This window comes from Meriones unguiculatus, chromosome 10, assembly GCF_030254825.1.
Source record: "Meriones unguiculatus strain TT.TT164.6M chromosome 10, Bangor_MerUng_6.1, whole genome shotgun sequence".
Taxonomy (NCBI): domain Eukaryota; kingdom Metazoa; phylum Chordata; class Mammalia; order Rodentia; family Muridae; genus Meriones; species Meriones unguiculatus.
In genome coordinates, this window is record NC_083358.1 from 30,154,875 (window position 1) to 30,299,053 (window position 144,179).

Below are 144,179 nucleotides of genomic sequence, written 5' to 3' on the forward strand. Positions count from 1 at the left end.
CCCTCAGTGGAGGAATGGATACAGAAATTGTTGTATTTTTACACAATGGAATAATACTCAGCAATCAAAAACGAGGAAATCATGAAATTTGCAGGCAAAAGGTGGGATCTAAAAAAGATCATTCTAAGTGAGGTATCCCAGAAGAAGAAAAACACACATGGTATATACTCACTCATATAGTCCTATAACTTATGATAAACATAATGAAATCTGTACACCTAAAGAAGATAAACAAGCCAGGGTAAGATGATCAATCCTCACTTAGAAAGACAAATGGGAAGTGCATTGGACACAGGAAAAAAACAAGTAACAGGACAGAAGCCTACTGCAGAAGGCCCCTGAAAGATTCTACCTAGCAGTGTATTAAAGCAGATACTAAGACTCATAACCAAACCTTCGGCAGAGTGCCGGGAATCATATGAAAGAAGGGGGAGTTTGTATGAAATGGAAAGTTTAGGAGCTCCACAAGGACCAAATATATCTGGGCACAGGGGTCTTTTCTGAGACTGACACTCCACCAAGGACTATGTATGGATATAACCTAGAACCTCTAGAAACTGTTTTCTTCCTTAAGATTGATGTCAGTTACAGATTCTCAGCTTCTAATATTTTCCTATTTTTTTTTTCCTTTAATAAGGGCAGATTGCAGGGAATGTTATGGAAGATGGGGGAGATAGAAAGACCTGGAGGGGACAGGAGCTTACAGGAGACCAACAGCATCGACAAATTAGGGCCCATAGAGCCCCTGCAGAGACTGATGCACCAACCAAGGACCATGCATGAAGAGGACCTAGACTCTCTGCTTGAATGTGGTCATTTAAAGGATTTAAATATCAATACATAACTGTATAGAAATAAACCTAAAATCACCACTTTAAGTAAGGAAACTGGGCTTGAAAAAGCCACATATTATATGCCTGCATTAATGTCGAATGTCCAGAAAAGGAAACTCTATAAGGATCAGATGTTGATTAGTGATTGGTTAGGAAAAGGGAGAATGGGAAAAAGAAATAAATACTAAATAGTGTAGAATGATGACAAAGTAGGCATAATCAACTTACATTCTCCTTTGAAAACTAGTTATTGATCCATGTAACAAACTGGCCTAGTAAAGTTTCAAGAATCCAATTTAAAAGAAGTGAATGCAAAATAATGTGCAAAGGAAAAAAGCACACAGTAGGGGACAATGGCTACTACAGTGCAACTCTCTGGAGACCATTACACACAAAGCAGAAAGGTGGTGATGATCTGGGATACCGCAAAGTTACCACAGCTCCTTGCCACTTACCCTTCAGATGGCCTTGGTAGACTTCACTATAGAAAACACCCGTAACACCTGTAACAGCTATTTACTTGTCACAGCTTTCATGACAATGGCGGTGTGTTTGTCACTATTGAGGTAAAATGTGATATGATTGTTTACTGTCTTGAACTAAATTTAAATAAACAAGGGAAAAAAGAAGAAATATATTCTTCCCCCAAAGGCCATAAATGTTTGTATAAAATCTTTGCACTATAACTATCTATAAAATGATAGAGAGTTCGAGAAAGGCACTAAACAGAAATGAAATAGAACAAAATTGCAAAGAGATTGTATTAATAACTCAAAAGATAAATCATAATCCGTTAAGTCCAGGAGGGCAACTTGAGATATGCATATTAAATGATTTACTAGTATGTACAGATAGTAAGAAGTATATAAAACAGCATGATGTTTGAGGAAAAAATAAGGCATACTTGTTTTTAATAATTCAGAGAGCTCTTTAACAACCGCAAATCAACCAAAATCAAGTGACATTGGTATTAATTCAAATGACACCAATTTCAGGAAGAAGGAAAGAAGCTTTGATGGAGACTAGAGATGTTACTAGCATCTAATAGATTGTTACACAGGTAAGTAGTTTTCAGTATCATATTTCTAGCTGTTTCTTCTACCATGGAAGAAGCCGAAACACAACTGTACCCAAGATTATACCATCCATTAAGGATAAAGTAAGATCAGAATTCATCTTTTCTACGGATGAAAGGACTGCCACCTCTAGAGAGTCTATCTTTGCTAAGCATTATCCTAATTTCTTCTATATTCATGAGAAGAATTATCTTTACTCACTCATGATACAGCCTGATGCCGTCCCTGAAGCTGTTGATTAATTACCGAGAAGTATCAACTGTCTACAGTGACATCCCCTAGGCAAAGGCTCTCTTCCGGTCTGAAATGACAATCTGGGTGAAGGTCTGGGACACTCCATGTTCTCTGACATTGTTGGCTGCGGGGATCCTCTGCCTGGAGCTGCTTCTGTGGGAAGTGGGTTGATTTTAACAAACAAGACACTGCTCCCCACCAGCTTGCCTGCTGCTGCTGTTGTTCCTGGTTATCCCAAGGCAGGGACGTCCATATGTTCACCTACCATGGCTCAGGACAGAACTGAGTGAGTGAACAAGCCAAAAGGAGGATCAGGGACCAAGGGAACGTAAGAAGAGATCTGGCATTGAGCCTAGCCAGGCAATGGAAAAAAAAAAAAAAGTAATTACTGAATTATAGAAGAATTGAATTTGTATCCTTGAATGCTACGGTGCTGGCAACTGAATTTCTTGTTTTGCTCTGTCAAAGCAATGACAGAAATCATAATGAAAACAAAACTTTAAAATAAAATATTTCTACTGTTTTGTGGTTCATAAACTCATAAGATCTGAAATTAATAGCAGTATTAGCCAATAGTGGATAAAAGCATATAATAGGCATTTAAGTTATGCATCTATGATTAGTTTCTGAATCCCTTTTTAAAAATAGGCTGTAATTTGGAAACTTTCATGATGGTTCTTGAAACTATATTTTTCATAGCAATTGTGAAATAACATTATGGGTATGAACATTTAAGAAAAAAAAAAGAATAAATAAAACACAATAAAAAAAAACAAATAAAACACATATAGAAATAGGAGTGTGTCCCAACTGTCACATCTAAATAGATAGATCAGAAGGTGTTCTCTGCTATCTCTTAGAACTTCTGCCGATTTTGCACTGGGGTGAAGCTTTATGTCAACACTTTGAGCCTCTGAGCCAAAGGGCCCATAACATGGTAACTAATGGGTGCTCTGCCAAAATGTCTAACTGTTTTAGCTTTTGAACTCAATTTTGACCTCTAGAAAACATTGTCACAATTGGGCTACAGTCTAAGAGTCACACTAACACAAACACACAAACACCCAACTTTCTGGTCTCTCTCTCTCTCTCTCTCTCTAAATATATATATGTATATATATATATGTATGTGTGTGTGTGTGTGTGTGTGTGTGTACATATATATATGTCACAGATTTATTTGCTAAGTGACACTGATATAAATTATAGAAAACTGTTAAGGTTACTGTGAGGAAAATATGTTTAAGAACAATCTAAATATATTCCCTTTAACATTTGCAACCACAGTATGTGGTTGAATCTGGAAGGAAGGACTACACTCTTTACATCTTCATTAATTTTGAAGCATATTCTAGCACCACGTAATTCACATTGTAAGGGCTCAGTAAAACTCAGTTCTTTTGATTCGTACATTCTACCAAATGGCAAAAAAAACTTTTATTATTATTATTATTATTATTATACATTTTAAATTCATATAAGCTGATAGGGCATTAACTTATTCATAAAACTCATCACAGAAGTTTTCCTTTAGTATCATCACCTGTATTCATCAAATCTGGGGCTCTATACATTGGATACAGGAAGCATTAGGAATCAATTCTTTCTCACTCTTAGTTACATCACTCATCAACTTTTCATATGTCAATAATTCTTCTTGTCTTGAGGATAAACACCAGACCCTTCAGGAAGGTATATGAAATGCTCCCTGATCCCTGTTTTCCCTACACAACCAATTCACTGTAGAATCAGCAGCTAGCATCCCATCTTTTCCTGTCTCTCATGCTTTCTACTTCTGACCCTAGAACATGCTATACTTAACGGAACATAGAAATTTTCTTCTCTTCTTACTTCATTTTGAGTATACTGAAACAGCCTAAAATAATCTACTTGTAACGCAAACCCTCTTCAGTCCTATGTATGCCTACATATAAATAAGCCTCCTGACTGGTGGGAAAACAATATGGCCTCGAGCCTAGCTGGAAGTAATAGTATTTCCTGTGTGCTTCATAAGCCTTCCTGTTCTACAATTGAAGGATCCAGTCCATTCTTTATTTTATTTCGGTGCCCATGGAAGAATACACATTGGTTGAATAAATGTCTAGAGCTTAATAAACTTAATAAAAGGCTTTAAATAATAGGGAAGATAGGGTTAGTAAATATTTAACTTACAAGTCATTTTTCTTAAAGTACATAATTTGCTTAATTGGGCATTACCTTTAGCACTTTAGTGCCTCTAAACTTTCATGTGCTTGAGATGAATGTGATGGCACATGGCTTTAATCTCAGCACTCAGGAAGCAAAGGAGAACAGATCTCTGAGTTCACTGCTAGCCTCATCTATTTTGAATTTCCAGCATAGCCAGGGCTATCTTACCTCAAACAACAACAACAAAATCCTTTAAATGTTTTAATGACTACTGCTAATAATTTTATATGAAATGTTTAGTTTTAATATGATTACACATTTAAATGAAAATTAAACAATAGCTTTACTTAATAAAAGATTTACTAAATACAGAAATATTGTTTATTTCAGCAGAAATAATTGGTTCTAGATAGGTTAGGATATGTTGTGATGTTGACGAGGTCGATTTTGTGCATTAAAATTTATTGAGCATATAGGATTGAAGAAATAGCTCAGTGGTTAAGAGCACTGAAGGCATGTGTCTGATTCACAATGGCAACATGGCAGTGCACAACCATCTGTACCTCAAGTTATAGGAGATCTGATGGACTCTTCTGATACCATAAGTACTGGACATGTAAGAGGGACACATAATGCATGTTGGCAAAACACGCATGTACAGAAACAAAGATTGCTGAACATCTCAATGCAGTATGATTGTTAAATATTAGCAGGGGGACTTTATATACAATGATACGTGTATTTCTTAAAACCTTATGGAAGAAGAAGGATATAGAAAGAGCTGAAGGAGACAGGAACTCCACAAAGAGACCAAACAGAGCCAAAAAACCTGGGCTCAGGGGGCCCTGAAGAGACTGATACACCAACCAAGGATCATCCATGGAGAGGACCTAGAACCCCTGCTTCGAAGAAGCCCATATGCTATTCAGTTTCCAAGTGGATTCCCTAGGAAAGGGTGCAGGGTGCATATCTCTGACATGAACTCAGTAGCCAACTCTTTGATCACCTCCCCCTGGGTGATGCAGCCTTTCCGGGCCACAGAGACGATAATGCATCCAGTCCTGATGAGACCTGATAGGCTAGGGTCACATAGAAGGGGAGGAGGACCTCCCTTATCAGCAGGCTAGGGAAGGGATACCAGTGCAGAAGATGGAGGGAGGGCAGGACTGGGAGGAGATGAGAGGATACAAAGTGAATAAATTGTAATAAATAAATAATTAAAAGAGAAATGTGCAATTTCTGCTGACTCTCTGTGCTGGTTCTTGTAAAGGGGATGATTCCTAAGAATGGAAGTCTGGCAGCCATTTTGAGATGAATGTGTTCTATTGGCATTAATGGTACTACAGAAAAATATCCAAAGGCCATTTGGTTTAAATTTGCATATATGAAAGAACAGGTTAAATTTGGCTCTCTTTAAGTGGTTTCTCATCACATAGCTAGTCAACAGTTCTTAAAAAAGAAAGAAATATAATCATGAAACACATTCACAAGTCAGAATTGTTAATACAATGAATAAAAACTTAGGGAAGTGCTGATATGTAATAGAAGAAATCATTACTCTATGAGCACTTTCCATGTTACTTTTTAATTAAATTTTTAATTTTTAAATTAATTGCATTTGATTCACTTTGTAGCCAGCTATAGCCTCACCCCTAATTTCCTCCCAATTCCACCCCCCCTCCTTCATCTCCTTCCATGCCCCTCTCTAAGTCCACGGATAGGGAAATCCTCCTCCCCTTCCATCTGACCCTAGTTTATCAGGTCTCATCAGGACTAGCTGAATTGTCCTCCTCTGTGGCCTGGCAAGGCTGCTCCTCCCTCAGGGGGCAGGGTGGTCAAAAAGCCAGCCACTCAGTTCATGTCAGAGACAATCCCTGTTCCACTTACTAGGGCACCCACTTGGATACTGAGATGCCATAGGCTACATCTGAACAGGAGTTCTAAGTTATATCAATAAGTGGACTTGGTTGGAGTATCAGTCTCAGAAAAGACCCCTGTGCCCAGATATATTTTAGTTCTGTTGCTTTCCTTGTGGAGCTCTTGTCCTCTCCAGCTCTTACTAACTCCCCGACATGGAAAAAAAAAAAAAGCAGATGTCCCACAACAACAGAAGAATGGATACAGAAACTGTAGTACTTTTATACAATGGAATACTACTCAGCTATTAGAAACAAGGAAATCATGAAATTTGCAGGCAAATGGTGGGATCTAGAAAAGATTGTCCTGAGTGAGGTATCCCAGAAACAGAAAGACACACACGGTATATACTCACTTATAAGTGGATACTAGACCTATAAAAATAATATAAACATACTAAAATCTGTGCACCTAAAGAAGCTAAACCGGAAGGAAGACCCTGGGTAAGATGATCAACCTTCACTTAGAAAGACAAATAGGATGGACATTGGAAGAAGGAGAAAACAAGAAACAGGACAGGAGCCTACATTAGAGGGCCTCTGAAAGACTCTACCTAGCAGTGTATCAAAGCAGATGCTGAGACCCAAATTTTGGCAGTGTTCAGGGAATCCAAGTTACTTTTAATGCTTATTTATTATGACTTATTTTCTATATATGTAATTTATTATGTTTACATTGATTAATTGAACCAGACTCTTATCTAGCATAGGTTAATGTTTTCCCTTTCTTCTAGGTTCTTGTAATTTTAACCCTAAAATTTAACATAGCCAAAAATGTTCTTACTAAAATTATGTAATTATTCTAATAATGAGCTGTTTATTTTTCCTACTAAACAATAGAGGTGATAAGCATTTTTGGTGATATAGCATGAATACACAGATTAAATGACATTTAGAAAGTAATTAATATTATTTTAACAGTTAATACTGTTTTCTATATCGTGAGGATCAAGCTTTTTTTATCTGTCCCCATCTTGTGTGTCATTCTTATTTTATAACAGTTGTATATCAAGATTATTTTCAAAAATCTGAATTATACATTTTTACCTAGATCTTGCAAATTAATTCCAGTGTGTTTTTATTAAAGACTTAGTCATACTTTTTATATCTAGAGATCACATAATGTAGTCATCACCCTCAGTGATTATTTTAAAACAAAAAACATTACATTATAACAAAAATAACCCTAGTCATTTCTCAATTTTATTTCTAATTTCACATGTTACTGTCTGGTTCCTTTTGAATAATTTACAAAGATTCTATTATCTGCTAATAATGGAACCTGTAATTTTCTGCATTTGATAGATATCATTCAATTTCAACTATTTTGGGGGAAAGATCACTCTATTGTGTTCTGTTCTTTAAATAATTTATGTTATAATTGATTTTTGGTCATATCTGAAAGGATAATGAACATTGTTTCCATACACTGCTATATAATCCCTAAATAATTTGGACAAAAGTCATTCATGGAAGTTGTATGTGTGTGTGTGTGTGTTTGCAAATGTGTGTTACATAATTTTTATTCTTTCATTTTATTCATTGATCTATTATCTATGTCTCCAAAACCTCAAATTGATCCTAGGCGGTCAGTAAACTGTGATAAACAAAATAAATTTGACTCGTATTTTAATATGGACTGTACTTATAAGGCATAAGATGTATAACTGGATATAAAAAAACCTATGTGAAAACTAGACACCATCAAAAACAAAAGTAATTCTAGCTCATGTGAAAGTGATAGAGAATGTATCTCAGATAACATGAAAGTGAGAAAAAACTCGTGAACATGCTTGCTGAGAGAAAAAGCATTGAGGTCTTCACAGATGAGGACACTAACAGGGGTCTTATCAGAGCCCAGTGTGTTTTGAGTGTATCATGAAAATGTAATGACAGAAAATTCATCTCAAGTATGGGCAAAGGTCAGAAAACAAAAAGCCTTCAGGTATTCAATAGAGTATTCTTCCTTTCTTTTCTGTTTGTTTGTTTGGTTTGTTTTGTTTTTGAAGACATGATTTCCCTGTATAGCGTTAGCCATCCTGGGCTTATTTGTAGACCAGGCTGGTTTTGAACACATGGAGATCATCTGCCTCTGCTCGTTCAAGTGTTAGAATTAAAGGTGTGTAGCAACCCACCTGGCTTTTCCTTAATGAAATAATTTTCTCAGGATCCTTGGTGTTTCTTCTTTAAGCCTTGCTCTCGGCTGTTAAAATATTACAACTCTTGGGGCAAATAGTATGAGGACATATTACTATAATCATTTCTACACTGAACACAATTTATTTGATGACAATCAGGTTAGGTTACAGTCGCAGGGTGATTGTGTGTGATCTTGGAAGATCTTTCCTGTGCTTTCACTGACATGATACAAACATTACTCAGCATCCAATAAACAACAAAACACTTTTAAAGAAGTGTTAATAGTACTGTATTCTCATGTAAGAACCTTTTATTTTGATAATGATACCTGTATGCATATACACATAAATAAAGACATTATATAAGAAATATGAATGTCTACCTAAAGGGGCTTAGTTGAAGATATATTAAACTTACTTATGTTATATGTTGGTCTGGTCGTGAACTTTTGTAATCTCTTTAATAAACATAGCATTCCTTTGTCCCCCAGATTGGAGTATGTGCTTTCATTTAGTTAGTTAGTTAGTTGTATTCTGATTTAAGGCTTGAAATGTAGCTTTTCTTCATCCACAACATACTGGATTATGTCAAATTAGTATGTAATCTTATGTGGAGCATTATTGTATAAACAGTAAATGTATTCAACCACTTGTAAAATTGTCATTTCTACACATGCAATCTATTGACTATCATATAAGCCAATGGCTCTCCCCTTTGACTTTTCACTGAGAATCACCCATAGACCTCCTAAAAATTAGCAGGGCTCTTCTGTGATTTATAGAGTACTAATCTCAGGGGCAAGAACCATGACATAAGTTCCCTGGGTAACATCACTGGGCAGTCAGTTTGGAGCTGCCCAGTTAGGATATTGTGAAAATGAGAGTTATCTGTTTAAACATACTCAACTGTGGAGATAGCCCAGTCTGTTAACTTTTTAATATGCAACCATGAGGATCTGGGTTTGATTTCGAGAACTCACATGTAAAAGTCATGTGTAGTGACTCATGGTTGTATTCCAAGGATGGGGAGATGGAGATGGGTAGATCCCTGGGGTACACTGGCAAGCCAGGCTAGACAAATAACATAGGCCTAGAAAGGACACAAACCCTGTACTGAGACACTCAAGAGCAAATCCTAGCCACTCCAAGCACATTTGCACACATGCGCATACACTTGCACACACATTAACAAACTATGCACGCTCTCACATTTGAAAATTATTTTCCTGTTAACATTTTATTCTATATTATTCCATGGCCTGAAGAACTTTAGGCTTGAATGTGAATGGTTTCAATTTCAAATAGTTCACTTACTTTAATATAATTGATATTTCTGCTGCAACGTTTCTAGAATCAGGGATTTGAAATGGAAGAGAAACTGAAATGTAGGGCTTGGTTCATTTTCAATTAATTATTTATTTCAATCGTGTTTATGTATGTGTTTCTGTGTGAGTGTATGCCATGTGCGAGATTCCACAGAGACCAGAGGTATCAGATTTCCTGGAGATAGAGTAATAGATAGTTGCAAGTCACCTGACATGAGAGTTAGGAATCAGACTCAAGTCTCTGGAAGAGAAGTGCATGTTCATATCTGCTGAGCCATTTCTCTAGCTCCTGAAATTATATTCCAGAAACTGAATTTCTTGTAATAGGATTACCTCCTTCAATGTCACAGCACTGAGAATAGAGGTTTTCCTTAGATGTGGTTTAGCCAAGGACCATACATGGATATAACCCATAACCCCTGCTCAGATGTAGCCCATGGCAACTCAGTACCCAAGTGGGCACCCTAGTAAGGGGAACAGGGACTGTCTCAGACATGAACTCAGTGACTGGCTCTTTGACTTCCCTCCCCCTCCCCTGAGGGAGGAGCAGCCTTGCCAGGCCACAGGGAAGGATACTGCAGCCAGTCCTAAAGAGACCTGATAAGCTAGGGCCAGATGGAATGGAAGGAGTGGATAGGAGCCCTATCAGTGGACTTAGAGAGGCACAGGGAGGAGATGAGAGAGAGAGGGTGGGATTAGCTGGGAATGAGTGAGGGGCTACAGATGGGATACAAATAAACTGTAATCAATAAAAAATTCAATTAAGAAAGTATGTGGTTTAGCTAATTCATAATGAAACTGAAATGAATAATTTCAGTGTAATTATGGTATAAATATATTACTGGTGGTTTTATATCTAAACCTGCTGTCTTGTTACTGCTCTACTTCTGTGAAGAGACACTATGAACAAGGCAATTTTCTTAAAGGAAAGCATTTAATTGTGGACCTACTTACCATTTCAGAGGGTTAGTCTATGATCACCATGTATATAGGCAAGTAGGTACTGTGCTGGAACAGTAGCTGAGAGATTCTCATCCTGAGACCAAGATACTGAACCTGAAAAGGGCTTTACAACCTCAAGGCCAACTCCCCACCCAAAGACCTCCTGCAAGATGGACACACCTTCTAATCCTTCTAAAACATTTCACCACTTAGGGACAAAACATGCAAATATATGAGCTTATTCAAACTGTCTAAATATACCTTTATTTATTCTTGTACTATCTATTTCAATATTTATACCAATGTATACATATTTAGAATAATATATGACAAGGAATTTATAAAGACATAAATGTAGACATGCATGTGATAGTCTAGTCCTTCAGTGTACCCATGTGTAAAACGCTTAGTCCCAGGGTAATATTACTTTGAAATTGTGAAAACATAAAGGGGTGTGGTCTAGTGTGTGGTTATACTACTTTGTTGGTGTGAAAACACCATGAGCAAAATCATCTTTGGGAGGTAAAAGCTTATTTCAGCTTACAATCCACTATCCAGAGAAGACAAGACATTTGTTTAAGGCAGTCACCTGGAGAAAACAAACAAACAAACAAACAAAAAACTGAAGTAGATAGAACAGTGGAACTTGGCTCACTGACTTGCTTCCAGGGTCACTTTTACCTATATTTCTTACATAGCCCAAGTCTACCTGCCAACAGTAAGTTGGGCCCTTGTACATAAATTAGCAGTTGAGAAAAATCCTACACAAGTGTCCACAGGATAATCCAATGGAGGAAGTCCTTCAGTTGAGTTTTCTTCTTGCTGGGTCTGTAAGTTGGCAAATAAGATTAGCCTTCAAAGAGGCCCTCCAGTCATGCCCTGGAAATGCATTCTATTTATCTTTTAGTACCTGCTTTGAGATGGAGTGACTTCACAGGACATATATTTCTTCCATAATGAATTGTGTCACTGCACAAATTAGATGTTCACTGAAACTTTCTAAGCAGAGAATCACAATAAAACTTTCATTATTTTTAGCATAGATGTATTATCTTATGCATGTGTGACAGTAACATAAAACTTACTAGCGGAGTTATATGACCCCAAAGTTTGGTATTATATTGTACTCTAAATATTCTGATGTGTAAAATATTTTGTACAAATGTATTTTTTCTTAAAGTAATAATAATAGAATTTTATGTCTTTAAGATAGTGAGTGTGAGATAGTGTTTTAATAATAGAATTTTGCATCTTTAACATAGTGACTGTGTGATAGTGTTTTCATGTTTTTAACACATATTTTAATATTTAACCTGGGTAGGCTATGATGTTTCAGACTCACTGTAAGGGAGGAGAGGCAGGCCTTTATCAAACAGATGCATTTCTTGAATGATTGAAAGAAGTGGGAAGTGGTTTCAAAAAGAAAATAATACAAGTGGAAAAAAAAACAGTAAAGGTGAATTAGAAAATACAGATCTTCATTTGAAGTCTAACAAATTGTTCGTGACTGCCTGCTGCCCGTTAGACCTGGTTTGTGCCTCTATATTTACATTTATACAAAATGTATAATCGAGGTGAATTAATCAACACTTTCCAATGCTTTTTCAAATAAGAAAATAAAAAGCCAATAAATCTTGGTTCTATGTAATTCTGTAATTGGTAAAGACGTGATTTAATAACCAAACCTCTCTTTCTCAGAGGTTTGATTTCTGATGGCTCTAGGATCACTGAGAATCCTTATAGGAAAAGAGTGGCTTCCCACTCAAATTTGTAGTTTTTGTATAGGTTGTGACCTCATGAGGTCACCCCCATCTACTGTGATATGTCTGTTGATGTCATCTTTATCCAGTCCAGGAATACTGGGATCTAGAGAAATAGTTTTCTTTGAAAAGAGAACTCCAATTGGTTATCTATAATCTAAATGGTGAGGCTGGAAAGAATACAAATGAGCAACATGATTTAGAATTCATAGAATATATACACACATAAATACATATCATATGTGCAACAGAAATTAATGATTTAATGATAAAAGAATTCGTGAATGTGAAAGAGAGGAAGAGGTATATGAGAGAGTTTGAAGGAAGGAAAAGGAGGAATGATTAATTGTTATACTCTCAAAAATAAAAGAATGAATACATTTGTATATGGTAGGAAGAGCAGAGGTAGGCAGGTAGATAGGGAATGCTTGTAAAGAATTTCCTTGGTCGGAGTATCAGTCTAGAACTCCTGCTCAGATGCAGCAGCTCAGTATCCAAGTGGGTACCCTAGTAAGGGGAACAGGGGCTGTCTCTGACATGAACTCAGTAGCTGGCTCTTTGATCACTTCCCCTGGATGGTTTAGCAACCTCACCAGGCCACATAGGAGGACAATTCAGCCAGTTCAGATAAGCTAGGGTCAGATGGAAAGGGAAGAGGACCTCCACTATCAGTGGACTTGGAGAGTGACATAGGAGGAAATAAATGAGGGAGGGTAGGACTGGGAAGGGAGTAGGTAAGGGGCTACAGCTGGGATACAAAGTGAATAAACTGTAATTAATATAAAAAATAAAAAGTAAAAAAAGTAAAAAAATTTCCTTATTGATTTCATTCACCTATACACTATAAATATGCATACCTTTTGAGGATGTAAAAAATGGCAAAACATAAATACTGCTAATATGAAAGAGAAAAGTAGTAGGCAAGAGAGCATGGACTTCTTATGAATCTCACTGAAAAAAAATTTTTTTGAATAAAATATAGTGAACATTGTGGTTCATGGCCACTGATAACTGGAGATAATAACAGGGTAACTGCAGGTCTATGTTTCACTTACCTAATTTTAATTTACTGAAATTTAAAACAACACATTTGATTAGTGTTGAAACGTGGAATCGTGAAGGTTGGATACTATAAACTGGTTTGATGTAGGGGTGTCATGCAGAAGCATCTGTTACAAGGGTGGGTACCTGTGGCCAAATTCTTGTTTAGAGAAGCAAAAGGTTTCTTCACATGCTTTCCTTAAACTAGTTTTACTTTAACTGTTCAAAGCCACAGAAAGAGAGAAAAATCCAGTTTTGATGTTTTACCCTGTTTAAATGAAGATCTAAGTCAGGCATTTTATTCTTCAGGCCAAATAGATTATGATTCATCCATCAATTCTTTAGTTTTTTATTCTTATTTTTATATTAATTACAGTTTATTTACTTTGTATCCCAGCTGTAGCCCCCCCTCTCATCCCGTCCCAATCAAACCTTTCCTCCCTCATCTCCTCCCTGACCTCCTCTAAGTCCCCTCTAAGGGGAGATCCTCCTCCCCTTCCATCTGACCCCAGTTTATCAGGTCTCATCAGGACTGGTTGCATTGTCTTCCTCTGTGGCCTGGCAAGGCTGCTCCCCCACCTCAGGAGGTGGTAGTCAAAGAGCCCACCACTGAGTTCATGTCAGAGACATTCCCTGTTCCCCTTACTAGGGTACACATTAGGATGCTAAGGTGCGACGGGCTACATCTGAACAGAGGTTCTAGATTATATCCATGCATGGTCCTTGGTTGGAGAATCAGTCTCAGAAAAGACCCCTGTGCCCATATATATTTGGTCCTTTTAGCACTCTTGTCCTCTCCAGGTCTTACTAACTCCCTCTTCTTTCATATGATTTCCAGAATGGTTTGGTTATGAGTCTCAGAATCTGCTTTGATACACTGCTCACCTTACACCTGTCAGAATGGCTCACATCAAAAACTCAAGTGACCACACATGGTGGAGAGGTTGTCGAGAAAGGGGAACCCTCCTCCACTGCTGGTGGGAATGTAAACTTGTACAACCACTTTGAAAATCAATCTGGCACTTTCTCAGACAATTAGAAATAGTACTTCCTCAAGATCCAGGCATACCACTCCTAGGCATATACCCAAAAGATGCTCAAGTACACATCAAGAACATTTGCTCAAACAAGTTCGTAGCAGGTTTTTTGTAATAATCCTATTGTAATATCTAGAACTTGGAAACAAGCCAGATGTCCCTCAAACAATGAATGGATACAGAAATTGTGGCACATTTACAGGATGGAATACTACTCAGCAATTACAAACAAGGAAATTATGAAATTTGCAGGCAAATGGTGGGATCTAGAAGAGCGCATCCTGAGTGAGGTGTGCCAGAAGCAGAAAGACACACATGGTATATACTCACTGATAAGTGGATACTAGACTTATAAGATAATATAAACATACTAAAATCTGTACAACTAAAGAAGCTAAGCAAGAAGGAGGTATCAAAGTAAGATAATCAACCCTCACTTAGAAATACAAATGGGATGGACATTGGAAGAAGGAGAAAATAAGAAACAGGACAGGAGCCTACCTCAGAGGGCCTCTGAAAGACTCTACCTAACAGTTCATCAATTCTTATTTTTATTCTGTATTCTAATATTTCTATGGATTACATTATTTACCTCTCTGCTTACAACACTTACTGCATTGTATTTGGAAAAAGTGTATGTAAAGGGGTAATTAATGTTAAATTGTTAAAGTCATAAAGCTAATATGCCCATTCAACAGTGCCAGTATTTATTTTAAAAAAAAAGGAATACAGGTAATAGGTATTACATGCACATAGGAAATTCCAGTTGAAACAATGATTACGTCAGACTTCCAGTATATACACAAGAAAATAATTATTATTGCATAAACCACTTAATTTGTGTTATCTTTTTAGTTATAATCTCTAAGTGATAAGCAACTATTATCCCTAGTGTTCAGTTTGCTAAGGCCTATAGATGTGAGTTTCAAACTCACCTGCCTCATTTGCATACACTGTTTGTTATATGTAGTGTATCTATTGGCATTATGTACACAACTTTTTCAAAGACCTAAGTTTTCTTAAATGCAGTATTTACTTCTAAAATGTAATGTTAGTAATTTCAGAAAAAAGGTCTTAATAGCATATTCCCTAAATAGACTGACAGCACGTAAGATATGATGATGATGATGATGATGATGATGATGATGATGATCGTAATGATGATAATGTATAGTAACTAAATAAAAAAAGACTCTCTTTAAAATATAAGAAGAAAGTATACTGCAGAGTGTGAGTAAGGAGTGGTAAGACATACACTCCAGAGAGAAGACTTATGTGGTTGACACTGCTGTACTCCAAAGGAGGAAACTTAGCGATTACAAAGGAGACTTTAGCCTAAGAGCCATTGACAAGAAAATGGCTGCAAATATGCTCAAAGCAGGGCTCTCATCTGAGAGTGAGAACACAGCTGTGTGTGTGAGCCAAGGTACAGGGTGAGGACCTTCCTTCACAGAAGTTCTATTGTACACTGACTAAATTAATGGAGAAATGTTCCGCTTCACTGCACTGGGAGACTCAAAAATTGATGGGCCAATTCTCTGAAAATTAATTATAGATTTAACATACTTTCAACCAAATCCCATTAAAATAAAATGGAAAGCATTTGAATTATTTTAAATATTATATAAAGCCCTAAACCTAAAATTTAGCAAGATTTAAAATAAGAACCACAAATATGTGAGAATAAAGTTTTCAGCCTCAAACATGCTGCAATATTGTAAATTGAGATAACGAACTATTTGTGTCAAATAGTTAAGAAAACAAACGGATTATATTGTATATCCAGACCCACCAGTACCTGATGGATGGATTTCAACACAGGAAGGTAAGAGCTAGGAACATGTAAATTAACATTTCTGGTCTCCTGGCCAGGATTGTCTCTCAGACAAGTTGAAAGGATCCTTGGTATCCTTGCTACATTGTTTTACGTAAGAAGTGATATTGTAGTAAATAAAAAAATGAGTGTTGGGGTATGTAATCTTTATCATTAGCCTTATAGTTGTCATATCAGTATTATTTCACCCGCTATCACAAATAATAAGACAGACAACTGTTAGATTTTATAATTGTCTTATTTACCTTGGGCAGGGCAAATATTTCACTTCCACTGTATCAATAACCATACCATCCATCTCCCAGCCTCCATCCAGTGCCATCCACTTAATCCTCTCATCTGGTCTACCTTTCATCCACAATCCCATGGTACTTTATCTGGGCCTTTTCTTTCTTCTTCTCTCTCTCTCTCTCTCTCTCTCTCTCTCTCTCTCTCTCTCTCTCCTTCCTTCCTTCCTTCCTTCCTTCCTTCCTTCCTTCCTTTCTCTCTTTCTTTTGTTTTTTAGATTTATTTATACAGCATTCTATCTGTATGTGTCCCTATGCACTATAGACGGTTATGAGCCACCATGTGATTACTGGGAATTGAACTCAGGACCTTTGGAAGCACAGACAATGCTCTTAACCTCTGAGTCATCTCTCCAGCCCTATCTGGACCTTTTCATGTCATTATTGGAGTCCTTCCTCTAACCCAACATGGTGTAGCATCATCGTGTTTCCTTATTTCCCGTATGTCTATTTTCTGTGAGTCTCTTGAACCCGAAGCCTGGGTAGCTTAGCCATAATTACCCCATTTTGCCCTGCCCAGGCATAGGCCGTTTAATCAACTGATCAAGTATATCTTAGGCAGGTTTACAAAACAAGGATAGGTGTAACCAGATCTTGAGGGCCAGTAATACATATCAGATCAACCTCCAACACAATTATTTCTAATTCCTTAAATATTTATCATTTCTGTTTTAGAGATTTTCAAACCCCCCTTTTCACAGTTCACTGCAAAACCTATAATAAAGTTTGCATTAGGTTTTATATTATGCAACATAGATACGAGAAATGATCCTTGTCATCATAAGGCTGATAATCCTGGCCCAATTTCAACATCCCAGAATGGACCTAAATCCTATCAAGCTAAACTATATAACTTTTAACAAATTTTATTAGGTTCCGGAGACCTGCATAAACTCTATATGTGTTCATTTGTGCATTTGTTATCATTCTGTACACCTGAGACAAACTGTAGAAGACACACACACACATACACACCACCACCACCACCAACAACAACAGCCAAGAGGAAGATAATAATACATCTAAAACTAGCACTTGCACACATGTCCACTTCTATCTTTTACCAAGTTCTTTAGAGAGAAAAAAAAATACTTCTGTACTTGTTTTACTGTTATTACATATTTTCTAGAATTCTCTATGCCAATGTAATCATTCAGAGTGGGCTTTCTTGCTCCTCTTAGCATTATAAGCCTAAGATTCCTTCACATTGATGGCTCAGAACTTCATTCCACTCTACTGTTATTTATCAATAGGTTCTTTCTAATTTGGGAAATATTTCAAGTAGATCTTCTATGAATCCATGCTTAATGTGTTTTATGTAAACACCTAGGGATGTCATGAAAGGATTGCAATAGATAATGAATTCAAAAATGTGAAAGGTGAAAAATTTCCTCACTAACATGATATATTATTTATTATTTCAAGCAGTATATTATGGTTATTATTTTTCCAAATGCTTGGAAAATTTTGAGAGAGTTGTCTCCTGCCTTTCCCCTCTATGTTTTATTATATTTAGAACTTATAATAAATAATATATGTAAGTCAACAGATATTATATTTCATCTAAAATGTACACCTTTCTTTCTAATATAGGAATCTAAGCTTAAACGATTAACTCACATACATTAATTAGCATTTTTGCTTTTCTTTGTTACTTCATATTTCTCAGCATTTCAATATATTTTTAATAGCTTCTCTTCAAAGAGTCAATTTATTTTTAGATAGATAAGTAGAAGCATTTTACCATTTATTTATGTAGTTTTAACCTTCGATTATCTTCATTTACTTATGTATAACTTGATATTTGACCATTGTCTCCTTCAAACTTAAGGGCACTATTTTCCTCACTTTCCGTGGCAATTCAACTGGTGACAAATTTGCATAATTCTTCTAAATTAAATGTCCTATTTCATCTTTGTTTTCAAAGATATTTCTTTTAACTGTGGGATTTTAGGTTGCAAGGTACGGATATGTGTCTTTCCCTTCTTTAGTATGTTAAATCGGTTACTCTAACTCTGTTTCTTTGTTCTACATCATTTTCTGATAAATCCATTATCATGTCTTCATTATTTGTAAGAAAAATATTTGTTCAACTAACCATTCTGAAGTTTTTCTTTTTATATTAATATAAGTAATGTGTGTACACTTATTGGTAAAACACTGTTAATAATCATGGTTGATTGAGTTTTTTTTAAATATCAAAACAACAGTGATTTATTGAAAAGTGGTTACTTTATTTGCATACAAAGTTGAAGTGTAAAATGCTTTCTAAATACATTTTTATAGGTACTAGTTACTTCCTAATGAAAGCAAGTATTTGTTAGCAAAAGTGTGCATTTAGATGTGGGCAGAAAACTGAAGGAGGTTAGAATTGTGGCTACAAGATCTCACAACACATACTGGCATCCTTAGATGTCAGATGGCCCTAAGTGAAACCCTATAACTCTGGTACTCTCTCCTACCATGTCTTCTAATGTCAGTTAATTGTCTTAGGAAGGGGCAAATGAAGGAGATAGTCATATGAAGGAAACAAAATAGGTGCTAGTTTAATGTCTGCTTGATAATGGGGCAGGGATTTATGTTTAATCCAGGCCAAAAATCAATAGTACTGATAAAATGAAACTTAAACATTGTTAGTTATAAATTATAGTAAAGAAGACATTTATCATTTTACTCTCTCATTTTTGCGTCAGTATGAATGATCAGGAGAGTTCATTGTGTGAAGTTCCTAGCAAGAAAAGTGTTGATGACTTTATAGTGCACTCATGCAATCCTGTAGGTTATTTTGACAAACATATGCTGCTATGCTTGAACCTACAATATTTTTCTACATTCCTCTTTCCTCTCTTTTCCTCAAGAAACTAATTATACCAATAGAAAATAAACTGAGGTTTTTTTTGTTTTTTTTTTTGTTTGTTTGTTTTTTACAAATCTGAATAATTTCTACCTTTCATCATTATCTCCTTTTGCTTTTAAAAATGAGTTTTATATGAGATCAATGATCACATGAATGTGTGGACATTTGCTTACATGTATGTACATTCATGTGAAAAAGTTTAATGACAGATATTATATTGATTTGAATGAGTATGTCCCCCATAAGCTTAGATATTTGAACACTTGTTCCCTAGTTGGTGGCACTACTTAAGGAGCTTTAGACATTGACTGCCTGATGGAGGAAGTTAATCTGTGGAGAAGGGCTTTGAGTGTTAAAACTTTATACTACTTCAGTTTCCTTCTTTGTAGATTGAGTTTGCATTTGAAGATCTGGGCTCTCAGCTTCACATTTCTGTAGGCTTTGACTTTTACAAACCAACTTTAGTTGAGTTCTTTATGTCTTTTTTCTCTTTTCTTCACCCCAATCTCTTCCAACAAGCCAGCACCAGGTAGAAAAGATAGAAGGTTAGTGGGGATTGGGGACATAGTTCTCTTTAGCTACTTAATGCTGATTAGGGTTGTTGGGTTCCTACACACCTCTACCTCCTTTCCAAACACTGACCAGCCACTGAGTTCATGTAAGAGACAGTTTCTCTTCCCCTCACTAGGGCACCCACTTGGATTCTGAGCTGACATAGGTTGTATCTGTGCAGGGGTTCTAGTTTATATCCATGCATGGTCCTTGGCTGGAGTATCAGTCTCAGAAAAGAGCTCTGTGCCTAGAATTTTGGTTCTGTTGCTCTCCTTGTGGAGCTCCTGTCCCTGCCACGTCTTTCTATCTCCCCTGTCTTTCATAACATTCCCTGCACTCCGCCCAACGTTTGGTTATGAGCCTCAGCATCTGCTTTGATACTCTGCTGGGTAGAGCCTTTCAGAGGCCCTCTGTGGTAGGCTCCTGTCCTGTTTCTTGTTTTCTCCTTCTTCCAATGTCCATTCGTTTTGCCTTTCTGAGTGAGGATTGATCATCTTACCCAGGGTCCTCCTTGCTTAGGGGAAGCCAGTTTTAATCAGTCAGCTTGGAGATGAACTTTGAGCCACAAGAGCTGAGTTGAACCAGCCAGCCAGAGTTCAAAAAGATCTAGAAATGGTGAGCCTAATCATTGGTAAGTCTCAGAGGCTGAAAACATTTTATTGGACATTTTTTATTGGATTCTGAATGTCGTAATTTGGAACTTTTTGCCATGGTAGATATTTTTTGTGCTACTTAAATAGTGTTTCTTGTCAGCTGTGATATAGTTGGAAACATGAAAGTTTTCTAACCTGTCAGATGTTACATTATAACACCCTCAAAATGTTTCAATGTTTTTTTTAATTACTCATATGACTTATGTGGGGTTCAAATCCAGTTGGTGAAAGCAGGAGGTAGTTATTGTTAGAGAAAATCTCAGTGAGCTTCTGCTTAAACTTTTCCCAGCACTATTAGTTTCCACACATAAATACATGGGTGAAAATCAGTAATATGCAAAAATGAATTCTACAAATATCCAGAATTTTCTCTAATTGCAGATCTTGTCTTTCCCTGTTATTTCCTTTGCAAATTTCAGTGACCTTGGCCTCATTAACTTTTGAGTTCCTTGAATTTCCTACCAGAAGTTTAAAAACGAATAGACATTTAAAGAAAATTTGAAATGAGAATGAAACCAGAGGGAAAAAAATAAGAAATACACAAAATAATACCTCATAAGAGAAATAAAGATTTAAATGGAGAAAAATTTTTTAAATATTGAAATTTAATGAATAAAATATTTTAAAAGCATTTACCCAGCACTGGGGAAACATATTTCTGAGTTAAAGGCCAATCTGGTTTGCAAAGTGAGTGCTAGTGCAATCAAGACTATACAGAAAAACCTTGTTTCTAATAACTAAAACAAACAAACAAAAAACAAACAAATGAAAAATCCATCAAGCTGGCCATGATGGCATATGCCTTTTATCCTAGCCCTTAGGAGGAAGAAATAGTTGAATCCATAGGAGTTAAATTCCAGCTAAGGCTACATAGTCACCCTTTGTCTCAAAAAGAAACAAACAAAAAATTAGAGTATTTTTAATGTGGAATAGATGCAAAAGTATGACAAAGAGAAACAGGTTGGTTCTAATAACAAACACAGGGAAAATCGCCACAATAAAATACACATAGGTACATGGCTACATTCATGGATGCACACACACACACACACACAAACAAACACACACACACACACACCTACATACATGATGTTATAATAAATGCAAATGGACTTTCTTGAGTTGACATGTGATATTCAATATTGGGGGCAAAACATGGGAAAACAAGACAATAGAATTTATTATTAGAAAAAAATAGTAGAAATAAAACTTTTAACAAATAGAATGACTTCAGAGCATGAAACAGAAAACAAAAAAAAACAGCCACTTCAATAAGAAGAGAGTCAGAATAATGACATACAAGTTTTTCTTATTTCAAGCAAAAAAAAAATCTTATCTCTGGAGAAATCAGAACAATATATTTATGATACTAGAGAAATATTGTATAGTAGTTTTTAAACATCTGGAACAAAAAGATTCCAACAATAAATTTATGGGAAAGTATTATAGACATGGAAAAGTATAAAGTATAGTTTGATTTTGTAGTCCCATTTCAAAGACTCTAACATACTTCCTAATATAATTTGAGAAGCTTCAATCAGTATATAATTTAATAAACTTCAAAATAAATAGTTGAACTGGTACACTTTGACTATGTAAAAATACAGAAGACCAAACAAAGGACAAACAGCAAATAATGAATGTATAAATATGTATAGTTGTACCCAATTGTAGACTGTAAAGGTTTAGAATCATATTACAACTCAATTAATACTTTAATAAATAATATTCTTTCATGTTTGAAAAATCATGCTTAAAGTATTACAGAAATTAATATGAAAATATATAATAATATATAGTAAACCGATTAGATGGAAAATGGTCACCAAGGGAAATGTGTTACCCTAAAGGGTCAACAGTGAGTAGGAAAATTCAGACAAATGGATGAATGAAGATTAAGGTAAAGAAAGAATGAGTAGAAAAACTCAAATGTTTTATTTATCATTTCCATGCAGACAAGGTAACAGAGTGTGGAAGGAGAGTGGCAAGGGTTTCTGTGAAACAGAACAAGGTGACCTCAAACTTAGAGAGATCCTCCTGCTTCTGCCTGCCAACTGCTTGGATTAGAGCCAAATACCACCACACGTGGCCATGAGATATTTATTAATAATCCATCAGAAGTAGTGAAAACAGTATGAATGATAGATACTCTTGAGCATGTAGAGAGTTAAAAGAAGAGTACTTCTCTGACATAATACAAGAAGCTATAATATTATATAGATATACTTCCAGTCATTCTGAGTTCTACAGGAGTAAATATATAGGATCTTTCAATAGCTAATAAACCCAAGTTGAATTCACTGAACAATGTTTATATAATCCAACTCTCTAAGCCTGACACACCAGCAGCATTGTTTGCTATGTGGTGTTTTTGGTGGATGGAACAGTCTTTCTCACCTCTCAGTGAGCTTTACTTGGAGATCTAGAGTGTCAGATGATCAACACTCCCAAAATCCACCCTAGGCCAGAAGCTTCTGAGCTTCCTGTCTCAGGCCCAGAATGGATAAGTGAATCCAGACAAGGAGAGAGCAGGGTGAGCATAGATTTATTAAGAAAAAGTAAGAAACATTCCCCAAGGTGGACTGGTTTCAAAGAGAGGTACTGTTCTGTTGATGCCTAGCTTAGTAGCCACTTTAAGACTTATGACAGGAATTGCATGGTAGTGGTATATATGCAGTATTGGCATTGGATAATCTCTGAATACATGTGGGAAGAGTTAGTAAGTGGGTTGCATCCCTTAGTGTGTCCTGTTATCCCATCAATAGAAACAATACTCTCTTCCTCGTTTGTTAGAGGAGTGGTCCTGTGTCATGATCAATTACCTTTTACTATTCGAATATTTCACTAGTTTTATAGGCTCTTGGTTAAATCACCTTCTATGTGATTAGTTTATGATATACCAAGGTTAAAAATTGCTTCTGTAACTGAGAATACAGAGTAGTAGTGAGAGTGAGCAGCAATCTATTTCAAGCACAGGTTTTAATCCCGAGAACTAACAAAAGAAAAAGAGAGCCACATATTTGCTGCTTTAACTGTTTGATCTTGTGTGTGTGTGCATTTTATCATATATATTATATATGTATCTGAATATGAACTGAATCTCTGAAAATTGGTGTGTGTACATGGTGTATGTGTGTGTGTGTGTATGTGTGTGTGTGTGTGTGTGTGTGTGTGTGTGTGTTTGTGTTTGTGGGTTGGGCTTGTCGAAATCATAGGTAATCTTATTGGATTTGATTCTCTTCTTTTCACGTTGTAGACTTGGATATCAACCTCCTGTAAATACCTTGAACTACTGAGTTATCACACCGCTTTTCTTCAACTATGTGTGCCTGCTGTAGTTTCTGACAAATGATAAATATCCAATAAATTTTTGAACCATTTAAGTGGTTGATATGTTAAAACATGCTGTGCCAGACAGGACAGTGTTGAGCTACTGTTATGTAACATCTTAACATTGCATTACATCAATTTCTCTATTGTGAAAGTTTTTGCACTTTGAAGTTAAAAGATAAATGGAAATTTGAATTGACGATTAACTTCATTAACTGCATGAGATTAAATTCACAGTGCAAGTAACTACTATATTGTGTCACAGTCATTTCCCATAACTTTAGCTGCTTCCTCTTACTTTGCAAACGCATAAGTGATACAAAGAATATTGGGAGCAATACACTTTTAGTGACAAAAACTATTTGTTAGAAAGTAAACACAAAACTAATTGAAAGACTTGTGTAGATTATCAAGGTTATGTAGTGAAGATCTAGACATATGCACAAATTTACCAAACAATGTAACTTAGAGAGTAATTGGCAGACATTTGAACTGAAATTTATACATTGTCTCTGACCTTATCACACAATGATTTTTTTTCCCAGTAAAACCTCTAGAAATGCTCATGAGTATACCTAGGATACAAAAATAATATTGTATTAATTTTCTAGAACTGCTGACAGTTACATGTATTAAAGTGATATTTATACTATTAAATAGCTAGAAACCAGAAGTCTAGATGTGGGGAAAATGAATTGGCTGTGATTCCTCTGAGCTGAAATATTCCCAATATATTTAACATATCTGGTGTGGGGGACAATGTTTTGTATTTCTGGACTTAAAAACCTATCACTTCTGTCCTGTCTTTACCTCCATATAGGGACTTTCTCTATCTTCTTTTAGGCTTCAATATTTTAAGGGCACCAATTCCCTTGGAACAAAGATTCACCTGTACACTAGTTAATCTCATCTTAACTCTGTTAACACTGATCCTGTTTACAAAAAATAATGTTTCACTATGTGTAATCGCATAATCTCACATACCTCCAATTCATTACTCAGAAAATGAGGAGGAAGGATATTGAATCCCAGTTTAGCTTGTTTAATAGATATAATTTTGAATTTCACACCAGCTTGTGATACAAAAAGAAACCCTGTCTCAAGAAGCCAATATCAGCTATACATCTCTGTGGTATATCCCTTGCATAGCAGTCACAGGATCTGAATTTTGATTCCCAGCATTAAAAAGAAAAACACGGGGAAGGAAGGAAGGAAGGAAGGAAGGAAGGAAGGAAGGAAGGAAGGAAAGAAGAGTAATGGATGGAGCAAAGGAGGGAGGGAAGAACTGAGGGAGGGGGAGCTGGAAAGAAGGAAAGTAGGGAGGAAGAAAAGGAGGCAAAAAAAAAGGAAGAAATGTATGCTTCAAAGATTCATCAGGCAAAATCAGAGAAAAACAACTTAAAAGGTGATTAATCAGATGCACAGTGGAAATAAATAAATAAGTTCTTAGCTTGAAGAAGAAAAAGTTATTTAAACAACCATTCATTAATGATATGCTTATATTTTATTAATAATTAATAAATGATTAATGCAGATTGCTTTCTTCCAAATAAATTATCTGAATGTGTTATAACAGAAGTGAATAAATCATGGGCTCTAGTTCATAAGTTGTCTGTAAAAATGTCAAGAGTATAATATATTATTTTTAAATATTAGCTATGTGTCTGAAATATGGGCAAGGAATCAATTGTAATTATTAAGCACTATTCCTATAAAATGACTTACAATTATTGAAATTCAAGATGTTATAAAATGATTTTCTGCATCTTTTATTGTTCAAATCATGTATTGATATGATCTAATTTCTTCTTTGCCTTTAGTGACAAATAATTGGATTGGAGATAACATCTATAACTATTAGAGATAGAAAAATCTTCAACAGAGCAATAAAAAAACAAAAAAAAGCAAACTGCATTTTCCTTTTAAAGACATTTCATTTTTATTCATAATGATTTGAAATTATTTTCTTTCATAGAAATGTTTACATAATAATAATAAACTAAAATAATTTTCTTTCTATCATTAAAATCATTTTATTGATACTTATTATTCAGTGATGCATTGAGTATCATGTCTTAAATTCCACTTTAAATATGACAATCACAACAATGCAAAAATGTACTTACTGTTCATCTTATGCCTGAAGAAAGGTTTAATGATATTTAGAACAATTCAACATACAATGGTTAAGAGACATAATCAAAGGTCAAAGAGATTATTTCTGAACTTATCATAAATAATTATCACTATAACACAAGGTTATGGAATGTAGAGCTATGAAATCTGAAATTGTATACCATTTAAATGTAAAGACTGACTCAAACTCAACCTTTCTACCCCCCACCTAAAAACTAAAAATATGAAGACAAATGTCTACAGAATAGAGTGGATACAAGAAAGCAGTTATTAGTGCCCGTATATTAACTCATTTAATCATTAAATATCTTTTTTTAATATGGTAGAATTTTAATGTGGCTCCTCTTTTACAGATAGTAAATAGAAGACATTGAGATTTAAACAACTTTCCCAGGGCTTTATAGCAAGACTTAAAATGAAATGTGAAACCTAATTCTGGTTGCATCCTCTCTATGCTAATAATTATCCTCAAATAATGTGTGTTTATGAATGTGTGCATGTGGGTGGTGCATGTATTTATTTAGATAGGAGATTTCCACTCAGTCCAAATTCTGGCCATTAGGGCCTTTTTAAAAAAAAAAAAAACTGCTATTTTTGCAGCATGTTCTTATTTCCCACAAGTCACAGGATGATTCTGAGAAAGTAGTTTGGTCCAATATTTTGAATGCTAAACACATGTTTCTTGTCTTTCTCCATGCCTTAAGTGCTTGTGTGCAAAATTCTGATGTTAAAAAAAAAAAGAAAGAAGAAGGAAAAAAAGACCCTCTGGAGACATAGGAGATCAAAGGTGTGATCTACTGATAATAATTGGTAGTGTCTTGGATTTGTAACTTGTCTTTGAGTTGGGTGTTCACAATTGCTCCATAATATTATTTCATCATATGTTTAACAACTGTCATGCTACCGGGCATGTGGTTAGCTGCCAGATCTATCTCACTTTCTTCCTCGATCTACAAAAAATCGCTGATTTCTGGCTATTCTGTTCCATCATGTCACTAATTCACTTAATATAAACTGATTTCGTGTTCACTACAACCAGGAATGGCACACAAAAAGCCTATATGTGCTCCATTCTTGATTTCTCTTCTAAATGGGATGTGACAGCACTTTTGTTGAAAGTGACACCTGCTGAATTTCATGCCAGGTGAATAAATACAAACTTCTCCTGTATTTGAAAAGAAACAGCTTTCTCTCTGAGGCAAGTGTTAAGAGTAGCCATCATCATACTCAATAACAGATAAAGTAAAACAGATAATAGTCAAAAGTCGACAATGCTTAGGAGAAGCAGTCAGTAACTATACTCTCCAGACTGCTGAACTTTGCTCGTAGAATATTCTGTCAGCTCTCCTGTTCTATCTCATCCCAGCCTTTTCTTGGGTCCACTAACCTCCATAAGTAATTTAAAGAAACACAGTTATTTTTCCAAGTCCACTGACAACCTTTAACATTTACCTCCAATTGTAGCTTCAGTTATCATTACAACAGAGAAATTTCAGTGCTGGTTACCAAAGGTTTATCTGGCAAAGTCATTTGTTTGGCATTATAATTATGATTTAGTTTTATAGCAAGATTATGAAATATGGATGACACACCTGGCTTTGTATCATTTGCTCAGAAACAGTGGACACAGTCACTTTCTTTCAAGATGTCTTCTGACTACTATATTGGATAATACTGATTGTCAATATCTCTATTGTCGCAAAAAGCTCTAATGTACAGTGCTGAGATTTTAACAAATTGGCCAGAGAATTAATCTGTCTTCTGTTTGAGAGATCATTCTATAGAAAAATATTTGTGGATTCGTCCCTATGTTTTGGTGTAATTTGTACACTAAAACTCAAATTTCTGATAGTGTGTTAGTCTGCTAAGGCTAAATTATCTATATAAATCATAAAACAGGAAAAACAGAGAAGGAAGCTGAGGTTTCTGTTATTAAATAAAGTTACATACTAAGAGGAAATATGCATTTCCTTAAGAGGAAATAGTTTCTAGCCAGAAACTATAATAGCTATTTGGAATATACACCGATTTTATGGAGGCTGTTATCTGAAGAATAAGGCAAATTAATTCATACCAAGCAAATGAGAGACTTCTAATGGGAGAAGCAAAAAGACTCCTGAAAGTGGGGGTGTAAGTGAGTGCCAGAGCCTTTGAGCTTGTCTGGTGGCTATCAACTCCCAAATTCGTGAGACACTGCATCTCACTGTGCCAGCCAGGGAAACACTGCATCGGTACTGACATTCACCACACTCAGTTCTGATGTGGTGACTGACTGTAGAGGATGATTTAGTATGCAGGGAATCTATGAAAGAAAGGGGAGATAGAAGGTTCTGGAGGTGACAGGAGCTCCACAAAGAGAGGAAAAGAACAAAAAAATCTGGGCCCAGGGGTCTTTGCAAAGACCAATACTCCAACCAATGCACGTGCATGGAGATATCCTAGCACCCCTTGCTCAGCTGTAGTCCATGGCAGCTCAGCCTCCAAGTGGGTATCCTAGTGAGGGGAGCAGAAGCTGTCTCTGACATGAACACAGTAGCTGGCTCTTTAATCACCTTCCCCTAGGGGGAGTGCAACCTTACCAGGCCACAGATAGGCAGTCCTGATGAGACCTATAGGCTAGGCTCAGATGGAAAGGGAGGAGGATCTCTATTATCACTGGACTGGGGGAGGGGCGTGGGAGAAGAAGACGAAGGGAGGGTGGGGTTGGGAGCAGATGAACGAGGGGGCTATAGCTGCTGGGATACAAAGTGAATAAATTGTAGTAATAAAATAAAATAATTTTTAAAAAGATGTTTTAGGGTGGAGGAGGTCTGGAGCTGTGCAATTTCACGGGTGTCCCCAGTCCATGTGCTTTGATTCATTTAATCTCAGCATCAGATTTTTTTTTCTGTTTAACAGAGGTGTTATTTCCTATTTGACTTTCCTCAGAAACATACTGAAAACACATGAATCAATTAAATCCTTTTGTTACTTTAAATTACACAGATAGCATTTTTCAATTAGAGCTAATAATCAAATAAACTATTTTTCTTCCCTCTGTCTCAGTCTCTTAAGATATATTATTTGAACTCTTGGTCTTAAATAATGTTTCTATAATTGTGATTAGTCTGTGTTCCAGTTAGATATTCAACATTTCATTTGAAAATCCATCATTGGTATTAATATTAGTTTAAGATAGGTATTTTCCCCATGATACATCTATTCAAAGGTATATGTTGTAACCTGATTGACCTGCTTATACTCTATGGGCCCTAGGTGAACCTACTTTATTTCTTAGCATAACTATGGCTCCTCTGCTAACACCTACTGTTGCCTTTAGCATATCAGAAGCCATTTTGCCTCCAAGTCTCTGTTTTAATTATAAGGTGAAAGTAAGTTGAAGTTCTTGGGCCCTATTTGTTTGAGACCAGAATACATTTCAACAGTTCAATACTTGCTTAGAATAGAACAATAGATGATAAATGCATGTTCTGCTTGAGTTAAAGATACATGTATGTTTTGTTACAGTTAAGACCACAAAATCCTGCCATGTTCCTTTTTTCGTTTGTTTGTTTCCTTCAGAAGGAGGTGTCATATGGTCATAGTCTTTTTCAGTAAATGTGAAGTGATATGATTTATACCATTACCAAAGTAGAGGCGGTAAAGATTGTGTGTTAACAACCAGCTCAGTAATCAATTGGTTTCCCATAGTAAGGGGAACAAGGACTATTTCTAACAGGAACTCAATGACTGGCTCTTTGACCTCCCCACCTCCAAGGGAGGAGCAGTACTGTTAGGCCACAGTGGAGGACTTTGCAGCCAGTCCTGAAAATACCTGACAAAAGGGAGTCATCTGAAAGGGGAGGAGGTCCTCCTCCCCTATTAGTGGACTTGGAAAGGGGCAGGGAGGAGATGAGGGAGGGAGGGTGGGACTGGGGAGGGAATGAGGGATACAACTGGGATACAGAATTAACAAAATGTAACTAATGAGAAAAATAAAATTACGGAAAAAAAAAAAAAACAACAACAACCACCACCACCTCAATCTCAACAATTGTAATGAGCTTACATAACCTGTTTTCTTGAGTGAGACCATTTGAAGCTTAACCTATAGCAACCTACAATACAGGATGAGAAGAAACAAACTTTTCTGTTTAAAATCCACTACCATGGGGGCACCTTAGGATATTTAAATACATGGCATTGTCTTCTGTAAGGATTCTAACTTTCTTCAATCAGAAAAAAAAAGATAAAAATTAAAACTTTTTAAGTTCTAAGGGTTATTCAACAAAACCAAGTAATTACATAGGCCCACTCATGCCAAAATTTATGCATGAGGAGGGCAGAGAAGGCTGCGGGATTGTGTATAAAACATTGGTCTCTCTTCTATTATTAAAAAACATTTATTTTTCCTTGTTCATTTTTTGATAGAAATATGAACCATCAATTTTCTTTTATTTCAAGATCCTATAGATTTTCTAAAAATCCATAGCTATGAAAACATTTATATTTTATTATTACACATTCCACAGGGAGCCTTTTCTCTCTTTTATACTTCACAATTTCATTACATAATTAAAATGTGAAGTCCTCCAGGGGAAATAATAAAACATGTGATGATATACCTGTCTCAGGTAAACATGTAGAACATTTTAAGTTACTTCAGCTTCCTCTTGGAAATATTCTTAATGACCTGACTTAGACAATTACCTAAACTTGTACATTAATACACTCAGAGTGGCAATTATATTTTAATTAAAATGCCAGAGTGATAGAAAAGGCAAGAATAAGCTTTTTAATGTGTAGCGTCTAAACAATGAAATAAATAAAATGTTTTAAATCTTTATAATGTTTTTCTTCTAGTAATGCTGAAAAAATGATATTGAGAGCAATTATTTTTTTTCCAAAATACAGCAATACATAAATAAAAGCAAATTAAATCTACAACTCAGCAAATTTTATTTGCCATGGGGAGATTAATATAAAAAGGCATCTCTGAATTTTTATCAGAGCAGAAAACTTAATAGGATATTTCAAAAATTCAGCTGTGGCTGGCTTGAGGATAGATAATGGAATTTTGCAGCTTAAATCTTGAGGTCACTATTTCAAAAATGCCCCAAGTTGGCAGTAAGTAAAAGGCATTACTATCTGATGGCACTGCAGTGCCTATGTGAAATGAATTATTGGTTTCACTTCGATGGATACCAGATAGAGATCTAATACCACCTGAACAACTGGAGCTAATTGGCCCAATTGCTGGTATTTCAAGGACGCATCCAATGGTTGAAAATGGAATTACATTCCCACTCTGTGCTTAGCTGCTTTCCCATGATTGGCATGACAGTTGTGAAGTTTATCTGGGTCTATCTTGAGCTTTGATGTAAATAAATCGAAGATTAGTTCTGGCAGCTCAGGCTTTCAGCCCTCAGGTCCTGACAATCTGGTGTATTAAGTTGGGGGATAATGCATCTTCTCCCCTGTTTGCCTAGAAGGAAGACTGTGCAAATGAAAGGGTGATGTTAGTGGGTCCTGAGCTCCATGGATAAAGGACTTGCTCTGAGCTACAGGAAGTCATGAAGGACGATTTGACTTCCCATGTGCCTATGGCCCATTTGGTACAATTCTAACTACTAGTATTCAAGACTGGTAAAATAAGAGTGGGAAATGGAGTTAGATGGGTGTTTGGTTTGAAGCAAATAAAAAAAAAATTAACCCTTTTAAAGTACTCAAGAAAATACAGTGAATGTAGAACATCGGCTCAAAACAGACAACCTGTTTCACAGTCCTGGATTTACTTTAAGGCTGCTGTGCTTTGAGCATGTAGCATACTCTACAAAAGCCTCAACTCATCAATCTCCTCATATGACTGTTCTGAGTGATGGTAGAGATAATGATCATAGCAAGAGCCTGGCACCAAGTAAACACATAACAAAGACAGATCCTATTACTTTGTTTTCATTAAATCATAAATATTAGTGTTGTTTTTAACATCTGCTCTGCAAAATTATCTTCAAGGCTTCCTGTGAGGATCAGCTGATGTTACGTGATGTGGACATCAAAACATGCTATTACACACTCAAGGAGTTGATAAGAACAGTAGTATTTGTATAGCTTAATGTTTTAGTTTTCAGTGTTATCATTTTTTTTCTTTAAAAAATAACTCTTTCCAGAATTTCTAGATAATTGCATGGGGAATTTCTTCAAATTCCCAGCTTGGTTAAAGGTGAAGCAAATGGTAAGAGCAATAGAGAAATCCTGTGGGACTCTTGGGCCGGGGTGGGGGTTGCCTCGTGAGATCTATCATTGCCGGGGGCAGGTTCCCTAGAGCTCTGGGTTAGCAGGACTGCCAGGTCACTCTGAATTCTTTGTACGTGCTATTTATTGGAGCTGGTAGGTATTAAATTATTTCATCAAGCAGTCCTGTAACTTTGCAGCTCCCTGGTGGCTCTTCTAATCTCAGATTATGTTCACCCATCGAGCCATGATTGCTGAAAGGGCTATTACGGTTTCTCATTATGCTATCTCCCGAGTCTTCCTTTATCCCTTTGTTAAAATTGCTCCACTGAGAATAATTTTTAATTCAAATTGAATTTTCTTCCAGACTTCCCACTAGGATGGCATAGGGTTCTGGGCTCCTATAGATCATTTAAAAATTATGATAGAAAACAAAATACGTGGGCTTTGTATAATTTGTTTCTTTTCTTGGAAAAATTGCTTTTTCCCCCTATAAATTCAGTGTGTATTAATATGTCCAAGGTCAGGTGATGAAAGTGTGTGTTCATGTGAGTGTGTGTGTGTGTGTGTATGTGTTACAGATTGTGCATAATGTATGGTAGAAAAAAGAACTGTTTTGACTTAAATCTGTACTATCTTTTGAAGAAAATGTCATTAAAATTAATAGCCATCTATGTTTGAACCCCAACATTTATTTTATTGCTCTTCTTTGCCCCTACATTCAACATAGGTCAATATTTTTCTTCTTTTTATTGATTGACCTTCTTAATATATAGCCTTTTGCTATGCAGTGTGGAAGTGAATTATACATTAAAGGCTAGAAACAATAAATCTGGAGTACCCTTTGCACAAAGTGGCAGATCCATTGTATCTTCCTTGGATGCACACAAGGTTTGTGCTATCTGACTGGTGTTTTATGACTAAAAGGCTTTTCCTGTAGCTCTTATTAAACATTATTCTGGTCTTTTGAGTATTCCAAACCCTTGCTAATGGGTGGCAGTTCTGATCAGAGAAAAGCACATAATTGCTTCTTTTCATTAGTTTTCTGGATTCACTCATCTTTCAGATTTTCCAGCTGATTTATCCCAGAGGCAAAGATCTTATTTTCTAAATCTCAAGTCAGGATATTGAGACACTAATTCTCATTTTATGTTTAAAATATATAAGAATCTTAAGTGTTCTAAAATATCCCTTCAGTGGTGTCATTACCAAATGAAGACAGAAAATAATGAACATTCCCAGATAATTTTGGGGTAATTGTTCTTATAGCAAATTTTTCCAGGATGTTAATATATATTATACATATTGATATATAACATGTATAACCAAAAATCCCTTACCCATTTACTTTTTCCCTCATCCCTAGGTCCTTCCCACACTCTCCCAACACTCAGACTAAAAGTTTCTTTTTTCCTTTGTTATTATTGTTACTCAAATACATACATTTATGTATATGTATGCATAAAGACAGAGATAAAATCTGCTAAGTCAGTTTTTATTGTTTGTGTGTATATGGCTTCAGGGATGAGCATATATAACCAGTCAGAGGCTCTTCCATGAGAGGGGCTGATCCCACCTCTCTCAGCAGCCATCAGTTACCTCTTGTTCTTCCTCTAGTGTAAGGACTCTGTGGCTTTCCCCCTTTCCATACTTATATGCCAATTGATATTGTCATGGTTTCAATCTTGTTTATGTAGCCATTTCTAGGAGAAAGTGTTTCACAAAAGATTTCCTGGGGCTCTGGCTCTTCCAGTCTTTCTGTCTGTCTTCTGCGATCTTCCCTGAGGTATGGGGTTAGAACTGTGATCCTACGGATTCTACGGTTTCTCCAGAGTATCTTATGTCCAAAGCAAACTATACTGGTTTGCATTCCCATTGGCTGTGAGTGAGGGTCTCTCTTTTCCCACAGCTTTACTGGAGCTGAGTTTTTCACAGAAGCTGATTTCTGAATTGTGTCCACTTGTGGTTTTTTTGTTTTTTGTTTTTTTGTAGTGGTTTATAATTTCTGTAAAGAGAAGCTTCTTTGATGAGTCAAGCTGTAAATATCTATTAGATATTAGAGCCAGAAACCACAGCTGAGAGAAAACATGTGACATTTTTCTTTCTGGGTCTGGGTTATGGTCCTTATTATAATATTTTCGTGGTCTCTCCATTTGATGCAAAGTTCACTCTTTCGTTGTTCCTTAAGCTGAACAGTGTGCCATAGTGGACATGCGCCATGTTCTTATTATCCACTCATCGGTTGAGGGGCATTTAACCTGCTTCTATTTCCTGGATTTTCTGAATGGAGCTCAGTAAGCATCTGCCAATATTCAGTCTTATGGGCATATGCCCAAAAAAGGTCCTCAAGATAGTCAGTCTTTTGTACATATGCCAAGGAGTGGTATATCTTGATTGCATGGTAGATTATTTTTCATTTTGGAGGATTAATAAAACTGCACTAGTTTGCATAACCATCAAAAGTGAATGAGTGTCCGTGTTTTCCCACAAATTCGCCAGCACTTGTTGTTAGATGCTGTTATTCTAAACCATTCTTTTTTTTCACTTAAAATATCTTAGATTTTTAATAATAGACCTTTATTTTTTTCTTAGATGATACCTACTGACTTTTTTTAATTTTTTTATTATTAGTTACATTTTATTAACTCTGTATCCCAGCTGTATCCCGCTCCCTCATTCCCTCCCAAACCCCCTCCCTCCCTCATCTTCTCCCTGCCCCTTTCCAAGTCCACTGATTGGGGAGGACCTCCTCCCCTTTCAAAACAGGTATCTTCAGGACTAGCTGCAAAGTCCTCCTCTGTGGTCTAGCAGGACTGCTCCTCCCTTGGGGTGGGGAGGTCAAAGAGCCTGCCATTGAGTTCCTGTAAGAAATAGTCCCTGTTCCACTTACTATGGGAAACCAATTGATTACTGAGCTACCACGGGCTTCATCCCCGCAGAGGTTCTAGGTTATATCCATACCTGGTCCTTGGTGGAGTGTCAGTCTGAGAAAAGACCCCTGTGCCCGGATATATTTGGTCCTTGTGGAGCTCCTATTTTCAGGGAAATTGTGGGATCTAGAAAAGATCATTCTGAGTGAGCTTTCCCAGAGGGAGAAAGACACACATGGTATATACTCACTTATATAGACCTATAAGATATGATAAACATAATGAAATCTATACATCTAAAGAAGATAAACAAGAAAGACGACTCAGGGTAAGAAGATCAATCCTCACTTAGAAAGACAAACGGAAGGTGCATTGGACATAGGAGAAAACAAGCAACAGGACAGAAGCCTACTGCAGAGGGCCCCTGAAAGACTCTACCTAGCAGTGTATCAAAGCAGATACTAAGACTCATAACCAAACCTTTGGCAGAATGCAGGGAATCATTCTAAGCCATTCTGACTAGTGTAAGATCAAATCTTGAAGTGGTTTGAACTTTCATTTTCCTAACTGCAAGTTAGTACATTGTTTTTATTTCTTCATTAAACATCAGATAGCTATGGTTACAAGTACCCAAGTTTGAATCTTTAGTTATTCTTTGGTCAATGGATCTGTTTGTGTGCCAGTATTACATTTTTATTACTATAACTTTATAATATATCTTGAAGTCTAGAATAGTAATTCCTCTAGTATTCTTTTGTCAGGTATTGCTTTGACTATTTGAGGGCTTTTCTGTTTCCATATGAATTCTATTTTTTCTATTTCTCCAAAGAATATTATGATTATTTTAACTGGCATTACATCAAATCTTTTAATTTATTGATAGGATAGTTATTTTCTCAATATTAATTTCTTGATCCTTGAACATGGGTGTCATTCTATTGTCTAATGCCTTTCACGACTCATTATTGAATAGAGACTGAGTCAAGGAAGAAATCAAGAAATAGATAAAAAATATCCCCAAACTTAAACGAAAATGAAAACACAAAACCCAACCATAGTAAATGGCAAGAAAAAAAATGAAACTGTAGCAGAAATCTGTGAAGTAGAAACAGAAGTAAAAAAAAATACAATCAAAATATATCAATGAATCTAAAAGATATTGTATTGCCATGATAAAATGTCTGGAAAAAGTAGGACTGGAAAACACATAACTCCACACCAATAAAGCTTCTAATATGACAAACCCATAATCAACATCATTCTAAATGGAAAAAAATAAACAAACAAACAAACAAAAACCTCAGTATAATCCTCCTAAAATCAGGACTAAGACAGGGATGTTTACTATGCCACTCAATTTCAATATAAAAATTAACAGAAGCATTGATTATAGCAACAGTGAGAGAGAAAGAAATTAAAATCATTTAAATAAGAAGAGTTCACATTATCCATATTTGCAGATGATATATGATACATAAGAGATCCCCAAAATTCTACCAGACAAATTGTAAGAATGATGAACAATTTCAGCAAAGTCTACTTACAGAAATAAGTAGACACTTCATAAACCCAAAACATACATATTGGAAAAAGATCATGGACACACTCAATTATAACAACATCAAAGACAGTAAAACACCTTACAATAAACTTAAACAAAGTGGCACAAAATCTATACAATGAAAACTTGAAAGCTCTGGAGATTGAGGAGATTCATGTTTCATTCTTACTATGTTCAAAATTCAAATAACACAGTAAAAATCAGAGGTAGTCAATGAAAGGTGGTTGCGTCGTGTAGGAGAATGTGGCCATCTCTATGTTCTCTCACACCTCGTGTCTGGGATCCTTTCTTTTCACTAGGTATGAGTTCAATAAACATTTTGTAAACATAAGAGTGAAGGGAAAATTTATGCCAGAAAGTCAAAAACAACTTGTGAAAGCAGAAAAGACTGGAAATAAAAATAGTCTACAAACAGATCCAAAAAGACCTTGATCTCTGGGAAGTTGCCTCTTGATATCTTGAGTACACAGTATCAAGATGAGTGTTATTTGGTGCTCTCTTTCTTTGAACCTCTATCATACTTAGTCTTCAAAGACTATTCTGTTAGTACTCATTGCCTTTTCCTGGTAACTAATCTTAGGGAAAAGTACCAAATTAAAACGTCTAGCTTCTCCCAAATCATTATCTTACCAAAAATAGCACTAGCTGAAAATATTCTCAGCCTCCTTCTTGTGACTTAAGTCTCAGAAAACACTTACTATGTATCACGGATGACAACTCCACATTTGGCTAAGGCCGAGGATCTGGCTTGCTTCCATGTATGTGGACCTATCTGCATTGCCCCCGTGGCACGCCTGGGTTGGCTACCCAGAGGCTATTTAAGCTGTGGGCTGGCTTTCCCCGGGGTCTGAGGATTGTTCAATGTTCCTGAATAAACTGCATTGAAAAAAAAAAGGAAAAAAAAAGAATACTTAGCATGAAAGGATCCATAGAATCCTATCAAGAGATTATTATTTTAGCCATTTCCCTAAATATTTCATAATGAGATGTGGTTTCAGAAACACTTCTCATATATTTACTCTAAGCCAGTCTTTAAAATATAAAAAGAATAAGAAATAGTACCTTATTTTAAAATATCCCTAGTTTATTGTTGAATATAAATGAATATAAATACATAATTATATAATAGAGAAGTAATATACTTGGGTATTAATATCACAATGTTTAACAAAGAAGCTTTAGGTTTCAAGTATCCTGGTTCCAGACTTACGGTATGTTCTTGGAAAACCAAAAGGTAACACTTTCTAATATTATGCATAACATTAATGAAGAAGATGTTATATGTAGCTATGCCTTTACTGTGAGTAATAAATGTAAATATATATAAACAAATCAGTATAATATTAAATTTGATAACTATATTTCTAATGTTCTAATGAACTTCATTGCACAATTAATTATTTTTCACAGAATCAATAATTTACCAATAATTACAACACCTATCCTAGGGAAGATTCACCTGAGATGACCAGTGAAACTGAATAGGCACTGTCTCATCCTTACAGCACAGGATACTAAGTCCTGACAGAATGGCATGGACATTGACTATCAACATAAAAGCGAATTTCCAGTAAGACATTCACCTCCAAATTATAAATATGGAAATGCCAGTGTAATGTTGACCATAATGAAACCCATACTCCTCAGAAGAAGATGGATTGTACAATCTGGACCATTGATCATACTGTGATGCATTGTCAGTTTGACTTTTAAGGTTTGCCAGGTATTAGAAGAGCTTATTTATAGAAAGCAGATGGCTTTTTGTCGTTTAATTCACTGAAATTTACTTAGCATAAGGAAGGGAGGAATCAAGCTGGCTCCATGATAAAAGCTCTTTAAATACATTAGATCCTGAGTGGACTGCAGAGAGACAACTAGAAGGCTGCTTTTAAAGTGAATTAGCCTTCTTTTATGTTTTAAGAAAGATAAGACCGAAGTCCTCAGCGGTGAATGATAACATGAGTAGAGGCAATTTCAAAATTTGCTTTATCAAATGCCGAATCCTTTCGCATCCCATTGACCACAGAACCACATTCATCATAACTTACATCAAATGGAAACAACTTTTCTAACTTACATCAAATGGAAACAACAGGAAAGTGCCCAATTCTAAACCCCACTACAATTTCATTCCTTTCTTCAAAACTCTACTGCATCTAGCTATGGTTATTTTTCTTTTTCAGTTCAATTCAAAAATACAAATGTTTGCCCCTGTTTTCAGGTTCTATGTAGCACAAAAACATATTCTATATCCAATCAGAAGCTAGACCAAATTATTCATTCACATTATTATTTCTTCTTCATGTTCATAACGGCATACACACTCAGATTAGAACAACTTAGATCATGTTGCTATCTGCTTCTGCTCTCTACTTACTGACCTTTCTTTCCGCCTCATAATTACTCATAATGAGTCAGCATTAGTTAAGGAGAGAAAGTACAAATTTGGAACAAGTTGTGTTTTCAGTTTGTTTATTGCATGCCTTAAAAGCAATTAAGAAGATTCCCTCCACCCTTTTTTTTTTTTTTTTTTTTGGTAACTCTCCAGCCTATGATTATATCTGCCCAATTAAAACTGAGATAATGTAACTGGGAGCAATACCAATGGATACAGTTTCTTTATGGGAGTTCAGTTCAACACACATTATAAAGGCCTGCTTCATTCATGCCACTGAAAGATGCCAGATAAAGAAAGCTCTGAGAATGCTCATGAAAAAACACATTGTCTAGGACTAGAAAAGCATAGAGTGCTATTACATTGGGGTAGATGTTCTTGACTGGTATTAGAAGAGCTTATTTATAGAAAGCAGATGGCTTTTTGTCGTTTAATTCACTGAAATTTACTTAGCATGAGGAAGTAAAAATAAATAGGGTTAAAATAAATGTTTTAGTTATTTCAATAAACAATTTCTGAGAACATCTCTCTGTCCAGGAAAAGCACTTAGGCTTTATTCTGCATGAATGTGAGAAAGCCTTAACTTACCTGATCAGCAGCTTCAATAAACTATTAAATAGTTTAGAGTGATCAACTTAGTAATTGAGTTCCTCAAGATTTTACAATGCATTTATCACATTTTTATTTCTCTCTTTCACTAATTCTGCTGAATTTCTTTAAAGATCTTTATTCCTACCAGGTGTCTTCTACACGAATATCAATCCCATGATCCATTTCTGGAGAAGCTGGCTTGTCACATTGCAATTTCGATTCAAGAAGATGAGAGGTAATTTTTTTCCTTTATATAGACAGACTTTTTCAGATAAAGCTCGTGCTACACAGACACAAACAGACACACCCACAGAAAACACACACATACATGCACACACACACACACACACACACACACACACACACAAAACATTTTAAAGATGATAATGAAATTGAACTCAAACCATTGTGAACGTACTAAGTATAACTGAATCCCATTCAAGCACATTCTCTTGCTTGAGAATCGGTGCAGAAGTGACATGGAAATTTCTCATCCTTAAAATTCTGACATTGTACTATCTTTCTCCCAGCCCCAGGAGGGAGTATGAAATGAGCGTGGAGCTTCTAGGGAAAGGAACTACTTGGGTTTAGGAGTAAAGCAGATCTTAACATTCAGTCCAACTAAAAAGACATTTCTTAGAAATCTTCACATATATATCATGTTCCATCAACACAAAAACAATTAAATAGATAAATATACAAGCAGACTAGACTCAGTTGAGCTCTTAAGCTGCTTATCTTGCTGTTACATCTTCTCATTCACGTGCCCGAAAAAAATGGTTGCCATTCAATACAGCAATCCTGGCTCCACCATTCTTTTGTTTAGAACAATTCAGTGACATTAATTTTACCAGTATTATAACAGCTTGCGCAGTGCCACGTGATGTGCACTGTCTTCTTTTGCTGCTTTGTCCTTTCATCTCAAATGAAATGTTCCTACATGACACATCAACCAGTGTCCTTATACCTGCTATGTTCATATTTTCTCTTCTCTCTCTCCTCATCTCAAGAAAATGAGTTATACTGTTGCATTTAATGAGTACATTTATTGTCCTCCTTTTGTCTTGTATTTTCTACTCATCATTCAAATATCATATTAAATATTACTTCGAAATTAGAATTTTCTGCTTACCAATCAATATAAAGAGTTAAAATTAAATAATAAAGAAACAGAAATTATCAAGATCTTTGAATCTAAAAGTCTGTATCTTTATTTTTTTTAAACTGTCTCCCAAGTTTTAAAAGAGTAAACTAATGCCAATTTGGCCCATCATTTTATCATCAGAAATTATTATGTCTGGTGCTTTGATAGACGTTCTTTCTCCTTAATGATGGAGTGACCAACTGAACTTACGTGATATAACAGAAAGCCCTAAAGGAGGAAGAAATCATCAAACACTAGATTGTTGCATCTTTCCATTCCAGAATGTTATTTATCCATCCTCACATTATTTGGAAACTTTCTTTAGAATCCCTTGAATCTGGTATTAGTCACAAGAGATTCATACCTTTAACTGGGATAATGATGGTGTGGAAGGCTGATTATTACAGCTGCGCATGTGTCACAGAGAACTCAAGAAAATGAATACAGATTTGGCATTTGAAGATTTGTTGAAGCACAGTGACACCCCCCTGTCAATCTTGATAAAGGTCATATTAAATGAAATAAAAGCAAGTACCATTTAACTCGGTGGGTATTGCAACTACACCTCTATTTTCTCTAAAGCTAGAGAATATAAATAGTTGAAAGGGGATTCAGACAAATTAACTGCTCCAGAACACAGTAACACATCATTATGTATCACCAGGCATCAAAACTTCCCCATGACCCTCTTTCTCATTTCTTTTTACATCTGCAAGTACTGGGAACTGAATCTTCAGTTCTCTTAACCTCTTATATCTATCTGCTTTATAGGTTTTTTGGGTTCTTTTAGCTACTTTCTTTGAGGCCAGAAGAAAGACATGTATTAAGAAATCATCAATTACTTTAAAAGAACATCAGAATTTTTCAAAGTTTTAAAAGAAATAATCATATTAACAAGACATGAAGTACATGGCATTGCCACGAACCTTGCTTCTTAAATATTTTCTGTCTTTATGGATTTCTATTAAACATAAATTTGTTCACATCACTAACCTCATGGTCATGGCATGAGAACGTTTTCAGTGACCCCAGATACCTGGCCAAAAAGAGATCAGAAAACAAGTTCAGTTATTCTAATTTCAGGAAAAGATTTTCTCTGTATTCTGTAGTAGTATTCAGGGGTCAAACCACAGTCCACAGGCCAACTCTGCAGTCATCCAGTTTTTATAAGATTTTTTATTGTTATAACAGCTGTAACCCATTGCCTAAATATCCCTGCCAGCTTTTATGACAACCACAAAGAAGTACAGTGAGACAGGTATTACTAAAATTAACTTGCCCATTATGTAAGTTCTTACTGACAGTTGAGGGTTTATTGTGTTCTTTGATACCACACAAATGGGAATGCAGAAAAGAAGGTAATCTATTTGCTGAGCTCAAACCAGATAAGCAGGGTGCAGGTCTAGGATAGACAGGAGGAGGCTGTAGAAAGAAGCTGAAAGAGCCCAGCATAACAACATAACTGGGAATTTTGAGATAGGAGAACTGAGCACTTTGAGATTATCTTCCAAATTAGCAATAGATAAAAATATCTCAATCCAGGGATGTGAATGTCAGCTGCAGTGATTGCACTGAGCTAACTATGGGCACCAGTGGAAGGAAGCAGATCACCATTTTCTAAAACTTGATTGAGAGCAGACCATATCTCATGTTCAGCTGACATCTCTTTGCAGGCATAACCACAGACAAAGGCATAGCCTTTTCATCAATTACTGAGTACCCAGTAATAACAAAGAGAAATTACTAGATCAGTGTCCAAAAATGAGACTTAAAGTTTTGCTTATAAATAGCTTGTTTGCTGTACATTTTTTAATGAAAATAGCTTTTGAAATATTGTAAAAACAACAACAACAAAAAAAAAACCCTAAAACAAAAGAAAATTGGCATCCCTTGAGAACCATTTAACCTTTGGCCAGTTACTGAACACATGGTTGCTCAGTTTCCCATTTTTATGACACAGATAAATTGATTATTAAAGCTGGAAAGAATCAAGTAATCATTACATTAGAAATACATAAAACGTTTTGACATGAGTACATAATTAAAATCAGATATCAAATCTGTTATTCTTCTTGAATGAATACAGATACACTAAAATGAATGTGGTATGCTCAACCTCTGTAATGTTCCCTTCTGCTATTTAGTAGGATTATTTATCTCAAACATGAATCTGGTAGCCATTAAAGTAAAGAAATCATTATCCTCAGTCTATGAAGCTATATTCTTTTTTTCTTATGCTCATTTTCTTACACATAAAACAATAGTTTTTGATTATCATTAATTTCTTTGTTGATGATCTAATCTTATCAGTAAACATCATTTCTTCAGACAACATGATCTCTTCTTTTTCTCAGCATTTCTGATTTTCCACAGTCTAGAAACTGGATTGCAGATGTTAAGTGTGGGTCAAGACATTCTGACCTTACTTCATAAACTTCAGAGCATTGACTAGACATCATTTGTTATTAATTGTTTGGGGTCTTGTGGAAGTCACCTACCTTCTTGTCTAGTAACATCCACTTCCTGCGAGATGTGTATGATCTTAGATCAGTCAGCTTTTCTCAATATGGACTTTTATGCTCTGATTTATGTCTTTTGAATACTGACAATTGTTGAAAGCCTGACCTTTGGCACAGGCAACATTACAGTAACCAAATAATAAAAATCTAGTGATATTTGTTTTCCTCAGCACCTTATAAATATTAAAGCAATTGTCATAGGCAGCATTAAGCTAGATCATGGGCTTGAGACAGAACACCATATTTTATTTATCTTTACAGTTCAAGAACATGTCTTGGATCTTGTAATTAGTAGTTGTCCAATAATTTTTAAAATGTAAATACCATAATATGAAAATGTCATTTTGCAAATCCTCTGAGAGATTAAAATAGAGTACTGTTTCTTGTATACACATAAAATTAACTTGGTAAAAAAATGCAGATTGAAAACTTACTCTCATTCACTACCCAAAACACTGCTTTAGATATCATAAAAACAAGACAAAAAGATTACACTTCATCACTGATGACTTCATAGCATCATTGTCAAAGACCAGATGTTATAACAAACTGGTTGTGATTGAACCTCCTAGTATAATCAGTTATTTCACAAACTTCTTGATGATCATGGGAGCCATTTGCCATATGTGCTAACTTAGATTTAAATTTATTAAAATAAATACAAATTTTAAATTGAGTTTTTTACTCACACTAGCCACATTTCATGGATATTATTTCCATGAGAAGTCCGTACTGACAGGGTGGAATCTGCCCATGAGAAAAATATACCTAGTAGAGGTCATGCTCTTAAAGAAAATTGGTTCTTCCTCTCACGGAAACTAGGAATTGTGGGTCGTTCCTCAGCTAGAGGTGGAATTTCATGTTTACTTTCCCTCTTTCATGGTGGGATTTTGCCGAGATTGAGTCAGCTTCAGTCTTCTGCATTCTGTCACAGGCACTATGAGCTCCCATGTGAAACTGCTCTGTTGCATCTGGAGATAATGGTTTCATTGTAGCCATCTACCATTTCCTGTGAATTTTACAATTTTTGGCCCCTCTTCCATGATAGTCTGCGAGCCGTTTTAACGAAGTGTGGCATGTTAGATTGACAAATCAACTGTATGCATTTATGAGGTAAAATGGAATAATTTCATGAATTAATAAAAAATCAAATGATGAAATATACTTAAGATATATACCTCCTTGTTTATTTAAGAGGCTAAGATACTTGGGAGGTACTCTCAGTAACACTGAGGTGAGCACTTTCAGTATCTCACACCACAAAATAAAAGTTGTATGCAGCTTTAAGATCTCTGAACACAGTTTGACTAACTCATCTAAGGATAGCATTTACTTTGTTCACCTTAGTAATTGCTTGATTGTCCAGTGCATGTTAGAGACAAGTTATCCTGTACCAAAGGGGAAAATCTCTCAAGTTTTCAGTGAGTATGATATTGCAATCCGGGTTTCATAGTTGGCTGTTGATTTCTTTAATATATTATTGAAATTTTTTTATCCTAAAATTTTTGAATTTTGACACCTTGACTCCTATCAAGAGACTCTTCTAAATTTTATTCTTCACTTCAGTAGAGTTTTGCATCACATATTTGAACTGATACATATCAAAGGACCAATCCCTTTTATAATGGTGGATTAACCTAACAGGTGGAGATGAGTCCCAAGAACATACACAAGTATCAGCAACCTACTTATTCTCCCACTCAGGGGTCCCATAAAAATATTAAGCTAATAGCTCTAACATATAGGCAGAGGACCTGGTGTAGACCCATGTAGGCCCTTTTATTTTGCTACTTCAGTCTCTGTGAGATCATACAGCACATCTTGCTTTGTTAATTCAGAGGGCATTGTTCTCCTGGTGTCCTGGATCTCCTCTGGTTCTGATAATCCTTCTGCCTCCTTTTCCACAGCATTTCCTGAGCTCGGAGGGGTGGGATTTGATGGAGAGCTCTAATTTAACCTTTATCTACAAGTAATGTCTACCTGTCAGTTTCTATATCTGTTCCCATCTGCTTCTAGAGGAAGCCTCTCTGAAGATGAATAAATAATGTACTGATCTACGAGTATTAGGAATCATTTTTAATCTATTTTTTTTACACCCATATTGTTTGGTTTTACCTTAATGCTCCAGAGTAATTAGTCTCATCTATTTATTTATTTATTTATTTATTTATTTATTTATTTATTTACTTATTTATTCATTTATTTATCTCTTTATTTATTTATTTGTATTAGGATTATTAGTTGCATTTTATTAACTCTGTATCCCAGCTGTATCCTACTCCCTCATTCCATCCCAAGCCCTCCCTCCCTCCCTCATCTCTTCCCTGCCCCTTTCCATGTCCACTGATTGGGGAGGAACTTCTCTCCTTTCATCTGATCCTGTTTTATCAGGTATCTTCAGGACTGGCTGAAAAGTCCTCCTCTGTGGCCTAGCAGGACTGCTCCTCCCTTGGAGGAGAGGGGGGAGGTCAAAGAGCCTGCCATTGAGTTCCTGTCAGAAATAGTCCCTGTTCCCCTTACTATGGGAAACCAATTGGTTACTGAGCTACCATGGGCTTAATCCAAGCACAGTTTCTAGGTTATATCCATACCTGGTCCTTGGTGGAGTGTCAGTCTCAGAAAATCTATACCTGGTCCTTGGTGGAGAGTCAGTCTCAGAAAAGACCCCTGTGTCCAGATATATTTGCTCCTTTTGGAGCTCCTGTCCTTTCCACCTCATACTAACTCTTATTTCTTTCATATGATTTTTCGCACTCTGCCGAAGCGTACCCTCCTCTTGTATTTATTTACTCAAGCAATATTTGGTACAGGTTCCTTCTTGTGATGTGGGCCTTAACTCAATATCAGACATTGGTAGAATATCCCTACAAGTTCTGTGCCACTACTGCCCTAATGTATTTTGAAGGCAGGGAAGATTGTAGGTCAAAGGGTTTTTGGCTGGATTGGTGTTCATGTTCTTCTTCCAGTAGCATAAGAGTACCTTCCCACAACAAAGAGTTTAGAATATAGGAGTTGAAGGCTTCAAGTAGGCACCAATTTTATTTCTCCGAATTTAATGATTTGTGTGAGTGTTGTCTTCAGGGCAATGCTACCCTGTTGTCAATGTGCAGAGAGCAACTCATTGTCTTAGCAACAGCCTTGCTTATTTGGGGTATCCATAAGACATCTTTGGCCACCAACTCAATTGAATAAACCCAGTCCTACTAAGGGACATCCTTATCCATTGGAAAAACTAAAATCAAAACGTCTTTGAGATTTCCATCTTATACCTGTCAGAGTGGCTAACTAAGTCCATTAATACAAGCGACAGCTCATTCTGGCGAGCGCATGGAGAAAGGCAAACACGCCTCCATTGCTGGTACAGCCACTCTGCGATGCGACACTAGCCTGAGTAGGGCAAACACGGTCCTGGCAGGTTTTGCCCTTTTCGCCAGGACCTTCCTCATGCTGGACCCAAGCACCAGGAATGCCCCCTTGTTTTGCCTGACCATCTTGAGGCTGACTACCAAGGTACAGCTATCAAATACTAAAATCCAGCATTCAAAAGTCCTTTGACTCACCTAATTAACATGCCAAATTAAAATGAAACACCTCATCCTAGCATGAGGTTTTCCCTTTTACCTTTATAAACTGTCATTTTCTTGAGGGCCATGTCTGTCTTCTCTCTCTCCAGATACAGTCTGTTGTCATCTCCTCCTCCTGACAAAAACTTTTCTCCCCTTTTTTTTCCTTCCCCTTTTCCCTCATCCTCTCACTCTTGTCTTTTTCTCTTATTCTTTGCTCTTTGTCCCTCTGGGACAAGTAAATATCCTTTGTACTGAGAATTTGGTCTTGAGGTTGTCCTGCCTGAGCTGATACAGATCCTTTCAAAATGGAAATAAATGTGCTGTTTCCTCAGAAAGTCGGGAACTAATCTACCACAAAACCTAGTGATAATGCTCTTGGGCATATACCCAAAAGATGTTCCATCCTGTCACAAGGCCTGTCAAAAGGATACTTCCTCAACCAAGTTCATTGTGGCTTTATTCATAATATCCAGAAACTGGAAACAACCCAGGTATCTGGCAATAGAAGAGTGAATAAACAAAATGTGGTATAATGACACATTAGAATATCACTCAACTGTTAAAAATGACATCATAACATTTGTAGGCAAATATATGAAAGTAGAAAACATAATCTTGAGAGCTAGAATTGCAAACATAGTATGTATTCACTTATAAGTGGATATTAACCGTTAAGTAAATGATATAACAAGGTACAAGCCATAGACCCTGAGAAGTTAGGTGAACAGGAGGGTCAAAGAGGATCTTACTGGGAGGGAGGAATAGTCTATTTTATAGACAGACTTCTATTGGTGGGGATTAGATTGTTGGATGGGGGGTCAAGTAAGGGGAAGAGGAGTATAGGAACAGTGTATAGGAGAGACTGCAAATGAGGGACATTTGGGATCCTGTGGAAACTTAGTACAATGGAAACTTCCTGGAATCTATGAAGGTGATCCTAATGAGGAATCCCAGTTAACGGAGATACAGAGATTCAACTGGCCATCTCTCATAACTAGTATTATCTGCATTTTTATTATATGCAGCAATGTTACTTTCATTTCTAATTCTTCGGATTTAGAAATTCTCTTCAGTTTTGTTTACTGTAGCTAAGAGTGCAACAATTTTACTTCTTTATTTAGGAAATAAATGATTAATTTCACCGATATTATTTACTGTTTTGCTAAGGTTTAATTCATTTATGATTGAGATCATTGTTATTTCCTTTGTTAACTGAAGGTTAACAACTTAAGATGCCACAATAAGTTATTTTAGATGTTTCTTCTGTTTTGCTTTAGGAATTTACTGCTCTGACTTTGCCTCTTTGTATTTCTTCTGATTAGTACTGGAAGTCTGGTGTGTTATGTTTCCATCTGTTCTTATTTGTTTTTTTCTTCAAAAGATTATTTATTTACCATTTTCCCATTTGTTTGTTTGTTTGTTTAATTATTTTACAGCCTGATCTCAACCCCCTTTCTTCTCTCTTCTCAGTCTCACCCTCACGCCCCCTCCTAAGTTCCCCCTTCTCCTTCTTGTCAGAGAAGGAGAGTCCCCCAAGGGATACTAGCCCACCTTGGCACCTCAGGTAGCAGCAAGACAAAGTATATCCCCTCCCACTAAGGCCAAACCAGGCAAAGCATCTAGGGGAAAGGGAGCCAAAGGCAGACAACTGAGTCAAAGACAGTTTCTACTCCCATTGTTAGGGGACTCACATGGTGACCAAGCTGTACATCTGCTACATATCTGTAGGAGGTCTAGATCCAGCCCATGCATGCTTTTTGGTTGGTGGTTCTGTCTCTATGAGCGCCCCCACGGGCCCAGGTTAGTTTACTCTGTAGGTCTCCTTGACCCCTTCAGCTCCCTCAATCCTTCCTCCTACTCTTCCACAGAACTTCCTGAGCTCAGCGATTTGCCTGCCTTTGCCTCTTGGAGTGCTGTAATTAAAGGTGTGCACCATCAATCCAGGCTTCTATGACTTCTTTCTTTCTTTTTCTTTCTTTCTTTCTTTCTTTCTTTCTTTCTTTCCTTCCTTCTTTCTTTCTTTCTTTCCTCATTCTTTCTTTCTTTCTCTTTTTTCCTTCTTTCTTTTGTTCTCTCTCTCTTTCGTTTTAATTATTATTGTTATTTATTACAATTTATTCACTTTGAATCTGGGCTATTGCCACCTTTCTCATCTCCTCCCAGTCCCACCCTCCCTCCCTCTTCTCCTCCCATGCCCCTCCTCTAGTCTGCTGACAGGAGAAGACTCTCCTCCCCTAATATTTGACCCTAGCCTATCAGGTCTCATCAGGATTGTCTGGATCCTCTTCCTCCACCTTCCAGGGGGAGGTGATCAAAGAAAAGGTCCCATTCCCCTTAGTAGGAAATCCACATGGAGAGTAAGCTGCCCATGGGCTACATCTGAACAGGTGGTCTAAGTCCTGAACTATTAACCAAGATCTGGACTTAGGCCTCCTACAAAGATATAGCCGCTGGGCAACTCAGGCCTCATGTGGAGTCTTTAATAAGGAGACAGGGGGCTGTCTCTGACAAGGACTCTGTTTCCAGCCTTTTGATCACTTCTCTCTGGCAGTAGTGTTTTGCCAGATCACAGAGGAAGAGGACAACCTCAGTGGGGTGGATGGGAAAGGGCAATTCCCCCTTTCTGAGGAATATAGGATGGAGGAAGGGAGAGGAGGAGGGAGAGTGGAATTGTGAGGCAAGGAGGGATGGGGCTAAAACAAAGATAAAAAGTGAATAAAAAATAAAATTAAAAAAATTCCCTTGGCCAAAAATAACATCACCTACAATATACATGTAAATAAAAAGTAATTACTTTAATAGTTTTAATTTTTACTAATTTTTCTTTGTTTTTGCATAAATATTTATCATGTGACTTATATGTGTGTAAATTGTTGGAAGCTACTAATTATAAACAAAAAATATATATATAAATATAGATCATTCCTTCCTGGACTCTAAGGCAGAATCCTCCAGTCTACTAACTCACATACCCATCATTATAACTACAGTGCTTAACACTCAAATAAAGGTAGAAGGAACTTCTTAAACAATTGAAATAGAGAGAGAAAAGAGAAAGGGCAAGAGAAAAGGGAATAAAGGAATACATAATAATACCAGAAGAGGTCAAAGACAAAAATCAAGGCAAAAAGGGGGGTGCAGTATGAAAATAGAATGAGTTCTTTACCTACCAAAATTATCCAACCTAAATTTGGGTTAGCCCTGGCCCTGACAAAAGAGGAATAAGCAAGTGTCAATACATAGCTGCCATTTTGGCATAAATTCATTATTATTCAATGTAGAATATCAAAGAGCTGGTGGTGTAGGTTTTCACACGCATTCCCACTGAATTATGCTAATAGCAAAGGGGAGTCAGTGAAAAAGAAGCTCCAGAGGCACTCAACTGTCTAGGAAAGCAAAAGTTCTTTTAAGTCTCTGGATTTGTTTGAAAAATACATGTAAATTTTATATTCTACTCGTAAGCCAGATCTGTTAGTTTAAATATAAAAAATAGCACCAGATTTCTCTCAAATCTGTTAGTGAAATGTATGCTACAGGAACTCTCACCTATAGTTGCAATTCAACTGCTCATTGCCCTTACACACTGATGATTCCTCTCTAGTGATTGACAAATATCACCCTACATGGTCACTAACTGGGAATTGCTGGGGTTTATGGTGTTTGAATCTGACACTGAAAATGGACATGAGGCCTTCCTAGTAGCCTTATTCTAGTGAGAGCTTGCAGAATAAGGAATAACCTGATCTAAATTTATAGCCCTGGAGCTCCACAGGCATTTTAAAATAGAGATTACTCTATAAGTTCTCTTTTAGCAGTTTCTAAATTAGTTAATAACATGTATTTTCTTTTAATATTCTTCTGAGGAGACTAAAGTACCTCTCATATAACTTCATTAATCTATACAACATTTTCTTTTCAAAGATAGGGTCTTTCATCACTTATAGTGCCTTTTTAAAAACTAAGTTAATGTGTAATATCAAGTGTCTTTGGCTTAAATAATGGCAATGTTAATAACTGGATAGCACTTAGAATTTGAGCTTCCAATCTAGATAATATTTTGATATTAGGTTAATGCAATAAAATGGTGGCATCTCTACATCTTATAACATGGGATTGACTACATGGACAGAGATATGAATAGTTTAAAATTCAAGGGCATATTTCTAATTCTAGGTACTTCATTTATCTGAAACAGCCAGTTTCTAATGTTACACATTATAAAGACATTTTTAATTGTGCAAATGTAGAAATGTGTGCAAATCAAATAATAATAGTTCAACAGATTACATGTAAAGAAGTGGTGCTGATATTCCACTCAATTGATTTAATTATATATTTTAGAGACAGTTACAAAACCTTAGTGTTTGCATCATAACCCCCAGTGTGTGTGTGTGTGTGTGTGTGCGTGTGTGTGTGTGTGTGTGTGTTTATTAGAATTCTTCCTCAAATATTTGAATAAGCTTCTTTTAAAGACACCTGTGAAAGTTCTGGATCTTTACTTGGATAGTACTCAGATATGAAAATGACTTTTTTTTGTCTTATCCGTAGTAATTGTTAAAAGCATCCCGCAGTTTTGTGCAGGGTGACAAGTATGGATCTATTTTCATTTTTCTACATGTAGACATCCAGTTAGACCAGCACCATTTGTTGAAGATGCTATCTTTTTTCCATTGTATGGTTTTGGCGTCTTTGTCAAAGATCAGGTGTCCATAAGTGTGTGGATTTATTTCTGGGTCCTCTGTTCGGTTCCATTGATCCACCATTCTGTTTCTATGCCAGTACCATGCAGTTTTTAAAACTGTTGCTCTATAGTACAACTTAAGATCAGGGATGGAGATACCTCCAGAAGATCTTTTATTGTAGAGGATTGTTTTAGCAATTCTGGGTTTCTTGTTATTCCATATGAAGTTGAGAATTTTCCTTTCCAGGTCTGTAAAGAATTGTGTTGGTAATTTCATGGGCATTGCATTGAATCTGTAGATTGCTTTTGGTAAGATGGCCATTTTTACTATGTTAATCCTACCAAGCCATGAGCATGGGAGATCTTTCCATCTTCTCATATCTTCTTCTAATTCTTTCTTCAGAGATTTGAAATTTTTTTCATACAAGTCTTTGACTTCCTTGGTTAGGGTTACTCCGAGGTACCTTATGTCATTTGTGGCTATTGTGAAGGGTGTTGTTTCCTTAATTTCTTTCTCAGCCCTTTTGTCTTTTGTATACAGGAGGGCTACTGATTTTTTTGAGTTAATTTTGTATCCTGCCACTTTGCTGAAGGTGTTTATCAGCTGTAGGAGTTCCCTGGTAGAGTTTTTGGGGTCACTCACGTATACTATTATATCATCTGCAAATAGTGATAATTTGACTTCTTCCTTTCCAATTTGTATCCCCTTTACAGCCATTGAAGCAGGACATTCTCCCCAAGCATGGTTGGATACCATAAAAAGCTAAAATGATACGCTCAGGATGCGAGGCTAAGCACTGCACTCAGGGTCAGCCGCTTTGGACCCAGAGAAGAGCATGTCTGATTGCATGCGGGTTGATGCCCCAGGTCCCGCCTCTGAGAAAAAGGTATTGGACGGGTCTGATGCTCTTTGGGTGGATGACACCTAAATGAACATCGGTACAAAGTCCCAATTTATTTCTAATATCAGAGATCAGACCTCTACTCTTGCCTGATGCGTCTAAAACAAAAAGGGGGAACTGTAGAGAGCTGCGGAATGCTATGCCTTAAAGATGGAGCTGGTTTCCGCCTTCCACCTTCCCGATGGTGAGTGCTCTCTGTCACGAATAACTCCACATTTGGCTAAGGCCGAGGATCTGGCTTGCTTCCATGTATGTGGACCTATCTGCATTGCCCCCGTGGCACGCCTGGGTTGGCTACCCAGAGGCTATTTAAGCTGTGGGCTGGCTTTCCCCGGGGTCCGAGGATTGTTCAATGTTCCTGAATAAACTGCATTGAAAAAAAAAAAAAAAAAAAAAAGAAGGAAGGAGGGTAGGACCAGGAGGAGAGGAGGGAGGGGGCTATTACTGGAATGTAAAGTGAATAAATAAATAAGTTTTTTAAAAAAGAAAAAAAAAAACTATTTTGTTAATCATTTGAGGTGAATGAGTTTAAAAAATGACTTACTCATGTAGAAAGTAGATATCTATATATAAAAATTTTTCAATAAATGAATGAATAAATAAATAAAATAAAGAAAAAAAAAAAAGCATCCCGCAGATAGAATGTACAAGCTAACATTTCTAGTGTATGACATCGAAGAAAGCCTGTCTCAGGACTGCTACAATAGCATGAATATGTTGACAAGTAAATAAGTCTGGATCTGTGTAACAATAGAACAATCCTGATGTTTTCCTTAAAGCATCTAGAAAAAGTTACATTGTCTCCCTCTAGTACTAACATGAGGATTAGCTGCTTTCCCAATAACAAATGCACAGTCCACAGGACAGCAAATAACACAGCAAAAACTACCCTTCTGCATTGTTTTTGGTGGGTTGATAGATGGCAAGACCTTAAAAAGAAAACAGTTTTTCTTACACAGCTTATAGAGTAGTGAGCATGCATGATTCAGAAGGCATTATGTAGCAGTCACTGCTGACTGACTACTATGAATGACTGTAGATCTGGATCTGCTAGCAGATTCCTGTACTGCTCACAATAAACCAACTAAGTGTCCTATTAAAAACCCTGGCAAATTATTGCTTCAGTTCTACATGACCCTTTTTAATGGCTTACCAAAATGTTCCTAGTTGTTTTTACAATAAAATGTTTGGGTTTTTTTGTTTGTAAAAAGTTTTCTCAGAGTCATTTGATTTGCATTTTCCTGATGAGTAAGGAAGCTGAGCATCTCTGCCTTTTGAGATTCCTCTTTTGAGAATTCTGTCTAGTTCTGTGTCCCATTTTTTTTAACTTTTATTAGTTACACTTTATTCACTTTGTATCCCCCCATAAGCCCCTCCATTATCCTCTCCTAATCCCATCTTCCCTCCCCCTTTTTTTAATTGGATCCTTTTGTTTACTGGTGTTTTGTTTGATTTATTGAGTTCATTACATATTTTGGATATTAGCCCTTTGTTTGATGTAGGATTGGTGAAGATCTTTTTCCCAATCTGTAGACTGCCATTTTGTTCTATTGCTAGTGTCCTTTGCTTTACAGAAAGGTTTCCCTTTAAACGGGTCCTATTATTTATTGTTGATCTTAGAGCCTGAGCTATCTTTTTTCTGTTCAGGACCTTGTTTCCTACATCAATGAGTTCAAGGCTCTTCCCTACTTTCTCTTCTAATAGATTTAGAGTATTTGGTGTTATATTGAGTTCTTTGATCCATTTGGATTTGAGTTTTGTGCTAGAGATAAATATGTATCTATTTACATTTTTTTACTCAGATACATCCAGTTAGGCCACCTCCATTTATTGAAGATGGTGACTTTTTTCTATTATATTGTTTTGGCTCCTTTGCCAAAAATCAAAGTATGTGAATATCCAAATTAACAAAATCAGAAATGGAAAGGGTAACATAGTAACAGACATTGAGGAAATCCAAAAAATAATTAGGTCTTACTTCAAAAAGCTGTATTCCATAAAATTGGAAAATCTAAAGGAAGAGGACAATTTTCTGGACAGACTTTACCTACCAAAGTAAATCAAGATCAGGTAAATTGTTTAAACAGTTTTTAACTCCTAAGGAAATTAAAGCATCATCAAAAGTTTCCCAACCAAAAATAAATAAATAAATAAATAATAAAAATAGCCCAGGTTCAGAAGGTTTTAGTGCAGAATTCTACCAGACATTCTAAGAAGAATTATACCAATACTCTTCAAGCTATTCCACAAATAGAAACTGAAGGAACCTTGATCAAATTCATCCTATGAAACCTCAGTCTCTCTGATACCTAAATCGCAGAAAGACTCAACAAAGAAAAAGAATTTCAGACCAAGTTCACTGGTGAACATTAATGCTAAAATATTAGCAAACCGAGTCCAAGTACACAGTGTTCTTTTTGGAGAAATTCATGGAGGGATAATGCTGAATATTACAAACAAAGTGTTGGTTTCGTATAAATACTCCATGGCAGTTCATATCATCTGGAGGACGAATGAGCTTGTCTTAGCAAATGAGGCGCAACAATCATGAACAGGTGAGAATAGGAAAGAAAATGGTATGTAATAAATCCAGACAAGGCAGCAAACAGGCCGCATAGGCGAGGTTGTAAGCTGTGGTGGGAGCATTGTGAAGAATTTTAGGATTGACTTAAGCAGCACTGGTCCTTGCTTTACTTATGGGTAAAATGGAATATACTACAAAAACTGTTTATGATAAAAATTGAAGGAGAATGAAGGAAAAGAGAGGTTTCTATAGAGCAGCTAGGAGAACCCATGAGTAATCTAAAGAATACAAATAAAAGACTTGTTTTACATATGTTGGAAAGGGAATGTGTTTATGATATCATTTGGAATTTAGGGTCGGAAGGAACAAAATGAGGATGCCTTGAATTTGAAGAGTAAGGAATTCCTGTACAGGTAAACAGGTATTTGGTCTGAATAACAGTGTGAATGTCAGTGATGAAAAGACAGGGTATATTCAAGTTGAGCAAGTACAAGAAATCTACCTCCCACTTTGTCAGTGTAAGGTACAAACTAGCCATGAATGTGGACATATTGAGTAATCGCAGAGATAGTTAAGATCAATGAGATGTGAGAACACGTGTGGACACACATATTTTAGTATTTTCAACCTGTTTCACATACATGGGATAAGTCTGCCTGAGAATTCTTGTGATCTGAATACACTTAGGGAAAAGAAATATAATGTCTGATTCTTCATTCATTCCATGACTTAGAAATCAAGATTAGGTATAGAGGATCCAGCAATAGAGCCAGAAAGTCATCAAGCATGGAGATAGAAGAATAGAGAGACAAATAATACTAGGAAACCAAGTAAGATTTTTTTTAATGAATAAATGTAAAATTTTTAATAATTAAATAAAAGTGGATAAGATTTCTTTATTACTATTTATTTATTTTTATTGCAATTTATTCACTTTGTATCCCAGGTATAGCCGCTTTCTTCTCCTTCCATTCCCACCCTCTCTCCCTCTTCTCCTCTTATGCCCTGCCCTTTGTCCACTGGTAGGGGAGGTCTTCCTCCCCTCGTTCTACCTGACCCTAGCCTATCAGGTGTCAATAGGGCTGGCAGCATTGTCTTCCTCTGTGTACTGGCAAGGCTGCCCCCACCTCAAAGGGAGGTGATCAAAGAGCCAACTACTGAGTTAATGTCAGAGATAGCTCCTGCTCTCCTTACTAGGAAACCCACTTGGACACTGAGCTGCCATGGGCTATATTTGTGCAGGGATTCTAGGTTATCTCCATGCATGGTTGGCGTATCTGTCTCTGCAAAGACCCCTGTGCCCAGATTTTTTGTTCTTTGGTCTCTTTGTGGAACTCTTGTCCCATCCAGGTCTATCTCCCCTTCTTTCATAAGATTCCCTGCACTCTGCCCAAAGTTTGGAAACAACCTGGATGTCCCTCTACTGAAGATTGGATACAGAAACTGTGGTACATTTACACAATGGAATATGACTCAGCAAATAAAAACAAGGAAACCATGAAATTTGCCAGCAAATGGATGGGACTAGAAAAGATCATCCTGAGTTAGGTATCCCAGAAGCAGAAAGGCATACATGGTATATACTCACTTACAAGTGGATATTAGCCATATTATATAGCATAAACATACTAAAATCTATAGTCCAAAAGAGGCAAAATAACAAGGAGAGCCCTAGAGAAGGTGTTCAATCCTCATTCAGAAAGGCAAATGGGATAGACATAGGAAGTAGAAGACAAGGAACAGGACAGGAGCCTTCCACAGAGGGCCTCTGAAAGAATCTATCCAGCAGGGTATTGAAACAGATCCTGAGACTCAGAACCAAACTTTGGGCAGAGTGCAGGGAATCTTATGAAAGAATTTTTCAAAGAATATGTTATTGGAGCTGAAAAGATTGTTTTTCAATTAAGAGCACTCCTGCAGAATAACTCAGTTCAGTTTCCTGCATCCATACAAGGCAGGTCACCACTAACTGTAACTGTAGCTTCAAGGGATCTGAGACTTCTGACCTCCGTGGGCATCTGTACTCACAGGCACATATGTATATAGATACAGACACACACACACACATGCACACCCACCCACCCACACACACACAGATAATAAACAAGCAAACAAATAATCTCTTAAAAATGTTGCTAACTATATCACATGATGTCCTATGAATGAAAGAAGTGAGTATTTAGCCACTGAACATTTCTAGATGAAAATATTAGGTGATACTAAGAGATCAAGAGTCTGATTGTATTAAACAGATAATGTGGCAATGAAAGAATAACTGAGAATTTGACATTTTTGAGTAATTTTTCTATGTGTGATCATTCAAAATTGTGGCTGTGAAATGAAGGGACATTGAATCAAAAGGATTGCTTTGTTGAGAATTAACAGCTATTAGACTATATTTTATTTAATTATTCACCACACAAGCATACTCACACAAATACAAACATACATACACAGTAACACTCACACACATGCACACACACTAACAGATACAAACACACACACACACAACCACACACTCAGACAAATACAAACATACACACAGAATCACACACACACAAACATACACATACTCACTCATAGAAATACAAACACACATACACATTGAGAAGTAAAGGGGTAAGAACCCACTCAGGCTCTCTGAGTACAAAACTTGTTATCCCAGACTATGAATCCTTACTGTTCTAAAATGTCTTAGTTAGTTATATTACTGTAATAAAATACCATAACCAAAAAAATCTTGGGGAGGAGAGGATGTTTTCTGACTTACAACTCTATGTAACTCTACCATCGAAGCAAGTCAGGGCAGAAAACCAAGTTGCATGTTCTTACCCCTTTGCTTCTTGCTGGTAATATGTTGAGAATCTCTCTCTCTCATTTCAGGAGAAACACATCTTACTAGCATAGCAACATCATCAAATGGCTTTGCGTGAATTTTCTTTTAGCAAAAATAAATGAGCTTATGCTCAAAATCATTGAGTGAAAAACCTATCAAATCACTAATGGCAATGTGTGAACCTGGACTACACTGCAAAGTTCCTATTCAGTAAAGCCAACTTCATTCAATGTACTTGGGATCCCTGGAATGGGGTTCCCTCCAATCTTGTCTCAGTAACTATTAGAAATAGCTCTTATTCAAATTCATCTTATATGTGTGCATAATCTTACAATAAAGATATTCTTTCTCAAGTTATAAAATTACTTACATTTGCTGCAGCAGATGGCAATAGAATTTAATATTTTAGTTGCCATCAGTGTCATGTGCTTAAAAGTTAACTAAAAGTGTAGTTAGTTACAATAACTGAAGAATCATAATCGGAAAGAATGGCCAAGCAGCTTGTACTTCCCTCCTCTCATTGCACCTGACTTGATACTTTAAAGTGATTATATTTTATCAGACACTTTTTGTGATCTATTGTGTACTGAGTTCCAAAGATGGAAGAACCTTATGGCTCTAACTCTGAATGGACTCAAGGCAGAACAGGCAGAGGTGAGACTGAAAACTGCAGTGCAATGTGTAAAATTGACCTCACTGAGTGATAGAGAGCTGTGTGCACAGGAGGTCATAGCCAGTTCATTCTATGCTTTATCTCTCAAGAAAATATTATAACCTCATCTTACGGGTGACTTTAAGAATGCATTGAACGTATGACAGGAGTCTACTGAGCGCATCTGAAAGACTCTAACTAGCAGTGTTTTCAAAGCAAAGACTCATGACCAAACCTTTGGCAGAGTACAGGGAATCATAAGAAAGAAGGGGAGTTAGTCTGATGGGGAAAGATAGGAGCTCCACAAGGACCAAATATATCTGGGCACAGGGTATTTTCTGAGACTGACATTCAACCAAGGACCATGTATGGATATAACCTAGAACCTCCACTTAGATGTAGCCCGTGGTAGCTCAGTAACCAATTGGTTTCCCAAAGTGAGGGGAACAGGGACTATTTCTAACAGGAACTCAATGACTGGCTCTTTGGTCTCCCCACCCCCGAAGGGAGGAGCAGTCCTGTTAGGCCACAGAGGAGGGCTTTGCAGCCAGTCCTGAAGATACCTGATAAAACAGGATCAGATGAATGGGGAGGAGGTCCCCCCATCAGTGGACTTGGAAAGGGGCACGGTGGAGATGAGGGAGGGAGGGAGGGACTGGGAGGGAATGAGGGATCAGGACACGGCTGGGATACAGAGTTAATAAAATGTAACTGATAAAAAAAATTAAAAAATTTAAAAAAAGAATGCTCAGAGATAACATTATATTCTCAAAGTTTGTTTGCATTATTTTTATGCTTCTGCAGCTAGAAAAATTAACACAGCAGAGCAAGGTGACAATAGTACATGGCAAACTATGTCTATCTTATGAATGGCTAAAGTAAAGGAACTCAAAGGCTTTAGGCTTAGTAGTGATAAAGATATGGTAACATAATTCCTTTGATTTGGTTAGTTCTTTTTATGTATGCATTAAAATATCATTTTATGACGCATAAGTACAAACAGCGCTGATAATTATTACTTTGGAAAATTTATTTGTATTTTATGACCATAGTAAAATGACCCCTATCAGTGGACTTGGGGAGGGGAATGCATGCAGAAAGGGGAGGGAGGGTGGGATCGGGAGGGGAGGAGGGAGGGGCTTATGGGGGATACAAAATGAATGAAGTGTAATTAATAAAAGTTTTTATTAATTTTATTCATTTTGTATCCCCCATACGCCCCTCTCTCCTTCCCTCCCTTCCATACAAAATTTATGTGATTCCAAATAATAGAAGTGAAGTATCAGAGCAATAAAAGTAAGAATTTGCTCAATAGTAAACAAATGCACTGATTAAAATATATTCTGTCATTTGGTGGTTAAAATATATTCTGTCATTTGGCGAGAAACAAGGTCCAGATAATGAGCATTGTTAGATCATCTACCTTTTCAGGTTCCCATATTACTAGTCTGGATCCATCCATTTCAGAGTAAAGTTGTTTTAAAAATGACGGATTAAATGTAATAAAATTATATTCTGTGTAAAGTTTAGAAAGCTTCACCTGAATTGGAATAGCTATAAAAGTAACTATAATAGTTTTGGTCCTACTACAGGCAGAGGATGCATGAGAAAACCACTATTTAGAGCTTTTTCATGGAAAAAAAAAAACAAACAAACAACAAAAGAAAAACAAAGAATGTGCTTGGTGAGAATATGATTTGTAAAATGTCTGTTTGTTTTCTTGCCTATACAGCCTAATAAATGTTGACCTTTTGTAAAGTATAATAATATTGTGTATTTTGCAGAAATACCATTGGGTTAGGGTCAATTCATATATGGGCCTTCCTCAGTATCTGGTACATGATAAATTATATATTTTTTCATGTTATACAAAATATAGAACATAATCTTAAACTATCTTAAATCCAATGATGAAAATAAAGTATTGTTATTAATACAGAGAGCAAGCCACTGAGTCCATGTCAGAGACAACCTCTGCTCTCTTTACTAGGGAACCCACTTAGCTACTGACCTGCTTATGGGCTGTATCTGAGCAGAGGATCTAGTTCCTCTCCATGCATGGTTGTATATTGGAGTATCAGTCTCTGCAGGACCCTCCCCCCTTTTGGGGGTTTTTGTGGTTTTAGTCTCCTTGTGCCATTCCTGTCCCCTCCATGTCTTTCTCTCTCCCCCATTTTCCATACTATTCCTTGCAATCTGCCCAGAGTTTGGTTATGAGTCTCAACATCTGCTTGGATACCCTGGTGTGTAGAGTCTTTCAGAGTCCCCCTGTGGAAGGCTTCTTTCCTGTTCCCTGTCTCCTCCTCCTTCTGATGTCTATCCTGTTTATCCTTCTGAAAGAGGATTAAGCCTCTTCCCTAGGCTCCTCCTTGTTTTTTTAGACAAAAATTACAGCCATGTACTTGGCATAGTTTTACAAATTCAAGAAACCTAAGTGGAATGCATGAATAATCTACTGACATAGTTTGAGTGGTTTTATCGCTTCCAAAGTTAATCCCTAAAGCAACAGCACTGGGAAGTGTGACCTTTTAGAGATGCTTAGGTCATGAGGGCTCTACCTTCATGAATGGATTAATGTTGTTATAAAAAAGCAGTTCAAAAGTGTATCCACCCCAGCCAGCTCCTCTGCTTTGTGAGGACAATGTATTTGCTTTCTCTTGCCCTTCTGCCATGTCAGGGTGCAGTAAGAAAACACACACCAAATGCCAGCACCTTGAGGTTGGCCTGGGAGATTCTAGAAATGTGAAAGAATAAACTTCTGAGCTTTGTAAATGAGCCTAACATATTTCAAAATAGCACAAAATAGACACAGACAACCACAGAGAATTTAACTCTTGACATGCCAAAAGCTTTGATTTATATTCATAGCTGCAAAACACAGTTAAATGAGGGCTTGGGAGGAGGACGAAATTCCTTTGTTAAGCTACCAGGTCTAGAATTTCTTCCTGGATCCTTTTGTTTACAGATGGTCTAGGCAACATGCATTAACTAAGTTCAAAATTTCCTCACTAATATAAACAAATCCTCAGGTTTAATTTTTTCTCCCAAATTCCTAATACTAAAAACTTTTCTTTTAAATTAGAAATGTATGTGCTACTTATTTGCATTCACATGAAGTGGTTCAAGGGCGAAGAGGAGACTCTGCCCATGCTACTTTACATTGCTTATTCCTGAGGTGATAATTCCTCCATCATCATAAAAAGATAATAATTATTTCTAGATTTCTTCACTGCTGTGTGACTCACAAATACATACCCAGACACTGGTGTCATGTATATTTTATTAAAACCTCACCAAGCTTCAGCAAAGATAACTATTCATACCTCCAGAATTTTTTATTCATGTTTATCCACAATGGGTGAAAGCAGCATGCAAAATAAATGAAGAATGATACCACAAATGTCTTTAGAGAGATATTAGAAGAGAATCAGCAGAGAGGGTTATGAAAGTTGCATGAGCCATATATTATCTATGCATATGCTACAACGGTCAGAACATTTAGTATGTCATGCTCCATACCAGCCCCAAATAATATATTTGATACATAATGACGTTCTAGCTTGGTATAGGGAGCTATGTTCTGCCTTTATTGTTATTTTTAAAAAATGAGCAAGCCTCTCAACATCCTATCCACATGAAAAGTCTCAGCATATTTTTCTGATCATTTGAAACCAGCTCTCTATACTTGAATGTTAGACATCTTTGCTATATGGGTGTATGCAAGCCCTAACCTTCATGTTGTAACTTAAATGGTGCTCCACTTCATAATTCCATTCATATTTTTATCACAGTGTTACTAATGAATATTGAAGCAGAAGACAGAAAATAAAGTGCTCAAATCCAAGTCAGCAAGTTCAAACAGTAGCATTTCTTTTTTAAACTCTCATAACCTCTTTCTCTAAATGCAGGAGTCATGCATTGAAGTTAGAAAACATAAGGCACCTTTTCACTTAGAATGGCATTTTCTTTCTAATTAACATGTGTTAGGCAGGACTGAGGGGGAAGTAAACAATGATATCTCAGACAATGCACTGGAGAGGCTGTATAGAGAGTAGAGGATACAAGGTTAACAAATCTACATATTTACACACATTTATTTTATTTCAGTTATGTCTTTGTCTCTCCATAGATATAAAAGATAAGGTTCTGTCAAAAATGGAAGGTCAAAGCTGGAAGACAATTAGACATAATTTAGTCCATTCTGTTCATTTATAAAGATGAGGACACTAGTCCAAAATATCAAGGGGATTTCTCTTGCTCATATAGTGCAGAAGAAAAACAAGCAGGAAAAATATCTCCTGTGCCCAAGGGTCAGCTCTTTCATGTTGTTTTGTACTATGAGTTAAATGACTCTTTGATTCACGTAAACATTAAAAAAAATCAAATAACTTAAGATAATAGTGGATCACTTAATTACTGTACCTGAAATATTTTTTCTTTGTTCTTGTTTGTAAATGGCAATGATTGTTTCCACGTGCATAGAGTTGTTATGGTGGTTGTGTGCAAAAAAAGTATTTAACACTTTCTAAAACATCTTTGAACTCGGTATATATTAGCAGCTAATATTGTAATTATAGTCAATACAATAATAAAAGTTATAATTTTTATTATCAGAGCACTGGGTTGGTAAATTAATTTACAGTACACTTGTCTTCTAACTGTGAGGAGACATAGGAAGACACTGGTCAATTCTCACGCCACAAATGAGAGCAACACTAAGATTCACAGTCTTCCTGGCTTCAGAACGCATGGACAGATGGCCTGTTTTGACATATTGGATTTCAAATTCTTCTGCAGTCTTGTAAAGTTCAGTCAGATGAAAACCACACTGTAAGTCATGGTACAGGGAATCAAGCATTTGGCCAAAGCTGAAATGCATGTGATGCCTCAAAGCAAATAACTTAGAAGACAACTGCTTCTAGATGAAGGGATTTCGTCTGCACAAAATTACTAAGGTACATCTTCTGACGGGCTGTGATCTGGTCTACAGGAAAATCCCCTCACCTTGTATAGAGATTATATAGGTGCAGTCCATTTTCTTAATAAACCTCCTACACGTGCTATCTACTAAGTATGCTCCAGGGGAAACCCTCCAAAGTTTCCCTATACCACTTTAAAAGTAAATGTATCAGCTAAGACATAATGCTGCTTTGGTAAGTGAGTATGCCATCATTCCGAGCTTTGGTGTTTTTTTTGTTTTTTTTTTAAGTAACATTTGGGACTGGGAGGGAATGAGGGATTGGGACACAGCTGGGATACAGAGTTAATAAAATGTAACTGATAAAAAAAAACTGGAAAGTTATTTTCATTAAGTAAGGTGTATGTTTTGGCATGGCTTATCCCAGTAGACAGCACAAGTGCCTTTGTTCTTCTCCCTAAATTTCTAATGCAAAAGCAGTACAGCATTCTGAGTAGCTAAGTACCCTCTGTACCAAATGGAATAGTTTACCTCAAAACAGGATTTCCAATCAGAAACAGTGGATTTACAAATGACCTGAGATTCATTTTCTAAGTGACACACAGGTTTAAGTATCTCTTGAGGAGTATCTACTAATTAAATCATAAAAGAATTATAAGAGGAAAAATTCATAATGAAGATGACTTCATGATGCCTTACTTTTCTTTCTTAGTGTAGACACTCAAATAGAAAGCTTTTAATGGCATTTTCTTTGATCAACACTCGAATTATATACAAATATTCAGTCACTTTCTCAGCAAACTGTTTTCAGAGCAAGATTGTGGCTGATGGTTCACTACTTATAACTCCACAGAACTTACTGAGGTATCAAATAAGAACGTTTGAAAACCAATTAAACACTTATCAGCAGATGCGTATGCCAAGATAACATTCTGAGGCAAAATAAAAAAAAAATTAAAAAAAAGAAAGAAATTAGAGCTGAGTTCCTGGAAAAGAAATTTATCTATGACTCCTCGCAGAATGCCTGGATGGGCATTTAACGTCTCTCCCCAAGGTCCTCTTCCCATATTACAACATCAACACATCAGTCTTCAGTGTTAGATAAAAGGAATCTGATGAGGACCGCGTTAACATTTATGTTGGGCTTAAATAAAACATGAAACTAACAACTTGAAAGAGCCTGCGAGTTGAGCGAGCAGCATTCACACCGCTATTCGAGAATTATTCATGAAGGCTCAGAGCTTCTCCAGATTTGAGTTGCTTATATCTGATTTTACTTCAAGTTCTCCCTTGCAGTGATTGTTTTCAGACATCTCATCTAGAGAGATAGGAAGTGTGCAATAACGGGAAGCAGCGGCGTCAGCACCTAATGACAGCTAAGTGTCCTAATTGCTTGATCGTCTTCCTTCCTGATTGTAAAATATCTCTATTTATTTGGCTAGGAAAGGTGACGCAGTGGGAGGAGAGGAAAAGCTTTACATTTAAGGAAAGGGAATAAAACGGTATGATCCTATTTTGAGAAAAAGTAAGACTGTTCTTTTTTCTGGGTTCAGGGTTCAATCAAGTCCCATGCATTTGATTGATCACAGAATATCTTTGCCTTTATCTTTTAAGCAACAGCTTGGAAAACTGACATCTTTGACCAAGGTTAACTAATATCTATTCCCAGAGGTTCTTTTATATATCCACTGCAGAAAAAAAGAAACAAAATGAACTATGGACCTTTTGTTTTGATTTGTTTTGTTTTATTCCTTCTTTTCAAAACATGTTCAATAGTACAAATTTTCTGTGCTATGATCAAAGAATGTTTGAGGGTCTAACATGCATCAGTGTTTATATTATGAGTATTTAACATTTTGTATTATTAGTTTAAATGTGCTGAAATAATAGATTTTACAAATGTTCATTTTTAAAATGATAAACACGTGAGTTGATAGATGTGATTCTTAACTTGGGTGTGCTAATATTTGGCAGTATGTAAGTATATAAAATTATTACTTGGTATACCTTGAATGTATACAGTTTTATTTACCAATTATATTTAGACACATATATGAAGAAGGAAAGGTCTTGCTGAACTTCCACTTAAAATGTGAATATAGAAAGATGATGCCTGTGTTCATGCCCAGTCCTTGGAATGGTTCAGTCTACCTAGTCCCTAAAAATTTCTTTTGAAGCAAGCTTTAGGCTTTTGTCACCAGAAGAAAAGCTTCTGGTCAAGATAATGAAATCTTTGGTCTACATGGAGACTTGATATTCCAGTTTGGCTCCTCAGTAATCTGGAATCAAATCACCCCTCAGTGGCTCAGGACCACTCCTAGCCTCACTACAGAGATTGGATTTGTAATTATCCCTTCCATTGAATAAAATGCTTATTCCTCCCAGAATCCCTACCACAGACTGCAGTTGCTCAAAGTACTGTAGTCATACAGTTGTTGAATCTATTCACTTTTTTCTTACTTTATACTTATTATTATTGTCATTTATTTATTACAATTTATCCACTTTGTATCCTGGCTGTGGCCCCCTCCCTCTTCTCTTCCCAGTCCTACTCACCCTCACTCTTCTCTCTCTAAGTCCCTCCCCTAGTCCACTGTTAGGAGAGGTCCTCCTTGCCTTCTGTCTGACCCTAGCCTATCAGGTCTCATCAGAACTGGTTGCATTGTCTTTCTCTGTGGCCTGGCAAGGCTGTATCCCCCAAGGGAGGTGATTAGAGAGCCTGTAGCTGAGTTCATACATAGACAGCCCCTATTTCCCTTACTAGGGACCTCACTTTGAGACTGAGTCTATGGGTTACATCTCAGCTGGGGTTTTAGGACCTCTCCATGCATGGTCCTTTGTTGGAGTATGAGTCTCTGCAGGGCCCCCAAGGCCCAGAATTTTTGGCTTTGTTGTTCTCCTTTTGGAGCTCCTGCTTCCTCCAAGTCTTTCTACCTCCCCTTTCTTTCATAAAATTCCATGCATTCTGCCCAAAGTTTGGCTGTGAGTCTTAGCCTCTGCTTCAATACTTTGATCAGTGGAATATTTCAGAGGCCATCAGTGGTAGGCTCCTGTCCTGTTCCCTGTCTTCTGCTTCTGATGTCTATCATGTTTGCCCTTCTGAATGAGAATTGAGCATCACAGTTTAATATTACTCAGAAAGTCATTTTTTCTTCTTTCTATCTTTCTTCTTAGATTTATGGTTGTGGGCCTAGCCTTTGATGGCTGAGCCATCTCTCCAGCCCCGTCTTTCATCTAAGCATGTTTTCCCTAACACTTTGAGCTTCACTCTTCCTGTAAAGCTTCTCTTCTATCCATGTGGCTGCCATCCACCATGTGACTGATCTTCCTGCCAGCTTACTCCTAGTAGCATGGCTTTCTTTCTCCCTTTGTCTCCCTCCTCCAAAGTATTGCATAGATTTACAACTAGCCTGTTTCAGAGGTGGTTTTGAGTATGCATGTTTGTCTGTTTTTTTTTTTTTAATTTTAAATTCTAAATTAAACTATCTTCAAATTTCCATTCGAATTTTTTTTTTAATTCTTTTTGTGAAGAGACTAGGTTTACCAATAAAGGACACAGATTCTTCAAGCAAGCACACTTTCATTAAGCATCTAAGAATTCTTCATTGTCCAACTTTGCTTTGTGAGTTAAAGGCCAGGCCAGACCATTTTCCCTATCACATGGCAAGGCATGTAGGGTTACACAGTGAGATCATATTTTAAAATATAAAACTTGCTAAGTTCAAAACCAAAATTTTGATGATGGGTACCCTTTCCTATTTCTTTGGTAGATTATATTTTCCAATGTCCTTCTTCACATATGCATTTCCTTCATTTGATAACAGTGAATTTTTAGCTCCACAGAAAACATATGCTAGACTAGGGGAAAGGACTGCAGCAGCTGTGGCATTTACGGGATTTCACACAGGACAGAAATTAGCATGAAGAAACCAAGGCTGTTAAAGTGTGTAAGACTCATGGTCCATAATCACAGACAGGGTGTCATTTGTGGTTACATGTAGCAAGAGCTAGAAATGCTGATCATGAGACATTAGCAGTGTCCTCCCTACCTTGCTTTTAGATAATGTTGGCATGTATTTTTAATTCCAGTGATACACAGAATAATTTGGTGCAAATTTAAAAGATAAAGACTAATTTGACTCAAATTATGCATTAGTTAATAAGAGGAAGAGAAAAAAGCCCATCAAGCGTAAAAATGCTAAATAATTCTTTCAATGAAATTGTTTTATTCAGTTTGAAATGAAAGTATTTACTAACGGCACAGTAGACTGAAGGGGTTTTATGATTAGATATGTATGACTGCATTAATATTTTGCAATGACATGTATTTCTCTGTGATGATAGTTAACTTTATCACTTTTATAACTAAGTTAGCTATCTTTAATGCTAAAATATTTTTTAGAAAGTAATATCTATTATGTTTTTCCTCCAGAACCTGAGAAACTATATTTAGAAAGATTTTATAACTCAGGAACAATGTGCTTCTCTGTCTTCAATTTGCCCGTCTTTCACAATTTCTATTTGAAAATATATCGCACAATAAAAATACTTTTCTCTGAGGAAATTTTTGTAACTTTTCAGATAACAGGGGGTGGGAACATAAGCCTGCTTCCATACTGTTTACGTTGTACATATGAGAGGTGGTGGTCACCTCTGTGTCTGACCATGAATGGCAGAACAAGAGAGACTGAAGAAACCAGAGGAATGCTGGATGTGACAGCATGGGGGAGGCAGATGGTTCCTAGAACAGAAAAAAAAAATTATTGTAGATGCATAATGTTGTTAAGGAAGTGCTTATACGGGTAGGGTAGCATTAAATGGAACCCATACCTGAAATTGAGTATCTTTCTCACTCCTCTATGGAAAGTACATAAAGATGGCAAGTAGCATGTCTGTGCACATTTTCTCTTCCATCTGAGCCTCCCAGCAGTTTTAAATGGCCATGCCAGTTCACCCTTAAACTTTGAAATTCGTTTAACCTAATCTATCTGCCCCCTCACATATTCCTTTCCAAGCTCTCCCACTGCTCTGCAAAGGGTGACAAGAACCACAGGTTTGGTCTCTGGTACAATGAGCTGAACAACCTCTCAATTTGACTTCATTAGATTTCCTCACATTCTGAGCTCTCTGCTGGAATTTATAAACATGATTTTGTAGGTTATTCTGCTTCTTTTCATCAGCAGGGTAGGAGTGGGTCTCCAGTGTTTTCCACACTAAGAAACAGTGAAAGTTGGCCTGGTGATTATTCATAGAATGCTTCCATGGGTTTGGAAAAAGTGCAGAGAGAATAAATGATGTGCTCTTCTACCAGGGAGCAATTGCCTTTTGTATTGTGGGTGTTAGAAATGAAACTTGATTAACTTAATCTAATTAATATTTGAGCCAGTTTGAGCCTGGGAGGCTAGTCCAGTTTGTTTTTGTCCTGCTCTCATACATAGTTGAGTCCTTCCTGGGGTTTAGATGAACATTTTTTTTACTGCTTTTTTTTAAATTTTTTTTTGATTTATATCATTTCCCTTCCTTTTCCTTACTCCAAATCTTCCCATATATTCCTCCTAGTGTCAGAAGCTACAATCATAAACTCTCACTGATTTATGAAAAAGAGGCCATCAATTGAGGGAGAGGGGGAAAGTGTATGTGGAATGCTTTGGAGAGAGGAAAGAGAAGGGAGAAATGTAATTAGATGTGATGAGAGAAGAGGGAGAGTATGATCCTTCACATCGACCTGAAGCTCAAATCCTGATGAACTTGTATCAAGAGTCCCTGTTCTTTTAGCTCCTCCTTGACTCTCATTGTTTTCAGTTAAATATGTCCTAGGGTCCCAACATTATCTTAAGCATTTAAATGCCTGAGAACTAAGATATTCAAAATTTCCCAGCTACCTCTGGAGTTTATATGTTAGCACATGTCCTGTAATCTAATGAAACAACATGATAGATTATTTATCTTAGTAAACTTAGGGAGTTTAAAGTGGGTCTTTACTCATAAAGGTCTTAGAGGCTTTAAGATTCCTCAATATTTAGATATGTGTTCCCTCTGTTTTTTTTTTTTTTTTTTTTTTTTTTTTTTTTTTTTTAATGTTACAAACTAAAAGTCATGTTTTGGGTTTTTTGTTTGTTTGTTTGTTTGTTTTGTTTTTTGTATATATTTCTCCCCAAAGAATTAAGAATCTCCCTGTAAGAAAATTAGTATAAAATGTGGGGGTTATCTCAAGGCAACCTCTCTTCTTAATGTGTTCGGGCTTGTTTTTGAATGCCAACAAACTACTCCAGGTCTGTTACAGGTGAGACTTATTCTCAACCCCACCCCCTTCAGAGCCTGAAATGGAGATTCTCTTAGAGACAGTACATAAGAGAAGGAATTTGATTTTGTAGCTACTTAAAACATATTGCACACATCATGAGAAGTGCTCCAATGACTTGGGGATTTCTCCCTACCAGCAAGAAGAAAAGGATTTTGCAGAAGGGGATGCATGCTAGATGTCCTCTAATCCAATTCAGCTCTCTCAGTATTACCCAGAGATGATCGCATATCAAAGGTCAAAGACTCATCCCTAAGGCTGATCCTCTCCTTCAGTCCCCAACACAGACACACATACCCTAGAGGTTGAATGAAAGTTTCAGATTGTATGATCTCTGTTACATAATTCAGGGTCCTCTTAACAATGTGATTGGGTACATTATTTTCTTGAGTGGCTCACAAAACTTACCAAAACATTTATATTTGTATTTGTGGGTTTATTACAAGGGTGCATATAAAAAATTGTAAAGTGCAAGAAGTGAGATAACAGCAAGAGTGTTTAGCCTCTATGTGTGTGAAATGTAAATAAAATTTACTCTATATTAAAGGATTAAACGAAACAAAGTTTTGTCTTTAAAGAGATTTATAAAGATACCATCTTGCAAAAATCTCTACCCAGCTGGCATTTTTCTATTATCATAAAATATGTTCAAGATTGCATCCTACCCTCAAAGATCACCCTTTGCTTGATAGGTGTTCCATTTTAAATTAGGCATCATTGTAAGTATGTGAGACCAAGCTTTGACCACTCATAGTGGGGAACAGAACCCTTTACACTAAGAATACAAATTTAGTTTGCAGAGGAGCAAATAAAGAATCTTTGTCTTGATAAAATATTTTGGAGTGTGATATCATTATCTTAGAACACCAGACTCATTTCAACCTTTCTGAGTACCACTCTCCAGGAAGATGAGCAATCTGTGATATCATCATCATTATCATCATCATCATCATTGATTTCTGAGAGTGTTCAAACTCTGCCCTTTTGAGTTTTCATGGAAACTTCCTTACGTAGGCTTGTTTGCAAGTAGAATGTAAAAGAAAAAAGAAAAGAAAATAAAAAAGAAAAAAAAACCACAGTGTCTATTCAGGCTCCTCATGGCTTCTCTGTCCATCATTCTTTTCTCTAAGTTATGAAGTAAAACTTCTAGAAAGAAGAGTTCTGAACTTTCTAGAAAAAGAGGTTTTAATTTTAGAATAATGATGTTTTAGGACCTCTATGAGACAGGATATGTTAGATAATAGATTTAAGGACATTTACAGGCAGAAAAACATGGAGTATTTATGACTCATATGGGAGAGGAACTTACACATTAGCACCACATACAAAACACAAATATGTACATTATAACATCACACAGAATTTTCTAGCTTTCCTGTAAGTGTTCCTTGAGTACTATTTTTCCTCTTTGTTGAGACTTCAGCACCTTCTCTGTGAAGTGTTTTCCTTGAGGCACTGCCACTTCAATTCTGGTTTCTCCCTTCTGTGACTCTTTATGAGCAAGCCCACTGCAGAGGTCATTTACATAACTCATTTACATCTTTTCGGAGATGTGTTCTTCTGAGATGCCTGTTATTTTCTTTTCTTTAGTCTTTTACTTATTGATAGACTGTATCCACGTCCATCACTCTTTAGGCTATGCCTCTGCAACTTTACTGAATAATCTATCCAAGTTCTCCATTCCTAGAACCCATGAATCATAGGACATGTCACCACAGCCTTGTTGATTTCTTTAGATGTGTACCTTATCTACCAGTCTCACCGGATTAAACCTTTATCTCCTGTTTCTCATTTCTTGTGTCGTAGTCTCTACAGTATCTAAACACAGATCTTAAATCAATTTGCTTGCTAGATTCTGTGGTCTATATCATGAAATATTACTCTTTTGGCCTTTATTTCTCTTCCACCTGCCTTAATCTATTCTGAAACATCAGTATTTTCCCAATAAATTTTATTCCAGCAATGTTCTAGATAATGTCATATAAAGATGTGTCTCATGAAACCATGTTCCTGTTCAAGACCTTAAAAATTCTCTCAAGATAAAAATTAAACCAACTTGAAGTTTGACTCTGCTAATAAAATCAGCAGACACCTGGCAGAGACACAGACTGATGCAGATCCAGGGTAAGCAAAATATATATATATGGTTTGATAAACATATATATATATATATGGTTTGATAAATCTCAATGTGTGAGATTCATGTGAGCAGACAAAAGGAATATATCAGAATGACAGAACTGAATGGAGAAATTTATGGACTACTGTGCATAGTAAGGTTTTTTTATGTTTTGTTTTATTTGTAACTTTAACTATAAATAAACTCATGTAATACTGTTGAGTTTTGAGGAATAAAGTGGAATGTTTCACAGAGGATACAGTTTCTGGCCCCCAAAGAATGTCATCTCTATTTTTATAACAGACACACACACACACACACACACACACACACACACACACACACACAATGAATTCAATTATTATAGTATGTCCTATTTTTCCTGTTCATATTTGAGTTTCTCAAGAGTAACAGTTGCATTGTTAATCGATACACATACGCCTATGTATGTATACAACGGTGTATGTGTCCAACTCAAATGTTAAATTAATTACAAAATACCACCTGTCCAGGACATGTCAGATAGAGAGGTAGAAGCTGCTGCATATTAATGAATTCAAATCACAGCAGAAGTCAGAGGAACTAATGCTCACTAACGAACACACGCATTCAGAGTGCATGGTTATTCACCTTGGATTGATTTTAAGTAACCATCTGCTGCAAAGACCAAACTTCTACCACCTGAAACCTTTATGTGACTTGAACAAGATTGATGATCAGGAGAAAAATGGAACAACAAAACAGGAAATAGGGAAGCAGAAATAGAGCAACTTCTCTGTAAAATCTGTGGGTATCATATTACAGTACATTTCTTTTGTTCACATAATCACAAGAAGTTGGAAATATTCAGTATGAACCCAAACCTGTCATTGTCAGTCTTTAATGAGGTGTCATCCTTCCTTCCTTCCTTCCTTCCTTCCTTCCTTCCTTCCTTCCTTCCTTTTCCTCCCATTTTTTGTTTGATAGCTTTTTATTTTTACCTTATTGAATATGTGTGCATCTGTAGTCCACAAATGTTTCAAGACTCAAATCCATTCCACATACATAAGAAATAGATGGAAGAAATTACTATTACACATGGAAAAAGTGCCTTTTATTAAAAATGTTTTGTGTAAGTGCCAAAGAAGATGTTGGCATATGAAAAAAAAACTGAAGGAATGTTTAGCAGCTTATTTTCATCAGTGTGGAAGCTCTGGCTGTTTCAGTAAAATTCCATATACATTTCTCACTTTTGCTTAATGTCCCTCTTAGAAACCTTTGAAAGATACATGAGGCTTTTAATTGCAACTTTTACTCTTCCTGTCCTTTCATAGTAGATACAAACATTAAATTTTTTTTCTCCATGTATTTCAGTCATCAGTGTGTTTTCTCATTCAAGGCCATTCTGTTCCATCTGAAGGACAGTGAACATCACTGGTGTGATTCTCACCTACTGCAAGTAGACTGAGACATACTGACATGCATACACATACTTTCATAAATAATACACATATAAATGATGGGTTTTATGTGTAAACTTTGCACACTTATTTTCAAACATTAGGCTCTAATTTCAATAAGTTGAAGTAGAGTACAAATCTATTATAATTGTAGCAAAGGGCAAAGTCCATAAGAGCCAACCCATCTTCTGAATATAGACATTTTGAAATCACTACAAAACAGTTAGGACACAGGAAAATTAAAAACAGTTAGGACACAGGAAAATTAAAAGCAAGTGGCAAAAACAAATTGTTCTGTTAGTAAAAGTGTTTTGATATCAGTTAATAGTTAATTAAACCCTATGCATTAATATCTGATATGTCCATGTACAAAATGTATTTACTAGGCTTGTACACATAATGAGTCAATGACAAATTTCCATGGTGGAGTGTCTTTTACGCAAGCAGGGTGATAATTCTATTTGTTTTGTAAGATTCTTACTGTAACTTGAATATAGACAGTAGCATTAGACAACCTCTTTAATGGATTTTACATCTCAAGCTTTCCTCTTGGCAGTTGACTGCTCTAATTTCCTGAGATTCACACATCTCCCTACCATGATGGGGAGCCATGCCATAAGGCGGATGGAGGTGGCCCACTTTTCGATCACCGTGGCCTGTCATTAACCACCTTCTTTCACTTTGTCAGCACTCTGATGAGTGTTGACAAGGTTAACTGTGCTAGTGAAGACACCAAGTTTAATGGAATTAGGACTCCCTCTGCAATTATGTATTGCTTTTATTTGGTTTTTTTTTTTTTTTTTTTTTTTTTTTTTGCTTAGACTTACTCAGTGTTCTCTCCTTAACATTCTTTAAGGTCATTGTAGATCATTCATAGAGTTTTAAAGTTACAGTTATTTAGTGTGTGTGCATGTGTGTGAGTGAGTGCGTGTATATTTGTATATAATGGCAGGACTGTGGACATCATGCTGACTTACGGGAGTCAGTTCTTCCTTCCACTCTGTGGGTCCTGGGAACTAATGAGGAACTTCCCTCTTGGCAGCAAGTACTTTTATCCAATGAGCTGTCTCATCCACCTGATATTTCTGTCCTTCTAGACAACATTATAGTTAGTTTGAAAAAGTTTTGTTGTCACAGGATTTGACCGTGTTTCTAAGAGAGAAAGTCTGCAGCAGTTTTTCCCCTTTGTACTTTTCATTTGCAGACATGTAATTAAGGAGCTACTTGAAAAGAGAAAGCAGTGCTTCCTTACGGAGCAACGTTGTCATTGTTCAGGACTTGACCCCAGTAGGTTTTTGTGAAATAGAGTAAATTTTGTGGAAAATAATATTGTTGATAATTTAACTCAATAAAAGTTGTAGAGTTGGTATGATTTTAATAAGTGTTGGCATTTTCTCACGCCCTGTTTCTCTTTCCCACCTTTATTTTTCCTGCATGGTATGAATAATGTATTGCACATTTTGTGTCTTTAACATTCAAAATAATTATTTTTCTCATTTTAGACATGTGTGAAAAAATGCCAAAAGGAAAAGAAACGTCTCAAAATTGTTTTGTAAGATATTTTAACTTTTTCTTTTTCCTCCTCCCCAATATAATCTCATGGTACTATTGACAAATGAAATATTTAGAATAGAGCTGAACTTTTATATGAGCTTTTTTTGATTTGCCACAATGAACCTAGTCATGGTGGTTAATCTTGATCTCAGTTTACTGGAGTGAAACTGCCTTAGGAATTAATAAAGGATACTCTCTGTATATCTTTTAGTACATTTTCAGAAGATAAACAGGCAGAGATGTTGAACTGGTATAAAGCCAGACTTGAGTCCTCTAGTGATGCCCGTATGAAATAAAGTGGGAAAATGCTTGATCCTACTACTAGTGACTATTCTCTGTCTCCCAGTCTCTGTCTCTGTCTGCTTCTCTCTCTCTCCCCCTTCCTCCCCCTTCATTCCTCTCTGTCTACCATGAGGTAAAGAGTCATTGGAACAAGTTCCCTACACCATCCCTATCCAAACCCCAGTGATGTTGAGAGAAGAACAAGCATGTATGTATCCTTAATGTATCCTTGATGTTCTTGCTTACCCTATGTATTTATTCCTTCCCAGATGCTTTGAAGTAAACCAACACTCACACCATGGGAGAGAACCAACCCCTCACACTATTAGCAATACATTGCTGTGTTTGCAGACAGGGAGTCAAACAGAGCTGTCCTTGAGATATTCTACACACACAGCATTGTTTCAAAACAATGCTGAAACTCACAACCAAACATTGGGCAAGGTGTAGGGAGCCTTTTGGAAAAGTGGAGAGGGGGAAGGAGGAACTGGAAATGATAGGTGCTTCAGAAGACTAGCAAGAGAGCCAACTAACCAGGGCCAAGAGAGGCCTGCTGAGACTGAAGCACCAACAAAGAACCTTATATAGGCTGGACCTAGGCCCGCTACAAAGATGTAAATGATGGGCGACTCAGGTCTCATGTGAGTTCCTTAATAAGGGGATCAGGACTTTTCTCTGACATGGACTCTCTTGCCAGCTTTTCAGTTACTTTCCCCTGGAGGGACTGCCTTGCAAGGCCACATGGGATGAGACAAAGCTCAGCTCTGAAAAGACTTGATTACCTGGGGTGGATGGGAAGATGGTGCGCCATTGCTGAATAATAGGGGATGGGGAGGAGGAAGTGGAATGGAATATGGGACTGGAAGGTAAGGATGTCTGGAGCTGATACCAGGATATAAAATCAATAGTTAAATGCATTAATTAATTTAAATAAAGGCTCCACTCACTATCCATCCTATGTTTCCACAGTGATGTATTTTATTGCCAACATACTAAAATGAACAAGAACATGTGACTGTAAACTAAAACCACTGAAGCTGTAGCAAAAAAATAGATTCAGATGTTTTGTTACATTGTTGCAGAGATGGAATAAATACTGTATTTTTATTTCTGTTGTAACAAATTATCACAAGCCAGTTGATTTAAAACAGCCCAACTTAATGTGAGAGTTTGGTAGACCAGAAGTTTATGATCTCAAGCACAGGTGGTAGGAGAACTGCATTCCTCTGGAATATCTTAGTGAAAATCAATGTCTTTTTTTCTATTCCATCTTCTGGGAAGCCACCTGAATCATTAGCTATACTTCTCACATCTCTAGTCATTGAGTACTGTAGCCTCAGCCATCTGCAAGGGTCATACCCTCTTAGAAAGCCCTTTGTATTTCTCTTAGGCTTCTCTGCATAATCATGGACATTCTTCCCCTGTCAAGTTCTATGAGTTAATTATGTCCACAAACTGCAATGCCCAATTTTCCACAAGAGGCAACTCTCACTCTTTCCAGAAGACTGGGCTATAGAAATATTTGAGGGACCCACTTTTATTTCCCACAGATGGAAATAAACCTATCCTTTTATGTTCATATAACTGTTTGAACTACTTTTAATCTTGCATTTAACAATCATGCTAAGTTAGAATCCCAGAGGATGTTAAATTTTGGCTATCAATCCCATGTACAGAATCCCTAGCCTTCTCTCCCACTCAGTCAGCTCTTAATGCCTGTAAAAATGACAAAGATTCTATTCCTTAAACTGAGCTTTACCTCAAGATCCAGCTATACCTCTCCTATGCATATATCAGAAATATGACCAACTACACATCGAGGACATTGTCTCAACGATGTTCGCAGCAGCTTTGTTCATAATAACCAGAATCTGGAAACAACTTCGATGTCCCTCAACTGAGGAATGGATGCAGAAATTGTGGTACATTTATACAATGTAATAGTACTTAACAAATAAAAACAAGGAAATCATGAAATTTGCAAGCAAATGGATGGAACTACAAAAGATCACCCCGAATGAGGTAACCCAGAAGCAGAAAGACACACATGGTATATATTCACTTATAAGTGGATATTAGCCAAATAACATAGGATAAACATTAAAAATCTATAGTCCTAAAGAATCTAAACAAGAAGGAGAACCCTAGGAAAGATGATCAATCCTCATTCAGATGTATGAACAGCATAGACATTTGAAGTAGGAGAAGACAGGGAAAAGTACAGGAACCTACCACAGTGAGCCTCTAAAAGACTCTACTTATCAGAGTAACTAAGCAGATGCTGAGATTCAGAGCAAAACTTTGGACAGAGTGAAGGGAATCTTATGAAAGAAGAGGGAGACAGAAAGACCTAGAGGGGAGGGGACAGGAACTCCACAAGGAGACCAACAGAGCAAAATTATCTGGGCTCAGGGGGCCCTGCAAAGACTGACACTCCAACCAAGAACCATGCATGGGGAAGACCTAGACACCCTGCTCAGATGTAGCCAATAGGTAGCTCAGTGTCCAAGTGGATTACCTAGTAAGGGGAGCAGGGCCTATCTCTGGCATGAACTAAGCAGCCAGCTCTTTGATCATCTCCCCCGATGGAGGAACAGCCTTGCCAGGCCACAGAGAAAGAATGCAACCAGTCCTGATGAGACCTGATAGGCTAGGGTCAGATAGAAGGAGAGGAGGACCACCCCTCTCAGTGGACTAGGAGGGAGGTATAGGTAAAGAAGAGGGAGGGAGGGTGGTAATGGGAGGAGACAAGGACTAGATACAAATTTAAATACCAGATAGTTCTATTGTTATTTTGAAGTGAGTGATTCACAAACTCCTTTGTTTTTTAATTGTTTGTGAATAAAACCATTAAAATAAAATACACTTGGGCAAAAAGAAAAAAAAAAGAATGAATTGTAATAAATAATAAATAAATTTAAAAAAGAAAAAAAACAACTTTGAAAGAAAATATCATACTCTGCCACAGAAATTACAGCTGAGGTATAGGATCGGAAAGTAACTTTGCAAGGTATGGTTGTTCCCAGGTCAGATGGCTGGCAGGAACACGTGCTTTGACTGAGAGTTCTTTTTGAGGTAAAATCTAGAAAGTAAGATAATTGAGTTTGGAAAGCTTTCTAGAATTGGAAGATATGGTTGCATTTTCAGAAGCAAGTGTCTATCATAACTACTCAGGAAAAAAATATTAAAAAGGAATCAGTTATGTTCTTCATCTTTAAGCCTGATTGCTTTCCAGGATAGCATGTGGGTTGATGTCTCTTCTGACTCCTATAAAAGGGTTTAAACTGTCTCTAGACTGTAGATCAAACCATCCACTGTAAGAAACTTGTTTGGCACCTGGATTTAGGATAAGAGAAGAAATACGTCGGTAAGATAACGATGCTGATGTTCTCAGTTTCCGGGAATGTACAGTGGGACAACATAATGAGGCAACAAGCAGCGTCACAAATGTTTCTTTGAGGTTGTAAAATTCAATGTTGATTTTCCACGTATGAATTTTTTTTTCAATGAGCTCGGAATTTGTCAGTCTTTCCTGCTCTTTCCAAAATATTTTGTAGCTGAAAGTAAATATGAAATTAAGAAGAAAAAATCAAAAGAAAAAGTTGCTGAAAGAAATATACGTTATTTTAAAAAAATAAAGACACCATATTCTGAGTCCAAGCTTTATGCCTTTTGTTTCAAAGATTAACCACCATAACCTTCTGAAAAGATACTCCTCAGGCTGTTCAATTATCAAATAAAGAGTTTAAGCAAAATAAGTTAAATGGCATAAAAATTCAAGAAATATAAAGCATTTATTTCAGTGTCTGGAAACGTATTAAGGCAACTGATTATTATTATTATTTTTTTAAATCAACAGAATGGATTGCTAGTTAACCATCACAAAACACCAGTCATGAGGTTTTCTGAAACTACATTTGCTTTGACATGGGTGCTAGATTTTCTAAGGAAGCTGGGAAAATTTTAAATTAGGTTAGTTACTTGTGGCAAGATGGTTACAATTAATTAATTGATTGATTAAAGAATTAATTAAATTATTAATTTAATAATTAATTAATTAAGGAATCCTAACATGACTAAAGCCCGATTTTTTAAGGAATCAAAATATATCGTATTAAAATTTTGAATGTCTCATGCTTTCAAATATTACAAGAAAATCTTATCTCCACAATATTAAGCATATTTTGTAGTCATTAGTATTACAAGAAATAAGTGGCCACTTATAATTGGATCTCCAATAGTAGAAATTATAACATCCATTATATTTGAAGAGTGGTCACCATGCAATATGATTCCAAAAGAAAAAAAAATCAGTATTTGATGCAAGGATGCAACAAGTTTTAGTAGAAAAAGACATTAATGGCTAACTGTACATGGCAACACAGCAGAATTCATATGCCAGTATACATGGTCAATTATTATTATCCATAAGGTTGTCATGGAATGAGAGTGGCATTTGAATAAGTAGAATGAATAGAATTGAAAGACAATCAAATGTCTTCCATGATATGATTGGGCTTTATCCAGTCAAACTTTTTTTTTAATTTTATTTTTCTTATTAGTTACATTTTGTTAACTCTGTGTCCCAGCTGTATCCCGCTCCCTCATTCCCTCCCCAACCCCACACTCCCTCCCTGGTCTCCTCCCTGCCCCTTTCCAAGTCCACTGATAGGGGAGGACCTCCTTACCTTTCATTTGACCCTGTTTTATCAGGTATCTTCAGGGATGGCTGCAAAGTCCTCCTCTGTGGCCTAACAGGACTACTCTTCCCCTGGGGCGGGGGGGAGGTCAAAGAGCCTGCCCTTGAGATCCTGTTAGAAATAGTCCTTGTTCCCCTTACTTTGGGAAACTACTTGGTTACTGAGCTACCATGGGCCATATCCACCAGAAGTTCTAGGTTATATCCATAGATGGTCCTTGGTTGAGTGTCAGTCTCAGAAAAGACCCTGTGCCCAGATATATTTGGTCCTTGTAGAGCTCCTATCCTTTCCATATCATTCTTGAAAGCTATTTTACTTTCATTTTTGGAGGATAGCCTGTAAGACACAACTGTTCTAGTCAACCGAAGGCTTACCTATGGCACAGGGCTGATCCCTTGAGCAAAAAGAAAGCCTTACCAACAGAAAGTCTTTGGAGTCAAAGGGCAGATTGTCTACTTCTCAGCTTCCATCATCACATGTACCAATTCCTTAAAATAAAAACTTAGGAAAATACTATGAAATAAATTTTAACAAAACTTTAGTGTTTCTGTTTTTCCAGAGAACCTCCAGTAACAGACAGTGGAAAAGAAGTGACTTACATTCCAGAAATAAATCAGATAAATGACAAAGCAAGTGATTACAACCAAGCTACAGCACAGAGAGTGGAATGTCATGAAGGGAACGCTGTTCATCTGTGAGGCAGGAAAACTAGTATCACTTTAGCTTCAGAAGAAAGATCCTTAACTTTAAATTTTAGACATCAGAGCTCCCTAAGAAGTATTCATTAACATCCTCCATTTTCAAATAAGAACAACAAGGCCTGAACATCCGAAACATTGTTAATTAATATGTAAATTAGACTTTCTTTAGTATTCTTTTTAATCTGCTGCACACATCAGCTGCAATGTGATTGCCCCAGACCTAGCTCCTGCCTGAAACCACTCCTGTCAACTAATGAGATATTTGAGTACCCGTCTCTGACACATAAACAGAGTGCTAAAGGAAAAGTGCATTATTAATAAGTTTTCTAACTAAGGGCCCCTAACAGATTGTGCGCCATCAGTATTTCATGTGATTATACCTCATATGGAGTATCATATATATATAAGTGGGAGAGTAACATGTAAGCACGGTGTTTATATAACTCTAAAACATTACAATCAGCTAGGTGGTGAGTCAATTACTAGAAATTAACATTCTTCTAGGTGTTTCATATCCACAGCCCTCATGCTGGCCTCCTGCAGTATAGAGAAAGCTTCCCAATGGCTCCTCTGTGACTGAGTTTTATTGCCTCAATGATTTTGTTGCTTGTTGTAACCCAATATGTACGTTAGTATACCTTAAGGAATAGGTTGTCGTCCGATTTATTAGTTGGACTATCTTACGTCTTTCAATGGTAGGAAAAAATTTTATATTGACATATCCAGAGTTTTTATTGAAGTTATATTAGTCCTATCTATCAGAGATATGCTAGAAAATCTATAACTTCCACCAAAATGTTGCCCATGTGAGCAATTCAGTTTATGAAGTACAATCTTCTAAGGCAGGCTTAGGGCCTCGTGATTCATTTTTCAACCTATGTGATGTTTAATGATTTTGTCAAAATAAGAACTAATATGCAGTTCTATGTCCACATCAAATTATGCCATTCAATTTATTGCTTAAACTATGAAAAAAGACACCCAGGTATGGGGGTCTGAGGAGTGGGAAATAACTCCAGTCTATGTGATTCTTTTTCCCCTTTTGACACAGATATTTGTAGTGACTAAGAAGTTCTTTGGCTTATTATTACACTGGGAGGCTGTTGCAACATAGTAATGGCATTGCTTCATTACATCAAACATGTAGATATCTGTCTAGGGTACACTGTGGATCCAAAAATGATTATTAAGATATAAAACTATATAAAACAAAATTGTTAAAGGTGAAAGGTTTTATCACCTTGCTTAAACTAATCTTAGATTCCATTTTCTGAACTACTATACAGTAATAACGTACAGTGGTACTATACAGTAAAATACCAATATATAAATACATATATGTTTATCACAACTACCACAGATTATCAAGGAGCATTTTTTTTTTGCAGTATGTGTGTATATGTACCTGCCTTTTAAAAGTAAGGTTAATTCAATTCCTAAAGCTTTGCTTTGTTTTAAATATATTTGCTCAAAAATATATATCGCTACATATGATCAATAAATATAAAAGATGGCAATAAAGTAAATATGGATGTTCATTTAACAAATATGATTATAAAATTAAGCATAAAGTGGCCATCTAAATAATTACCAATATGCACTAGAAACAGGCTCTGGAATATGTGTAATTGTTTTCATACTTCTGAATGTGTAAGTGTTACCCCAGGAATAGGGTACAGTTCTGTGTCAGCTGACAGTATTTCTTATATTCATAGCTAGAGATGTCTAAAACTAGCCAAAAATATGCTCCAGGTCAGACACCTTGTCTCACACTCTTAGATATGTAGGTATTTAACCTTATTGTGTGACAGACGCCTTGTATCAACTGTTGTTAATCTGGCTAAAGGTAATAAAAGAAAATAAAACATTCAAAGACTGGTCCAGAACCCCACAGTTTCTTAGGTATCTTAGACTCATAATCAGTGTTTTCACATTTAAGGAAATTGTTTTTTGTTTGTTTGTTTTTTTATGTGTTATTTTGTGTGTGCGCAGGCATGAGCACACACACATAGAATGACAACCTTAATGGGACAAAATCACAGACACATGTCAGATTTAGAATTTATCACCACAATGTTCAGCACAAAACATCAATCTCCTTCTGTGTAAAAAACACTCTCATTAATCATTTTGCCTTTTCCCCATACAAGGCACATGGCTGGAAAAGAAAGGTCCACATTAAAGTGAAAATTTTAAATAAGGGCTTTGTTCACACATGACACGGGACAGATTCACTCCCGAAACCATCAGAACCACCTTATTTTACTACATTCCTGTGGGGAGTATATACAGACATGTCAGAATAGAATCTCAGGTGTTTGTCATTAATAATGTTATAAATGAAATGAATGTTGGAAATAGGGCAGGATGCTGTAAAAGCTACCATCAAACTGTGTTCACTGCTTTAAAAAATTCTTAGAACAGAGGAGATAGTAAAGGTTGATCCATTCAGTCCGACACTACAACTACAGAGCAAGACACGGAGCCTTAGTAGGGACAGGCAGAGGATACAGCAAGAGGTAAAAGGTGAAAGCAGCAGGGGAAGACAGATGAAACACTGTCATCTGCCCAGATTGTTACCTAAATGTTTCACTTCAGCAGGGATCAGAATTATGCTTCCCTAAATCTTAGATGGTTTGTTCACTTTTTACTTACATATGTGGAGACCAAAAGGTGCCAGATCTTTTTTTTAATTACACATTATTCACTTTGTATCCCCCCATAAGCACCCCCTCCTCCCTTCCAGATCCCACCCTTCCTCCCTCTTCTTCATGAATTCCAATCCCCAAGTCCACTGATAGGGGAGGTCCTCTTCTCCTTCCTTCTGATCTTAGTCTATCAGATCACATCAGGAGTGGTTGCATTGTCATTTTCTGTGGCCTGGTAAGGCTGCTCCCCCCTCAGGGGGAGGTGATCAAAGAGCAGGCAAATCAGATTATGTCAGAGGCAGTCCCTCTTCACATTACTATGTAACCCACTTAGACACTGAACTGCCATGGACTACATCTGTGCAGGGGTTCTAGGTTATCCCCATGCATGGTACTTGGTTGGAGTATTAGTCTCTGGGATGTTCCCTATGTTCAAATTTTCTGGTTCTGTTGCTCTCCTTGTGGGGTTCATGTCCTCTCCAGCTCTTACTATTTCCCACTTCTTACGTAAGATTCCATGCGCTCTGCCCAACAGTTGGCCATAAGTCTCAGCATCTGCTTTGATAGTCTGCAGGGCAGAGGCTTTCAGAGACCCTCGGTGGCAGGTTCCTAGGTTGTTTCCTGTTTTCTTCTTCTTCTGATGTCCAAGCTCTTTGCCTTTCAGGATGGGGATTGAGCATATTAGTCAGGGTCCTCTCTCTTGATTAGTTTCTTTAGATGTAGTTTTTAGTAGGTTTATCCTATGTTCTATGATTATATGTGTGAGTATATACCATGTGAATCTTTCTGCTTCTGGGACAGCTCACTCAGGTTGATCCTTTCCAGGTCCCACCATTTACCTGCAAATTTCATGATTTCCTTATTTTTCATTGCTGAGTAATATTCCATTGTGTAGATGTACCACAATTTCTGCATCAATTCTTCAGTTGAGGGGCATCTGGGTTGTTTCCAGCTTCTGGATATTACAAATAAAGCTGCTACAAATATGGTTGAGCAAATGTCCTTATTGTGTACTTGAGCCTCTTTTGGATATATGCCTAGGAGTGGTATGGCTGGATCTTGAGGAAGTGCTATTCCTAGTTGTCTGAGAAAGCACCAAATTGATTTCCAGAATGGTTGTACAAGTTTACATTCCAGCAGTGGAGGAGGGAACTGAACAGAGGACCCAGAAATAAACCCACACACTTATGGACACCTGATCTTTGAAAAAGATGCCAAAACCATACAACGGAGAAAAGATAGCATCTTCAACAAATGGTGCTGGTCTAACTGGATGTCTACATGTAGAAAAATGAAAATAGATCCATACTTATCACCCTGCACAAAACTAAAGTTCAAGTGGATCAAAGACCTCAACATAAAACCAGACACATTAAATAGGTTAGAAAAAAACATGGGGAATACCCTTGAACTCATGGGCACAAGAGACAACTTCCTGAACAGAACACCAACAGGACAGGCTCTAAGAGCAACAATCAATAAATGGGACCTCATGAAACTGAAAAGCTTCTGTAAAGCAAAGGACACCATCATCAAAACAAAAGGACTGCCTACAGATTGGGAAAGAATCTTCACCAACCCTTTATCTGACAGAGGACTAATATCCAGTATATATAAAGAACTAAAGAAGCTGAAAAATAGCAAACCAAGTAATCCAATTAAAAATTGGGGAACAGAGCTAAACAGAGAATTCTCCATATAGGAATATCGAATAGCAGAGAAACACTTAAAGAAATGCTCAACCTCATTATTCAATAGGGAAATGAAAATCAAAACGACCCTGAGATTTCACCTTACACCCATCAGAATGGCCAAGATGAAAATCTCAAGTGACAACACATGCTGGAGAGGTTGTGGAGAAAGGTGCCAGATCTTTTGAAGCTGAAGTTGTAGGTTGTTGGGAACCATTGAACATGGGTAATAAAATTCAAGTCAAACAGCCAGCACTCCTACCTGCTGAGCCATCATTCTAGCCCCAAGTCTGGGAACATTTGACAGTAAATTGATCAATGCTTTTTATTTCTGAAATAGGGTCTTCCTCTTAGCCCATTCAGACACTGAAGTCATGATCCTAATGCCTCTCCTTCCTCAGTGCTTAGATTACAGGTGTGATCTGTCATTCTCAGTTAGCATTTCTGGGATGATACACTAATAACGAAAACAAATCTACAGATTAATCTGAAATTTACTTTCTTTTCTATTTTTTTCCCCAAGTAGTCTAAGTACACTAATAAAACTACCTGTCTGGGTAAATAAGTGTTTAACTTTTGATTAACACTTGTTAATTTTTCCAACATATTGATGTGTAGTTTCCATGTGAGGTTGAATAATTTATATTTTAAAAAATGTTTAACTTGAAGGAACATAAACAAAGACTTGATACAGATATAGTAAAAGTCATGAAAGTGCAATATAACTATTGAACTTTAAAAAATGTGCACATGGTTAAGGCAGGTAAAACAGTAAATCGCTTAAATCTCTAACTCACTTTCTGAACTATTCTGATTCAAGTTATTCTAATAATTGAGAGAGTAGTTAATATTTTGTAGTAAAACACAAGGAGCAGTAAGGAAAAAAGTAACATATTTTTTTCTTGCATAATTTCTGGTCATCTATTGAACAACAAGCCTTAGCTTTAGAGATGAAGAAGGGTTATTTTTTTTTCATCACTTCTCCCTATCACCATTAGAACATTTGTTCTTATTCATTCAGTCACTGATTACATAAAAAGGGGGGACTGGAAAGATGGCTCAGAGGTTAAGAGCAATGACTGCTCTTCCAGAGGTCCTGAGTTCAATTCCCAGCAACCACATGGTGGCTCACAGCCGTCTATAATGAAATCTGGTGCAGGTGTACTTTCACACAGGACATTGTATACATAATAAATAAATCTTAAAAAAAGAAAAAAAAACTCTTTGTAGCTAGTTTTATTACAGATAGATTCCATTCCAATGACAATGGAATGATTGTCATTCCATTCCATGACAACCACAGGCTGTCAATAATAGCATGAGGTCACTAACATGATGTCCACTTCTTGTTTCCATGGTAGATCCAGGTGTTCATATCTAGAATGTTTTTTCTCCATTTGAAATATGAGCATATCCTCCTATCATTCTTTCACATTGGCTTTATCATTTTGATTATTACTATGTTGTTGTAAATTTAAAAAATGTCAGTCTATAGAATGTTTATCATTAGCACTATGGTTATCAAGGTGGTATTATTTAACACACTATCACAAATAAGAAGACAGAGACACCTGTGGGATTTTATAAATGCTTTATTTACCTTGGGATGGGAAGATATTTCACCTACATTAGTTAAATATTCTCAGTATCCATATCCCAGCCTCCATCAATGCCATCTGCTTTCATCCTTCTCATCTGTACTATCTTTCATCCACAATCCCATGGTACTTGTTTTTATTCTATATCTGGGCCTTTTCACACTAACATTGGAGTCCTTCTTTCCATTTCCATGTGGTTCCCTCTCCATGCTAACCCAACATGGCATCCTCTTTCCTCCTCTCTTCCCTTCTGTCTGTTTTCCATCATTCTCTCTTGAACCCCAACCCCCCAGAACCTTAGCCACATCTACCCCTTTTGCTAGGCCATTTAATCCACAATCAGGTATGCCTTAGGCAGGTTTACAAAAGAAAGGAAGATATAACCATATTTTGAGAGCTAGTAACATGCAACAGACAAACCTCCAACATTCCTACTAAATATTATCCTTTGTTTACAATATTATAAAAAGAATGTTACCAGAGTTAAGTTCATTTGTTTCAGATCTAGCAATATTGTTTTAGGAATGAAAGGACATCAACTGAGCTTTGATATTGAAATATTTTCTATATTTGCTTCAACCCAATATTATTCTAATTCTGTGTGGTTGTCTATTGAGAATTCCAAAGATTACTCTTTCTTTTCCCATGAAAGCACTTGTAATATAATAAATAATAAAATAATAAATAATAAAGTAATAACTAAAACAAGAATAAATAATGAAATACCCTCATGATAATCATCTCTTTTAGTCCTGTGTGTGATATTATGCAAATACTAACAAAAAGGTAGTCTACCATTTTGAAGAAGCATATAGTCTCATGAATATTCTGTATATTGTTCATATACCAAAAGCAAGATGACAAATAAAGGTATCATATGGATCAAAGAAGATTAGGCGTATTGATTACATAGATATCTATCTTCATGACATAGATATCTATCTTCATGACATATTTAAAGAAGAGAAATAAATTACAATAATAATAGTAATAATATTGAACTATTTGAGCCTGAACAAGGAGTTAATATCTTAAAAAATTAGATTAAAAAGTTCCTAAAATCCTTTCTCATTTTTTGTCTCCCAACATATTATGGCCACACATGTATGTGATATTAATACTTTGTTACTGCTGGAAGAAGTGAGATGGAATATAAGTGTATACAGGGAAAATACTCATGAAAATACTCATTGACTCTGCATCGACCCTGTGTATGAGTTAGTTCTCCAGATTATAGATTATATCTTAGCTAAATCACAAAAATGGAACCCTCTGTACTACAGGAAAAAAAAGACTGCTTTCCGTGTTTTATAACACTATCTTTGTTTATTAAGGGCTGTACTTAAACACTAGTAATGGACAACAGTCTCATACTAAGAGAAGCCATTCAGCCAGTGGAAAGCAAAGAGGACAGAGGGAGTCTGTCATGTGTCTGCCTGTGAAGCTATTTGAAGCCATTCTGCCTTAGAGAACTCTTTCTGACAAGCCAGTCCTTCTTAAATTTGCATACAAATTACTAGATGTTGACTCTAAGTTGAGGCCTGAAAGTTGCCCTTTCTGACAAGCTTTTTTTGTGAGAATGATTCTGCTAGTTCCCAGACCCTGTTTGACAAGTTAATCCAATTCCATGAATAACAGAAACTGACATATTGGAAGCTTACCAAATTTTCTAATCTAGCTTTTTATTATACTACCATGTCCTTTTCTTATTTTACCCAGTAAGTGTTTATTAAGCGCCTGTGATGTTTCAGGCACTGTAAAGTTTCCTGGGCATTCAGTAGTGATTTTTCTTCCTGTACTAGAATAAGGGTGCAAGCAACTGTCAGCCTTCACTCATACTAAGTCACCAGATTGAAGATGCTATTTTTTTTTCAATTTAGAGCAGTATGTGAAGACAATTGTTTAAAGGAAGGGCATGATAATTATTGCTGGAAAGTGTGAGTGAGGGAAGAAAACTAAAACAAATGCTACGGATACACAAGTAAAATCAGGCCTTTGGGTAATTTTTTTCATCACAGTGCTTTATGCTTGCATAATATGTGTTCTTGAAGACTTTACAAGAAATATGAAAAAGCAATAGTTTGACAAAAGCACAGGGGAGAAAAAGAGAATATAATTCAAAATAAATGTCCATTCCTTATCTGAATAAAAGCAGCTAAAAATCAGTTACAGACAAAGGGGATGGACATTGGAAGGAGAAAACAGGAAACAGGACAGGAGCCTAACACAGAGGTCCTCTGAAAGACTCTACCCAGCAGTGTATCAAAGCAGATGCTGAGACTCATAATGAAACTTTGGGCAGAGTGCAGGGAATCTATGAAAGAAGGGGAAGATAGTAAGACCTGGAGAGGACAGGAGCTTTACAAGGAGAGCAACAGAACCAAAATACCCAGGCACAGGAGTCTTTTCTGAGACTGATATTCCAACCAACTACCATGCATGGAGATAATCTAGAACTGTTGCTCAGATGTAGCCCATTGGAGTGGAGTATCCAAATGAGTTTCCTAGTAAGGGGAACAGGGACTGTCTCTGACATGAACCAAGTGGCTGGCTCTTTGACCACCCCCTCCCCCTCGAGGGTGGAAAAACATCCTTGCAAGGTCAATGCATCCAGTCCTGATGAGACCTGATAAACTAGGGTTAGATGGAAGGGGAAGAGGATCTCCCCTATGAATGGACTTGGAAAGGGGAATGGGAGGAGATGAGGGAGTGAAGGTGGGATGGGAGAGAATAAGGGAAGGGGCTACAACTGTGATACAAAGTGAATAAACTGTAATGAATATAAAAAATAAAAATTTTTAAAAATTGAAAAATCAGTTCAAGATACAAATTTTCATGAACTCCTATGGTCATGAAAATGATGCCACTCTCTTTAAATTTCTGTCTGTCACAATTTAATTACCACCAAATAATCAGTATCTAATCCTTAAAAACAAGCAAAATCATATGAGACCCAAGTGCTTCTCTATATATGGAAGCAAGAAAAGAAGAACTAAGAGGCTATACTCTGTTGGTAGCAAATCTGCCAATAATCTTGAATAGGATTGTTCAATGACCAAAAGAATAAATATATATGTATACATACATACATGCATACACACATATACATGCTCACATGTTCAGCTCTCTGTCTTATTCTCTGTCTCTCTATCTCTCTGTCTCTGTCTCTGTCTCTCTCTCTCTCTTCTCTCTCTCTCTCTCTCTCACACACACACACACACACATACACACACACAGACCAAAGCCAAAACTTAGATCAAGCATTTGAAACTTTTAGGGAGAACTTCAAAAACTATATCAGACTTGAGCAGAGATGTGTTGTTACTTGAAATCTGTTTTCACAGATGCAAAATCTTTGATAAGGAGCCCTATTACCTAAGGAATAGGGGAGCAGAATAGATACTTATAGATGGATGGTGGGGAGGGGTGATTGGAACAGAAGAATCAACAAGAGAGAGAGATAAAAAAGAAGGGATAGGGGTAGGGATATTGTAAAGGACTTGTAAGACTAAGGGCCATTTGAGGGGTTTTATGGAAATATACAGCAGTAAAGGCTCCTTTAATATATATACATGTTTGAAAGAAATCTTGATGGAATCAACAAATAACAGAGGAGACAAAGTCCAAGGTGGACACTCTTCTCTCCAAATAAAACCTCCAGTACCAAGATTGAGTTATGTATAATTGAGTCATTGGCCAAAGGGACTCCATGGGAACTCCCAAATAATGAACAATATTGCCAATGATATTGGGTGCTTTCCACGAAGTAATGGAGACAATACTGAAGACAATACCTACAAAAACTCATTGAAAAAGGATAAGTTAGGCTGATGTCTTCCTAGAGTCTTAATCTCTACTGACTAGAATTCATGGTACAGTGTAGAGGGTACAGTGCACACTCTTAGAGGAGAATGGTTCACACTACCTATAGGTAAACCCTTTTGTCTTTAACATTGACCAACAAGGTTTGCTAGTGCTGTCGTGGAGTACAGCTTGCAGGGGTAATCAACCAATATCAGACTGGATTTAATATCCACTTCAAGAGTTGCAGGCCATGCATGAACTGCTTGGGTGGCCAAGAAGCTCAGACTAGATAGTTCATTGACCTAAAATAAAACAAAATATTATTGTTTTGCTAGAGAAACTTAAATTTTAAATGACCACCAAAAAGCAATTCCTTCATTTGATGAATAGTATTCTCAGGGAAATTTACTTTAACTTCGTCTCGTTATAAAATGTTGGTTGTTTTTCTGCATCACAGGAAAAAAATCATCCTCCTTTGCAGTGGTTTGGAGTACTAAGGAGAAATCAGAATAGGATAACTAAGTGTACATGCTACATCAAATACCCATAGTGAACAAGCCAGTTTCAACTTTTTGTACTTGAGGTAACTTATTTATCAATGTTTTAGAACTTTCACACATATAATGGATAGGTAGCTATACACTTAGGAATATTCTGAGCAATCAATTACATTTCATACCTGAGTATCTAGTAAAATTACTTCTATATAGTATGTACAAAATTAGATTTAGAGTGAGAATTATAATATTAAATTTTGTTACCATTTTTCCTAAAGCATAGTCAAGAATTAGAATTACAACATGTCTAGAGTTGTTTTGTATTGTTAATGAAGAGGGAAGGTCAACATTACTGAAATGTATTTGCTGAGCAGAACTTCTTTAGGAAGATATATATTTAATAAAATAGAAAAAAGTTCATCTTCAGGGTTCATTATTACCAGGATGCTGAAAATTGTGGTCAGATAGTCTTGTCTTGATACAACAGACAAAGTGAGATATTTTCTTCACCACTGGATAATACTTTGCTATATGTTTTTTTTTTCCTCTCTACTAATCTAGATTTTTAATGCCCACTTAGTTAGACTTGAGACACTCTAGATAGGTTTGGAAACAGCTAAAAATTATATCTGGACCTCACAATATATTTACATAGTAAATGACTATTATTGCTAGCCATCTCAATGTATGAATGACTTCCAAACTATCACCATGTGAAAATATAGGCTGAATAATGGGTGATTGTTATCCATCCATTAATGAAGGGGAGAGTTGAAGACAGCAGAATCCCAGAATCTTGCCAGATAATCAGTGTAACTAAAACCATATTCTCTGGGATTAGAAAAAAGTCTCTTTATTAAAAAAATAAAAATGAGGAACAGTGATAGAGGAAGATATCTCTTAACCTCTTGCCTCTACGTGCAACCACAGGAATGAATGGACCTACACATGTATACAGCATACATGTAAAGACAAACATGCAGACAAACACACACACACACAAACCTGAGTTCCTTTTAAAATGTGAAATTATTTTGCACTTTGTAATATTCATAATACTTACAACTTTGTTGTGATCTTTTGTTCGTCTAAATAAATTCTTCTGTACAAAAATATTTTCTCAATTGAGTGTTCTTTATCTTGAAGCTTCAGCCATAGTTGGCTCAAGACCTCCTGATTATACATAGGCTATCTTCTGACTGTATGGACTTTAGAGACTCTTTTAAGCATTTGAACATGAGCTCTAGCTCAAAAATTTAGTTTGCCTTTGAAACGCAGAGATGGTAAACATGAGGAAAATACAACATCACACAACATGTTCCACTGGCTTTTTACTTTCTTTAGGGGATTCTTTGAACAATTTTACCCAAGGCTACAATTGCAAACCCAGGGAAGAGTATCCTCTCTTGACTTGTCAGAGCTACCAGGAGGGCTCTTTGGGAAAAAAGGAACAGCATGAAGAACAAAGATATGAATACACAAACAGATTGCAAAAACACAAGAATTCAAAAAGAGGTTGAAAGCAAAGCCATAAAGAAACCCTTGGGAATAAGAATACTGGAATTATTTTTAAAGCTTAAAAAATTCTGCATTTTAGTCTACTCCCATTATCTTCATATATGATCACATTAAAAAATGGCTTATGTATCAAATACATTTTTCATGGTAACAATATGCAAGTATCTTAGTGACGGGCTATGCTATCATGCTGGGCAAATACATGTGGGTGTATAACTAGTATGAGGGACAACCACAAGCCTGCAAATATCATAGATGTAGGTCTCAAGGCAAATGTGTATGTCAAGCTTTGGAATATTAATAGCATATAGAGTTTCTTTTAGTAGAGTAAGTTTAGAGGGCAAATATACAAAGAAGTCAAGAAATAACTCAAGCACAAATATATATAATTTTGTAGGTGGAATGATGACATCATCATGATCACTTTTGTGTCTGAATACCATTGTGGTCATGACTCTCAATTGCATTCATCTGGGATCCAAGTTGTCAAGGACATTATCCTGTGTGGGAGAGTTCTGCTTTTTAACTATCATGTACTGTCCAACAGATAATGAACTGACATGTCATGGTCAGACAAGGATAGGACTCTGAAAACTGGAGTCCAGGGAGCTCTCTTTCCTGTAGGCTTTCTACTGCAGTTGGTTAAACTGGTAGTCTTACAGCTGCACACAGGAAAACTATGAATTCTATAGTTGGGTAGAGGTAGCCTTCTTCCTGCTGAGATCTAACTTTTTGCTTGTCATCTATCAAATGTATCATATTGCTAACATCTAGACTGGGAATGACTGCTACAACTCTCAGGCCAGGAAGTCATTGTCCAGATATAGCCAACTATGGCCCTTGATACTCATGTCCTTGTTCTTTCCAGTGAGGAGTGTAGCATAAGCCATAGGAGGGAGAAAAAAGGAATGATTTTGTGAGCCTACAAGAAAAGGCAAGAGACTAGTAGATGCAAGCCCATTCTGAGTACCCAAAATAAGATAAGTACCTAAGAGCCATAGTTCTGACATCTAGCTACATCTTCCACCATCCTTTTAGATTTAAATTATAAAACAAAGATTCAAAGATAAAGTTCATAGCAACTGAAAAATATTGAACTCCAAGCATAAGATTCTTCTGTGGAAATGTAATAACTATTTGGGTCACAAGGGTGGGAAGACAGGTCTCAGTGATAGAGACTAACTATAAGACGATTAGGAAGTTTTCCCTAAAAGGTGAGGTATGAGGGTCTCAGAGAATGAAAACTCCATTCTTATTGTCATAACTTTTGCACTTGTGGTTTAATTGTGAAATTTATCCTACATGTTCATGTATTTGCACAGTTTTCTCTAGCTGGCAGTAAAGGTTTTGGAGGTGGAAGGGCTTTAAGAAAATGTGACCAATATGGAGAAAGCAGATTGCTGCAGAAAGCAAGGTGTTAAGAGTTGTAGGCTGGTCCAGTTTCCACTTGAGCTCCCTGATCAAACTATATCTAACAACTTTTGAATATATGCTCAGGGATAGTATACCTGAATATTGAGGTATAGCTAGTGCCAATTTTCTGAAATAGCACGAGATTGTTTTCCAAAGCATTTGTGTAAGTTTGTATTCCCACTTGGGGATATGTGAAGATATGGAAGAGTGTTGTTCCCCTTTTTCCATATCCTTATCAGCATGTGCTGTCACTTAAGTTTTTGATCTTAGACATTCTGACTGGAATCTGACACCATACAACAAGAGCACTTGCTCAACTATGTTCATAACAGCTTTATTCATAATAAACCTAGAAAACCTGAAAACAACCTAGATGTCCCTCACCTGAAGAATGGATAAAGAAACTGTGGTTCGATTACACAATGGAATACTACTCAACTATTAAAAACAAGGAAATCATGAAATTTATAGGCAAATGGATATAATTAGTAAAGGTCTTTTTGAGTGAGGTAACCCAGACCCAGAAAGGCACATATGATATGTACTCACTCATAAGCATATTTTAGCCTTATTACAGGATAGACATACTACAATTCACAGATCCAAAGAAAAGAAGTAACAAATGGAGCCCAAAGAAGGATGGTTAAATCTTACTCAGAAGGAGAACTAGAAAAAACAGCACAAGGGGTTGAAGAGAGGGGTAAAGGTAGAAAGAGGAGAGTAAAGACAAATGAGGATGGAGACTGGACATGGGGAGAGCAGGGGAAAGAGGACAGAGGGCCTACAGAGAGAAGAGAAACCATGGGCAGGGTCATCTCCCTGATAAGCTGGATACTTAAGACAAAGTGAGCTTCTGGGAGGATATGGGAGTGACCCCAGCTGAGACTCCTAGCAGCAGGGGTCATTGAGACAGAAAATGTCCAATCCTCATTCAGAAGGGCAAATGCAGCTGGACAGGACTCCTAGTGGAGGGAAGGGCATACCCACAAAAAAATTCACCCACAATTTACTATGCCTTCAAGATGTGCAGATATACAGATAGAGCAGAGACTGAGGAAACACCCAACCAATGCCTGGCTCAACCTGAAACTCACCCCAAGGAGCAGAGCCAACCCCTAATACCATTAACAATGCTTGGCTCTACTTACAGACAGGAGCCTAGCATAGCTGTCCTCTGAGAGGCTTCTCCTAGCAGCAGATCAAAACAGAGACTGAGGTTCACAGACAAACATTGAGTGAAGTATAGGGAGTCTTGTAGAAAAATGGGGAGAAGGATGGAAGGACCTGGAGGTGGCAGGAGGGCCACAAGAAGACCAATAAATCCAACTAACCAAGGTCACAGGGACATCAGAGACTGGAGCTCAAGCAAGAACCTTGCAGAGACTGGATCGAGGCTCCCTATAGAGATATTACCAATGAGAACTTCATGTAGGTTCCCTAGGAAGAAGAGCAAGAACTGTCTCTAAAATGGACTCTGTTACCGGTTTTATGATCATTTTCTCCTGACAGGGCTCCCTCACCAGACCACAGGCAAAGAGGATGCTCTTAGTCCTGATGCAACTTAATGACCTGGGGTGGGTTGGCAGGGTATATCCCATTTTCTGAGGAATAGGGGAAGGGAGGGTGAGACTGGGAGGAGAGGAAGAAGGGGGGTACAATCACAATGTAAAGTGAATAAATAAATATATTAATTAAAAATTATATGTAGCAAGGCTCAATACATGCTTCCTCTCCACCAGCTGCAAGCCATCCCTGCTCCATAGCTCTCTGACCTTGATGAACTGTATCTCCTCAAACAAGAGGTCACAATAAAACATTCCTCCTTTTAGTTGAGTCATCTTGGTGTTTTGTCAGAGTAACAAGAAAAGGAGCTAGCCCACCATTTTAATAACAAAAAAGCTAAATCTATTGGTGACAAATTAATACAAATTAGGACCCCCCAAGCTTCTGTTTTAAACCTTGTTCTATATCTGCTTTTATTTGGGAAGGTTTTCCTTGCAGAATAGATTAGGCATTGAATAGATAGGAACTGGAAATAGTGTTCGGATAAAAGGTATTCATAATATTGGAAAGAAAAATTGTCAAAAGCTTCAGGTATTTTCTTTATGCATTCAAAATGAATACAATCATAGCCAGAAAACTCAAATGTGGAGTTGCATAAAGTAGTTGTTGTTTTATTTGTACTTGGTTTCATGTCATCAGCACAATAATAGCCCCTATCAATAGTGATCTCCTCAAAATGAAGGATCCTTTTGTAAATTCCTAATTCTTTGTTTTCCTTATATATTTCTTTGTGGCTTGTAATCCTAGATACTCCAAGATTAGACAATCATGAATTTTCATAGTTGTGCAAACCTATCATGTTTATGTATGAGGGCCCTTATCATTTCAACATACTTTTTTCTCCTTATAAACCTGAAACAGTAAGGCTGTAATCAAAGTCTAACTGAGGAGCCCACTTCTCTGGAAATAGACTGCCCACCAGAGGTAGCAGAATGAAATTTATTCTGTATTACAAGTAAAGCCTAGTACAAAGGGCCTCTGAAAGACTCTACTCAGCAGGGTATCAATACAGATGCTGAGGCTCATAGCCAAACTTTAGGCACAGTGCAAGGAATCTTATGAAGGAAGGGAGAGATAGAAAGACCTGGAGGGACCAGGTTCTCCACAAGGAGACCAACAGAACCAAAAAATCTGGGCCCAGGGGTCTTTTCTGATACTGATACTCAAACCAAGGACTATGCATGGAGATAACCTAAAACCCTGCATAGATGTAGTCCATGGCAGCTCAGTCTACAAGTGGGTTCCCTAGAAATGGGCACAGGGACTGCCTCTGACATGAACTCAGTGGCTGGCTCTTTGATCACCTCCGCTTGATGAGGGAGCAGCTTTACCAGGCCACAGAGGAAGACAATGCATCCAGTCCTGATGAGACTTGATAGGCTAGGGTCAGATGGAAAGGGAAAAGGACCTCCTCTACCAGTGGACTTGGGGAAGGGTATGGGAGGAGAAGATGGAGAGAGGGTGGGATTGGAAGTGACCAGGGAGGGGGTTACAGCTGGGATACAAAGTGAATAAACTGTAATCAATAAAAATTAATAAATTTAAAAAAGTAAATTCATTGATGATATTCAGTTCATTGTCCATATTTTCTCAAGTTTATGCCAGTTTTCAATGAAATTATTTTTATATGGATTAAATAATCTTAAGTTCCAAGATAATTAATAATGTGTAATTATTATTATTATATAATTATTATTACTGTCTTATGTGATACATCCTGACCATAGTTTTGCTTCGTTCCCCTACTTCTTCAAATTCTTAACTCCTCTTTTCCCCAGATACACTTCTTCTTCATTTCCCTTTAAAAAAGTGCAGTCTTCCTTAATTATTTAGTATATACTCATTTAATACTTGCTGACTTCTAAACTTTTATCAGGGTACTGTTCAGAAACAATATCCTTTTGCTTGAAGAACTACACTTCATACTTTTTTAAAGTTTATTTTATAAAAACTCCAGACAAATGCATCAAACAGACTCTATTCTTGGGAGTTGAACAGAAAAACAAATAAGAAAGTGCCTGTGACCGTGGGCCATTATGATTTGGGAGGTTTTTTTTTCCATCAACATTTCCAATTAATGTTAAAGAAAACCTATTTGTCTTGGACAATCATGTCAGTGGTTTATTTCATTCTCTAAAAGACTAGAATTTGACTCTAGAGAGTCAGAATCAGACTGACAGAAGACAATAAAATAAACCATTTCTCTTTTTTCATCTCCAGTTTAAGAAATGAAATATACATCAAGCAGAGTTTTGAGTTCTGTATTTCTGTCTAGTTATTATGCCCATCAGGTACCCATAGAAGCAAATAAGATGAACAGCAACCACAGGAAAGCAAATCAAAACAAAAGGCACTGCTGATAGAAAGACATGCCCAAAAACCTAACACATGTGAATTATTTAAAATCACAGACTTGTTTATATGGCATACTTCTCAGACTGAGCATTTTACATTTTGGGAATAATAGGTATACCTTGGCATTTGTCCTTTGTCTAGCTTCTTTAAACCAGGATAATGACCTCCAGGTTAGTGCATGTTGTCACACAACACAGGTAATGGTCAACAACAACACCCCATTGTATGCTTACAATACATGTATTTTTCTAGTTTCCCATCAGTAAATGTAAGTGGTCTCTACATTTTCACAATCATAAACAATGGTGTAGTGGCCATAGATATGTTATGAATTTTTTCAAGACTAATTTGATTGAAATTTGGATTTACATCTGGGTTCCTGAGTCACATGTTAGTACTTTTTTAATATTATTATTTATAATTTATTCACTTTGTATCATAATTGTAGCCCCATCCCAATTCTCCTTCCAGTACCACCCTCCCTCCCTCTTCCTTTCTTATCCCTCTTTCCTAGTTCATTGATAGTGGAAGTCTTCCTCCCCTACTGTGTGACTCAGGTCCTATCAGGACTGCCTGGATCATCTTCCTCTGTGAGCTACCTAGGTCACCCCACCAGAGAGAAGTGATCAAGGAGAAGGCAACCAAGTTGATGTCAGAGACTGGCTCTTCTCTTCTTACTAGGAAACCCACACAGAGACTAAGCTGTCTATGGGCTACATCTGAGCAGGGCGTCTAGTTACTCTCTGTGTATGGTCTTTGGTCTAATCATCAGTCTCTGCAGTCCTCCCTGGGTGCTCCTTGTTGATTTTACATACTAAAATCAACAGACAGACCTAAAGAAGCTAAACAACAAGAAGGACCCTGGGCAAGATGCTTCATTCTCATTCAGAAGGGAAAACAGGATAGACACTGAAAGCTGTAGAAGAGAGGAAACAGGGAGGACCCTACAACAGATGTCCTCTAAAAGACTCAGTGCAGCAGGGGATCAAAGCAGATGCAGAGACTCACAACCAAACTTTGGACAGATACAGGGAGTCTTACTGAAAAGGGAGGATATAAAAGGATCCAGAGGGGACAGGAGACACACAAGGAGAGCAACAAAAACATATCTTAGTTCTTTGGCCAATGTTACAAAGAGAAATCTCAGGTATGAGACTTATTATACTATTCCTTTGTATTTTAGTGATGATTATTGGTGACGAGTCATCCTTTCTTGGCAAGTTGTTTGTCTTCTTTTTTTTTTAAATTTCTTTTTTTTTATTAATTACACTTTATTCACTTTGTATCCCCCATAAGTCCCTCCCTTTATTATTATTTAATCAGTTTTGTGACCATATTACCATCAAGAATGTTTGTAAATTTCTGTCATTGTTGCCATTTTGCTACTGAGCTGAAAAAAAGTACTTGATATGTTTCAAAACTTCACCACTTTAACTTTAGCACAATTATGGCTTACAAACTGTATGTGTAAAGTGTGTGTGTGTGTGTGTGTGTGTGTGCACATGCACATGTGTGAATAGTCTAGAGTCCTAAATAGCTCTTTTAATTAAATTTTTATATTTTTACATTGATTACATTTTATTCGCTTTGTATCCCAGATGTAGCCCCCTCCCTCATTACCTTACAATCCCACCCTTCTTCCCTCATCTGTTCCCATGTGGGTCTCTAAATATCTTTTGTTTCTGTTATCTGTGCTTTTGATTTTTTTTTACTGTTACTGTTCAAGAAATTAACGTTAAGAACACTGTCAAGAAATCTTCTTTATACTTTGTTCTAAAAGCCATAAGATTTCTGATTCTAAGTTTTGCCTTCAAAATACATTAAATTGGGGCCTGGAGAAATAGCACTGTGGTAATATCCCTAGTTGCTCTTGCACAGACTTAGATTCAACTACCTTCGTAGCGGCTCACAAGCATCCTGCTATTCCAAGTCCAGAGATCTGATGACTTCTCCTGACCTATACAGTTACCAGGCAAACATATGACACACATGCATACATCCAGGCAGGCAAAATACTCATACACATATAAATAATGTAAAATTATGATTATCTTGTAGTTTTGTGTATGATGTAAGACAAGAGTTCAACTTTCTGAGTTTTTCATCTGTATATTCAATTTTCCCAATACCATTTACTGGAAAGTCCATCATTTTATTATTACCTATTGCTGGAACCCTTGTCATGACCATTTTCTTTTTATGTACATGAGATTACATTGGGACTCTGTACCATGATGTATCATCTATAATACCTGTTTTAATTCCACTGTTATAATATTTTAATTCTTATGGGTTTGGAAGATATTTTGAAGCCAGAAAATGTAACACTTTTTACTTTATATTTCTTAATCAAGATTGCTTTAGCTTTTCATGGATTTTTGTAGTGCCATATAATTTCAGAATTCTCTTCAATTTTTGTACAACATGCCATTGTGCCTTGTATAGACATTACATTGAATATACACATTGCTTTGGGAAGTGTGGGTATTATAACTGTTAGGTTTTCTAATCCACAAACAAGAATTTTCCATTTATTTGGTTCTAATTTGACTGAAAACTGGTACCTACTGTTTGGTGGTCTAGTTATTTCTTTATTTGTTTACTTCTAAGTATTGATTTTTTTTTATGTCATCACAAGTGAAAACCTTACCTATTCAGGTGGCTTATTGCTGTAATTGGTGTGACTAAATACTAAATAGTTAGCTCTTACAAACTTAGGCGTCTAAAAGTCATGTCTGACAGTGTGTGATCATTTGTAGAGTCTTTTCAGTGTTCCACATAGTATATAATACCATCTATAAACAAATCACTTCATTTTGTGCTTTATGATAAGAATTACTTTTTTTCCCTGACCTCATCACTGCAGGTAGAATTCCCAGTTCCATGCTGCAAAGAAGGGTTGATGTGACCTTTTTTTTTCCTTGAGGTGGTTCTCTCTTACAAGAAATTTTTTATATTTTTCTCAGTGAGTATGATGTTCATTTTGAGATTTTAATCTATAATTTGTATTATGTTGTGCCACATCCTTTCCATACATTCATTCTGCATAGAAACAGAAGCAATGATATATGTAGAGAAAGAGCTATATTATGAGAACTGACTCATGGGATTATGAAGAACAGGAAATCCCAAGGTAAGTATTGTCTTGCTAGAGAACAATGTAGAAGATCTAGCTCATTCCAAATTCAAGAGCTTACAAATAATTGAAGGGAGTTGAAGATAGAGAAACTGGGAATTACTGGGAACCAGAAATTATGTGGCTCCAAGTAAAAGAACACAGATATTCTGTTCAAAAAGCAGAGGCTGACCCCCAACTCCCAAATGTTTTGTTCTAGCTGGACCTCAATAAGGCACCTGATGATTACTCACCTTGGTGAAGTTGTGTTGTCATTATTTGATATAATTGTTTAAATGTACATCTCTATCGCAATCACTTGGTGGAAACAATGTGCAGACTCTGACTCAATCACCTAATAATCCATCAGAGCACTCATGGTGACACATAAAATCAATATTTTTGAGTCTAATTGTTTTGAGATCTTGGAATATCTTGTCCATCAATGTTATCATTTCACAAATATTAATATTTACTGAGGAGAGGATTAAAAGGGTGAATCTTTTTTTTTTAAGTTTCATTTTCTGATACTGACATTGTTCTACTTAATTCTGGTAAGCAAAATGATAACATCAAAAACATTTTTAATGTTCAAAATAAATGAATGCTGTAACATTAAAAGTGTTTGTGGCTTAGGCCCTTTACGTATATGTAACAGATATGCAACATGGTCTTCAGGTGGAATTCCTAACAGCTGGAGCAGGGGCTGTCTCTGACTCTGTTGCCTGCCTATGGATCCCTGCCTATGATTTCCCAAACTTGGCAGCCTGTCTAGCCTCAGTAGAAGAAGATGCACCTAGCTCTACTGCAATTTGATATGCCAAGGCTGCTTGATACCATGGGAGGTCTTCCCTATTTTGAGGAGAAAGGAAGGAGTTGGGTAGGTAGAGGGGAGGGGAGAAGGAGGGAATGAGAGGAGAAGAGGAAGGGGAAGCTAGAGCTCTGATTGGGATGTAAAGTAAATAAGTAAATTAATCAATATAAAAAAGTTTCTAGGTTTTATAGAGAACATACTATTAGGGGCAAATAACATAGAGGTCTCAGAGTTACTTTGCTTTTGTATTATAAAAACAAAGTTATGAGTCATGTAGCCTCATCACTGAGCTACAGATTAAGGTATCTACATTCAAGAATAATTTGTGCCCTATAGAATGTCTGAATGCATGTAACATATTTATAACATCTATAAAAATTCATATTCCTGATAGTCAGAGTATTTTTAATTATTTCTTTTATTTTTTGAGATTATCTAATATAATGAAAACATTTTTCTTTCCCTTTTCTTCCTCTTATCGTCTCATATAACCTTCCTTGCTGTCTTTCTTTTTTATTTTCATTACTATATTTTTTAATATTATTTTTTATTTTTTAATATTAATCACAGGTTATTTACTTTGCATCCCAGCTCTAGCCCTTTTCCTCATTTTCTCCTAATCCCACCCTACCTCCCTCATCTCTTCCCTATCCCTTTCTAAGTCCACTGACAGGGGAGGTCTTCCTCCCTTTCCATCTGACCCTAGATTATCAGGTATCTTCAGGATGGGCTGCAATATCCTCCTCTGTGGCCTAGCAAGGCTGTTCCTCCTTCAGGGGGTAGGAGGAGGTAAAGGAGCCAGTCATTGAGTTCATGTCAGAAATAGTTCCTGATTCCCTTACTAGAGTGCCCACTTGGATACTGAGCTACCAAGGGCTACATCAGAGCAGGGCTTATAGGTTATATCCATATGTGATCCTTGGTTGGAGAAACAGTCTCATAGAGGACCCCCATGCCCTGATATATTTTGTCCTTGTGGAGCTTCTGTCCTCTCTCAGTCATATTAACTCCCCCTTTTATCATATGATTCCCTGCACTATACCAAAGGTTTGGTTATGAGTCTCAGCACCTGCTTTGATACACTGCTAGGTAGAGTCTTTCAGAGGCCACCTGTGGTAGGCTACTATCCTTTTTCTAGTTTTCTCCTACTTCCCATGTCCATTCCATTTGTATTTCTAAATGAAGATTGATCATCTTACCCTGGGTCCTCTTTCTTGTTTATCTTCTTTAGGTGCACATATTTTAGTATATTTATCCGATCTTATAGGATTATATAAGTAAGTATATGCCATGTGTGTCTTTCTGCTCTGGGGATACCTCACTCAGAATGATCTTTTCTAGATACCACCATTTGCCTGCAAATTTCATGATTTCCTTGTTTTTAATTACTGAGTAGTATTCCATTGTGTAAAAGTACCACAATTTTTGTATCCATTCCTCCATTGATCTGGATTGTTTCTAGTTTCTGGCTATTACGAATAAAGCTGCTACAAACATGCTTGAGCAAATATCTTTGTTGTGTACTTGAGCAAATTTTGGATATATGCCTAGGAGTGGTATAGTTGGATCTTGAGGTAGCACTATTACTAATTGTCTGAGAAAGTGCCAGATTGATTTCCAAAGTGGTTGCAAAAGTTTACATTCCCACCAGCAATAGAGGAGGGATCCCAATTCTCCACAACCTCTCCAGCATGTGTTGTCACTTGAGTTTTCAACCTTTGCCATTCTGACAGGTGTAAGGTGAAATCCCAGGGTCGTTTTGATTTGCAACTCTCTGCTGGCTAAGGACGTTGAGCATCTCTTTAAGTGTTTCTCTGCCATTCTATATTCCTCTACAGAGAATTCTCTGTTTAGCTCCATACCCCATTTTTTAATAGAACTGCTTGTTTTGTTGTTTTTTAATTTCTTTAGTTCTTTATACATTCTGGATATCAGCCCTCTGTCAGATATAGAGTTGGTGAAGATCCTTTTCCAATCTGTAGGCTGTCGTTTTGTTCTAATGACAATGTCTTTTCTGCTTGTTCTCTTTCATATTAATGGCTTCTTTTTTAAATTAATTGTTGTTACATTTCTGTGTGTATACTTGTATGTATTTCTAAGTGCAAAATTACAACTTGCCCAGTCTGTATAATGTCACGAATATCAAATCGCAGTTAAAATGAACCACCGTATAGCCAGTGTGCCAAGTAAATGATATACTATGACAAAACAGCAGTCATTGACTTTAGTGTTTTGAAAGTCCAGAAGCAATAAATCTGTACCAAGTCATTTTACATAATGCTGAGATACATCATATTTTAAAATATGATATTGTACCTTATTATTCTATGTGTATGCGTCTATATATGACTTAACATAAGGAGATAGCAGGAGTTTGTGTGTTATATATTGATTATTGTTGTATGTATTATAAAAAGCACTTGGTAGAATTTTTAAAAATAAAAGCTAAAATACATGTCCAACATTTTAATCAAAATTACTAAGTTATCATACTCAATTGTCTTCTTATAAAGTGATATAAAAATTATGTTGCTCATGTGAATCAGTATGAATACTACAGGAATAAACTTCAGTCTGGGAGAATGAAAAATTACTTTTATGTTATTATACACACATAAGCACTCATACATATGTTTGGCACATACAATCATTTTTTGAAAAGGGACATACATATATATGATTTATACAATCATATAAATCATACATATATGATTTATCTGTGTCTTAAATAACAATATGAGGATGAGTTCCTGGTTTTAATTTTGCCATTAAAATCATCATCACTAGTTTTTGGATGGTTAAGTCAATTGTATGTTTTTTTAAGCTATGCCTTTGTTTGTGAAGAAATGGCTGTGATATTGATGTGAAAGCAAAGGATGTCTCCTTAAAGAAAATACCCCAGCGTGACATCTGATTAGGCATGATTACTAAGGTGAATATGATTTTGCCATTAAAGTCACATTGTCCTTTTTCCAATTATCTTCTGTATCTACATAGTGAGCTCTGTAGGAAAAGAAAAGGAAAATATGATGCCAACTGTTAGCCTAGGAGGCCAATTTAATAAGAATATTATTGAATACATGTGATCACTGTATCAAGGAAGAAAAGCTATTTATTTAGAAGACATTTGTGGTTTCTGTATAGAAAGACACTTCTAACTTTCTCTCCTGTAGGATTATCTCACTCTGTTCTGGACTTGAAAGATAGAGAAATAATTAAATGTTTATTTCATTTATCTTCCCTGATCAAAAGTTGTTTTATTCCCCCCCACCTCTCTTCCTTTCTTTCCTTCCCTATTTTTTGTTGAAATACAGGTTTTATAAAAACACTAAACATAGCTTTTACCTTTTCCCACATATCGCTCTACCATCAAATAGGAAGAGCAGATTAATTCTTAAGCAATACTTCATCCTTCAACAGAATGGATATGTTCAACTCTGCTACTTGATTTTATTTGGTCATTTAATTTGGTGTTCAATAGTATTTTTTTTCTTCATATTTGTTTTACTTTTGCATTATCTCTCTTCACTCTTAAAAACATGACACTTTCTACTTTCAGGATATTCTTTTAATTTATTGAAGGGATGATAATTACACAGTTTCTATGTTAAGAATTCAGAACTAATGTATACTCACAGTACCAAAATATCTGGACACAGTGGTTTTTTTCTGAGACTAATTCTCTAATCAAGGACCATTCATGGATATAACCTAGAACACCTGCTCAGATGTAGCCCATGGCAGCCCAGTATCCAAGTGAGTGTCCTAGTAATGGAAACAGAGACTGTCTCTGACATGAACTCAGTGGCTGGCTCTTTGACAACCTTCCTCTGAAGGAGAAGCAGCCTTGCCACAGAAGAGGACAATGCAGCCAGTCCTGATGAGACCTGATAGGTTGGGTCAGATGGAAGGGGAGGAGAATGTCCTCTATCAGTGGACTTGGAGAGGGGTTTGAGAGGAGATGAGGGAGAAGGAGGGAATTGGGAGGGAATGAGGGAGGCACTACAGCTGGGATACAAATTAAATAAGATGTAATTAATATAGGGAAAAAATTAAAAGAATCTGATCCCTTGGGCCCCTACAGAGAATGATTCTCCAACCAAGGACAATGAATGGAGAGGACCTAAAACCTTGTCTCAGATGTAGCCCATAGACTCAGTATCCAAATGGTGTCCCTAGTAAGGGAGGCAGGGGCTGTCTCTGGAATGAACTCAGTGACAGGCTCTTTGATCACCTCCTCCTGAGGAGGGTATAGTCTTGCCAGGCCTCAGAGGAAGAAAATGCAGACAGTCCTGATGAGATCAGATAGGCTAGGGTCATATAGAAGGAGAGGAGGATGTCCCAAATCAGTGGATTAGGGAAAGGGCATAGGAGGAGAAGAGGGAGAGATGGTGGACTTGGGAGGAGAAGAGGGAGGGGCCCATAGTTGGAATACAAATTGAGTAAACTGTACTAAATTATTATATATATATATATATGAAGAAAAAAAGAAAATAATTACCTATATGCCAAAATTTTTTTAACTGTTTCAGAATACAATGCTAATGATATGTTGGAAGGATACAGAAACATGAATATATATATATATATATATATATATATATATATGTGTGTGTGTGTGTGTGTGTGTGTGTGTGTGTGAAAAGTAGACAAGTAGTTAAATTGAGTCTAAAGAAATTGATATTAGCATTACTATTATTTCAATGGCATTGATTAAATAGACTATAGTAGACCATTCATAATAACCATTATTTGATGGTCTATTTTCTACGATTTGGCCTAAGAAAGGGAAGAAGCAAACACAAATTTTCTCCTCAAATCATATTTTTCTGCTTATTAATCAGCATCATGACTGTGACCTAGGGTCTTTCCCATCCGTACGTACTCTCGAGCATTCTGCCATTATACTCTAGGACAATATATATGATTTTGCTTTTGGTTATTCAACTCCAGAGTATTTTCCTTAAATATTCCTGTTGCTAGTAAAGCAACAGGAAGAAAGGTACTCAGTGTTGCCTATCTGGTGAGAGGAAGTGTGTAGTCATGGAGACCTGAAATTCTGTTCACGGTGTAGCTCACTGAACACCTTGGTGTCCAATGTACAAAATTTGTTTCAACTTGAGTGTTTATAAGGATGGCATAAAAACTTGAAATTTCTCTCTCCTTCCTACATATGTTGTCCCCACATTCCCAGATCTAGCTAGGGTAGCTGAATCTAGCAGATTTAGCCAAAACTGTCATTCTCACCCTTTTCTGCCACTGAATTGGAATCATCTTCATTCTTTCAATTAACACTGATTATCTGAATGTCTGACCTAATAACTCTCCATACTTGAACTGAAATCAAGCAGTAAATATAGGGCAGCAGTTAAAACAGACCAAAATTTTAACTCAAAAGAAGTACACTTGAATCTCATACTAAACAAGGAATTTATTATTATTATTATTATTATTATTATTATTTTACTCATATCATGTTGGAGAAACACAAAGAATATGAAGGACACACAAGAATGCCTCATATCTCACTAGCTCTATAGAAAAATTCTCTACTGAGAGTTCTCTAGATGAACCCAAGGAAACAAAATATAAAAGAACCATCATAAAATGATGAAACAATTCAAGAAGTCGGAAGCAAACACCAACACCCCAATGAAGTTAAAAAGTGTAGGATCAAACTCCCAAGTGAAGTCTGGAGACAGAGAAACATATAACTAAATAAACTGAAGAGGACTGTGCAAGATTAGAAAGCTGATTCATTGGAGGAATAAAAACAAGACACAAGCTAAAATGGAGATGGAATTGAAATGCTCAATAATTCAATTACAAAACTTAGGGAAAAGCTTTACCAATAGAACAGATGAAGCAGAAGATAGATTATCAGGGTATGGAGATAAAGCAGAAGGATTTGACCACTATACCAAAGGCGGGAAATAGGAATACACAGACATTTCATAACACAACAAAAAGGAGGAGAGCTATAATTTATGGGCAAAAAAGTGGAAAGATAGAGAAAGAGAAGGAGAGGAAGAAGGAGACAGAGGGAAAGAAGGAGAATGAGAAGGAAGGGGAGCAAAAGGAGAAGGAAGAGAACCAGCAGTATCCAAGGATAATGCAATAAACAAGATATTTAACAGATCAGAAGAAATAGAAGAAAAATTCCCTAAATAAAGGAAAAACATATCCAGATAGATGCAAAAATTACAGAGAACACCAACTAGTGATGGCTAGGAAAGAAACTGTCAGTGGCATATTACAGTTAAAACACTATACAGAAAAACAAAGGAATATTTACAATGGCAAGAACAGAAAACACAAGTCATATATAAAGAAAACCACATCAGAATAAAAGCAAATCAGTTTCTCAATGTGAGTATTAAAAGCCATTGTGTAAACCTTCGGCAGAGTACAGGGAATCATATGAAAGAAGGGGAGTTAGTATGATGGGGAAAGGATAGGAGCTCCACAAGGACCAAATATATCTGGGCACAGGGTCTTTTCTGAGACTGACATTTGACCAAGGGCCATGTATGGCTATAACCTAGAACCTCTGCTCAGATGTAGCCTGTGGTAGCTCAGTAACCAATTGGTTTCCCATAGTAAGGGGAACAAGGACTATTTCTAACAGGAACTCAATGGCAGGCTCTTTGACCTCCCCACCCCCAGGGGAAGAACAGTCCTGTTAGGCCACAGAGGAGGGCTTTGCAGCCAGTCCTGAAGATACCTGATAAAACAGGATCAGATGAATGGGGAGGAGCCCCCCCCCATCAGTGGACTTGGAAAGGGACAGGGTGGAGATGAGGGAGGGAGGGTGGGATTGAGAGGGATTGAGGGAGCAGGATACAGCTGGGATACAGAGTTAATAAAATGTAACTGATAGGAAGAAATGAAATTAAAAATAAATAAATAAAAAGCCATTGTGTAAATGTACCACAATTTCTGTGTCTATTCCTCAATTGAAGGACATCTGGATTGTTTTCAGCTTCTGGCTATTACAAATAAAGTTGCTACAAACATGGTTGAACAAATGTGCTTGTTGTGTACTTGAACATATTTTGGATATATGCCTAGGAGTGGTATAGGTGGATCTTGGGGAAGGCTATTCCTAATTGTCTGAGAAAGCACCAGATTGATTTCCAAAGTGGTTGTACAAGTTTATATTCCCACCAGCAATGGAAGAGGGTTCCCCTTTCCCCACATCCTCTCCAACATGTATTGTCACTTGAGTTTTTGATCTTAGACATTCTGATGGGTGTAAGCTGAAATCTCAGGGTCGTTTTGACTTGCATCTCTCTAATGACCAAGGACGTTGAGCATCTCTTTAGGTGTTTCTTCTGACATTCTATATTCCTCTACAGAAAATTCTCTATTTAGCTCTGTACCCCATTTTTTAATTGGATTACTTGATTTGTTGTTTTTTAATTTCTTTAGTTCTTTATATATTCTAGATATCCTGAGTGAGGTATCCCAGAAGCAGAAAGATAAACGGTATATACTATCTTATAAGTCAATTCTAAACAAATAATATAAGATAAACATACTGAAATTTGTACGCTTAAAGAAGCTAAACAAGAAAGAGCACCCTGGGTAAGATGATCATTCCTCACTCAGAAAGACAATCGGGATGGACATTGGAAGAAGGAGAAAACAGGAAACAGGACAGGAACCTACCACAGAGGGCCACTGACAGACTCTACCCAGCAGGGTATCAATACAGATGCTGAGACTCATAACCAAACTTTGGAAAGAGTGCAGAGAATCTTATCAAGGAAGGGGAAGATAGGAAGACTGGGAAAGGACAAGAGCTCCAAAAGGAGAGCAACAGAACCAAAATATCTGAGCCCAGGGGTCTTATTTGAGACTGATACTCCAAACAAGGACCATTCATGGATATAACCTAGAATTCCTGCTCAGATGTAGCCCATTGCAGCTCAGTATCTAAGTGGGTTTTCCCAGTAAGGGGAACAGGGACTTTCTCTGACATGAACTCAGTGGCTAACTCTTTGACACCCCCCCACCCCCGGAGAGGGGGAGCAGGCTTGCTAGACCACAGAGGATAATGCATACTGTCCTGATGAGACCTGATAAGCTAGAGTCAGACGGAAATGAAGGAGGACCTCCCCTATCAGTAAACTTGGAGAGGGGAATGGGAAGGAGATGAAGGATGAAAGGTGGGAATGGGAGGGAATGAGGAAGTGACAACAGCTGAGATACAAAGTAAATAAACTGTAATTAATATAAAAATAAAAATTTAATTAAAAAAAACTTCTGCCCAGTTCATGAACCCCAAAAGACCAGGAATAAACATCCGTATCCGCCGTAAACACATGAGGTTCGTTTTATTACAAATTACAAACTGCAGCTTGGGCCCACACTCCGTGTCCAGGTTAGTTGGGTGATTTAAAGATTCTGGTCCCTCCCAGCGCCCAAGGCAGAAGCGATTCCTGACTGGCAGGCATCTATTGGTCAAAATGCTACATTTTGAACTGATTGGCTACAGGAAGGTCCCCAGACCATTAATGACCTGGTGTCCCTCCCTAGGGGGATGGGCCAGTTTTCCTAGCAACTGTATCTCTAGTGGGTGGAGAAAGAATGCAGTAAAGCAGTTCTTCCCCTCAGGGCATTCCTGGACTTCCCCACCCAACTAGTTCAGGCCTTAAATATTAATTATAGCTGGTTTTTAATCTTTTGGCCTCTCAAAACAAACAAACAAAAAAAGCCAGAAGAGCCTGAGATGCTATTTCCTCCATGTTCTGAAAGTCTATGAAGGCCAAGCCAGACTACTTTATGAGTAAAACTACCTGCTGTATTTGAAGAGAAAGGAAAACTATCATGATATAGGCATTCGATAATAATACAGATCCACTCCATCATATCTACATAAAATATTGCAAGCAATGCTTAGGACTGAAAAGAGAAATACAGGAAAAAAAACAAAACAAGCAAACAAACAAAAAAAACTCTAAGAAACATGAAATGTGACCAAGGATACAAATAACAACAACAACAAAAAAAAAAAAACCTAAAATGACAGTAATCTGCACACATCTTTCAATAACAACTTTAAATATCAATGGCCTTAACTCCCAAGTCAAAAGACACACTACATTTTAATTGGGGATGTGGGGGTTATCTTCTCTGAAGTAGGCTATCTCTTCTGCCACCAGCATTTCTTAGTTGCCTGTAGTTCTTGGTTTAGGTTCTTAGCTCCATAGGATTCCTTTTTCCATCGCTGTGTCTCCATTTGTTAGAACTATGTAATATATTTTTAACATATTTTATGTTATTATATTACAATCATAGTAGATTATAATACATCCATATATATTAGTGATCATGAATTTGAGAGTGTGCAAAGGGGTGTGTGGAAAGGGTTGGGGAGAAGAAGAAGGCAGGGATTTCTTGGTTTGAATGTGTGAATACTTGGTCCCCAGTTGTTTGAATGCTGGGTAATATTTGGAGCTGTGGCTTTTTTGGTAAAAGTGTGTCACTAGGGGTGGGCTTTGAGGTTTTCCAGTTAGCTTTCTCTGCCTCCTAATTTGTCAGCTATCAGTACAGTGCCATACCGGCCTGATCCCCACTATGATGGTCATGCCTTACATCAAGCTCAATATATGCTGTTAAGGTATATCTTTTTAAATTTTTTCTTTCTTTCTTTCTTTCTTTCTTTCTTTCTTTCTTTCTTTCTTTCTTTCTTTCTTTCCTTCCTTCCTTCCTTCCTTCCTTCCTTCCTTCCTTCTTTCTTTCTTTCTTTCTTTCCTTACTTACATCCTAATCATAACCCCCTCCCTCCTGTCCTCACAGTCCTACCCTCCTTATTCCCCATATTCCCACTCCTTTACCACTCAGAAAAGGGGACACCCCCAGTTCATCCCAGCACATCAAGTAGCATCAAGACTGGGTGCATCTTCTTCCCCTGTGACCTGGTAGGGCAGGTAATCAAGCAACAGAGCTTATGTTGGAAACTGTACCAAATCCCTCTACTATGGAGCCCATATTAAGCCTGAGCTGCTCATCTGTAACATCTGTTAGAGCTCATCTGTTAGAGACACTTTTTCTTGAATATGTGGCTTTTCACTGAACTGTCGTTGGCATGCCAAAGCTTACAGAAAACTGATGTGCCGTCTCTCCCAGCTTATCAAATGCCAATATTGCCTAAGCTAAGCATGTGACTTTGAGAAAACATCCTCTCTCCATTCTGGGATGTTTCTGGGTTGAGCTTGTTATGCTCTCAGAAACACGAGGAGTTCATATGTGTAACTTCTGTGTTGTGTTTTGAAGCCATTTTGTAGTCATTCACCACCTCTCTTTTTTGCCTGCTCGTTGCAAATGATTCCTGGACTTTGAAGGGAAGGTTATGAGGTTGATGTCTCATTTAGAGCTGAGCGTTTCATGGTTTCTTATTCTCTGCATACTAGCCAGTACTGTTTCTCTTGGATAATCAGCACTAATAAAAATAGGATTTTTTCTGATGAATGTAATAGGCTATATTATAAACCATTATGACACTTTTAAAAATTTTCCATCTAATATTATAATAGAGTATGTTGTCCACTGGGACCTGCAACCTATTTAATGACAGACTCATGGCCTTTAATGATGGAATTTGGTGAAACGATTCCCTGATCACTAAGAATGATCAGTACCTGATTGTATACACAGTATTTTCAGAGCTATGAAAGCTCTGTAGAGATGAAGCTCCCAGGTGAGACAACCTTGAGTTTTCTGTATTTTATGACTCAACAATATGTGTTTATTTTACCAATAGTGTCAAGTGTTGGGGTTAGCCAATAGGATGAGCAATTCCCTGCAAGCCTGAGAACTTAGGAGACCTCAGTGACGAATAGCTCCAAAGAAGGAAACCCATTCCAGCACTGGGCCTTTGTTGTTGTTAGCCTGTGATATCTAGGAAGGTCATTGTTACCTATCTTGTTTAATGCAGGATCTCCCTATCATCTACTGCTACACATGACAGCATTGCAACCTTATTAGCTTCTCGTGTTTATCCTATCTCCACCTCCCAGCTATCAAAAGAGAATACTGAAATTGCAGATTTATGAACTCTCCACTGGTCCCTGCCTTTATGTGTCCTTCAGACTCAAACTTAAGCCCTGCTGGTTGCATAGCAAGTAATATGATCACTTCTCCAGCCCTCATTTGATATTTTTGTTTTCTCATTTCATATACATATGTTTCATGGTATTTTTGATGCTAGATGTTTCATCTTAGTTTTAGAACCACACACATCCTTTCAAAATCCAAATATTTAAGATTTAGACCTTTCTATTTATATTAGTGGTTTTTTATTTTGTAATTCTTCTCATTTGCTCTGTTGGTCCAAAAAAATGTATTACATGTATTACAGAATGATTTTTAAGTAGCACAAATGGTAAATGCATGTAACAGTCTTGTGAGAATAGAAATCACTCCTGTGTGTACTACTCTTCCTCCTGCCCTGGCAAGCCTTCAGACACTATAGATGCAACATGTTTTGGAGACGCAGGTAAAATCACTCTCTTGGTACAGAATATGGTGAAGAAAATGATGTAGTTGTGAAGTGTATTTGCCTGCGAGACTTGAACTAGTGATTTTGTTTTAGATTTTTCCATTTTGCAATCTGCATTATTTGTGCTAACAGTTCCTCTTGTTCAGAGGCTATAAGTGACTTCCAGTTGGAGAAGAAAGAAACAAAAACAAAAACAGAAACAGCTTTTAAGTATCTAGACAAAGGTATCTGGGTTCTACATAAAGTGATAGGTACATAATTATGACTATTTTAAACCTTAGTACACTTATAGAGATATTTTGTACTATAAAAAAGTAAAAATATCCATTTTTTAATTTAAAAATTAATCCTTAAGAACATGTATCAACATTCTATATTTTCAGTTGTTAAATTCATCAGAAGATGGAGAGACAGTGATAACAATTTAAGGATCTAAAATATCTTTTAGATACTTTTCACATGACACATAGCAATGACAAGAGAAATAAATACTTTGAGAAAATGAAACTTGAGAATGGTCTTCAAGCAGTAAGAAATAATGAGGGATAAAACTAGTAAGGGAGATGGCCAGGGTGCCATTATATGCACAATAATATGCAGCTTTCATTTATAGAAGTTGAGAACAGTTACAAAAGAAATGAAGACACAGATGATCCACTTTTACTGGGTACTTGGTGGAAGGACTGTGTGACAATGTGGAGCTGTTACATCCTCTCTACTTCCCACAGTACCACTGGGAGTAAGATAACACCAAAAGCAGCATCACCATTAGCATCCATACTGAGACATTAAGTAACCTCAAATTCAAACTCTCAGCAATACATTTGCAGTTAAAATCCAGTTTATTTATCCACTGGCCCTTATTTATAATTGCTACACTCCACTGTCACCCAAATATCTAAAGTGTAGCATTTAGTGGAGTGTTTGGTATCAGCTACAAACCATCGTTACATCGTTATCCTATGATACACAGAATGAAACACTGACAGAACTTACCATGTCATACGCACACACCCCCACACACACGTACACACGCACACACACATTCTGAACGGGTATTAGGAACAATAACAATATTTTCCACTTATGTTTGCTCTTGATTTGCTTACTTACTGGTATCCCTGGAGAGAATATTATGCCTTCAATTGTAACCAATATGCATTATTTATCAAGGCAGAAGTTTTTAATCAGAAGTTGACTATGTTTTACAAAATGATATAGTTGAACTAAAATGTACCTTGTGTTTAAAGGCTTTCCTCTTACAAAAAAAAAAAAGTACCATTAAAAATATACAAGAATTTTACGGAAATACTAGAATATTATAAATTATGCCTTTGCCCAATTCTCCTTTAAATAAGCATGTTTAGTGAATATGCTAAACATTTTTTTGAAACAATTAGATAATTATGGAAGATTAAACAGAGTAATGGATATATAGTCAGTAATAATTAATAATTAGGAGATAATTGCACCCTGGGGACATGGAACTGGCTAAAGTGAGTAACAGTGAAATGGCTCCATAGGTAAGATGGGGAGGAGGTCCTCCCCAATGGGGACTAGGAAAAGGGCATAAAGGGAGAAGAGTGAGAGTGGGTGGGACTGGGAGGAGACAAGAAAGGGGGTTGCAGTGGGGATACAAAATGAATAATTTGTAATAAATAAATGTATAAATAAAGTTTTTAAAAATAAAAAAGAGTACTTACAGCTAAGTCTGATGACTTCACTTCTGTCTTGGTCTTCCTGGTTGTAGAGGAGAACTAATATCCTCAAATTGCCCTTTGACCTCCACATGCATGGAAAGACATGTAGGTAACACAGACCTACACAGAGATACAGATGCACACACCTAGCCAAAAAAAAAAAAAAATATATGCAAATATATGTTTAAATCCTTTTTTTAATTTACAAAGAAATTATTTTTCTATTTCTTACTTTTTCTCAGATGACATTGTTCTCTGAGGTCTTTTAAAACTCTTACCTCCCTAAATTTTCTCATTGAGCAGAATTACTGTGCTCTGCGGTATTCCTGGGAAACTTGGGAGGGGCATGCTTTGTAAGAGTCAAAGATGTGGAAATATTTGCAATAGTTTCTTAAGAAAACATGTTTCAAAAGCTGAACTTTAAGAGGTGAGTATAATTTAAAAGGAAGAAGTTGAAAATGCCTTTCCATAACAATAACCAAATATATGCAAACCTTCAAAAGGGCTAGTGATTCAGTAATGTTTGTATTCTGGGAGGATTCTTGAAAAAATTGGATTAACCTTCTGTTTAACTGGCAATGAAAGACATTAAAGAAACAAGGCCTTCTGAACACAAGACCACCAAACATGATCTCACAGAAACTGTAGCAGCATGCACAAGACCTGTGAAGGTATGTATCAGATGGAGTTCTGGAGCTGAAAGGAGATGTGAACACAAGCCTCCATCTTTAACCCGGAAGCTACCCCCAGTGAAGAACCACTTGAAAATAAAAATTTACTTTTCTTCAAGCAAGTCTCAGTGGGGAAACAAACTATTCTTAGTGTATGTCCAGCAGTATATGACCCCCACCATCAACAACAAAAATGAAAACAATGGTATTAGTCGATTGGTTTCTCATAATGTCCTCTCAGAGACTTTTCTTCTTTTATTTAATTTTTAATTAATTCATTATTATTTTTTTCTTTTTTACCTTACCACCTTACCAGTCCTTTGCGTATATATTTTTTTTTTTTGTGGGATTCTTGAGTGTGCAAATGAGTGAGTCTCTGGATCTATGTCTGTTTCTTTTTTTGTTTTGTGTTTTGTTTTTTTTTTTACCAATTAATTTTTTAATCTTTATCATTTATTATTATCATTTATTAAAATTTATTCAATTTGTATCCTGGCTGTGGCCCTCTTCTTCGTCTTCTCCCAATCCTACCTTATTTCCCTCTTCTTCCCCTATCCATCCCTTAGTCCACTGATAGAGGAGGTCCTCCTTCCTTCTATCTGACCCTAGCCTATGAGGTCTCATAAGGACTGGTTACATTGTCTTCCTCTGTGGCCTAGAAAGGCTTCTCCCCCATTAGGTGATCAAAAAGCCAGCCACTGAGTTCATGTCAGAAACAGCCCCTGCTTCCCTTTCTTATTTACCCACTTGGAAACTGAGCTGTCTATGGGCTACATCTGAGGAGGGGGTCAAGGCAATCTCCAGGCATGGTCCTTGGTAGGAGCATCTGTCTCTGAAGGACCCCTGGGTACAGATTTTTTTTTCTTTTTTTTGCTTTTTTGCTCTCCTTGGGAGCTCCTGTCTCTTCTGGGTCTTGCTATTTCTCCCCTTTTTCGTAAAATTTCATGCATTCTACGCACAGTATGGCTATCAGTCTCAGCTTCTCACTCATACATGCTTATTAGACATATAATATAGGATAAACATACTAAAATTTATACTCATAAAGAAGCTAATCAACAAGAAAGACCCTAAGGAAGATGTCCAATCCTCATTAAGAAGGGCAAATGCAATAGATGTCAGAAGCAGGAGAAGACAGGGAGCAGAGCAGGAGCCTACCACAGATGGCCTCTGAAAGACTCTACTGATCGAGGTATTGAAGCAGAGACTGAGACTCATAGCCAAACTTTGGGCAGAGTGCATGGAATTGTATGTCTGTTTCTTATGCTATTTCTTAGCCTGTTTTCCTTTTGTTTGTTTTGTCCTATTATGTATTTGTTTTTGTTTTATATTATTTTTCAGATTTTATTATTATTCCTTGTAAGCCTGTTTTCTAATGAGAGATAATAATGGGTTAATCCAGATGGAAACTGAGGAGGAAAGGCACAGGGCAGAGAAGTGGGAGAGAAAAACCATAATCAGGACACATAAAAAAAAAAAAACAAACTTATCAATGTAAGAAAAAACATGTAAAACAGTGAGAGTGGAAAATAAGCTCAACTTTGGGTAAGAGTTGTCATCTCTTTCCAGCTCATGTCTACTTTCCCAGTTTCATCAAGACAAGGCTACAGAATGCAGCATTTGACACAATAATGTATATGTTTCAAATACTATTTATAGGCATATTATTCAAGGTCAAATGTTGCTTTACGTACCCAATATCTGTTTATCTTCATTGAGGCTCACTTTAGTTTATTTATCCATTTGTTGCATATTTTTCCATGTGAAATTAGAACGCATGTGATGTTTTTGTTCCATAAAAGGCATTGGCAGAATTTAATTATTATTCTAAATTTCATTTTAATGATCAACCCATTATATCCTATTAATAAAATCCCAAACTGAGTTCTAAGGGAAACAATGCTTGGTCTTATAAGATAGTGGAAGCTTGTCAATTATCTTACCTGAAACCTGAAGTTGTTAAATATGATGATTAGATACAATGAAAAGTCAGTTAATGTTCTTTTAAAGGTGATGAATTATTTCTGTCATCAGAAGCCAGAACACATTAACAAGCAATGAATGTTGGAAAAACAAATGTAAGAATTTGCTACATTTAAGTAATCTAGATACCTAAAAATAACAGTATCTAGGCACAGGAACCTCCAAATTAATTATTTTCTCTGTGCCTCAAAGTATCCAGATCTTCATGCTGCTTCCTGAAAGTCCATCTAAGACTTATAAAAGATAGGATGGTATCTCATGGGATAAAGTGGCAAAATTGGTAGGGTAATAAATTAGAAAGTTGATAGAATGTTGCTAGATGACAGATATATAGATAAATTTATAGACACAAACATAGGAAATAGATAGATAGGTACATTGGTCATAGGCAGATGTATACATAAATATATCTCCACAGACATTTTAAGAACACTTGCATTTTTCGTAATTGATATAATAATTATTAAGGAAAGGTGTCATCTTGAGAATTAAATACCCAGGTTATTTTTCTTTCATAATTTCAACTAAAATCATTGGTTTCTCAGGTAATCTGTCATTGTCTGACTAGCTTCTATCAATAAAATTAATAATAAAAAATGTAATATTGACTCCTGACTCTAATTGTGACATCCCGTTATTATATACTTGAGCCTTTGGGAAGGAACATTGAAAAAAACACTCTTTTAATCTAAGGCAGTAGCTACTTGACATTACTGAAGCCTTTCTATCTAGAAGTTTGGATAACCATTAGTAGCCCAGGCTTGTTATTACATACAGAAACATTATTTGGAGTTCTCGGTAGGTGGAAAAGGTGTTAATTTGTGTGGTCAGCAAACCTCCTTCCAGCTTAAACTCTCATAAGTGAAAGGAAATAATTATTGCTGTTACCTGTGTCCTATTGGGTGTTGGTTCTAGGGAAGAGCATGTTCCAAGTTATTGCTGCTACTTACAACAGCCGTTAGATTGGTTATCTGTCTTCATGCGGCCACGTGCTATAGTAACAAAACTGTCATACTTGGACTTTTTCATTTTTTTTGTACTTTGAATTTTGTATGATCACCTCAGTGATGATCTCCTTACTTATTTGACATATTATATTTCCTGTGTTTCTAAAAATCAAACCAATGTGGTAATAAAAAAAAAAAAAAACAGCAGAATACCTAGAGAAAAATGCCTTGATATTTCCTCCTCTGATCCTTCTAGTCTCTCCTTTTATAGCCTCAACTTTAAGCAGGTTATTATCAATGATACCTGAATCTTCGAGCATTGGCTGATAAAGAAAATTATTTTCTAACAAATAAATGTAAAAAACGGTGTTCCGTGATTCACTTACTCACTCTCCCTATCTCTCCTTCATGATGAAAGCATTTCAGGATTATTTTATTAGCCATCTGTTTTAATAAAATGGTGGACACTAGAATATTTAGAGCTGTGTAGGTATCTGAGCCATTAGCATCAGTGTTTCTTGCTCTCATCCAGCCTCCCAAAGCTCAAAAGCACATTTCTTTTAAACTCCAATCACAAAATCCAGATGGAGAACTGAAACATGACACCTTGAGATGCATAATCTCATTTCAGTGCTTAATGTCTTGATATTGGTAAAGAAAAGATTAGGATATGAAGGGAAGGAATGGCATCCATGAAATCATCAGGCATTTGGCTAGACTATCCTAGAGTTTAAGAAAACAATATTATCAACATGTTAAATGGAAGTTTTGGAAAGGAGTATTGACAATACCTACTGAACTTTATAGATGAAGAGAAGTTTAAGCTTTAAATACCCCATAAACCCACTTAATGCAGCTCTAAATATTGTAGCCAGGAATTGATCAGAGCTAGGCAAATTTTCTGGAATTTTCTGAATATCATTATTAATTAAACAATGAGAAAGAAATACAATAAAGAGTAGATGGGAAAGTAGAGGTGGGAAGGAAGAAAACAGTGAATAATGATGTAGAAATAGAAATATGACAATCAAAGTAGAAAAAAGAAACTCGTGGAGACATTCTTTTTCTATTTTCTGTAGAAAGGAAGAATTGTAATTCAAGAAACAATATTTTTCTTGACTATAAGCAAGTAACTTATTTAATTTTCCAAAAATCATCTAAAATTGGAATGCTATTTTAATGTACAGTGTGTAAGGGAAAGTGAAAAGAATGAATTATCCTTCCATGATAGTCTCTAGATAGACTATCCAAATGTCTCATGGGGTGCATTGTTTTTTATAATCCCTAGGACTTCAAGACAAGAAGTGTGTAAGAAAAGGATTGCCTAAATGAGAAGGCAATGTAAGAATAGAATTGTGTTAACACCTAAGCTTACAGGTCAACAAAGCACCCCTTGCTGTTTTATTCTACTGTTTATCTAATGCTTTTACTTCGTTTTCTCCATCTCACACATAAAAATTATTATGAAGACTGAATGATGTAATTTTTCTAAAGCAACTGGCACATGCAAACACTTTAAAGATAAATAGATACTTAAGTTTTTATAGTATGTAGGACAAAAAATATACAAGCAAAGAATAAAGTTTGATCAAAATGGAAAACCAACCAAGCAAATTAGCAAAGTACAAATCTGCATAGTTAAAAATGCAAAAGACAACAGTAACGAAAACACTTTTGGAAGAATTTGCAATAAGAACACTAGTGTTTCCTGAAATCCTACCTGTGGAGCTGAAGTTGATGGTTGTGGCAACTACAGAAAGGTCTGATTGTTCTACAATTCTATAATTGTTCCATAAATTCCAAAGCTTGTTATGAAACTTTGGGCACAGTAGTTAATGGAGGCTTTGTGCTTGCCTGCAGGATGCCAGGCTGCTGCGGATTACAAGAATAATATTTAGAAGGAAATAAGCTTCATGTTACAGGGTTTGTCATATACTGAAATTTTATTTATGCAAAATGCACCTGTGTTTAAGATCCCAGTCTTTGACGGCATGGTCAGCTGGGATTCCAGCACTCTGCATTTATTGTAATATTTGCATCTGTAATTTGTAAGTCAGAAGACTTTCTTAGAGTCTAGAAGAGTCTCACACATAACTGGTTACAAACCACTAATTTTTGAATGATTCTGCTGCTTATTATATTCCTCTATAATTTAATTCCTGCACACAATATAACCAGAAGTTTGGATTCAAGATGATTCTCTTTGCCTAACCTCTTATGCCACAAGAATTTTAACTATCATCTATTCTGAGGATTTTTCTTCGTATGTTGAGGCATAGGAACAGATTTATTCCAGTTGCTAAGTAATGCAATCCAAATATAACAATTTTATAATTTCCTGTTGAGTTCAGTCTTTTTGGTTTCAAATAACATCTATGTCCATCATGGGTGATGTGGTCTAGAAAAAGCTATTACTTCTGTCCTTTCTTGTGATTCCTTACCTATATGTGCATGTGTGAGTGCAGGCAGGTAACAGTAGCAGTGATGTCATAGTGTCATTTGAGCATTAAGGAAATATCTATAGGATCAAGCAAACTAGCATTAACAACAAAATGTAATTTCAAATATATGTTAGATGTTACTGCCTCTGCAAATGGAAATGCATCCACGAGCTTATCATTGAATGAGGACACTGAGCGGTGATACAGTTTGCAGTTAGAGCACTGATGCCGAGAGGCATGTGTGAACAGTGCAAGGTGTTGATAACCTAGAAATGTGTTCACGAGCTGTGCACGAAACAGAGCTGATTACATAATAAGCGAACTATTTCATCGAACATAGTAGAGAAAACGGAAGCCTACAAAACTTGAGTATGGCAATGCGGAAGTCTTATGAATATAGGAGGATATCAAAATCCACCATTTCTAACAACTTCCAGATTCAAAACCAGAAAGCAAAAGTGCCTGGGGTTGAGTTTTCAACCCCAATTTGTTTAAAATAGAAATAGAAACTTCCAGTGACATTAAAGTGATGAGAAATGAATGTAGTAAGGATATACTGAAGAGATCTGTGTCTATGTCAGTAGGAGGAAGATGGTTATAAGGACACTGTATATACATATACACACACTCCAATAAGTCAGTAGCTGCAGACCATTCTTCATTCAGAGAGATCCTGGATATTGGCTGGGTCCTGGAACTCCGCTTCCGGAAAGAGAATGGGGGTTGTCTTTCTCTTGGAAATGACTAGTGTGCTTTAGGCTGAGGCCCATACATGAGGCCGGGGTGTGGATAAGATTTTCCACAGTGTTAACAGTTTAGTTCATTTAGAATGAGATCACCAGTGGCAGTAGAAACTCTGGCATTACAAAGCCTATGTCAATACCAAAGTGTTAGCAACTCTTGGTTAAACTGCGGTTTGCTAAGCACAGCAGAGGCACAGGACAAAGCCTAAAGCTGTTCCACTTGCAGTTGAAACATAAGCCTGGTGAGGCCTGGTGAGATGTTCCCTGGAAGGGCATAAATGATGAATATCAGGCAGCTGTGGTTGAAAGCTGACAGTATCATGCAGCAGGCAACCAGCCAGCATGTTTATGTGAAATCAGGGATTTATGAACCCTGGACAGTGGGAGAGATTTCCAGGGTGAATGCATCTGATTCGCTGGGGTCAGGGGACCAAGGAGTTAGAGGGTCAGGGGTCAGAGGGTTGGGGGTACTTGATTTACATAAAGTAATACAGTGCCTCATTTTCCATGAGCAACATGGTCCTATCACAAGAAGGAGAACACAGTACTTAATTATCCTATAGGTAGGAGAATCTCCAAGTACAATTGAAGGTCACTGCTGAAAACAAAGATCTTTAGTAGGATGGGACATTTCTAGGAATTCCCAGAAGCTTGTTGGACCAGGTTTACTTATCACAAAAGGGTCAGGACTGTAATCTGCCTTGAGGGCTATGTGATGCTTCTTACAAAATCAGGGATTACCCAGATTGATTTTGAACATTTTTAGAACCTCATTGAGAAAAGGTGCCCACCATAATAGACCAAGTGCAAACAAATGGCTATCCAGAGATGTCAGACTTCAACCTTATCCAGCAGAATCCCACAGCTACACATGCCTATTGAATACATGAACTTTGGTATAAACAGAGAGCCAACAAAGCTTTTCCAAGCAATTCATAAACTAAAATTGTTTCATAAATCCCATCTCAGAAATGGGGTAGTAAACACAAAGTCCCACTTCTAACAAGCTCTTGATAGCTGCTAGAAAAAAAGGAAAATCATTTTTTCTCCAATAGACTGCCTCAGCAGGAAAGACACCATAACTATGACTAGTTGGCCAAAACAAAACAGGTTTTGTGCTTTGGGGTACTTTTTGTTTTGTTTTGGTGTTCAGTGTTTGTTTGGATTTTCATTTTGGTGTTGAGGGGTTTTGGGGAGGCCAAAGGGACAGAAAGGGTGAGAAAGAAAGAAATGAATTGAGTAGATAGTGTGTCGTTAGGAACTTGGAAGATATAGAAGATGGGGACAATAAAGAAAACATGATCAAACTTTATTTTCTGAGCTGGGCTGACAATGGTACATTCAAGATCCAAAATGTACCCAACTAAAACAATTACACCAGGTATGAGAAGCATTCTTTTTGAGTTTTTGGTTGAAGCAGTCCAAGAGACTCCTAAAACATATATGCTCTTTTGACTGCCCTTGGTTTTATGTAGAGATGAAGGAAAACCTTTTGCTGACGTCAAGAGACCACTCAGACACAAGTTTCAGAGGTCTCTGAGCTTGAACTTAACTGAATGCCTCTCCCTTGAGGCCTAATGCCATGGAAGCTTCCAAAGGAAAGAAGGAACCAACAGTCATAACCAGCTATGAAACCTTTGAACCACAACAACGACCAGCATGACACAATAACCCTACAAATACAGTAGCAGCAAACATACCTTGACAGTAAACAACAGCTTTCTCTTTTTTTTCTAAGAAATTGCTTTGTTTTTTCATTTGTTTACTATTGTTATTAATTTTACAATTTATTTATTTTGTATACCAATTGTAGCATCATCACTCATCTCCACCCAGTCCTAACCCCCTCTCCTCCTTACCCCTAATTTCCTTCCCCTAATCCACTGATAGCGGAAGTCCTCCCCTACTATCTGATCCTAGCTTATCATATTTCCTCAGTCCTGCCTGTATCTTCTTTCTCTGTGGCCTACTAAGACCACCCTGTCAGACAGAAGTGATCAAAGAACAGGAAACCAGAGATCATATCAGATAATGCTCCTGCTCCACTTACTAGGGAACCTATATGGGGACTAAGTTGCTTGTGTGCTATATCTGAACAGGGGTGCTAGGACTGCTCCAAGCATGGTTGATGCATCAATCTCTGCAGCCCACCCCCCCAGGTCCATATGTTTTGGCTCTGTTGGTCTCCTTGAGGAGCTACTGTCCCCTCCATGTTTTTTGATCTTCCCCTTCTTCCACAAGACTACCTGCCCAAAGTTTGGCTGAGTCTCTGCATCTGCTTCAATCCCCTGTTGGGTGCAGTCTTTCGGAGGATATCTGTGGTAGGCTCCTGTTCTGTCCCTTCTTTTCTACTGCTTCCAGTTTCTATTTCTTTTGTCCTTTTGAATGAGAATTAATCATCTTTCCTAGGGTCCTTCTTGTTGTTTATCTTCATTAGGACTATAGATTTTAGTATGTTTATCCTATATTATATGGCTAATATCTGCTTATAAGTTAGTATATACTGTGCATGTCTTTCTGCTTCTGGGTTACCTCACAGACCGGTAGGATTAAAGTAGTAAAAATGGTCATCCTACCAAAAGCAATCTACAGTTTCAAAGCAATTCCTATCAAAATAACAACACCACCCTTTACAGACCTTGAAAGAGCAATTCTCAAATTCATATGGAAAAACAAATAACTGCAGTGAAAACAACTCTGTACAATAAAAGACCTTCTGGAGGTATCTCCATCCCTGATCTCAACTTGTACTATAAAACAGTTATAAATGTTATGGTACTGGCATAGAAACAGACTGGTGGATCAATGGAATTGAATCAAAGACCCAGAAATAAACCCACAAACCTATAGATACCTGGTTTTTGACAAAAAGCCAAAATCATACTATGGAAAAAAGATAGTATCTTCAACAAATGTTGCTGGTCTAACTGGATATCAACATGCAGAAAAATGTAAATAAATCCATATTTATTACCCTCCACAAACTAAATCCAAGTGGAGGAAAAGCTTCAATATAAAACCAGAGATACTAAATCTGTCATAAGAAAATATGAGGAAGAGCCTTGAACTCATTGGCAAAGAGACAACTTCCTGAACAGAATATCAAGAGTATAAGCTCTAAGATCAAGAATCACTACATGGGACCCATGAAACTGAAAATCTTCTGTAAAGCAAAGGACATGCTCAACAGAACAAAATGAAAGCCTACAAACTGGGAAAAGATCCTCACCAACCTTACATCTGATAGAGGGCTAATATCCAGAATATATAAAAAACTCAAGAAATTAAACACCAACAAACCAAATGATCCAACTAAAAATGGGGTACAGAGCAAAACAGAGAATTCTCAGGAGAGGAACATCAAATGATGGAATATCAAAATAGAGGAATATTGAATGGCAGAGAAACACTTAAAGTATTGCTCAACATCCTTACTCATCAGGGAAATGTAAATCAAAATGACTCTGAGATCCTGTCTTATACCCATCAGAATGGTTAAGATCAAAAACTCAATTGAAAACATTCTGGAGAGGAGATGGAGAAAGAGTAACCATCCTCCATTGATAGTGAGAATGTAAACTTGTACAACCACTTTGGAAAACAAACTGGTGTTTTCTCAGAAAATTAGGAATAGCACTACCTCAAGACCCAGCTACACCATTCTTGGGCTTATATCTGAAAGAGGCTCAACCATAGAGCAAGGACATTTGCTTAACTATGTTCATAGAAGCTTTATTCATAACAGCCAGAATTTGGAAACAACCTAGATGTTTCTCCTGAAGAATGGACATAGAATTTGTGTTACATTTAGAGAATGGCACACTACTGAACTATTGAAAACAAGGAAATCATGAAATGTTTAGGCAAATGGATGGAACTAGGAAAAACAATAGCTCTGGTTGAATTTATGCCGACTCACAAATAGGGAGACACTTTCTGGTAATAGGAAACTAATCAAATTCCCAGAAACTGTGAAGTCATAGATTTTAGAGATGAACCTATAACCACGACTTTACTAAACCAGCATAAGCCCTAATTACATACTAAACATTTGTTTTTATACTACCAAATACATGTATTCTTCACCCCTCCTCAAGAGAAATTCTCTTTGAAATAGGTGGAAATCATAAACAAAAAGTATAACCAATCAAAATGCAGGTTGTGTTTTCTAGTTCCAGTGAATACATATATATAACAACTTCATCTTAGGCTCATGGAACATTGCAGAAAACAGAGCACAAAGATTGTAAAAGGGAGAAGATTTGGGCACTTGATATGTAACTTTATCTCCTTGTAATGTCAAATGTGACACTCAAAGTTCATCAACATGTCTCTCTCAACAAGAGTTGAACAAATACAACAGTAAAAATGCTAAGGTGGAGAGAGGAATGGCTATGAGTCCTCTACCATTCAAAACAAATTATAGACAAGTAAAGAATGCTGAGACTAGAAGGTAGTCTTCTCCAGGGAAGATCACAACAAATAGCTATCTAATATCAAAGGTCAGCTATGAAAACACAATACAAGTAACATTAAACAGGCTGAGAAGTTTATAAATATATATATATTCACAAATATACATATATATGTGTGTGTGTGTGTGTGTGTATTCATGTAACCTAAATGAAAAAAACGTGATAAATTTTAAAGAGAGCAAGAAGGGCCATATGAGAAAGTTTAAAAGGAAGACATGGAAAAACTAAAGATGTAATTATTTTATAATCTCAAAAACTAAAGAAACCTTGAGCAGCAATAGCAAAACCAAAAAATTGGCAGTAGTTAAAAAATGTTTTATTTTTTATTACTTATTTTTATTTATATATATATTTATTAATTGAGTTTATTCACGTTGTATCCTAGCTGTAGGCCCCTCCTTCATCCCCTCCCAAATCTGCCTTCCCTACCTCACCTACTCCCATGACCCTCCCCAAGTCCACTGATAGGGGAGGTACTCTGCTTCTCTCTGACCCTAGCCTATCAGGTCACATCAGGACTGGCTGCATTGTCTTCCTCTGTGCCCTGCAAAGCTGCTCCCTGCTCAGGAGGGTTACCCTTTCTCCACAACCTCTCCAGCATGTGTTGTCACTTGAGTTTTTGAACTTGGCCATTTTGATGGGTATAAGATGAAATATCAGGGTTGTTCTGATTTGCATTTCCCTGATGACTAAGGACATAGAACATTTCCTTACATGTTTCTCTGTTGTTCAATATTCCTCTATTAAGAATTCTCTGATACCTTTTTCTCAGAGGCGGGACCTGGGGCATCAACCCGCATGCAATCAGACATGCTCTTCTCTGGGTCGAAAGCTGCTGACCCTGAGTGCAGTGCTTAGCCTCGGACGGGTCTGATGCTCTTTGGGTGGATGACACCTAAATGAACATCAGTACAAAGTCCCAATTTATTTCTAATATCAGAGATCAGACCTCTACTCTTGCCTGATGCGTCTAAAACAAAAAGGGGGAACTGTAGAGAGCTGCGGAATGCTATGCCTTAAAGATGGAGTGGGTTTCCGCCTTCCACCTTCCCGATGGTGAGTGCTCTCTGTCACGAACAATTCCACATTTGGTTAAGGCTGAGGATCTGGCTTGCTTCCATGTATGTGGACCTATCTGCATTGCACACGTGGCACGCCTGGGTTGGCTACCCAGAGGCTATTTAAGCTGTGGGCTGGCTCTCCCCAGGGTCCGAGGATTGTTCAATGTTCCTGAATAAACTGCATTGAAAAAAAAAAAAAAAAGAAAGGCAAATGGGATGGACATCAGAAGAAGGTGAAAATAAGGACCAAGACAGGAGCCTACCACAGAGGGCCTCTGAAAGACTCTACCCAGCACAGTATTGGAGCAGATGTTGAGACACATAGCCAAACTTTGGGTAGAGTGCAAGGAATCTTATAAAAGAAGGGGGAGATAGAAAGACCTGGAAGGGTCTGGAGCTCCACAAGAAAACAGCAGAACCAAAGAATCTGGGCCTAGGAGTCTTTTGTGAGACTGATACTCCCACCAGGAACATTCATGAAGATAACCTGGACCCCCTGCACAGAGGTAGCCCATGGCAGCTCAGTCTCCAAATGAGCTCCCTAATAAGGGAAGCAGGGGCTATCTCTGACATGAACTCAGTGGTTGGCTCTTTGATCACCTCCCCCTAAGGGGGAGCAGCCCAACTGGGCCACAGAGGAAGGCTATGAAAGATAGTCCTGATGAGACCTGATAGACTAGGGTCAGATGGAAGTAGAGGAGGACTTCCACTATCAGTGGACTGGGGAAGGGGCAGGGAGGAGACAAGGAAGGGAGGGAGAGAGGGAGGGAGGGAGGGAGGACAGGATTGGGAGGGGACAAGGGTGGGGCTACAGTTGGGATACAAATCGAATAAATCGTAATAAATAAAATTATATTTAAAAAAATTAAAAACAAACAAACAAGATAAAAAAAAAAAGAATCCTCTGTTTAGCTCTGTACCCCATTTTTAAAATTGTATTACTTGACTTTTTGATTTTTAACTTCTTGAGTTCTTTATTTATTTGGGATATTAGCCCTTTGTCTGACATAGGGTTGGTAAAGATCCTTTCCTGATCTGTAGGCTGTCGTTTTGTTTTGATGATGGTATTCTTTGCTTTACAGAAGCTTTTCAGTTTCATGAGGTCCCATTCATTGACTGTTGATTTTAGAGCCTGTGCTGTTGGTGTTCTGTTCAGGAAGTTGTCTCATGTGCCGATGAATTCAAGGCTCTTCTCCACTTTTTCTTCTAATAGATTTAATGTGTCTGGTTTTATGTTGAGGTCTTTGATACACTTGGACTTTAGTTTTGTGCAGGATGATAAATATGGAACTATTTGCATTTTTCTACATGTAGGCATCAAGTTAGTCCAGCACCATGTATTGAAGATTTTGTCTTATTTTCCATTGTATGCTTTTGGCTTTTTTTGTCAAAAATCAAGGATCTGTAGGTATGTGGATTTATTTGGGGGTCTTCTATTCAACTGCATTCAACTGCACTATTCTGTTTTTATGCCAGTATCGTGCAGTTTTTATTACTATTGCTCTGTAGTACAGCTTGAGATCAGTGATGGAGATACCTCCAGACAATCTGTTGTTATACAGAAATGTTTTAGTATTTCTAGGTTTTTTTTTTTTTTTCACATGAAATTGAGAATTGTTCTTTCAAGGTCTGTAAAGAATTGTGTTGGTATTTTGATGGGTATTGCATTGAATCTGTAGATTGCTTTTGGCAGAATGGCCATTTTTACTATGTTAATCCTACATATCTATCAGCATAGGAGATCTTTCCATCTTCTGATATCTTCTTCATTTTCTTTCTTAAGAGACTTGAAGTTTTTTTCAGAAGGATCTTTCACTTGCTTAGTTAGAGTCACATCAAGGTACTTTATGTTATTAGTGGTGATTGTGAAGGGTGTTGTTTCCCTAATTTCTTTCTCAGCCCTTTTGATTTTCCTATACAGGGGGCTACTGATTTTTGAGTTAACTTTGTATCCAGTCACTTTTTTGGCTTGGGCGTTTTTTTTTTTCCAATGGGAGACTTTTGATGAGAGCTTCTATTTCTTTAGGCTATTTAGGACTATTTAATTTATTTACCCGGTCTTGATTCAGGTTTGATAAGTGGAATTGATCATAAAAATTGTCCATTTCATTTAAGTTTTCAAATTTTATGGTATATAGGCTTTTGAAGTAAGACCTTATGATTGTTTGGATTCCTTCAGTGTCTGCTGTTATGTCCCCCTTTTCGTTTCTGATTTTTCTGATTCTGATAGTTTCTCTCTGCGTTTTAGTTAGTTTGGCTAAGTAAGGGTTTTTCTATCTTGCTGATTTTCTCAAAAAAAAAAATCATGAAATTTGCAGGCAAATGGTGGGATCTAGAAAAGATCATTCTGAGTGAAATATCCCAGAAGGAGAAAGACAAACATGGGATATACTCACTTATATAGACCTATAAGATATGATAAACATAATGAAATCTATACACCTAAAAAAGATAATCAATTGAGCGGACATGGGGTAAGATGATCAATCCTCATTTAGAAAGACAGATGGGATGTGCATTGAACGTATGACAGGAGTCTACTGAGCGCATCTGAAAGACTCTAACTAGCAGTGTTTTCAAAGCAAAGACTCATGACCAAACCTTTGGCAGAGTACAGGGAATCATAAGAAAGAAGGGGAGTTAGTCTGATGGGGAAAGGATAGGAGCTCCACAAGGACCAAATATATCTGGGCACAGGGTCTTTTCTGAGACTGACATTCAACCAAGGACCATGTATGGATATAACCTAGAACCTCCACTCAGATGTAGCCTGTGGTAGCTCAGTAACCAATTGGTTTCCCAAAGTGAGGGGAACAAGGACTATTTCTAACAGGAACTCAATGACTTGCTCTTTGGTCTCCCCACCCCCGAAGGGAGGAGCAGTCCTGTTAGGCCACAGAGGAGGGCTTTGCAGCCAGTCCTGAAGATACCTGATAAAACAGGATCAGATGAATGGGGAGGAGGTCCCCCCTATCAGTGGACTTGGAAAGGGGCACGGTGGAGATGAGGGAGGAAGGGAGGGACTGGGAGGGAATGAGGGATCGGGACACGGCTGGGATACAGAGTTAATAAAATGTAACTGATAAAAAAAATTAAAAAAAAAACAGTTCTTCGTCTACTTGAATATTTGAAATGTTTTCTTTCTTTCGAATTCATTGATTTCAGCTCTGAGTTTGATTATTTCCAATTGTCTTCTTTTCTTGAGTGTGTCTTTTTTTTTTCCTAGAGCTTTTAAGTGTGCCATTAAGTTGTTTGTATGAGATGACACCAACTTCATTCTGGAGGCATTTAGTTCCATTAACTTTCCTCTTAGCACTGCTAAAGCAATAAGACAACTACAGGAGATTAAGGGAATACAAATTGGAAAGGAAAAGGTCAAAGTTTCACTATTCGCAGATCAGATGATGTTATAGTATACATGAGCAACCCCAAAAATTCAACCAGAGATCTCCTTCAGCTGATAAACACCTTCAGCAAAGTGGCCAGTTACAAAATTAACTCAAAAAAATCAGAAGCCCTCCTGTATACCCAAGTTAAATGGGCTGAGAAAGAAATCAGGGAAACAACACCCTTCACAATCGCCACTAATAACATAAAGCACCTTAGGGTGACTCTAACCAAGCAAGGGAAAGACCTGTTTAAGAAAATTTCAAGTCTCTGAAGAAAGAAATTGAAGAAAATTTGAGAAGATGGAAAGATCTCCTGTACTCATGGATTGGTAGGATTAACAAAGTGAAAATGAACACTCTGCCAAAGCAATCTACAGATTCAATGAAATTCCCATCAAAATACCAACACAATTCCTAACAGACCTTGAAAGAAAAATTCTCAACTTCATACTTAAAACCCAGAATTTTCAAAACAATCCTCTACAATAAAAGATCATCTGCAGGTATCTCCATCCCTGATCTCAAGCTGTATTACAGAGCAAAAGTAATTAATAACTGCATTATACTGGAGTAGAAACAGAAATGTGCATCAATGGAACCAAATAGAAGAGCCAGAAAAAAAAAAATAAACCCACCCACCTATGGACACTGGATTTTTGACAAAGAAGCCAAAACTATTCAATGGAAAAAAAAAAAAAAGACAACATCTTCAACAATTGGTGTTAGTCCAACTGGACCATGCCAAAAAAAAAAAAAAAAAAAAAAAAAAAAAACTGAAAATACATCCATACTTATCATCTGCACTAAACTAAAGTCCGAGTCGATCAACGACCTACCTCAACACAAAACACTAAATTAGTTAGAAGAAAAAGTGGAGAAGAGCCTAGAACTCATTGGCACAGGAGACAACTCTCTTACAGAACACCGACAGCACAAGCACTAAGAGCAACAATCAATAAATGGGACCTCATGAAACTGAAAAGCTTCTGTAAAGCAAAGGACATTGTCCTCAGAACAAAACAACAGCCTACAGATTGGGAAAAGATCTTCACCAACCCTACATCTGACAGAGGGCTGATATCCCGAATATATAAAGAACTAAAGAAGGTAGCAAGCAATAAATAAAGCAATCCAATTAAAATATGGGGTATGGAGCTAAACAGAATTATCTGTAGAGGAATATAGAATGGCAGAGAAACACTTAAAGAGATGCTCAACATCCTTAGCCAGCAGAGAGGTGCAAATCAAATTGACCCTGGGATTTCACCTTACACACATTAGAATGCCTAAGATCAAAAACTCAAGTGACAACACATACTGGAGAGGTTGTGAAGAAAGGGGAACCCTCCTCCATTGCTGGTGAGAATCTAAAACTGTACAACCACTTTGGAAATCAATCTGGCCCTTTCTCAGACAATTAGGAATACTGCTTCCACAAGATCCAGCTATACCACTCCTAGGCATATATCCAAAAGATGCTCAAGTACACAACAAGGATATTTGCTCAACCATGATTTTAGCAGCTTTATTCATAATAGCCAGAACCTGGAAACAACCCAGATGTCAATCAACAGAGGAATGGATACAGAAATTGTGGTACTTTTACACTATGGAATACTATTCAGCAATTAAAAACAAGGAAATTATGAAATTTGCAGGCAAATGTTAAAATCTAGAAAAGATAATCCTTAGTGAAATATCCAAGAAACAGAAAGACCCACATGGTATATACTCACTTATAAGTAAGTACTAGACCTATATAATAGGATAAACATACAAAAATCTGTACACCTAAAGAAGAAAAACAAGAAATAGGATCCAGGGTAAGATGATTAATCCTCAGTTAGAAATACAAATGGGATGGACATTGGATGTAAAGAAAATAAGTAACAGGACAGGAGCCTACCACAGAGGGCCTCTGAAAGTCTCTGCCTAGCAGTATATCAAAGCAGATGCTGAGACTCATAACCAAACCTTGGGCAGAGTGCAGGGAATCATATGAAAAAAGGGGGAGTTAGTAAGACTTGGAGAGGACAGGAGCTCCAAAAGGACCAAATAAATCAGGGCACAAGGGTCTTTTATGAGACTGTTTCTCCAACCAAGGACCATGTATGGATATAAGCTAGAATCCCTGCTCAGATGTAGCCCATGGTTGCTCAGTATCCAAGTGGGTACCCTAGTAAGGGGAATAGAGACTATTTTTGACACATGAACTCAATGGCTCGCTCTTTAACCCCTCCCCCCCCCGATGTGGGAGGAACACCTTGCTAGGCCACAGAGGAGGACTTTGCAGCAAGTCCGGAAGAGACATGATAAGCTGTGGTCAGATGGAAGGGGAGGAGGTCCCCTCTATCAGTGGACTTGGAAAGGGGCAAGTAGATGAGGGAAGGAGTGTGGGATTGGGAGGGAATGAGTGATAGGGCTCCAGCTGGGATACAAAGTTAATAAACCGTGATTAATATAAAAATAAAAATCATTTTAAAAAAGACATTTAAGCCTACTCTTTTTTATTTCATTAATTACACTTTATTCACTTTGTATTCCCCCATATGCTCCCTCCCTCCTCCCCTGCTGGTTCCACTCTCCCTCCCGCTTCTTCATGCATGCCCCTCCCCAAGTCCACTGATAGTGGAGGTCCTTCTCTCCTTCTGATCTTAGTCTATCAGATCACATCAGGAGTGGCTACATTGTCATCTTCTGTGGCCTAGTAAGGCTCCTCTCCTCTTAGGGGGAAGTGATCAAAGAGCAGGCCAATCAGATTATGTCAGAGGCAGTCCCTCTTCCCATTACTATGTAACCCACTGTGACACTAAGCTTCCATGGGCTTCATCTGTGCAAGGGTTCTAAGTTATCTCCATGCTTGGTACTTGCTTGGAGAATGTGTCTCTGGGAAGACCCCTGTGTTCAAATTTCTGGTTCTGTTGCTCTCCTTGTGGAGTTCCTGTCCTCTCCAAATCTTACTATTTCCTACTTCTTACAAAGGTTGCATGCACTCTGCCCAACAGTTGGCCATAAATCTCAGTGTCTGCTTTGATAGTCTGCAGGGCAGAAGCTTTCAGAGGCCCTCTGTGGCATGTTCCTAGCTTGTTTCCTGTTTACTTCTTCTTCTGATGTCTATCCTCTATGCCTTTCTGGATGGGGATTGAGTGTTTTAGTCATGGTCCTCTCTTTTAATTAGTTTCTTTAGATGTACAGATTTTAGTAGGTTTATCCTATGTTATATGATTATATGAGTGAGTATATACCATGTGTATCTTTCTGCTTCTGGGAAAGCTCACTGAGGATGGACCTTTACAGTTCCCACTATTTACCTGCAAATTTCATGATTTCCTTATTTTTTCATTGCAGAGTAATAATACATTGTGTAGATGTACCACAATTTCTGCATCCATTCTTCAGTTGAGGGACATCTGGGCTGTTTCCAGCTTCTGGCTATTACAAATAAAGCTGCTACAAACATGGTTGAGCAAATATCCTTTTTGTGTGCTTGAGCCTCTTTTGGATATATGCCTAGGAGTGGTATGGCTGGATCTTGAAGGAAGCACTATTCCTATTTTTCTGAGAAAGTGCCAGATTGATTACCAGAGTAGTTGTACAAGTTTACATAACCACCAGCAGTGGAGGAGGGTTTCCCTTTCTCCACAACCTCTCCAGCATGTGTTGTCACTTGAGTTTTTCATCTTGGCCATTTTGATGGGTTTAAGGTGAAATCTCAGGGTCGTTCTGATTTGTATTTCCCTAATATAGCTAATGACGTTGAGCATTTTTTTAAGTGTTTCTCTGCCATCAGATATTCCTCTACAGAGAGTTCTCGGTTTAGCTCTGTTCCCCATTTTTTAATGGGATTACTTGATTTGTTGCTTTTAAGCTTCTTTAGTTCTTTATATATACTGGATATTAGCCCTCTGTCAGATAAAGGTTTTGTGAAGATTCTTTCCCAATCTGTAGGCTGTCGTTTTGTTTTGATGACGGTGTCCTTTGCTTTACAGAAGCTTTTCAATTTCATGAGGTCCTATTTATTGATTGTTGCTCTTAGAGCCTGTGCTGTTGGTGTTCTGTTCAGGAAGTTGTTTCCTGTACCAATGAGTTCTAGGATTTTCTCCACTTTTTCTTCTAACCGATTTAGAGTACTTGCTTTTATGTTGAGGTCTTTGATCCACTTGGACTTTAGTTTTGTGCAGGGTGATAAATATGGATCTATTTTCATTTTTCTACATTTAGACATCCAGTTAGACCAGCACCATTTGTTGAAGATGCTATCTTTTCTCCATTGTGTGGTTTTGGCTTCTTTGTCAAAGATCAGGTGTCTATAAGTGTGTGGGTTTATTTCTGGGTCTTCTGTTTGGTTCCATTGATCCACCAGTCTGTTTCTATGCCAGTACCATGCAGTTTTTATTACTGTTGCTCTATAGTACAGCTTAAGATCAAGAATGGAGATACCTCCAGAAGATCTTTTATCGTAGAGGATTGTTTTAGCAATTCTGGGTTTCCTGTTATTCCATATGGAGTTGAGAATTTTTCTTTCCAGGTCTGTAAATTGTGTTGGTAATTTCTTGGGAATTGCACTGAATCTGTATATTGCTTTTGGTAAGATGTAGGTCTGCTCTTTAAACATAAGCTGTTATAGACTTGAAGACTTTAAATAACTCTGTGTGTGTGTTAGTGTTTATGTATTGTCCAAAATAATGGAACTCATGATTACCTGTTAATTTATGCCTAAATATTCTTGTGGTCCTAATGCATTCACTATATCCACACTTAACCATTCAAATTGCTCCTGCTATTCCTATATTATTCTTTAGTAATTGTACTTTAATGTTTTTTTTTGTAAATTTTACTCACTAACCTTTTTTGCTTTCATTAATCTGAGAAAATGATATAATACTTCTCACTTTGTGTCTATACTATTTATTTTTTATGATAGTCTTCTAGTTGTATACAATCTAATGAGAATTATATGATTTTATTCTTAATTATACCCTATTCTATATATACTGTACTTTCTCATCTATTTCTTCACCGACTCACACATACGCTGATTTCATGTCTAGCATATTAATAATAGGGCTCTAATAAAAATGGGTCATCTCTATTGTATGCTGACTTTCACCCATTGGAGTCATTTCATACTCCTTCTCTGAAAAGTGCTACTAAAATATCAACTATTAGCTTCAATTTTTTAAGCTAATAACCATTAAACATTTAAAATTTGGTCGTAATAACTTGTGATCTTTATCTCAATAAATACAATCACAGTCTAATTATATATTTATCCTGTTTTTCTCCTCTCTGTTTACCAATAGAGAAGCCAAAAATCAGGGTAAGTAAAGAGTACTCTCAAATTTTACAATGGCCAAGGTACAGGGACACAGAATGCATAGGAATCTGCTCTATTATACCAAGAATTATCCTGATGAGCCTCACTCTTTTATCTGCTTTTCTGTTGACTAAAACAAACAAACCAACAAAACAAACAAGTTGGTCCCATCCTATTGTGGCTGTCAACCTAGAAATCTATAGCTTCCTATGTAGGTCGTAATATACATTCCAGCTACTCACTTTCTGTCCTTGCCTCAAAATACCTTTACTACTTTTTTCCTTGGGCAGATAAGAAGCATCTGTTTATATCTTCCTCTGACTCACGATTCAGAGAACAATGTTACAGCCTTGATTCCCTTGCTCCTCCCGTAAAGCGCTGCAGCTACAGTGTTGAGCCAGTGAACCAGTAGTGGAATATGGACTGGCCTTGAAATAGGAGGTAAAAACAAGAGGGAAAAATAGTCTTTCCTAGTGATGGAAATTGCATTGGCTTAATGGGAGTTTTAAGCTCCCCTTTACCTCTCAGAGAAAAAAATGCACAACTTCTAGCATTCCGTTTTTACATCTTAAATCTTAGAACTTTGGTAACATTAAGTGACAATAGTCCTCAGTGCAATAGTCCTTCAAGAGAAATTATTCCCCGTCTAAGAAATAGTGACAAATACCAGATATAGTACTCCAACGCTAGTCAAACCACTGCCGTGGAAAGCCATAACCCTGCCTCCTTTGATTCACACTGTGTTTCTCTGCATCGCACTTGTAGGCTGTTTATCTTATTCAATGGCAGTTCAATATAAGACTGAGAGCTATAAAGAATTTATTCTATACTCCCTTCCCTGGGTTTTTTTTTTTTTCTGGTTAAAATTGTAGAAGCTTATTTTATTTGAGTGCAGGAGTCTTTTGCTGTCTAATCGCTCATTCTTTTAGTCCAGTGATTGTTTTATTTTCTCCATTTTCTGAAAGAAGAAATTCCTCAATGGCATCCACTACAGAGAAAGTTTTCTACACTCATTTCTAAAATGCATATGTCCTCATAGCCCACCTCTATATTTCTATAAAAATTTAATCTACCCATAGCAAGTACAAATTCTCCTTAGGAAGAAATTATTTACCCAACTACAGATACATTCCTTTTTTCTATACAAAATTGACTCCCACTATGAAGATTGAAAACACTGAACTCTTTCTTCCTAACCCAACTGGAAACAACTGGGGTCTTTTTGTAACTCTGGGCCAATGTGTAGCAAAATTCTGATGAACCAGACACGAAAAAAATCTGCCAACGGTATGTATGAAAGATTTCTTCCCTAAACAAAAGATTTCTTCAAGAAATACCCCACACTTTTCCATTCTGTTGTTGAAAATGAAATAGATGCATCTTTGATAACCATATCATTGTTGGAACTCCACAAGAATGAGAATTCAAATCAAACTACAGGGTAACAGAAACTAGACAAAAGTATTCACTACCTGAAAACATTATCAAGCCAGTGACAGAATTCACAGTTATATTCTGTGTACTTCCTAGTTTACTAGAAATAATTTTATTAATTTATTAGGTAAGACAATTTTTAGGAGTTTTTAGGTTAGGAGATAATTATTTTTCTTCCAGGTAAATGAAATAAATTATACATGTTCTGTTGGACTCAATTACATCAAGAACATTGCAGAAATATTATTTAGTCTCATGAAGTTGCAGAAATACAACCCTTTTTCAAAAAACAAATTGTCAGTAAGTCTTCCTGTATAGATCAATAATCCTTGATCTTGACTTTTTTGTCCATAACTCCGAAGAGTAACATAGAAATCAAAATAGTAATGATTAACTATTTGGCCTTGATTGTGTTGATTATCAGTTTTATCATCTGAAAATCAAAGTATTGAACCTGAAGTATCTTTAGAGTTTCTAAACTGTATTTCCTTCACATGTGGCTTTGAAAATATGTTAATGATGGAAAAAATGTACATTACTAAATAGAGTGTAGATATTGTCATTAACCACCAGGATACCTTATCTACGTACAATGAAATTTGACTCTGAAAACATATAAAGTTTAACTTTAAAGATCAATGACAATGGAATCATAAACCAGCACACATTTAAAAATATATGAAAATGAGTTAAACAAGCTGTTGTAAATCTAAAATACAGCTTTATTTCTGGAATATTGAGACAGAGCCACGGTCAGATGGGCAGTAAATGGGATTTAAGCATTAAACAAACAACAACAACAACAACAAAAATATTTGAAAGGCAAAGCCAATGAGTGACAAGAGAGATCTCCAGGAACTGACCCAAAGACAAACTCAAAGCATAGCTCATGGATAAAACTGATCAGCTACCCTGTATTAGCCACTTAAAATTAACTCCTTAAAATTATTCCTCAAATTGATTTCTTAAAATGTGTTAGGCCTCATGCTAGTCTTATGCAAATGAACTTCATAGCTAAAGGTTTAAAATTTGAATAATGAATATTATTCAAGTGTGTCTCCATTAAGAAAACTTAAGTTAGGGCAGCTGCAATTCAGACTTTGCTCTTAGAGGAGCCAATAATCACATATGACCTTCTCAATCCCCAACTAAAACAGATTCACAGACAGAGTCTCTTTTGTGATCTTCTCTGATTCAGCCAAACCTTTGAATCAGCAGCCATAGTGGGTAGCAGGCCTTAAATGTCTGTATCTCTACGGTAAATTCTGCTATATACAAGTATGTACTGTGTAAATGGGCCATGCTTTCAGTCTATTTGTGTCTTCACGTATGTATGTAACAGCAAATTAATGAAAAAAGAAAGAGGCTTTGACTTCGTAAAAGGGCAAAGAGAAGCATATAGGAGGTTTGAAGAAAGAAAAAGAAAGAGAAAATGATGTAATTATAATATAAACTTAAAGTAAAAGAGAAATAATAAATAAAAAGAAACAAAATTCCCTTCTGCATGTCTCATTTTTTCTTTTATAATATTTATCTTCCTTTCCCACATCGAGACTGGCAGTATGCTTTGGATGTCACATTTCCCTGAAGAGAGCAGAAACATTATGTCATCAATCATTATTGAAAACTAAAAACAAAATAAAAAAAAATCATTGCTCTCACCATTTTATACTGAATGTATGTTAACATTTTCAATTAACTTACATAACATTTCAACATCTATATTTTACTGATGAGTAAAATGAGCTGAATCAAAGGAATTTGCCTAATGTGCATACATGTTGTTTCAGAACTTAGAAATCAGGAAGGTTCAGCCTTGTATAGACGCCCCAAAACACAAAAATGTTTTATCATAACTTTCATTTGTTGTGGCCAACTGGTGAGAAAATATGTGCATTAGTTTTAAAAACAATCAAAGAACTCGAACTATATCATGCCATCAAGCAAAATATTTAAGATGACATAAGGTAAAACTAAGTTGGAAGACTGAGACCTATGTTTAAGGATGTTTGATCCTACCAAAAGAGATTCTCTGTATAAACTAACAAGTTTTAGAGACCATTAAAAAGTATATTACCATAATTTATCAACACTTTTGTTTATTCATTTACTTATTTAATTATTTTACTCAGCTCATTTTTTTTAAAGGCAAAGAATCATTTGATTTAGAACAAAGAAAAAGTGTGAAGAAACCAGTTAGAATTTCACTGGATTATATTTGCATGAATAAGAGGGAGAATATAGACATAAAGATGAAGAAGAAAGTAACATTCACAAAATTCTAAGTATGTTATGGGATACAAGGAAATATATTTTTATTTATACAAGGTAATATATATATATATATATATATATATATATTACCTCAACTGTTTCCAGGATTCTAAAGAATTAGACTCTAAACTATATGCTATACTAATATTTGAATTTCATACACACACACACACACACACACACACACCTGCAGTCCCTCTATTACATTTTATTCTCTTGTTATTTAATATATTTCTGATTCAATGTCATATGAAAAAATATAATTGACATTTCTTCATTTTATTAAAATATTCTAAATATATTGTGTAATGCTTTTTCTATAGGTTAGTGATCATTTTAATTTCAGTGGGCACTGTGCTTGGCCACATAAACATACATCTACATACAGCACAACATAAATACATCCTCAACAAATATGCAAGACCAATTTTGTCTTGCTGGAATATAGGACAATACTCAAAGAAAACACCATGCAATAGTCACTGATTTATACTGTAAATCAGAACCTGAGATAACTGGGGCAAATTTGAACACAGGTGACTGGCAAATGTTGATGCTTAGCACATAGCTTCCATGAAATCCTATCTAAAATGTCTGTGTAAAGGCCCAACTCATCTTTTGGGGTCTACTCTCTAACAGAGTGCAGGGAGTCCTATGGAAGACCTGGAATATAAAAGGAACAAGAGGAGATAGGAGACAGAGAAGGAAACAAACAAAGCCAAAAACAAGCAGAGCCCAGGGGACACTGCAGAGACAGATGCACCACCCAAAGACTATACATAGAGAGGACATACACCCCCTGCTCTGATGTAGCCCATACACTGCTCAGTATCCATGTGGTTTCCCTAGTAAGGAGAGAAGAGACAGTCTCTGACATGAATTCCGTTACGTGCTCCTTGATCACTTCTTCCTGGTGTAGTGACCTCCTCAGACCAAAGAAGAAGAGGATCCAGGCAGTCCTGATGGGACCTGATAGGCTAGAATCAGATAATAGAGAAGGAGGACTTCCTCTATCGGTGGACTAGGCAAGATGGATAGGGGAGGAAAAAGGAGAGAGGGTGGGACATGGAGGAGATGAAGGAAGGACTACAACTAGACTACAAATTGAATAAATTGTAAATTAATAATAATAATAATAATAATAATAATAATAATAATAACGTATCCTATCTCTAAGTCTAACTGAGACAGACAGAAAAGATCTGGACAATACCTTCACATCTCTTCAGTCCTCTTTTATTCTTGCTGCCTTAAATTTTTTAACTATATTTTTTTCTCTATCTTACACAAACTTAAATCTATCAAATGGATAAGTTGTTTGTTGAATGGATATATAATACCTCAGTGGAATTCCTGACCCCCTATTATGTTCTTAAGGCCACTTTGTGATTTTGCTGTACATACATAGATCATCTAGAATGATTTTAAATAAAACTGGACATTACAAGTGAATGTATAAAATTATTTAAAAATAAAAATATATTAAAAAATGGTCATTAACCTTAGTTCTATCTGGAAACTCATCCTTTTTATCATTTAAACAAGCATAATCATATAGATCCCAGAAGTTAGAACAAGAACTCCTCTCAGGTACTATCAAACATTTTTTTTAATTTTCAATTTTATTTATATATTAATTTATAACAATTTATTCACTTTGTATCCCTACTGCAGCCCCCTCCCTCATCTCCTCACAGTCCCACCCATCCTCTTACTTCTCCCTCTATGCCCTTCCCCTAGTCCCTTGATAGAGAAGGACACCCTCCCCTTCTATCTGACCCTAGCTTATCAGGTCTCATCAAGGCTGGCTGCATAATTTTCCTCTGTGACCTGGCAAGACTGCTCCCCTCAGGAAGAGGTGATAAAAGAGGCAGCCACTGAGTTCATGTCAGAAACAGTACCTATTCCCCTTACTAGCGAACCCAATGGGCTTCCTATGAACAGGGAATCTAGGTCCTCCCCATGCATGGTCCTTAGTTGGAGTATTGGTCTCCGCAGGCCCCCGTGGGCCCAGGTATTTTGGCTCTGTTATTCTCCTTGTGGAGTTTCTGTCCCCTCCATGTCTTTCTATAGCCCTCTTCTTCCATAAGGATGCTGGCACTTTGCCCAAAGTTGGGCAAAGTTTTGACTTTAAATATAATAACATTATAACGACATCAACAATAAATGAATTATAAGCTACCTGAACAGTCTATCTTTTGTTTTATGGAGAACTTTTTTGCTTCGATTTTTAAGTAGCTTGGTCATAAGTGAAAAGTAGAGGGTGCTTTTACTTGCTGTGTCTGTGTTTCTGTATGAAAGAAGATAAAAATTAGTTGAAAGTACATACAAAGTAGATATACATGAAGAGTGTCATGGAAAATACAGTCATGTGACATGCAGTTATATTCTAATTCTTTCCTGAACATCCCTGTTTGGTAAGCAGTTTGGAAGCTCAATTCACTGTCTTTAATTTTCATTACCATTATGTTCAAACCAAAGGGAATATTGATGAGAGCAACAGCAGATTAACAGTTTCTATTTCAGCTCTGCTTCTGGGTAACTATACTTCCTTGGTTTACTTAATTTCTGTCTTGATATTTAATCTGCTCATATGTAAAAATATCTATGGATTAAACTAGATCATATTATGACCAGTCAGTAGTTAAAGAGGAATCTCAGTAGCAGATGCTGGACTTGGAATATGTGTTCAATATAATTTAATTCTCAACAATTCAATCATTGTAATCACAATTTCAGTATTAAAAAAAAAGGAGCTCAGAGAAGTGGGAGGAATTCCCATTGGGATTCTTCAGTAGCAAAACTATGAAATGGTAAAACCATTAATATATTATTTCATATCATTCAAAATACTATTATCATGTGTAAAGCACAAGATTTTCTCATATAATAATCTCAGTATCATTCTGTCAAATTATGATCAATATGAATGTATATAAAGTTTAATCACAATGTATAATTCATATCTCTATAATAAAATCATCTGGATTCCATAAATTCCATTGGTGTGTTTAAAAATGAGAGTAAAAGAAGGCTCGATTTCCCAAGCTACTGAGTCCTTGCTGCAGGCAGATTTTAGCTCCAATTAAATTAATGCCTGTGCAAACATTGGTCCAGAGCCAAACGGAGAATCAATGTCAACTAAAGCATTTTGTCTTTTAGTATAACTCCCTTTTTTCCAATATGGAGCACAGTCAAGTTCTTTTCATCACTGTAGAAAATTAATAAGATCACTTGCATCAAACATTTGTCTGTTATGAACTAAAATATTTAGAACATATGGCATGAGGAGGAATTATATTTTTAAACGAAGGAAGCTACACTGTATATGTATGGAACTGAGCACTGGTTAAAATGGAAGTGTTTGAAGATCAAGCAGGAACAAATCATGTAGGATTCTTTTTTTCTTTGTCATGCTTGCTTGGTTTCATGACACCATCACCACTATCCCTTACTTAGAGTTATTCATCAGCTCATTAAATAAGCATATACTCTGATAATCACAAATACTTCTAAAAAGGGGATTTACTAAGTGGTCACAAAGGTCTTAAGTAATTGCGAAGTGGGCTTACCTACAGTGGCATAACTAAGGAGATTTGAAGAAGTTTATTCTTTCAACCAAGAGCTCATGCTATATACAGCTTTAATCTAATATAGGACTTTCTCCACATCAAATGAAAAAGCATTATTTACTTTCTGTATCTTTCTTCATGATTATGAATCACAAGAGAATGGTGACCTTCTTTGTCTTTATCTTAATTTACGTTTCCACTGATGACCACAGAAATTTTCACAGGAAGTAAGCATAAGAATGTCATCCCAGTTGCATAAATCCACAGATCTACCTCTCCATGCTTGTCACAGCTACTGTCATCATGTATGACCTTTATTTCTGCCTGCCAAAATAGAACTCTTTTTTAAAATTTTGTTTTTAATTTATAAATTCACTTTGCAATCTTCATTAGAGTACAACTTAAAATAACTATCATAACATTACATTAAGGTTGGATGTATTAGTGCACAAGTATTTAATTAATTTTTTTATATTTTGTATTAGTTACAATTAATTAACTTCATATCATAGCTGTAGCACCCTCCTTCACTCCCTCACAATTCCATCATCCCTCCTTCTTCTCCTCCCTGCCCCTCTCTAAGTCCACTGATAGGGAAGGTCCTCCTCCCCTTCCACCTGACCCTAGCTTATCAGGACTCTTCAGGCCTGGCTGTAATGTCCTCCTCTGTGGCCTAGCAAGGCTGCTCCTCCCTTGAGGAGGGAGGAGGTTTGGGCAAAGAGCCATCTATTGAGTTATTGTCAGAAATAGTTCCTGTTCCCCTTACTAAAGTACCCACTTGGATACTGAGCTACCATGGGCTATAACTGAGCAGCGGTTCTAGGTTATAGCCATGTGTGGTCCTTGGATGGAGAAAAAGTCTCAAAAAAGACCCCTATGCCCAGGTATATTTGGTCCTTGTGGAGCTCCTGTCCTCTCCAGGTCATATTAACTCCCCTTTCTCTCATATGATTCTCTACACTCTGTCCAAGGTTTGGTTATGAGTCTCAGCATCTGCTTTGATACACTGCTAGGTAGAGACTTTCAGAGGCCCTCAGTGATGGGCTCCTGTCCTGTTACTTTTTTTCTCCTACATCCAATGTC